Raw genomic sequence first — 144179 nt, forward strand, 5'->3', positions numbered from 1 at the left:
CGTCTTTATGATGCTGTTATTAAAAAAGCTTCCCCAAGTGTCTCCTCCTTAACCTTTGTTTCCTTTTTCTTACCTCCTGCTAGGTCATCAGTTACAAGTGGGATCCTGAGACATCGTGATGGAGACTGTTTTCTTCTGGGTTTTCTCTCATCTTTTGGCTTGGGTCCTTCGGTAAAATAGTAGTTGCCTCAAGGGCAGATTGAGTGGCTGTCTTTGTGTTTATTGACTACAGAGATGTTTCTACCATTGCCAGGACTAGACAAGGTAGGTCTAAAAAAGAGGATTATTTATATTTAGAACAAAAGAGTTCCCTGCTACCAGGATGTGGGGTCCACAGGAATGTCATAGCACGAGTGGCTAAGAATATTCCTTTTCTGTGGATTTTTAAGGACAACTAGATTCTTTCCTTCCTCTGTTCATGCAAGATCAACGTGATTGCCTGCAGGGGAAAGGAGGGACTGTCTATGATTCCTTTTAATATTTTATGTGAATCCAAAGGGGCTTTGGACCTTTTCAAAAAATATTCTTTAGACTGGAATGAAGCAAAATTTGAACAACGATTGACTGTAGGTCATAGAATTTTTAGATGATTTTTTTATTTTCTCCTGAAAAACCCTCAATATTTTATAAGTTCCCTATTACCTTTTCCTATTACCAATTATATTTACAATGAGAAAAATAATTTAAATATTTTTAAAATTTTAAACAAAATATTTTGTAGTTTTCTGAACTGGTTCATTGTTTTTTTTTTTTCCATTGGTACATCAGAGATCACAGCTCCCTTCCCTCTATACATTTTATTTCATAAGTCACATAGTTGAGGAACAACAAAACAAACAAAAAAGCCTGGGACCCTCACCTCCCTGAAAGAGCCATAAGATTAGAGCCAAAAAATGAAGGTTTTATGAGCATCCCCTTGGCACAGCAGCTCAGGGGCCCACCCACCTGAATCTTATCCCATTAATGAATCAATCTTTTCAGCTACCCTTCCCCTCCCTTCTCCTCCCCTTCCTCCCACCCAGGATCATTTAATTACCATCTGCTTTTCATGTCCCTCGAAAGTCACTGAAAAGACGAGCTATCAAGATTCTTGGACCATGAAAGCCCATCTTGCTCCTCTTCTATCCTGCTGATTTTCCATATGCCTTTATAGAGTAATGTGTGTGTCGTGTGAAATCAGAAGACCTGGGTTCAGATCCTGACTCTGCTATTTTTAGCATGTATGACTGACCTTGGGAAATACACTTACCTTCTCTGTGCTTTCATGCTCTCATCTGTGAAATGTGAGCGATGGTTGGGAATATGAGATATTTGTGAAAAGATGAGAAAACATATGAAAATACAGGGCATAGTAGGTATTCACTAAACATAAGAAAAATTTCAGTTCTTATATTGAGAGGACTGTTGGATTCCACAACCAGTGTCTGAGGTTTACCAGCAGGCCCACCAGAGCCTTTTGCTCTTTCTGAAGTAGAACCTTCAGCAGCTTAACCCCAAGAGGTCAGGCTGACAATGATAATTTACACAAGTCACGACTGTTGACAGACAGCCTGCAATTATCTGGACCTGTGATTGAACTCAGCAACAGTACTGCAGCCCAGGTGTTGAGCAATCTCTACCTGCCATGAAACATTAGAATGGTTCTCTTTCCAAGGCTTCATATATTCCAGGAGGTTCAATAACTGTGGTTTGCTCATCTCTCATATTCTAGCCACTGTGCTGGCCTAGGGGACAGAAAGTATAAGAAATGGCTCTGGCCCTTCTCGAGGGCAGTGAATAATCTAGTGAATAATTTTGATGTGGAAATCTGTATTATTCTAGATCACTGTAGCCCTGCTGTCTCTTCCCCTTCCCAAAGGTGCTGTCTCAGCACCCTTCCCCACCTCCACCCCATACCCATCAGTTTGTTCACCTTCCACTTGCTTCTCAGTCCACATAGTCTGGCCTCCATGGCCACCACTCTAATAAAACCACTCTTTCCAAGGTTGTCAAAAACCTCTTCACTTCAGATTTGAATTAATATGTCTTAGCTACTGTTTATTGGACAATGGGACAGCATGCAGCCCTACTGACTGTTCTCTTCTCTTCTTGAAGCATGATCCTTTTTGGCTTCCTTGGCACAATCTTCTCCAGACCCAAGTATTCACAGGCCCTCTGGATACCTACACTTGGATGCCTCACAACCAACTCACACCTGCCATAACCTAACTCAACTCAGGATCTTGCCTCCAGAAAAAAGCAGATCTGCTTTTCTTCCAGGGTCTTCCATCCCAAGATGGACTCTCTATCCACTATGTTGCTCAAGCCGGAAATATAAGTCATCCGTGAAATTACCTTGCCCCTTGTTCCTTTAACCTTGTCCACCACCCAATTCTGTTAGTTCTTCTCTTCATCTTTAACATACCCAGCTTGGTTTCCCATCTTCTTCTGCCTAGACTACTACAAAAACCTCCTTTTCCCCCCATTTCCACTGTTACCCTCTCCCTTCCATTAGCCACACAATAGTCAGATTTTTTTAATGTGGATTTAATTATATTACTCCCATGCTTAAAATCTTTTAATGATTTATAGTTGAACTGAAAAGTAACTTCCTTTACCATAACTTGATCTTTAAGGTCCCCATGACCTGGCCCCTGGCTACTTCTTTACCCTAAACTCATGCTCCTGCCCTCCATCACTGTGTTATAGATGCATAGCTGTCCTACAACAGTGCCTATGACATGCCACACCCTTTCCTGCTCCAGAGACTTTAAATATGCTATCCTTGATGCTTACAAGGCTCTTATGCCAACTCTATGAGGCAACTCCAACCCATATTCCAACACCCAGTATAAAATGTCCCCTCCTCAGAAAAGCCCTTCCTAAAATTCCAATCTAAATTAGATCTCCCCACTATACTCCTTCATAAAGCCCTGCTATTTCTCACCAAATCTTATCAAAATTTTACATTTACTTACCCCATTATATATGTTTGTATCTCTAAGACTTTAGCATGAGCGCAGGCATTTTATGACCTTAATTGTCTTCTGTTGAGGAAAGAGACCCAGTAAACAAACAGAACTCTACATCTGCAAAGGAAATTCATGCTGGCTTCAGAGATTAATAAACTTTCTCCTTCATTCAAAAAAATAGGAGTGGAATTCCAAAGACTACTAGGTATTTGAGAAAATTCAGCATCACAGAAGAATCTAGATGAACAAATAAAACACCCCAGAGAAAACAAAAGAAACCTTTTGTTTTTATTTTTTTAAGATTTTATTTATTTAAGAGAGAGAGCACAAGCAAGGAGAGGGGCAGAGGGAGAGGGAGTAGCAGACTCTCCTCTGAGCATGAAGCCTGACATGGGGCTCAGTACTAGGACCCCAGGATTATGACCTGAGCCAAAAGCAGACAATAAACCAACTGAGCCACCATGGCACTCCTAGAAGAGACCTTTTAAATGATTCTAATTCCCATGCTCAGAAAGATTCAGGGAGACAGTACACACATAAAACAAAAAGAGTTGCTATAAAAATAAAACATTCAGAGGACAAGAAAGGGAGATTAGAAATTACAAACACAGTGACTAAAGAGAAAACGTCGATAAAGGAACTGGAAGACAAATCCAAAAACACCTCCGGATTGTATAGATCATAAAGACAGAGACAGAAAATTTCAGACAAAAAGTTAAGAGACTTAGATGATCAACCTGGTAAGCAGACAATCCATGTAAAGAGCATTCCAGAAATGAGAACAGAGAAAATCATAAAACAAAGAATGAAGGACAAATGCCTGGAGCTTACAAAAAATACCGGCTAGGCTCATCACCCAAATATATCCCAGTAAGAGCTTAGAAATGCCAAAGATACGTAAAACCTAAATAATAGAAAAAATAAAGCTGGTAATCTATAAAGCAATGTGTATCAGACTGTCATCACTAAAACTGTATGCTAAAGGTCAGACATTTGACGTCTACTGCAACCTTTTCATAATGATCATTTGAAAGCATACTTCAGCCAAACAAACAGAAATCTGAGAGAGAAGAGAGCATGGGGCTCAGAAAGAGTAAAAGTAACCCAGAAGTGAAATGAATTGAAATCCTATTGTGACAGTTCTCTAGGGGACCTAGAAAATAAGCAAGTACATTAGGAAAGGAGGACAGAGCCCCTTGAGAAAAATATCTTCCAGAGTCGAGGGCCCTCCCTTAAAATTTATGGACCTGAGGGCAGATGCTATCAATACTTAAAAGAATAAATGCTCACAGGATCATTGGCACATATTGATTGTGGAAAGGGAGCTAAGAAATTCTTTCAGAGAAACAGCGGAACACAGCTAGGAGAGTGTGGATTTTGGAGTCAGGCCACCTGGCTTCAAGCCTAGCCTCTGCGACTCACCACCTTGAGAAATTGCTTAGTCTTACTAAATCTCAGCCCCTTGTGTCTGGAATTGCAATGATTACTGGCCCTAGCACATGGGGTTATTTTGGAGATGGACCAAGATAAGGTATATACAGCACTTAGAATGCTATGCTTAGCACTTCATATATGCTCAATAAAATGATAGCCATCATTGTCTTATGGAAGCCGATCCTGAGATGCAGAGAAACTAGGTGGTATGTGCAAACCAGATCCAGTTCCTTCTCCAGCAGGCCACGTGAGATTTCACGATTCTATGATTTGGGAAACCTGGAACAACTTTGGCTGGCTTCCTGGATGTCCTCACCTGTGCTAAGGGTGTTCTTAACTTTTGTGTTCAGTGATGTTTCAACTCAGGTCCAGTGCTGGAAAAAAAATTTTTTTTAAATCAAGGACATTTCATATAACAAGAAATTAGAATGAGAAGCTGGATGATCTAAAAAAAAATAGTATTGTTTGTGAATGAGGAGAGGTAGTTAGGAATACCAGGAAAAATAAAATTAGCAGAGTTTTATTTTTAAAAAGTTGTAGTCTCAATATACAAAAATAAAAATGTATCACCATTCTGAGCATGGACAGAATGTATGAAAACTGAATCCACCTGACATTGATTCAGGGAGCATTTCACAACTTTGAATGGAAAAGTCTAGTGTTAAAAAGATAAAATGAGACACATTAATTTGAAGGGAGTAGAGAGAGAGATCATTCATGAACACAGGGTGGGGGTGGAGAGGGGGAGAGGGAGAGAATCCCAATCAGACTCTACACCCAGTGTGAAGCCCAACATGGGGCTCTATCTCATGACCCTAAGATCATGACCTGAGCCAAAATCAAGAGTCGGATGCCCAACCAACTGAGCCAGCCAGGTGCCCCATTACATTTTTGAAGAGTTTATTTGAGCAAATATCAGTTAGAATCTACTAGTGCCAAGCCAAAAGTGGTTAGGGGCACCTGGTGGGCAGGAAGTGGAGGAGAGACTTTTATAGAGCAAAAATATGAGCAAAGTGAGGAAGTTATTTCATTGACTAAAGTGAAGCAGTTGTCTTATTTAGAAAAGCCCAGTTGGCTGTTGTGATTGGTTGCTCTTAAATTTTGCTTTCTAAAAAAATAAAATTAAATAAAAAAATAAATAAGTAAATAAATAAATAAATAAATTTATTTTGCTTTCTTGGATACAAGTGCACTGATAGGAATTGACTCTGGCTTAGATTTTGGTTTGCTTAGGTAGGCTACCAAAACATTAGAGCCTCAGTTGAAAGGCCCCCATGTTTAATGCCTTCAATAAGAGAATTGCATCATTCTATGGGTCTAATGACAGTGCTCGGTTCTGGGGAGAATAATAATTAAATAATCATAAGATAAATACTCATTGATTTTTAATCTATAAAATCAGTGTATACACCAAACACAGAGGACCTAAGGATAGTGACGGAACAGAGCATAAGTATTTCAAGCAAGCAATGGAAAAGTAAGAGAACAGCTGATACAGACGTCCAAACACAGACGGAGGCGAACTCCTTATTTTGCAGTACAAAACCAGAAAGTACCATCTGAGGTTGAAATATCAAGAAATATAATCTTTTGAAAGCATAAACTTAAATATATTATTTTAAATGATACAGGTGAAGAGCAACAAAACAGCAAAATTAGAAGCAGGGTTACAGTTACTGAAAATGTGTTATATCCTTTCTCTCTCCTGGTGACAAACCGATAAACGCTATTTAAAATTGAAAAACCAAGAGGAAGGCATCAAAGCATTTAGGTAGTTCAAGTCTACAAATAACCATCAGAAGAACTAGAGACTAGGCCCAGGTGTGGCAAGGGGAAGGGACATCTCTACTTTTCATTTTCTGTTGTCCTTTATCGCTCAAGTAGTTTTTATCTATGCTTAGGTTCCTTTAATTCATTAGTGATTGAAGAACATGCAAGGCTAATACACAGAACTTCTGGGTAAATGGAGTCACCACAGAGCTGTGAGGTGGAGGCATGTTAGAACCAAGCAGTCTTACGAGTAGCCAGTGACCTCTGGAGCCATCCTAGAGCTCTCCCCACCTGAACACTGCCCAGGTGTCTGAAATACAGGTGTCCTGCCAACCCGAGCTGATGGCTGGCATTACAGGAGAATAAGGCCACAGCTAAAGAGACACCTGCTGCTTAAAGTGGCTGTAAGCTAGAGATCCGAAAGCAGTGGTGAGCTGGGTGTAGACCATGATGTAGTGGTCAACACTGTAGGCTTTGGAAGAAACGGCCTTCTCTGGACTGTCACTTACTCGCTATGTGACTTCAGACAAGTGATGAAAATAATTAGACCATTCCCTAGGGTTTTGCGGGGCTTAAGTGAGCTCATTTGTGTTAAGATGTGCATTAGCTGTTATTATTATAAAAACATGCAGATTCCAGCCTCAGGGAGAACCTAATGTCAATGATGAATGTTTTGGAGATTTTGCCAGGTGATGATCTCCTATAGTTTTTCTCTCCCCTAGAGAGACAACCTGATTTTAGCCTGGGGAAAGAGAATACCAATTTGGGGAATGAGAAACTATCAAGACTAATGCTACTAATAAAAGTTAACATCTGGGGTGCTCAGTTCAGTTAAATGTCCAACTCTTGGTCTCAGCTCAGATCTTGATCTTAGGGTTGTGAATTCAAGTGCCACGTGGGACTCTGTGCTAGGAACCTACTTCAAAAAAAAAAAAAAAGTTAGCATTTATCGAGCTGAGTGTTTGCCCTGCACCAGGAACTGTGCAGTTACACATACCATCTGAGTCCATCTTCACCGTGACGGGAGGCAGACTTTATTATCTCTAGTTTTTTCATAGTGGTAAAACACAACAAAACTAGCACCCTAACCATTTTTAAGTGCGGAGTCCAGTAGTGTTGAGTACTGTTAAAAACAAGATGGCAGGCTCAAAATGGAGTTGCTAATGCTAAACCCCATGTCCCCAAACCCAGTTAACTAGTTACAGTTTCTGCTCCACCAGAGGTGGAATTATAAACCAGCCAATCAGGGATCTCCTGACCAGCATTGGGTAGGTGATCTGCCTTATAAAACCCCTGCCATCCCCTAAAGAGAAAGTAACCTTCTAGTCACCCAATATAACCTTGTTCCTGCTCCCTTCCAACTATAGAAGTCTTTCATTTGGTACAGCTCCTCCGAGCCCCCCCTTCCCAACAGGGTGCCGCCTGATTCGTCAGTCCCTAAAATACCAAGAATATCTTTAAAATCTACTCAGTTAAAATTTCACATTGTACGTTCACATTGTTGAGCAACCAGTCTCCAGAACTCTTATCATCTTGCGAAACTGAAACCCTACACCCATTAAACAACCCTTTATGACCTCCATTTTGCAGAAAAGGAAGCTCAGAGGAGTTACCATGTCAAACCATGTGAAAAGGCTGTTATCCAATTATTTTTAACCTATGAACAAATGGCAATTTGGAATAGTTCCATCAAACAGCCCGAGCCAGTTAGAAGAGCCACGTGTCAAGGCTGACCGCCAAGTCCCGATGGAGCCCACGGAGATGAGACCACTCCTGCAGGAATGCCTGAGGTTGGCACCCAGGACCAAGGAGTGAGGTCCTGTGGGAGAAGAGAACCTATGGAAGACACATGGAAAGTGACCTGGACTTTCTCAGGTCCTAAGAAAGAGGCACTAAAATCATTCTAAATTATTCTAAGGCAGAGCTATAGGGTGAATCCAGGTTTGTATTCCTTGACACTGATTCAATTCGGGTGATCATTTTTTAAAAATACATAAAATGTACAACCAGAGCATTTTCCATTTCTTCTCTTCTTTTCTTTAGATTCATCTGTCCATATGACTTTATAGATCCTTAGTCTCCGGGAATGCCATCCTCAGAAACTGCAAGGCAGTAGCAGGTCTTGCAGGTGGATCTTCATGAGCATTAAATGCATTGGGAGGCAGGAGAGTAGGAGGGGGGGGTAGTGAGCTCCACACCTGTCACAGCGATCGGGGGCATTCGTGCATTACCCTGAGGCAGAGACGGGGGCAAAGTCATTGTACCCCAAGACCGCTGTCCCTTAGTGGCTCAGGCAATGGTCTCAGTGGGAATTCTATAGTTTCCACGTGCACCTCTCTCTTAGGGTGCACACCCTCTGGAAGATCCCTTCACCCATCAGTGGGTTTGATCAGTGGTTTTTCCCCTAACTCCTTCTTACCTCCCTGGCCTCACGTTCTCTATGCCCCCCCACCTCTCTCATTGCCTCCTGGTACATCTCTGCCTCCTGAACACTTCAGCACAGACTCAGGCTTCCTCTTCTTATTACTTTCAGAAAATTCTGTAGGTGGAAAGAAATTTAATCGGTAATAATAAGGCTTTCTATTTTTAGAGCTCCTGCCTTCTGAGCAACCCGAAGAATGCCACAGTTATAACAGACTCAGTGAAAGGGTTGAAAGGGTCTTCCAAAGGTCTTCACGGAAAGTCCCCTGCCAAGAGGCAAACCTTCCAAAACTCACGTTGGACAGGCGCTAGCCTCCTTTACTCTGACACAGGATGTCAAACTCAGTTCTGCGCCTCGGAGTCTCAACCTCAGAACCCATCCCCACCCCTAGCCAAGAACCCTTCTTTCCAGAATAGTTGAAATAGACTCCAAATGTCCTCCCTAGCCCCTGCTGTCTTGTCCAGCCAACGTCTACACCACCTGATACAGTGATCTTTCTAAAATACAGCTCTGATTGTCTTTGGAGTGCGAGATCAGATGTGCAGTGTTATAGGAAGACAGGATTAGGTGAAGTGTCACAAGCTGGGCCTCAGAAGATTGTAGGAGGTCACCAAAAAGAGTGAGGGGAAAGAGAAGAGTCAGGCAAAGGACAACGCCAACGCAGAGGCTGAGAATCAGCAGGTGCATGGACATTTGAGGCACAGCGGGTGATGCAGAGTGGCCTGAGTGGGGAAGGAAGCAGAGACGAGCTACCAGATTGAGAGCCAGGACTTTTTCTAGACGGCAGTAGGTTACCGGGTGGTGGGCATTACGGCAAAGGCCTTGGGCAGAGTTGAGTTGAAAGGCCCTGATCCCAAGAAGAGAGGAGGAGACAAGTATCAGGGAAGATGGAGTTAAAGGAAAGCACATCCCAGCACCATCTCACCCCTCACCAGGGCTCCAAATTCCTTAAACCATCCATCCCAGCCCCCACCACACACACATGTATCAGCACACATCTTCCCTTCTGGAGTGCAAATAATCCTAGTGACCTGTTGTACAGAGGGTCTCAGATTTGGAGTCAAAGCCTGGTTTCACGTCTATCACCCAGTGTTGGCCCTCACCACACAGACTCACCTTTTGCACTAAAATGCAACAGACACACCTTCTCCCAGGAGTGGATGGGAAATAATGTATGTGGAATACTTAGGACACATGGACAATGCTCAGGCAATGCAGTTTTACTATACATTTTGCTGTTTTCTCTGTGATCCTCTCTATGTTCCCCCAAGAGCATCCGGGAGTTCTGTGTCCCCAGACATTAGGCAGGTGTGTGTAAGCTCTAGCTAATGGCACGTCTACCTGTCGGTGAGGGCTTTCCTGGATTCTCTGGCCGGAGTTAGACAAGGCCGACACTCTCAGAGCGGATGAATGGGGACCGTCGTGTGTGTGTGTGTGTGTGTGTGTGTGTGTGTGTGGACCTGGACTTCTGTGTGTGTCAGTTGTGCAGAGGGTAAAGGGGGGAGAGAGGAATCAAAAAACAAAACAAAAAAAAGACGAATGAATGCAAGAGGTAGAGCTAGGCCCAGCAAGAACGGGGTTAAAGCAGATGAGCAGATGAGCAGCAGAGGTCCAATGGGACCAAGGGGTCCAAGGGTCCCCTTGCTCAGTCCTCGCTGACAGTAGCGGTGGGTGCCTGGGTGGAGGGTGGGCACCGCAGACTGCTGTACCTCCTTGGCACACGATCCCACTCAGGCCACTCAGGCCAGGGGGCAGTTCTCCCACTGACTGATGCGCTACCTCTGAGCTGGAGAGAGTCTCTGGGGTTGGGCTGGGGGTCAGAGGGCAGGGAATGGGTAACTCCACCAACAGTCTCCAGCGCTTCTTCTGAGGACAGGCTCTGTGACCGCATGTTTTTCCGTGACATCACTGTCCGTGACCTTTGGGGGCCAGCAGGGTGGAGTCCGAGGGGATGGGGACAGGCCATGATTCTTCGGTGGTCACAAAGGTTGGGATTGTGAGCCGCCTGGAGCTAGAGAGCGGCCTCAATGGGCACAATGTTTCTCGCTGGACTGGGACTGGCTTCCCTGCCCTGGGATATTGCAAGACTATAGTGGACCTGTTGTCTTTGCTCCTTCTCTATATTAAAAAGCACATTGTTGAGCACAGAGGCTGTGTGTGTGTGTGCGTGTGTGCACGCGGGCACACACGCACACACACACAGAAGTGTAAAGAGTCGCAGAAAATTGCATTTTGCTTTTAGAACAAATGATGATGATGTGAAGTGGAAAACTTGCAGCCCAGCCAGCAGAGAGAATTGTGTTTTTGCTTCTCGGAAGCCTCGGGAAGAAGAGGAGGAAGGAGGAGGATGGGCAGGGGAGGGCGGGGGAGACTTTGCTGATGTTTCCAGAACACCAAATAGCAGGGGAGAGATCAATCTGCCCAATGAGTCCAAAACTGATTACACCCAACACAGCTAACCGCCCTGTGTTCACTTAAAGTAATAGCCTTGAACACTCGACAGAGATAACTCAGCGACCCTATTGATTTGGGATTGCAGTCACCTCCCCCCAACATACTACACACATGAACACTATTACAGACCCGTACGTAGTATTTTTGGTTTGCTTTGCTGCTTTTCAAACACTAATGTAATTGGCATGACCTGCACCACCAGCTTGGAAAATAAAGCCATACCTGTATTTTACATGTGCATTAATCACTCAGCGACAACCCCCTCCCCCCCCTGCCCCGCACTCACCACCCAGATTGAAGGATGACCAGCGGCCTCTCTTCTGGGACCTCCTCTCCGCAAAACTCAAGCCTCAGGTGCTGGCTCAGCCCAATGTGTTAGTGTAAAGAAATAATTGAGTGATCCTATCAGCTCACCAACACCCCCCTCCCCACCCCCAGCGCCCTGCTGTTGTCACTTGTACCCACGCCACATGGTGCTGCTGTGCTGAAGTCACGTCTCCTCTTGCAGACTGATGTCACCGAGAGGTGCCTGGCTCACCCAGACCCTACTCGGGCAGCAGAGCCTCCTGAGGGCGGACAAATCTGTAGACACCCACTGTCCCAAAGCCACGTCCTCCAAAGCAGGATTGGAAAGAGGCTTCCAGGGAAGCCAGAAGCATGGCTGTGTGAAGATGTCCCCCTGGAGACCCCTGATCCTGTCTCCTGAGAACAGCCAGGGTCCTTAGACCCATCACAAGCAACCTCAACCGTTGACTCGCAACAGCTCAACAGGGGTTGGAAGCACCTCGGACATCATCCAACCCCCTTTGTTGAGGAATATGAGGCCTGGCAAGCTTAGGTGGCTTCGCAGCATCACTTGGCTGCCCAGGGAATGTATTTTTGTGGAGTTGCGCTTAGTTTCACTCCCTGGAAGGCCTCAGAAGGCATCTAACCCTGTCCCCTCAGTCACCTGTCCTCCCTCTCCACCAATGTCACACCTGTGCCAATGCCTGGCCGGCTGGGTCGGGCCAGGGGGCCCCACTGGGTGTCCGTGCAGAAGTCCCTTGTGTGCCTCTTCCCACCTCCTGGGAAGCCCCTCAGTCCTGAGCAAGCCGGGGAAGTGGGCCCCCCGGACTCTGCCCCATGATGGGCCCTTCCTTGCCCTGCATCCCTGCCTTCTCAAACTGTCCCTATCAATGGCCCCTTCCCACCCATTCAAACCTTTCTGAGATTAAGGGGAAAAAAGAAGTGCTTTGTTCCAACATTTCTCTCTCCACCCTCCTCACGCTCCCCCTCCGCTCCCCCTCTGCTTTTCCCTCTCTCTGTCCTTCATTTCTCTTCTCTCATCTCAAAAAAAAAAAAAAAAAAAAAGTTTGAGTGAACACTCCCTCTCCCCAAGCACACATTCATGTCGATCTTCCTGGTGCACGTGTGAGGTGACAAAGTCACAGCCTCCACAGCGTCCTCGGCAGGCCCTGGCCGTGCACCAGCCACCTGGGAAATGCCTGGCAGTCCCCGGGAGGGAGGGGCAGGCACCGGGAGGATGGCAAAGCCAGGCTGCTATCCCCAGAAACACTGAGGCTCAGCAGCTCTCTGGGTGGTCGGGAGGGGAGCAGGCTAGACCTGTCTGTGGCCTGGAGGATTCTGGGCAGCAACTGCCCAGGCAGAGGACACTCCCAAAGCAGCTCAGCAGGTCACCATTCCCATTCAGTTTCATGGGGGAAAAATCGGAGAGGAAGACAAACCATGAGAGACTCTTACCTCTGGGAACAAACTGGAGGTCATTGGAGGGGACGGGGATGGGGATGGAGTCACTGGGGGATGGACAATAAGGAGGGCATGTGATGTGATGAGCACTGGGTGCTATACCATATGTTGGCAAATTGAAATTAAATTTAAAATGAAATAAAGTAAGATAAGATAAAATAAAAAAAATTAAAAGGCCACCAGTACTTGTCCTTCCCTGCCCCCCACTGGTCCATCTCCTCCTGAAGGAAAGGCTTTTGTGGTGACTGGGAGCCTCTTTGACGTGTGCAGGAGCTTCCCAACACTGAGAACACATGCCCTTTACTGGGGAAGAAAAAGAAAAAGGGAACTGAGACATCCCGACGCCCTCCTAAGGGCCAGGCGTTGTTCTAGGAGTTGGCCATACGACAGTGAGTAAGACTAACGTGTTCCCTGCCCTCGTGGGGCTCACATTCTCGACGGGAATCAACACCCATGTACACCAATATAATAATTCCAGATTGTAGGATGGGCCGGAAAGGATGGACAAGGTGCTACAGTCATGACAACGCCAGGGACTCCCTTAGGGTTGGGGGAATGTGTCTCTTGGAAGGTGACATCTAGGCCGAGACCTGAACCCGGGGCTGGCAGACAGGCCTGGAGATGGAGTTCGAAGCCATGCTCACTACGGCGCTGCACTGGCTGTGCTGCTGTCATCCACAGTTTCCACGCGGGGACGCTGAGGCCCCGAGAGATGGAGTAACATGCCCAGTGGCAGGGTGCAAACCGCTGTGACTGACTGACCCCAGAGCCACACTTTCCCTGTTTCGTCCCTTCCCTGAGGGGTACTTGTGCCTCCATTCCGAATCATAAAAAGCACCTGGGAAGCCTTGGAATCCGAGGCAGATTCTCCGTGATCCTTCGAGATCAAGGTCCTGTCCTGGTGACGTGTAAGGGCTGAGCACCTGTTACCTGCCCAAGGGAGGTCGGGACTGCTCTCTGCTCTCGAGGTTCTTGGAAGACAAGCCAGGGCTCAGCTCAGGGCCCAGGATGGAGAGGCCCGGCCAGGCACACAGGAGGGGGCTCGGGCACAAAGTCGCCTCTTCCGGAGGAGACCTAGCGGCTGCAGGAGGCTGCCTGGCAAAGTGCCAGGATCTCCATGACCTGCCACGACAGGAGAAAGCAGAAGCACGGATCCAAGACTCTGCCTCGGTCCCTAAGTTGACATTTCCTGAGTGTTTAACTCATGGGTCCTGAGTACCGGATGAGGCACTGTGAGGACATTCACGGAGCACAAACCCATGACCACAACCCCGCAGGACCCGAAAACCTCCCTGCAGGGAAGCACTCAAGTCCATGAAACACCTGGAGAGCACTTGCACCCAGCCACCGGGCAGCACATGGAAAGGCACGTGGCGCAGGCAGGTAAGGCTGCGAGGGGGGGCTCCCGGGAGGAGGCCGACCAGATGGATGTCAGATTTGTCTTGGTTTATTTTACATGAACAAACATTTATTTAGTAGAATGAACAATAGATGAAAATTATAAGATATTTTAGGACACATGAGCTAAATTTACTTGAAAGATCAAAGGTAATTTTTAATGGGAAAAGTTGCATTTAAGTTGGAACTAGAGAGATAAGGAAAAGGATGGCAAAACAAAGTGAACTTTCCCCTGACATGGATAGCATATGAATAGACACAACAATGAAAAGAAAATACAAGTAAAGTCTTCCTTTTGAGGATTACATAAATAATTGATGAATTACTTATGGTTTCACTAACAAATACTTTTAACCGTCCATCTGTTGTGATCTTATGATTCTGTAGATTCTCTAAAATAAATAAAGTCCCATTCCTTGTATTTCCCCGCTTTTTTGAAATGTATGCTTTTTCTGAAATCTAGTGTATTATATATTTTTACTTTTTAATATTCATGTTTATTATTATTATTTATAGCCACATATTCCTGACCTTAAAAATAAATGATACGTTTAAAAAGAAAAACATTTTTTCATTGATCCCAATTGACTAGAATCAGCAGTTCTATTTGCTAATTTTGTTATCAACAAGGTCATTACTGGCATTTTGGTTTGAAAGGGTGGGGCAGGAGGGGAGAGAGCCGTGCTGGCAGGGAGATGGTCATGGATGTGCCACTTGCCCAGAGGAAGGCCGAGTGGAGGACAGACAGTGAGAGCGCAGGCCCGGAACCCGGGAGGCCGGGAGCCCTCAGGCCAGGGAAGAGTGACTCATGGAAGGTTCTTGAGCAAAGCCCTCATAGGACAGCAGCAATGCATCCGAAATTGTAATAGTCATTCGTCTCTTGCGTGCGACATTTTGCAATATTCAGATGGTTCCGTGTACATTATTTCATTCGATGCTCCCAACCACCCAGCGAGGGACAAAGTGATCACTGCCTTCTGCGGCTGAGGAAATGCACGAGAGACGTTTAAACGACTTGCCACTGGTCACACATCTAAGGGAAAGAGCTGAAACTGGAGCCCGTCCCCTGACCCGGGGAAGGCGGGGATGGGGGGCACAGTACCAAGGGAAGGGCTTGGCTTGTGAAACCAGACAGACCTGAATTCGATGCCAGTTCCGCCAATTACCAGTAAGCTGTGCAGCCTGGGACAGATGATCAACCTCCCTGAGCCTCAGTTTTCTCATTTTTTACAATAAGAATCATCACAGTGTAGACACAGATGTGCTGTGAGGTGGACAATAACCATGGCCCCTGGCACAGCACGGATGTCCCCACCCAGGTCCTGAACAAACAAAGTTAGTAACCCAACTGCCCTCTACCCTTCGGGGGGAACAGTGAAGCTCTGCAGGCAGGTGGGTCCACCCTCATGACCAAGCCACATGGGCCCCACTTTCCACAAGGCTGAGGCCCCAGATGAGCAGTACATGTGCATCTTGGTGGTGGGTGGAGGGGGTGGCTGGACCACAGATTTGAGAAGCCATATAGCACACTTCCCCTCTTTCTTGACTAGGGCAGGCCTGGATTTTTTTTTTTTAAAACAAACAGGATTTGAGATAACAGCCCACACAAATGACTTCTTAGAAATCTCACCCTTGACTTATCATTTGGAATAAAAGCAATTTTTCATTCTGGCAAAGCTCTTTATTCTTTTTGGAACATTTTCATATACATTATTTCACTTGATCCTCACAACACTGAAAGGGAGACAGGCAGGCTTTACTGTTCCCTCTGAACAGAGGAAAAATCCACCGCTTAGGGGTGGGGGCGGGGGGCCCAGAGCTCTCCACTCCCTGCCCGCCCTCCCCTCCCTTTGTGCGTGCACTCAAGAGTCCACATCCACCCATTGAGGAGCTCCGCTCTGACGCCTGAAATCCTCCCCCTCCCATTCAGCTCCTGAATCATCAGAGATGCTCACGTGAGGCTCTTACAACCGGGGGGCATGATGGAGCAGTTTTGAAAAGAGACAGCTGCCTTGGACACATCCTGCAAGGGCGCTAAACTGTACCCTGCAATGGGGAGTGGGGGTGGGGGGTGTCCCAAACCCACCACCCTGCCCAGGGGCCCTTCCTTACAGCTCCACCCAGAAAAGCAGAAGACTCATTTGGAGTCAGCTCACCTGAGGCTTGAGCCTTCAACTTCAGCTCGAGAATTTCCGTAGGCCAGTCCACTCCTGAAGCCTGACCTGGCAATCCTAAAGAGAAGCTAGGACTGCCACCCCAGGCTGCAGATTGGCTCCTGGGTACAGGAGACCTTCCCCCCACCCCACCCCCAGCAGCAGAGAGCGGCTAAGGATGAGAGCAACAGCACAAATACTTACCGCCAACCACGGTGTGTTCTAGGCACATAGGATACCTCCAGAAACACAACCGACAAAGCCCCCTGCCTTCCTTTGACCTATATTCTAGTGAGGGGAGACGGAGAAGCAAAAATGAGCAAAATCAATCAATAAATGAAGAAGCAGGGGAGGTGCTATGTGGTAGGTGAGGGAAGAGTGTCACAGGGTAAAGCGGATGGAGCACGCTGGGGGAAAGACAGGGAGGCACGCAGGTTACTATTTTAAATAAGATTGTCATAAGCTTTGTTGAGAAGATGACATTCGAGCAAAGAGTCGAAGGAATATGGCTATCTGGAGAAAAGGCTTTCCAAGCAGAGGGGACGGCCAGAGCAAAGGCCCTTGGGAACAGGGAGGAGGCCAGCGTAGCTGGAGCAGAGGACATGAGGGGGAGAAGAGGAAGAGATGAAGTCAGAGAGGGAAGGGGGCCAGGTCCTATGGTCACAGAGGGTTTGACAGGACATTGTAAGGAATCTAACTTTTACTCTGAGTAAAATGGGGGCACTGGGAGGCTTTGAAGCAGAGGCCTGAAATGACCTAACTCTTAGCAGTATCACTCCAGCTGCTCTATTGGGGACGGAAGGTATGGGAGGGCGCAAGAGGGACAGCTGGAACACCACCTAGGAGGCCGCTGCAGAAATCCAGGTGAGAGATAATGGAGTTTCAAAACCAGGGGCAGCAGTGCAGATGGTAAGAAGTGGTCAGCACCTGCCATATGGGAAAGGTAGAGCCAACATGACTCGCCAAGAGGTTGGGTGGAGGGATAGAGCAGTGAGAAGAAGAGGAGGTGAGGCAACTCACGGGGTCTGGGCCTGAGCGGTGCCATCAACCAAGAGGGGCAGGACTGCAGAGGAGCAGGTGGGTGTGGGAGGCGAGGGGTTCTGGGTTGGATGCCCACTGGATGTCCAATGGAGATGTCAAGGCAGCATGAGATTCGAGGCAGCTGCTGTGTCCTTGCTGATGACTGCTTGGACCCAGGAGCAGCGTAGACATCCACAGCCCAGCCCCCTGAGGAGGGCTTATCCACCAGGCCCACGCTGTCATCACTGGGCACCCAGCTTTCCAGGCCTTGCCCCGTGGACCACTCTCTATCCACGAGGCAGCTCTGAAGGCTCCAAGGCCCACGGCACAAAAAAGCATCTTCAGACCAAAGCTAATGGTGTCCGGGAAGTCAGCATGCTGTCCTTCTGTCCAGAACAGCTCTGTCAAATAGAACTTTCTGCAGGGATGGACACGTTCTGTAGCTTCCCGGTCCAGCGTGGTAACCACTTGCCAGGTGTGGCTTTTGAGCACCTGAAACGTGACCAGAACAACTGAGAAACTAAGTTTGTCATTTTGTTCAGTTTTAAGTAATTTTTTTAAAGATTTTATTTATTTATTCATGAGAGACACAGAGAGAAGCAGAGACACAGGCAGAGGGAGAAGCAGGCTCCATGCAGGGAGCCCAACCTGGGACTCCATCCTGGATCTCCAGGATCAGGCCCTGGGCTGAGGGCGGCACTAAACCGCTGAGCCACCTCGGCTGCCCCAATTTTAAGTAATTTAAATCCAAACAGCTCCTGTGGCTAATGGCTACTATATGGGACACCACAGCGCTAGGTGGCCCTTACCACTCCAATCCATCAAGCAGAACTGTGCTCATCCTTCAAGGCCTCATTCCAAGGTCTCTAACCTTCTTTCCGTTCATGCAAAGAGGGAGACCCCTCTTCCATCCTCCCACAGTGTTTCGTACCTATTTCTCGTATCTCAGCATACAGGAATGACTTGGTTGCATTCCTGCTCCCCCGGCAGGCCGTGAGCTTCTTGCAGGCAGGCATTGTGACGTTCTCGTCTCTGTAGCACCTGGTCCTGGCAAAACGTCTGGCTCAGTAGGTGCTGAACAAGTCACTGTTGAATGCGTAGATGGATGAACAAGGACAAGGGCACGTCTCACGCTTGTGCCCAACCCTTGTTTCTTATTTCTACTAAATGGAGAGGAATGTAGGGAAGGTCAGGGATGGGAGATCAAAAGCTGTTCAGCTTTCTCAGTGCCCTCTGCTTCCTCCCATGGGGCAGTGAGGGGCAGAAATGAGATTAGGACCAGGTTCAGAGCCCACCGCCCCCATCTTATTAGAATAAGTACCTAGGACAGAATTTTTTTTTAAGGTTTTATTTATCTATTCATGAGAGACAGAGAGAGAGGCGCAGAGACACAGGCAGAGGGAGAAGCAGGCCCCATGCAGAGAGCATGATGTGGGACTCGATCCTGGGTCCCCAGGATCACACCCTGGGCTGAAGGCGACGCTAAACCTCTGAGCCACCGGGGCTGCCCTAGGACAGAATTTCTAACTCGGAAGCCAAAAGAGGGGAAAATATTTCTTTAAATGGATGATCATGACAAAATTGCATTTTACCCAGACATTTATGTCTATGTAAACAAAATGATTTTCTGCTTTATAGATAGATAGATATATCTTATATATATTAATATATATTAATATATAATAAAGATTATATATATATATAAAAGATTTTCTTTATTTATTTGAGAGCCAGAGAGAGAGCACAAGCAGGGGGAGCAGCAGAGGGAGAGGGAGAAGCAGGCTCCCCATGAAGTAGGGAACCCAACGTGGGGCTCGATCCCAGGACCCCGGGATCATGACCTGAGCTGAAGGCAGATGCTCAACCGATTGAGCCTCCCAGGGGGCCCTGTTTTATATTTTATTGTCAGGAGTCATATTTGTGGCTTGTTCTTTAAATAAGTGCCGTAGCTCTATCTATGGCTAAGCTCAGTGCATCACCGAGAGTAAGGAAGCCCCACGCCGGTAGCACACTGCAACCCCAGGTCTGGGTCACCGAGGGTGTTCCCTTAGAGCTAACTGCAGGCCTGAGCTTCTCAGAGGGTAGCCTTATTCTTGAAAGCGGCACTGCTTTCTTCAGTGTTTGGGTATTTTGTATGTGGGAGGCATTGCACTGAGGGCCCATCCTGTTCACGAGAAGCTAGTACTCTAGGTGAGCATTGCAAGAGAAGGGATCGTGCTTATGGAAGAAACATAGGGCTTGGCTATAATTGTTAGGTTGGTAAATACTTATGTTTTCATGGATCAGACCTTGACTGGCAAAGACCCAATGTCTCTAGGAAACCAAATTAAGCCTTGAGAGAGATAAGAATGGGAAGGAAGGACACAGAGGCACTTGGAAAATGAGCAATAAAATGGAGGTAGATTGGGGGGGGCTGGAGGGAGGGGGAGGGAGGGGGAGAGAAAAGGAAGGGGGAGGAGAAAGGGAGGGGGACCGAGAGGAGACAAGGGTGGAAGGGGATGGGGGGAGGGAGGAAGGATTGTGAGTTTGGGCCCAAGATGCCTCTGGCTGTGGTTATTTCTTACGTTCCAAACAGCTGGCCGAGTGTCCGGAGTTTTGGATGAGGCACCATGTAGGAGGGGTGCTGAGGGAAGCAAAGGGGGAGGCACAGAAGATGGGAACCCCCTTCAGTCCCCTTGGGGTGTGGCTCTGGCATCCAGTCTCCTGGCTTCACACAGGCCAGCCAAGAGCACAGCCTTCAATGCTCAGAAGCCATTGTATGAGGTGGTTCTAAGAGGCCCCCCTGATTCCCAGGGGTTCACCCCAGAACCCAAGGACTTCAGAGTCCTTGCTTATAAACCTGAAGAACCACACATCGAGAATCTCCTCTTAAAAAGGAGTGGTGGGGATCCCTGGGTGGCGCAGCGGTTTGGCGCCTGCCTTTGACTCAGGGCGCGATCCTGGAGACCCGGGATCGAATCCCACATCGGGCTTCCGGTGCATGGAGCCTGCTTCTCCCTCTGCCTATGTCTCTGCCTCTCTCTCTCTCTGTGTGTGTGACTATCATAAATAAATAAAAATTTAAAAAAATAAAAAGGAGTGGTGATCAGTTGTCAAAATGGAAGTGTTAGCTGGAGTCTTCCTCCCAGAAGAGAAAGGAAGAGCGAGGGAGCAGGGAGGATGGGCCTTGAGCATAGACTCTCATGGGGGAGCAGGATTGCAAAGCCCTCCACGGCCCTGCGATCTCAGCTCCACAGGCAGGCTCAGAGAGTGCTTGGCCTTGTGGCCTGAGCTCTGCCTCCCTGCAAATACCCATGTTGAAATCCTAACCCTAGTACCTCAGGATGGGACTGTGGAAATTCGACCTCTAAAGAGATGATGATGGGGCACCTGGGTGGCTCAGTGGGTGAAGCGTCTGCCTTTGGCTCAGGTCATGATCTTAGGGTCCTGGGATCGAGTCCCAAGTCATCAAGTTCCCTGCTTAGCAAGGTCTGCTTCTGCCTCTGCCCCACCATGCCTCACTTGTGCTTTCTCTCTAATAAATAAGTCAAAACATTAGAACAAAATAAAAATAAAAATAAAGAGATGATGATGTTGACATGACAATGTTAGAGTGGCCATGATCCAATCTGACCCTCAACCTTATTAAGAAGAGGAGAGCAGTACATGCAGAGAGACCCCTGAGTGCATGTGCACAGAGGGATGGCCACAGGAGAGGGGTAGCCACAGGAGAGGGGTGGCCACAGGAGAGAGTTGGCCAGGTGAAGAGGCAGCAAGAGGTCAGCCATCTGCAAGCCCAGCAGAGAGTCCTCCAGGAAACCAACCCTGTCAGCACCTCACTCTCAGACTCCAGACTCCAGAGCTGAGAGAAAATAGATTCCTGCTGCTGGAGCCACCCAGGATATGTCACAGAAGCCCTAGCAAATCCATACAGTGGGGATAGGCGCTCATCACCCAGCCTGAGGGAGGTCCCAGGAGCGTCTCAGCTGCAGCACACGTCCCTGAGCCACTGTGCTGTGGTCCCTCCAGCAGCCCTGACCCCAGACTGACCAGTCACTGCAAGAAATTAAAGTTTGAGTCTTTCCCACACGCCAGATATTTTGCTAGGTTGCCTTCTCATCTATCACCTCACATCATCATTAATATACACCCAAGGCTTTAAGGAGTGAATGGGTTTCCGTGAGGTCACCCAACTGGAACATGCTAGACCCAAGGTGGAAGCCCGGGCCCTCTGATTCTGGAGTCATCGTTCCTTCCACCGTCCTTCCAAGGGGCCCCCTGAAGTTTATAAAGACCAGGGATGTTAGGGACTGCGTGCCACACTCTCTTTCCAAAGTCCCAGAACACAGTCACCCCTAACCCTTCACTGAAGAAAGGTCAAAGTTCTGTGACATAGGGAAAGGAAGTATTTATTGAGTCCTAATTCTATTTATACTGGACTTTCTAAGCCAAACCCTTCTCTGACCACCCTGCCCGACTTAGTAGCTAATTAAGAGTCATCTACAACCCCAAAGATATTACTAAGGAACAGTTCAAGAAAATATTACAGTTGACCCTTGTGCAGTATAGGGGTTAGGGGAGCTGACTCCCCACCCCCGATCTGCCCACACAGTTGAAAATCTACATATAAGTTCTGATTCCCCAGAAACATAACCACTAAGAGCCTACTATTGACTGGAAGCCTTACCAATCATATCAACAGTCAATTAATATGTATTTTGGATGTTACATGTATTCAACACTGTATTCTGACAATAAAGCCAGAAAAGAGAAAATGTAATTAAGAAAACCATAAGGGAAAATACAGTACTGGGCTATATTTCCCAAAACAAATCCACATATTTAGTGGATGTACACAGTTCAAACCCATGTTGTTCAACAGTCAGCTGTATGACTTTCTGGACACTAGGCTACTTTTTTCTCCTCGGCCGAGCCTGCCAAGCCCAACTCTGTCTGGAGCTGCTCGTCAATATCTATTTTTAATGGGATATATTTATAATTGGATGTATTTATAACCTCTTCCTCACGGGCACTTGTTTTCCTTCTGGAATCACAGAGGCATTTTCACAGATTGGCTTTGACAGCAAAGAAGGGACTAGAAACAGGTCCCGAGTGCTCCAAGACACCTGCTGCACTTAGTGAAGAAAGGGGCTTCACCACTGGTGCCGGCACCTACTTCTACAAGAGACAGATGGCTCCTGGGAGGGACGGAGGGCTTCGGCTGAAAGGCTCAGTCAGTGCCAATAGAAACCGTCGGTGGCCATCCCTGGGGCTGAATCCTGCTTGCCAAATCCTCCTCGGGTCTCTGTTGCATGCTAAGCACAGATGACCTGTTCAGATCCAGTGTTCTTAGCAAAATCACACAATTATCCAAATTGGGAGACATCTCAGAGGTGGTGCGATGGATTCCCTCACCTCAGGGAGGAGGGACGTGATGATGCCCGGACAGGGAAAGCGACTTGTCCAAGGTCAAGCAATGGGTCCTCGGCAGACAGAGGACCGGGCGGTTCCCGAGTCTGAGGCCAATGGCCCCGATGTCCTGGGTAGCCATCAGAACCTCCGAGAGTATCCTGTCCAAGCTGATGCACCACACTGGGAAAACCACACGCACATCTGGAAAGGATCCACAAAAAAAAAAAAGTTAAATAAATAACCCAAATTGACGAGGGATGGAAAATCGATGTTTAAATTAAGTAGCAAAGATTCCAGCTGGACATAAGGAAGCACTTTTTAGCTGCCAGGGTGATAAAATATCAAAATGAGCAAATCAAAGGAAAACATGCTGAGAACTTCTCGAAAAGACAGGAGAGAAGCATCTGTCTTTGATCGCTGAAGGGTCACCTGCCCCCAGACGGGGAGCTGCAGCAAAGAATCTCTCCATCCCAGCCAGCTCTGTTAGAATCCACTTAGGTTTCCAAGTGCCTTCTGGAAGCCTCTGGCCAAGCAAGCTGCTGTTGCTGAGTTCTGCATCACTGATCCCATCATTTGTTTGAAATTTCCTCTGAAGACCACTTCTTCACCCTCTTGGTTTTTTTTTTTTTTTTTTTAATTTCAAAAAGCCTTCATATTAAACGTCTTTGTGAGGGGCCAGAGCAGAATCTGGAATGCCTGAATCTCAAGCTTTGGGATTTTTTTTTTTCCAGAAGTGACATGCTGAGGGATTAGAGTCTTGGCAATAACTACAGGTCCAGGCAAGCAAAAGGTCAAGTGCAGGGCGAAGTTGGTTGACAGACACCATAGATCTCGACAGGCAGGGTCCTGGAGATCAAAGCGACATTATCAAGCACAGCTGAACTCTGACCTTAGCGCAAAAAGGCCATTTGCTTTCTATCCTTTTTTTACATAATCTAAATATAGGTCACCTGAAGTTCAGGAGACACGTCAGAAGCAAATGAGGTCAGAGGCTTGACAACAGCAGGGTGGGAGATGCTAGGATGACCTCGCGAAGGCGTAGCCACCATTCCTGGCTCCTTGGGAGTCCCACTCCTGTGGGACCGCATCAACACCCCAAAGGACCCTGGGTACATGCAGAAAGAAAATTTGTGGCATTCAAGGGGCATCCACCCACAATGATGAGATACCCTTGTGTCTTCAGGAACTGAGAAGACCCCAAACTTCCAGGTTATAAAGGGGGTCCTTCCTTTTGTCTTTCCTCTCTCTTCAAAAGGTACCTCTGTGATGTCCCTAAATAGATCTCATCAACATATCCATCCTCTCCCATGCTCCTCCTTCTGGGACCCAGTTCAGTCTCGGGTTCTCACTGAGATCCCCCCACTGGTACACCTGTCTCCCTTGGTGCTGCTCCCCATTGGCAAACACTAGCACTGGCCAACCAGCCTGCAACTTGAAATGATAACCGTTGGTCTATTCTGGATGAATCTCCATAGCCATCAACCTTACGAGCGATAGACCCTCACATCTCAGCAAACAGTCACTTGCTCAAAGTTGGGACGGAAGGCACGTACATTATGACAAGGGCCCCGGGAAGCACAATAACCTCACGGGCTTCCACGTGTTCTCAGACACGTGCCTCGTTCTGGGCTTTGGCTTTGCTTTTGGTGTTCAAAGATTTCGGCCAAAGTCCCACACACACCACCACCACTGCCAAAGATGTTGAGGGGCTCACAGGAAACAAGTCCCTGTTCTGAGGAATCATGAAGTGAAGCCATTTGACTGGACTCTAGGACTCGTCCTGAAATCCCAACATCCTGCCGATGTCACCTTGTTTTGAGTCCAAAGAGAGCAGATCGTGTAGATCTGATTTTTCTTACCGTTGCAGCCTGTGCTGAGTTGGGATCCTGCTTACGTTTGCACCAGAAAGACTTTAAGAAAAAAAACTACTGGTGCTCCCTCCTTCCCCCCCCCACCTCATCCCAGTAGAGAAGTCTTTCTAGATGAGGGTCGTGTGTACAGGCGAGCACATGTGTGCACACAGCACGCAAGTCACAAATATGCAGGCTAGTGTGGGGCAAGTGGTCAAATCCTTCTTTTGAAGATGACTGAGCCATTTTCAAGAGATTTCTCAGACAACCCCACAAAACTCCAGATAAACAATGTCGTGCTCACTTGAATCGCCATGAAGCCACGGGTTCCTTGAGGGCAAAGGTTCTATCGTGATCCGGGGGTCCCTGCCACCTAGCCCTGTAGTCCTCCAACAAATGTGTTTGTGAATGAATTCAAATCACTCCCTTCTTCTGGAAACCATCTCTAGCCACAAGGAAGGGCCTCCTTTCCTGAATTTCTCTAGCAGCATCTCTCACCCGTCCACCCCACCGCCAGTGCCCAAGTCACATCCTGACACCTAGGAAAACGACAGCAGAAATTTCCAGAGCTACAGTGGAGTGCTACGTGGCCAGTCCGTGTCAAAGCCGACTTCCTCTTCAGCACTGCCACTCCACACCAAGTTGCTTTCCCTTGTTGTGGTGTTACCATGAATTAAAAGCATAAAGCAAACTCTAAGTTTACAAAGCATCTTTAAGAAATGGATTTTATTTTAGAGGAAGTGTTGATCTAATCACCACCACATCCATGACCCTCTGACGGGTGTGAAGGTCTACTGTTTGGGGCCACCTGAGTCAAACATGGGCTCCTTTGGGGCTTCTCCATTGCTGCTCTAGCTCCTATCGCAAGAAGCCACGCTCCGATATCCTAGAACAGGGCCTAGCAGTTGGTAGCCATTAACTATTTCTCCATTTCCAAGGAATGAGTAAATGTGTAGATGAATGAACGATGTGCTGACATTTTCTGTGCTGCTGCTAGAAGCTCCAGCCCTGGTGAGCTGGGGAGTCAGTGTCCCATGAGACGAGCCAGTGGTTCTGGAACTACTGGAATACCAGCTTTCCACGCCGGACGTAGGGCCTACCCGCCACCTCCTTTTTGTGTACCCAGTTTCGAGATGTAGACCCTGTCACTGTACCTCCTCAACCCCAGGCTCAGGTGTGAATGACTTAGTACTCTTGGCTGCATGAGACAGGAACTCAACTGGAATTTTCTTACACAGGAAGGGTCCCCGTGTGAAGCCATGTCCTTCTCAAGTTGCTCACGGCTTCTGTCACATGCCCTCCCGACACCGCTAGCCGGCCTGGCCCCTCCAGCCTGGGGATGCCCATGGCTCCCCCTGTTACTAGCCAGTCCTACGAGCTGGACCTTTCCTTGTCAGGTTCCCTAAATCCTACCTGTATCATGATAAATAGTCCCTGGTTTTTTTTTAAGATTTAATTTATTTATTCATGAGAGACACAGAGAGAGAGAGGCAGAGACACAGGCAGAGGGAGAAGCAGGCTCCATGCAGGGAGCCCGATGCAGGACTCAATCCCAGGACTCCAGGATCATGCCCTGGGCTGAAGGTAGGTACTAAACCGCTGAGCCACCCAGGTATCCCAACAGTCCCCAGTTATTAAATCCTACTCAGATATCCAGTGCGGGGTGCCATCTCTTTCCTGATGGGACCCAGACCCATATATCCACCCTGGTCTCCTTTCTGACCCAGAATAATCAAACAGAAAGTTCCCAGGAGGTCTTTCCTTGCATATAGTAGTTGTTCAATAAATATAAGATTAAAACATAAAATCATGTCAATAATATAACTAACCTCCATCTTTTCCAGTTACAAGTACCTAGATGATTTCCCCTAACCTCAAACGTTAGGGTTACACTATGCAAGATTTTAATAAATAAGACTCTCATTGCAAGTTGCTAAGTTATCTATTTCTTACTAGAACCATCGTTCTGCACCTTGGCTACATAACAGAAAAGCCTCATGCTTGAACACTTTTATACTAAGCCCTGGGCCCATCCCCCCAGTCCTGATTTAATTAGTCTGGAGTGGATCCCAGACACTGGCAATTTTTTAAAGCTTCCCAAGTGGTTCTAAAGGGCATCTAGGGTTGCAAATCACCTTTCTTGGCAGGACCCACCTTCTCCTTCCCACGGGTGATAAATCTCTGCTCTAGCCATAATGAGGTTGCAAAGGTGAAGAAAAAAACTACAGACAATTGGAGGAAAAGATACTAAGGGAAGTATTTCAAAAATATTTTTCCTCCTAAACATAAATTTATTGAATAAATAAAATGAATGAAATGGCTATAGCACTGAGGTCACAGTGAAAAACCCAGAGCTCAAAGCCTTGTTTTAGGATCAACCCAGGCTTCACACTTGAGTCAGTGAGGAGATTCAGAAGTGTTTGCACTCTTGTCCCACCCCAGACCAACTGTATCAGAATCTCTTAGGTGGGGTCCAGGTGAGAGGTTTTTTTTTTTAGTCTCCCAGAAGAGTCTAATATGGCCCAACCTAAAGACCATTAGTCTAGATGAGGTGATTTCTTTAAATACCTTAAAAATTACATCATAGATTTTTCCTTTTTTAAAAAAGATTTTATTTCTTTAGAGAGAGAGAAGGTGCAAGCAGGGGGAAGGGCAGAGGAGGAGGGAGAGAGTGAATCTCGAGCAGACTCCACACTGAGCGTGGAGTCCAACATGGGGTTCCATCTCACAACACTAAGATCATGACCGGAGCCTAAATCAAGAGTCAGACACTCAACAGACTGAGCCACAGAGATGCCCTGATTTGTCCATTCTTTTAACACAAGAAGAAATACCAATTTTTTTCATAGAACATCTTGAAATCTTGTTTATAAGTGCTTAAGTGGTAAGTCTAGCTAAGAGTTTTAGTTGCACTGGGGCCAATACAGTGGGCTGAACATAAAACAGTAAGTTTACATGGCTGGCTGTCATTCAGTTGGTAACCAGATGTCTGTAGGTTAATGCTGGCACAGGTGTGTGGATGTGCCCTCAGCCAAAACACCATAGCTCTCCTGGACACATGGTCCCCAGATGAAGCAAGTTCTGTGAAACATATTTCTCTGGGAGATATATGTATCACCAGCTAGAGGTTCACAGAGAGTGTTTCCCCAAAACAAGGTGAATCAAAGGAGTGTGCAAGGTTCCTGGAGGAGAAACAGACGGCCAGCCTGTCAGGCCAGCAACAGAGAAGCCACAAAGGAGCCCACGTTCAGCTCAGCTGACCCCAGACAATAAACTCACACTGGTCAGAGGCTCCTGAAGAAAAGCATTGGTGCAGTGGTGATTAAATCACTGTTTGCCTTAAAAGGAAATCCATTTCTTAAAGGTACTTGGTAAACCTACATTTTGAAGTGTGCTTTTAATTTATGGCAAAAGTACAAAAAAAAAAAAAAAAGAAGCGATCTAATGTGGCACAAGGGGGCTAAATGAGAGTCTGGTCTGGACACCTAATTTCTTCATGTCAGATTCGACTAGTTTGGTGCTTCTCAACCCTGACTGCACAGCAGAATGCCTAGAAAGGGTGTTAAAACATGTGGATGGGTGGTGAGGGGGGCAGGCATTCTGATTTAATTTGCCTGGAATGCTGCCCAGGCATCCGTATTTCTATAATATCCCCAAGGGAGTCCAGTGTTAGGACCAAGTTGAGAAGCCCAGCAGCCGCTGTCCCTGGCATCCCCTTGGGCTTGAGAGGCCTACCTCCTGGGAGTGCAGGAGCAATTAGAGGAGGAAAGTAATCGATGATTGATACATCCCAGGATCCCACTCAAAGCTAACTACTTTGCCTCATAAGAAGGTTATTCTTTCTTTTCTTTTCTTTTCTTTTCTTTCTTTCTTTCTTTCTTTCTTTCTTTCTTTCTTTCTTTCTCTTTTAAGGAATGTATCTATCAATCAAGCAAAAAAATCTAAAACATCTTCAAAATAGGTTCCTCATGCTGTGCCTCCGCCATTTTTTACTGATCTGAGACAATGTTCAGCGGCCCTTCCCATAACCCAACCTCAGTGCACATAAAGAACTGCCAGGTTGGATAAGTGGTGTTTTCAATGTGTCACTAAAAGTGTTCTTGATCCCACTTCAACCCTTCCCACTGTCCTTCAGACATTTGGGCTGCGTGCCCATGTACATTTTCACAGTTGGCCTTAGAGGACTCATTCTCACTTCAGTTTGGATTTGTTGCCTGGAGGCCCCACCCAAATCCCATTTCCCATGTGCTGGCTGAACCACTAGCATGGAAAAATATAAAATACCAGAGCTGGAGTCTCTCCAGCCCATGTTATGTCAAAAGAACGGAGTCCATGTGAGCCTCACGGGGCCCCTGTCCTCCCACAGCCAGGGAGCCATCCTGGAAGCCCACAGTGGATGGCTTCAGCACTTCACTTCACACTATCTAGTGTCTGATTCCAGCTGTGGAGAACCAAAAAATAAAATAAAATAAAATACAAGGAAGCACTCATTCAAGGCCAGATTCCAAAAGCAGAAGTTCTGAATCAAACCAAACTTCTGGACACTGGTAAACCACAAAATTGAAACCGGGATAAACGCAGTGATGTCTAGACACCGGTCAGTAAATCTCCAGGTGTGTAGACCAAATTGTTCAGTTAGTTGCTTTAACCAACTCCCTCCTCGTGGCAACAGAGACTTAGCTTCTGTGTATTAAAACTTATAAACAATTGCTTCCCCACCTGGAAGCTGAAATGACAATTGGAAAACCACATCTTGGCAAAACGTTTGATCTTTGGCTCAAGAGATCAGATTGGTTTTCGTGGTGTAGACTCTATAGCCTGGAGAACTATTTTCAAGTTGTTCCAGCTCTGCAGAATTACAGTTTCCATCAAAATTTTCTCCGTGTGGGAAAGAATGAGGACGGCCACCCAGGTCTTTATTTGGGAGCTGCCTGGAGTTTCCACTTGCCCACGGACTCCCTATTTTCGAGATAAAAAATCCTACCTCATGGGGACATTTCTTGAGTTTTCGTCATTATTCATCATTAAATTTGTCCAGAACCTTCACACCAGAAGCAGAGACAAGATGGAGACAGAATGCCTGGGAAAAGGTCAGGGACAGATTTAAACACATCTCACTAAGCAAGTCAGCCCGAGTCCCTGCTATCACGCTACTACGCCAGCTGTCACCCACTATATCCTTACTCTGGCCCCACCTGCCCTCTGCCTGGGGAAATGTCCAGAGGAACCTCCAACCCTACAGAACAATGAGCAAGCATTGCTTCCAGCATAGGCTGCCCAGGTAACTGGCGATGCAGAATGCCAGCTGGAGATTCTGAGGCCAGCAATGGGCACGAGGTCACACTCAGGGAACACAGGCTGGTGATGTCACACACTAGATTGGGATGTTGGGTGCCTGCAGACACTATGCTATCAGCACCATCCAACTCTGTAACACACAGGTGAAGACGGTAGGGGTTTGATGTAAGACTAACCTTGGTCCAGTTCCCAAGGCCTCTGTTCTGTCCAGGGAGACCTTGGGCAAGTCCTGCGACTTTCTGATACAAGACTTCTTCCTCTGTAAAATGAAGAAAGTCCACTTACTTTATAGGACGATCATGGGGATTAAGGCAGTGTGGATGTTGAAACACAAAAGGTGGTCAAGAAATTACAGTCATTTTTATTATCCTGTATAGGTGGCCAGAACAATCAAGCAGTAACCAAGCCTGTCCCCCTAACTGAAATGTTCTCGGAGCCTTAGCTTGTGTATTGACTTAATTTTTTTTCACTGAGTGATTTTTGCTCTTCAAATTATACACCAAAACGGGTGTGTGGCACAGACCAGGGGCACCAGCTCAAGCTAACATGGAAATTGCCTGGAAAACAAATGAGAGGCACAGCCTCAAATGGCACATAAGCCTGATTCATACCAGCAAGGGCAAGGTCAATGTGGCTCTACGAAGCATCCTCTCTAAGGATAGTTTAAAAGAAAACCAGTCTTATAACTTCCAGATACAAATTAAAAATGACATCAGGTTAAGGAAATGGCATATAACTGTTTTTCAGAGGTTGCCTTAGGAGTTACACTGAAATCTGGTTAGCACATCCATTCTTTTTTTAAATTATTTTTAAAGATTTTATTATTCATTTGAGAGAGAGAGAGAGCAGAAACAAGGAGGGGGCAAAGGGAGAGGGAGAAGCAGACTCCCGCTGAGCAGAGAGCCCATTGCCAGGTTGGCTCCCAGGACCCTGAGATCGTGACCTGAGCCAAAGGCAAACACTTAACAGACTGAGCCACTCAGGCAACCCCCCTCTTTTCTTTTTTTTTAAAGATTTTATTTATTATTTGAGAGAGAGAGAGAGAGAGAACATCAATTCTTAATACATGAGGGGTGGGGCACCTGGGTGGCTCGGTCGGTTAAGGACTGACTTTGGCTCAGGTCATGATCACAGGGGGCCTGGGATAGGGCTCTGCTTGGGCTCCCCACTCAGTGGGGAGCCTGATTCTCCCTCTCTTTCTCTCCCTCTCCCTTTGCTCCTTCCCTGTCATTCTTACTCTTTCTCTCAAATAAAATCTTAAAAAATAAAATCTAAAAAAAAGAGAAAAAATGGGGATAGTACCTCCGCCTTCCTTCAAGGACTGAAATGGGGCCTATAATGCACACAGGAAGTGCTCCCAGTCAAGGTTAACTGTTGCTGTCCAGGCTGCAGCTTTGTTGCCCCTTTCATCCTGTCATTCAATGCCTGAACCATACCTGTGCCAGACAGGGCCTTGAGAAGAATACTGCACAAGCCCAGTCCCTCAAAATACTCAAAGACTCCAGGGAAAGATGGACATGTAAATGTGCTCTCATACAAAGTGGCAACTTCTCTAACGGAGAGCTGGACGAAATGCTACAAGGAGCCCAGAGGAGAGCCAAGCAAGGCTTCACAGAGGACATAAGCTTTTATATGGGTTTTAAGAAATGAATAGGGATTGGTCTGGCAAAGGGAAAGGGTATGCAAGACAGAGCAAATGGCATGCATGGAAGCCTGAGTTAATCAACAGGTGTTATGCACTGAATTGTGTTCCCCCCACCAAATTCATATGTTGAAGTCCTATCTTCTGGGCACCTGGGTGGCTCCATTGTCTGTCTTCAGCTTAGGTCATGATCCTGGGGTCCTGGGATCGAGTCCCATGTAGGCTATTCCCTCTCCCTCTGCATCCCCCACCTTGTGTGTGCACACATTCTCTCCCTCTCTCTCTCTCTCTCTCTCCCAAATAAATATTTTTTTAAAAAGTGAAGCCCTATCTTCCATTTGATAGTATTTGGAGGCAGAACCTCCAGGAGACAATTAGGGTCAGATGAGGTCTGGATGCAGGTGGAGCCCTCATGATGGGCTTAGTGCCCTGTTAAGAAAGGAAGAGACACCAGGGTTCATCTCTCTACCACGTGAAGATGCAGCTAGAGAAGGCAGCTGTCATGGGCCAGAAAGAGAACCCTCGCCAGAAACCAAGCAGGCTGGCACCTTGATTTCAGACTTCCGGCCTCCAGAAGTATGAGAAATAAGTGTTGCTTAAACCACCCAGTCTATGGTATTTTGCTCCAGCAGCCTGAGCAGACTAATCCAAAAGGTCTGGTGGTCTTTGAGGAATGGTGGTGACCTCTGGATTATGAAAGCAGAAGTCACCCAAGGAGTATCAGAAGAAGGGTCTGGAGAGGGGTTTGACACAGGTGCTGTAGGAGGGCCAGGAAATGATGTGAATTGATTTCTATGAAAATACATCTGGTGCCAATAGGGGAAGATAGAGACCACAACTTAGAAACACGGGAGGAGAGGCCCCGGGAGTGGACCAGGGAAAGGCTGCTTGTTATTTGATGGGGAGGAGTACCCCCACCCACTTCACTACAAATAGTCTTCTATGCAATGGCTATGCGCAGAGCTTGTCAGGTGCCACCAGGACCCTGTGGCCACCTGCATCCATCTGGAGAGAAGTCCTGGGGGATGAGGAAGAGGACCTCAGTTTGCTCTTCAGTGCAGAGACTCAGCTGAAGAGAGCTATAGTGCGTAAGCACAAATCCAGGAAACAGAAGCCATTCTTCTCCCTAGTAAGAAACAGGCCTTCATCTGTGCCAGAAATTCCCAGAACATGGGCATTTTGAGGGATAAGAACAGAAGATGGCATGTGAGGCCTCACAGATCATGCTCCCAATGTGCTATGAAAGCCTATCACCTTGACTTATGCCTTCTGTTTCAGCCTCTGAAACATGCCTGGGGAATTATGTGTAGAAGCCAAGCTTTAGAAGAAGAGCTCAAGATACTCAAGATAAAGGACAGGATGACTAACTGCCCTGATTTGCCCAGGACTATCTTAGTTCTAGCAGAAAAAGTCCCCCATGTTGGAAAGCCCCTCAGCCCCAGGCAAGCCAGGACAGCTGGTCACCCTAAAGAACTATTATAAAATGCTACAAAAAGACTGTGATGCAATATTTATCAAGTTCATAGCAGAGATGATACTTGGTGAAAATGAGGTGATGATTTTTCCTCAATGTAATTTTAGAGTGCCATTCAAAAAAACTCATAATGCACATTTCCTCAAACAAAGCCCAACATGTTGACTAAGAAACCGAGGAAACAGGAAACTCATAACAGTGAGGGTGAACATACTGGGCACTCATCATATGCTAGGCTCTGTTTGGAAAGCTTTACATAAATTAAATCATTTAATCCTCAACAGCTGTATTATAATCATCTGCATTTTGTAGATGAAAAAAATGGAGACAGAGACATCACGTACACAAGAAATGTATACGATGGAACTAGAGTGTAAACAAGGCAGCCTGGGCCCAAAGTCCCTGCTTCCAAACAGCTCCTATGTATAATATTTAACAACTCATGTTTACTGAGCTCCTACTATAAGCCAATCGTTGTTCTAAATGTGCTCTCCATAAAACATAACCCTCACAATAGTCTGTTTGGGTCTAGAGAGGTTGTCCACTCTTACAACTAATATCTGCTGAGCTGATGCTTGTTCAAGAATTGTAATATTATATTTTTACAGGTGAAGGACCAAAATAATAGCAGTGAACAGGGACACTGGAAATGAGAGGCAAGACTCAAGAAACATTTCTGAAGTGAAAACATCAGAACATGGGATTGTTTGAACATGGGGAATGTGGGGAGAAAAGTCAAGGATGGCTCTGAGATTTTTTTACTCGAGGGACTAGGTGGATGGTAACCCATCCACCAAAAACAAGACCAGAACAAGTTCTGCTTGAGGAGGAAGACAATGAGTTCAGATTGGAATGTGTTAAGTTTCAGCTACTAGAGGGCATGGCAAGTAGATGTGGCCAGAAACTCCTGGAACCATGTCTGGAGCTTAGTCTCGACGGTTGGGAGCTACTGGCCTAGACCTGGAAATCAACATCACAGGTGTAAATAAGATTACCCGGAGAAGAGAACATGACAAATGACAGAGCCCTAAGAAATGTCTACATTTCAGGGGTGGGGAGGAATAGAGGAAAGCCTGCCAAGGAGGTCGTGAAGACTCAAGAGAGGTCAGGGAGAGAACCAGTTCACAAATGGTTGCCTGGAAACCAAGGGAAGGACCAGTGAACCCCATGGGGAAGGTTATGGCTAGAAGGGCCAGTGTTATAGAGGACACACAGGAGGAAGGCTAGAACAGATCATTAAGACCAGGGCCCAGCTTGGGACTGAAGACTGGGCCAGAATGTGATCAGAGAGCAGCAAGGGAAACTGATTCCAGCTCAGCCCGCTCCTAACCTTGGTCTCCTTAACATGCCTCAACCAGTAATAAAATCAAACTCAAAGCTCAGGGTTAAGCTCTAGGTGTGTCCCTGGGGAGTTGGGGGGCAAGGGGGTAGCTTCCAGCTGCTGAGTCTGAAATCTAAAGGGGTGGAGGGGAAACTAGGCCAATAGGCTATTGCAGTTGACATATTTATTTATTCTTAGGTGCTTTTGCAGAAGATTAGCCCTAAAGAGCCACAAAAACAAGACCCAACACAAAAGCAAATAGTTTTTTTTTTTCTAAAATCCTTTCTTTCTGTAGCAAAAGAAGAGAAAAAGAGAAAATAGTTCTTCTCCTTTTTTTTTTATTTTTTTATTTTTTACTTCTTCAGTCTTTTTATTAGGTCAGTGAGAAAGTAATTCAGCCCAACACAACATTCCCTGGGCCAGGTTTATGGCCGCCTGACCCCTGACCCCTAACCCCCGGCTGAGAATGCCAGAGCCTTATTAATATCAGCAAAGTATGCGTGAAGACACAAGCTTTCCAAGGGTCTCGTTTCGTTGCCAAACCCAAGGCGCTCACCACTGACCTTGAGGCTATGCAAGATATTTCTCCCTTCAGGATGACAGAGAAAAGACAAGGCAAGCCAGGACAGGGTTCCGGATGGAAACCATCGCCTTCCCGCGAAGGAGCTCTGTTTTTAATCCACCCTGGGGATAAAAATCTGGAAGTGAAGAGCTGAGCTGAGGGGAGATGTGGATGCAAATCTGACACTCATTCAACTCTAGGCAATTCGGCTCGGGAAGAAAAAACATGTATGTGGAATCAGATGTTTGACCTTTTTATGGGAGTTGCCCATTATTTATGTCCGCACCCTCTAACTGGTGTTGCCTGGGTATTCCTTATGCTCTGGAGCCAGGCGCGGTACCTAAGCCTGTGTGATCATCCAAGCTTTACGAGGTCTCCCCACCAGCCCACCGCACTTCATTTTTCACGTAGCAAAGGGATCAAGCAAAGCATTCCAGCGGAGAGAGGCGCGGCCCAGGCCTACCCACGCTGTCTCCCCCCGGGCTGATAAACTCCCATCATAAATTCTGCTGCGACTCGAGGCTTCGACCTGTTGCTATCAGAACGCTTTTCTCTTGGCAAGACACCAGCCCTGTCCCATGAGAGAAATCCATTCTTTTCAGGGGCCTAGAGGCTTCCCGGGGGCAGGTGAGGGAGTAAGAGAAGCCTCTCCCCAGCGCAGGGTAAATCATCCCACGTTGCTGTTTGCAATCCTCAAGCTAACGTCTCATTCTGGCTCTTTCCTGGGTCTCATCAGCATTTCTGCCAGAGTGACGTGGTGCTTTCCAGACTTCCACTCCACCATCCCCCACCGCCCTTCCCAGCTGTTGTCAAAGCAACAGCCTAATTCACTGGGAAGTTCGAAGAGGAGGGATGAGCTAGGAGAAAAATGGACTGAGATAAGAAAAGCGCTCGGCCCTCGTAGCACACATCACCAGAATACTGAGCTATTCCTTTGCTCTGGCTCTTGGACCTAGAAGTTTAGAATTCACTCCCTTTGGCTTCAACAGGCCGTCGGGTCTGGACCATGAGAGAGATGCTAGGATCTCGAGGACACTCGTTTGCACGTCATGGACCACCTGTGTGCATTCATCCAAAGACCTTGACCCAGCTTGACCTGTGGGGTCCTATTTAGTGACCCCACCGACATTAGACAAAGAGGCCACCAGAGCCCTTAGGCTGCTCTGGCAGAGCACGAAACCTCTGAGCTCCTGTGTTTAATCTCAGCTCTTTCCAATCCCAACCATTTTTCCCAAACAAATCACTTTTTCTGGTCATGTCAGCAACTACTTTTGCATGATTGAGTGGATCCGCCATATAGATGAGCCAGCTTGGCGGTGGGGGCTGCCAAAAGAAAAACCCCAATTGATCTGGTGTTTTTCATCTTATTGACAAGAACTTAATTCAGTCAAGCTGCACTTCATCTTGGCAAAGTTTCAAACCTCAGGAGAAGGGGAATCACGATGCCACCTATCGCAACGGGAAAAGTGGGTCTCGAGGCCACGTTGATGAGTGTGTCTGTAGCAACTTTCGAAAATAACCCACTTAAATGTGGCAACAGTGATCCTCAGTCTTTGGAGAGAGTTTATAACATCAAATAGCCATTTGGCTCTTTCTGGATGCCCTCCTCTCCACCACCACCCAGTGCATGGTTTTAGAAAATCTGGCGAAGCTAGAATTTCTTTTAAAATATTTAAAGTTAATTTTAGGTGATTTTACTTTCTGATTTTTTGGGTGAATTTTGCAATACATGTGTGTTCCCTCAGATACTTAGGGTTTCTCCCAAAAAAACAATCAAGGAATCCATTCTCTGTCCCACAGGTCAAAAACTGATCTTACCAATGCTGAAAGGGAAAGGGTTTTGTTGTTTTTTGTTTTTTGTTTTTTTTTTCATAATTCAGGGCTATCTCTAGGGCAACGTACATAAGCTGTGAAGACAGGGCTTTGAACCTGTCCTGTGTTCTGCTCTATCCCAGGAACTCCAGCCTCCAACTACTCCTCAGAGAAAGCTGCATGAGAGGACTTCACAGGTTCTCACGGAAAGAGGGGTTAGAGAGAGAAATTCTCCCATTCTTCTAGGACAGAATGTCTTCAGATAATACTGGCTAACATTATTGAGCAGCTATTATGTGCCAGGCACTACTCTAAGTATATTCACAAATTTAATCCTTAAAACAACTTTCTGAAGGTGGTACTATAATTCTCTCCAGATACTTACAGTTAGAAAAGCACAAAGAGATCAAGCAATTTTCCCAGAGTCACACAGCTAATAAGTGGTTGTACCAGGATTCCAGCAAAGGAAATAAAGAGTCCAGAGTTCATGCTCTTAACTTCTATCTCCCAACATCCCAACAGCTCTCAAACCTAAGAATCAACTGGAGGGCTTACTAAAATACAGATTTCTAGGCCACACACCCAGAGTTTCTGATTCAGTGGCTCTGGGTGAGGCCTGAAATCTTCATTTCCAGCACATTCCCCAGGAACGGTCATGATGCTGGACCACACATTGAGAATCACTGGTTATGCTTTTAACCCCTAGAGAAAACTCTTGGTAGAACTGTTTTCTTCCCCACGTACTGTTCCAATCCAGAAAACAACAACAAAAAAAAGTTGAAAAGTTCAATGAAAGCATTAGTTATACTGAGTAATTTCATGAGATCAATTGACCAGCCAGTGTTTTGGGTGGCCTTGATGATTTCTCAGACTGTATCATGCTAAGTCATACCTGGGGGGCTTCCAGAAGCAAAGCCACAGCCTTCTCTGTGGAGCTTCTCTGGGCCACTGACTGGACGTGCAGAAGATGACCAGGGAGCCTGAACCCGCTTCTCTCTTCTATCTCTACACACTCCTTTGTTGATAACACATTATTCCTAAGCCATGAGTATTACCAAACTGAAATGAATCTCACCTGTTTGTTAAAACTTCCTCCTGTAGAAACCCAGTAGGTTCTGAGTCTTATGGTTTTTGAGAAGGTCGCTCCATCATTAGGAAGGAATACAGCATCATGTGGCCCACCATGCACACCATGTTCTCCACAACAGCCCCACCCAAAATAGAACAATGTTTCACAGAGAATATATTAGAAATACCCTCAAAGGATATTTCGGGTTATAATAGTCCACAAACTATGGACCTCACACTCTCCCGTGTTGAGGTAAATGCCTCATCCCCAGTAGGTTTGCAATAAATACTTGAAAATTAAGAACACTTTTAGCAGTTTGGCTCTTCACTTTCTATACTGAAGTATATACATGAAGAACTAAACTGCACTTCTTTCCAAATACCCAATAATTCTGATACTTTTGCCACTGCCCTTCTAACTTTTAGTTTTATATGTTTTAAGTAGGTTCCACACCCAACATAGGGCTTGAACTCATGACCCTCAGGTTAAGAGTCTTATGCTGTACCGACTGAGCCAGCCAGGCACCCCTTGCCACTGCCCTTCTCTCCAACTTAATTAAGTCACATTTAATTTTCTAATGCTTGAAGACAATTTTCACATCATAATGGTGAAAGTCGTTGCACATTTTCTTTAAAAAAATGAAGTCCAGTTTTTCTTAAAATATCATTCTTAAAAGATTCATTAATCACTCGCATCAAATAATCCACTGATCTTAATCTATAACACTTTCTATTCTGACATTTTTCAGTACCATTTATAACATTATGAAAATCACTTAGACCAAATGTCAGAAGGCTGAAATTCTAATCCTGTCCCCGTAACTTAGTAGCTGTGTGGCTCACCTCCTCTCAACTTTGGTTTTCTCATGTGTTAAATGGGAGAAAAGAAAATTCACCATGTAAATACTCTCATGTATTAAGGAAGGAATAAAAAAGCCTTAAGGAACACTTGTTGGAATTTGAAGTGAATTACAATAAATTCATTTGATTGATTATAATTATGATCATGATCCTAACTAATAGTCATTGACTCATACTCCCTCGGAAGTACTGATGCATTTCTGTGGAATAACAGGTGTGTGCTCCCCACCTGTGGCCACTGGAGCCATATGGGAACAGGGACAGACTCATACCAAGGGCTAGTGAGAAGGGAAGAGTGCTTCAGCACAGCTCAGCCAAGGTTGCTCAGATCCAGAGAGTGAATTCAACGAACATGTCTACACCAGTCATTGCCCACCCCACCCCCCGAGACCTGGTGGATACCAGAGCCAGGGTACAAAGAAAACAGGGTTGGAGAATTAGAGGCATAAAGACAAAACCATTGAGTTGACGTGGGAAGACAGGAGATAGTCTGAAGACGCTCAGGCAGTGGCAAGTGCATGTCCACAACTCTGCTTTTAATACTGAGGGCAGCCAAGTCCGTTTAAATGGACAGGAGCCAGTCACACAAATACTCTTACTCAGCTTACCTTACAATCAGTGATGTATGCTTGCAAGCCTACCAAGAAATATGGAAGTACTAACAGGCCGGCCCACATTTCAGATTTGAACTCACCAAGCCAGTGTCCTTACCCAGGCCCTCAAATCTCAGGGTGAAGAAGAGATTGAAAGAGATTTGTTACTACGAATAGTTAATGCACTAATGTTTGAAAATGCCTTACTTATTTATACACATGCTTCTCTTATTTGTATAAATTAGAACAGGGTGGAGAGTTTACCCCTAGGATAACCCCTCTCTCTCATTCACTGGTATACTAATGTGTTTCTTGAATTAAAAAGAAAAAATGGGGTAACACTTAGTGTTCTGAGAAATGCATGTAATCTGAGGGTTGCCCATGAGAGTGTGCCATGTGACATTGGAGCACCTTCAATATAGGGAGAAATGGTTGAACCACCACTAGAACCAAGCCAGCTGAGTAGCCTTGTGGAGATGACACCAAGAGCTGGCATGGAATCACTGTTGAAGACCTGTTATATATTTCAGAGACTCTGGGTAGAGTACCAGTACCCAAAGGCTCTATGCTTAGAATGGCAAAGAGCAGAATCTGGCTTATTATACATGATCTTCCATAACCCCGATCCATCTTGATGATCATAAAACTCTCATCCTGAAAGAGCTCAAATTCATAATTTGGGTTCACTCATTTGGAGTTTTTTTTTTATAACAGTAGTAGTCAGATGCTGATTGCCAGAATATAAAAGTATTTAATCCAATTTTCTTTTTGAATGACTCATTTCCAATTTACGTGCTAATAACTTGTGATGGTCAGTCTCCAAGATGGCACCGAGTGATCCCCATCTCCTGCTATGCACACCCTTGTGCAGTCTTTCCACACTGCATCAGAGTTTCTTGGTGTGGTCAATAAAATATGGCATAAGTGATGATGTAGGACTATGCCAGGTCATGAAAGACATTGCTGTTTCTGCCTCGCTCTCTGGGAGAAGCTAGTTGTCATGTGGTGAGGATACTCAGTCTCATAGTAAGTTTCACTAGAAAGGGGACCAAGGCACCAGTTTTCCAGCCATGTGGGTGCGCGATCTTGGAAGCAGGTCGCCAGCCCCAGGCAAGCCCTCAGAGGACTGTAGACTCAGCTGACAGCTTGACTGCAGTCTTGTGACAGTCCCTGAGCCAGAACCACTTGGCTAATCCATTTCCAGAAACTACATAAAATAATAAATTTTTATTGTTATTACTTTAAGCCATTAAGTTTTGGGATAATTTGCTATGTAGCAATAGAAAACAAATACATAACTGATGTGCTAATAACAAATTACTTTTTATCATTCATTCAAACCAGATACTCAAGGATTTTTATTTTCCAAAACTTTCTTATAAAATTTAATAAAGATGTTGCTAATTCTCTATACATATGTAATGCAAATGATTTTCAGGTTTTATTGTACATATGTGAATCTGTTTCTTACTTTGACCAGTTGGTAATATTTATTTGGGATTAGGGTCTATTCTCTATTGGTGACCCCTCAGAAGTCATCTAAAATCTGGCCCGTTGTAGGTTTGTGTATATTTTATAACAATGTCCAGTGTGCTAGTTGGGACATGACTTAATAAGTTATTTGTGCTTGTTTAAAAAGCCACAAAGTCTTATCAAAAGAATTTTGTCGTGGCACCTGGGTGGCTCAGTGGTTGAGCATCTGCCTTCGGCTCAGGGAATGGTCCCAGGATCTGGGATAGAGTCCCACATCGGGCTTCCTGCATGGAGCCTGCTTCTCCCTCTGCCTGTGTCTCTGCCTCTCTCTCTGTGTCTCTCATGAGTAAATAAAATCTTTTTAAACATTTAAAAAAAGAATTTTGTCATATCAAAATAATTTCTTTGTCGCCCCTGAATTTGGCAATAAGGTTTTATGATACCAAGAAAGAATGGGAGCATGGGTGACCTCTGAGGATTTTTCCCACTCTAATATAGAGCAAAAGATTTCACAATTCTTCTTCTCTAGCAAAAATCAAGAGACAGAAAACCTAAAACCCAATTAATTCTCACCACAGGAAAGGTGTGAACCACAAGCATTGTCAAGAGAAAATTTTTCTGCTTAGTCCAATGCATCATCCTAAAGGACCTCAGACTCCATTTCCTAGGGCGTCATGTGTGTTCTGAGAACATCTGACACAGCAACATCTGGGAATCAACGAAAAAACATATTCCAAAGTCAATATAAGCCCTGTTTACATTGTTGCCATCCTGAATTATATGTTCCCCTTTAATTAGTGCAAATAATCAAAAGCTAGCAATATTTACAAAAGTCTTAGTTATGATTTATTTTCCTCAAGAATTATACCCACCCATTGCAGATTGGGAAATGAAAGAAATCAGACTCTAATCAAGATTGTAGCCTCAAGGCCAAAAACAAAACAAAAAAAAAAAAGAAGGCCATCCAGAGGATATTTCCCAAACCTCCCAGCATGGGTTTTTCCCCCTCAAATACTTCTAGTGCGCCTTATTTTCTGATAAGAATTTCTTTACTTTTCATTCTTCTACCTCCAGAAAGCCATCCTGATACCTAGACTGTGAAGTTCCCCTCCTCTAAGCGCTCCCTCCATACAACAAACATTTTTAAAGGCTCTGTTCCTGTTTAACTAGTTTTAAGCCCCTAGTGCTTAGCAGAGCCTGACACATAGTAGGAGCAAATAATATGTATTGACTAAAGTGCATATTGAACCCATGATTTTTTTTAATATTATTTATTTTAAAAGGAGAGCACAAGTGTGTGTGCATGTGAGTGGGGGGAGGAGCAGAGGGAGAGGATCTTCAAGCAGACTCTGTGCTGAGCACAGACCTCCCTGAGGGGCTTCACCCCACAACCCATGAGATCATGACCCAAGCTGAGCCAAGAGTTGGATGCTCAACCAACTGAGCCACCCAGGCACCCCATGGACCCATGATTTTCATATAACATTTTGCTCTTCCTCATATTGTTTATTAGACAATTTCTTTTTAGTCATTTTTTCTCTGCCAACCTTCCTTTATAGCTCTCATTCTGAAAGCCTACATTTTGCTAGGTTTCTATCAACTGAAGGCAAAAAATGAGACAAAAATCTCCACATGTTCACCTGGACTGTAAGACTATTATAATTAAAAAAAAAACTACCATGCAACTTTACATCCCCTATGATGGCTATAAGCAAAAACAGAAAATAGCAAAGGTTAGTAAAGATGCAGAGAAATTAGAACCCGGTGCACATATAAAATGGCTCAGCCAGTGTGGGAAATCAATTTGGTGATTCCTCAAAAAATTAAACACAAAAGTACATGACCCAACAAATCCACTCCTACTTACATACCCAAAAGCACCAAAAACATGTTGTTCAAACAAAACCTTGTACACAAGTGTTCATAGTAGCACTGTTCACAATAGCCAAAAGGTGGGAATAACCCAAATGTCCATTAACTAATGAATGAATTGATAACATGTGGTATCTCGATGCAATAGAATGTTATTTGGCCATAAAAAGGAATGAAGTTGTGATATATTCCATAGTGTGGAGAAGCCTTGAAAATGGTTTGCTAAGAGACAGAAGCCAGTAACAAAAGATCACATATCACATAATTTGATTTATATGAAATGTCTAGAACAGGCAAATCTATAGCAAAAGAAAGTAGATTAGTGGAGGGGTGCCTGGGTGGCTCAGTCAATTAAGCATCTGATTCATGATTTTGGTTAGGTCATGATTTTGGGGTCTTGAAATTGAGCCCTGTATAGGGTTCCATGTTCAACACAGAGTCAACTTGTCCCTCTCCCTCTGCTCCTCACCCCCTCCCAAAATAAATAAATAAAATATTTGAAAAAGCAAATAAAGTAGACTAGTGGTTACTTAGGACTGGGCAAAGATGAAACGATAGATGGATGGCTAAAGGGTAAGGGGCTTCTCTTTGTGTCGATGAAAACATTCTAAAATTGACTGTCGGGATCCCTGGGTGGCGCAGCGGTTTGGCGCCTGCCTTTGGCCCAGGGCGCGATCCTGGAGACCCGGGATCGAATCCCACGTCGGGCTCCCGGTGCATGGAGCCTGCTTCTCCCTCTGACTGTGTCTCTGCCTCATTCTCTCTCTCTCTCTATGACTATCACAAATAAATAAAAATTAAAAAAAATAAAATAAAATAAAATAAAATTGACTGTCGGTAGTTGCACATTTTCTGCGAATATAGTAAAAACCATTAAATTGCACAATAAATAAGTGGATTGTATGGCATGTGATTATAACTCAATAAAGTTACTCATAAAAATACCCTACCAGGTGGCATAAGGAAATTCACTGAGGTGTTGGAATTGTTCTATGTTCTGTTTGTGGTGGTAGCAAGACTCTGTGCATGTATTAAAGTCCATAGAACTTTATACTCTAAAACGGTGAATTGAAATGCACTATAAATTTAAAGCCACCATAGGCTTAGTTGGAATTATGAGCTGGGATCCACGGTCAGCTTGAGTTGAGGCTGGTTTATCTAATTAAAAAGTCCTGTATGTATGCAGAGAACACTCAAAGAGCCAAGCCTGAACCTAGTTCGTGAGGCTACACTCTGCAGCTGAAATCCAGACCATACGAAATCACTTCAGAGAGATCATCACCCATGTAGTCTTGTCTACACTTCATGCTTCAGGTAGAGTTGTTGATTCAGTGGTCCAAGTTTTCCTGTCAGGTCCCAGAAGCCCCTAGTGATTCTTTGAATTCTCCATTTCACATGTACCAGGTAAAGAATTTGGTCCCAAAGTGGAGGAGGACAGGTGGTGAAGGAATGAAACCAGGTCACCGTTAAAATCCTATGACCCTCTCATGGGTACTAGAGAAGCCTGGTACCCTAACCATTGAAATACCTGCTAAGCCCTTGCAGTCAGTCCCCTTGCAGCTAGCTCCAGTCCTCAGAGATTGTGACTGAAGAGCGACACACTCTATGGTAGGGAACACGTGCATGCACCCGAATGTACCATGCTGCACAGCATCCACAGGCATGAAGCCCCTTGAGAAGAGACCACCTGTATCAGTTGGGATTAGATGCAACTGTATATAATGGAAAACCCCCAAATATCTGAGGTTTAAACACCAAAAAAGTTACTCTGCCATATACAAGAGGTCTTTGGGGGAGGCAATCTATGATTGAAATGAAATCAAACAGGGAATGAAGGGTGAGTAGACGACCTGCGGGGTCAGCCAAGCCAGCCCTGTGTCTTCTGGGCTACCCTGCACTGGCCCTGGAAGGAGCCCATTAGATGTTGTTGATTTGATCTGATCAGCAGCAGCCAGGCAGTCTGATCTAGAAGCAACTTTGCTTTCTGCCTGCATAAGCAGGCAATTCTTTAGTCTGGCCCACGGCACAGGGGCTAAGCAAATAGGGCATGGTTTTTCCAGTCTTTGTGAATTAGGAATTGGTCAAAAACATTGATATTTTCTCTTGGAAACCACAGCTCTATGTGAAAATGAAAGGAAGTTATTCCAATTTTCTAAACCACCCAGGCTTCTCAGTTAGGTTAGAGATGAAAACTCACTGTGTTATTCTGTCCTCAAACTCACCCCGTGATTCTCCCACACACAGATCGATGGAAAGTAGTCACATCTGAAGGAGTATGGGGTCGAGGGCAGGTACCTGATGTCCTCTAGCGATGCCACTGAGAATGTGCCCATTCTCTTAATGCGGAGGCCCTGCATACACATCCATCCCCTCTAGAAAAGACAGACTCATAGACCAACTCTTGTCCAATCCTTGGGCAAGATTTGTAAAAACCCCTTGCCTATTGGGAAGGGAAATGAGATGCAAAGTGAGTGCCTTGCGTAATCCTGAAGGCAGAGCTTTTTTTTTTTTTTTTTTAATTTTTTATTGGTGTTCAATTTACTAACATACAGAATAACCCCCAGTGCCCGTCACCCATTCACTCCCACCCCCCGCCCTCCTCCCCTTCCACCACCCCTAGTTCGTTTCCCAGAGTTAGCAGTCTTTACGTTCGGTCTCCCTTTCTGATATTTCCTACCCATTTCTTCTCCCTTCCCTTATATTCCCTTTCACTATTATTTATATTCCCCAAATGAATGAGAACATATAATGTTTGTCCTTCTCCGACTGACTTACTTCACTCAGCATAATACCCTCCAGTTCCATCCACGTTGAAGCAAATGGTGGGTATTTGTCATTTCTAATAGCTGAGTAATATTCCATTGTATACATAAACCACATCTTCTTTATCCATTCATCTTTCGATGGACACCGAGGCTCCTTCCACAGTTTGGCTATTGTGGACATTGCTGCTATAAACATCGGGGTGCAGGTGTCCCGGCGTTTCACTGCATCTGTATCTTTGGGGTAAATCCCCAATAGTGCAATTGCTGGGTCGTAGAGCAGGTCTATTTTTAACTCTTTGAGGAACCTCCACACAGTTTTCCAGAGTGGCTGCACCAGTTCACATTCCCACCAACAGTGTAAGAGGGTTCCCTTTTCTCCGCATCCCCTCCAACATTTGTTGTTTCCTGCCTTGTTAATTTGCCCCATTCTCACCGGTGTGAGGTGGTATCTCATTGTGGTTTTGATTTGTATTTCCCTGATGGCAAGTGATGCAGAGCATTTTCTCATATGCATGTTGGCCATGTCTATGTCTTCCTCTGTGAGATTTCTCTTCATGTCTTTTGTGAAGGCAGAGCTTTTAATCTGGGTCCCAACGCTCAGTCCACTGCTCAAAACAACACAACCCAAACTATTATTGAAAAAGGGAAAAAAACAAACAACAAAAAACAACCTCTACTACTGAGAACCAAAGGTTTGAGATTCAGAAACGTTTTTACATTGATTTGGTTATCCAGATCAGAGTTTGATTCTTGATTTTTATCTTGCTTTGGTCTCTATGAAGTCATCAGTTTAATCCAATCATTATTCATTGAAAGCTTACCCAGGGATCAGCAATGTTATGAGGGGGGTACAGAAGGACCACAAGATATGACCTTATGTTACTGTACTGATAGGATATAGGACCATGAATTAATGAGATTAATTTTTTTAAGATTTTATTTATTTTTTTGACAGAGAGTACACACAAGCAGGGGGAGCAGCAGGCAGCGGGAGAGGGAGAAGCAGGCTCCCCACTGAACAAGGAGCCCAATGTGGGACTCAGTCTCAGGACCCTGGGATCATGACCTGAGCAGAAGGCAGATGCCCAACTAACTGAGCCACCCAGGCGCCCAAATGAGGTTAATTTTTAAACAAATGCACCAAAGACTATATACGTTCATGTGAGCAGTACCTCACATTAGGAAGGACACAGCCCAACAATGGTGTCAGTTGCTCAAAATATTTTTAGAATCCCTATTTAGGAATTCTTTTCAATAGATGAACCAAATTATACTTGGTCTTTTTGCTTTGAAAATGGAATTTATCTTTCAAGGCAAACCAAAGTCATTCAGAACCAGGTCTGGTAAAACAGGTGGGTGATCTGTTTAAGGTTCGTGGTGACATTCTATCAGCCCAGGGTGGTCCTCCCCCAGACCTCTTTATCCATAATAGAATAATCTTTGTGTGTTTAGGCCAGTGGTTCTCAAACTTCAACATACATCAGAATCACATGGAGATGGCTGGGTCCAATTTCTGATTCTTCAGGTATGAGTGATGCCAAAGAATCTGCATTTCTAATAAGCTCTCAAACAATGCTTGAGATGGTGCTGGTCCAGGAACCACACTTTGAGAACCACTGCTTTAAGACAGGTATTTTATCTTTCTTTAAACATAGCTGCACTTAATTTTACTGGCTATAAATTATCATTGCTTTCAGAGAATTGCTTTACTACCTCTCATACTTAGCTCTGGACACTTCATGGCCTTGCACATTCCAGGTATGCAACTGGACACGTGCCCATGGTCCCTACAAAAAATGTATCACTTTTCACCCAGAGACACAGAGGACAGAGCTAACATCTATGATGGAAAGGGCTCATGGACATGTCAGTGATTAGAATTTGAGCCTTGCCTAGCACCCAGGCAAGTCACAGAGGGTTAGGGATGGAACGTCCCTGGAAGGGACATTGATCATCATCTAGTCTAACTATCCCCACTCTTATTTGACAGCTGAGGAAACCAGCTTACCCAGTAAGTTCACCCAACTGAACCCAAGTGCAAGGTCACCCAGTAAGTTACAGGACAGTTGCACAGGATCCGTGAGGAAGTCTCAGTGTCACCTTCTGTCTACAGAGAACGGGATCATGAGCTCACAAAATCAGTACCAAATGCAACATGGGGTAGGTCTAATATTGTATGTACGTTCCCCGAAGAACAGACAGTGCAAATCAGACTGCATATTTCTTTTTTTTTTTTTTCGGACTGCATATTTCTATCCCTTCCATCCTATAATAACTGTGATGGTGGGATCCCTGGGTGGCGCAGCGGTTTGGCGCCTGCCTTTGGCCCAGGGCGCAATCCTGGAGACCCGGGATCGAATCCCACATCGGGCTCCCGGTGCATGAAGCCTGCTTCTCCCTCTGCCTGTGTCTCTGCCTCTCTCTCTCTCTCTCTCTCTCTGACTATCATAAATAAATAAAAATTAAAAAAATAATAATAACTGTGATGGGAAACATCACTATTTGCCCCCCCTCCCCATGTGGTGAAATATTCCTCATACTCAAGACATAACTGTTGGCTCCATCTCCAACAATAAGCCCTCATTTCTAGGAGATGACAGGGGGAGGTGAAGCGAAGGTCAGCTAGAAGGCACATCCTCCTAGAATGCACTTCTTTGGTGTAAACATTTGCTATTCATAGCGAATGTCCACATGCCAGCAGAGAAACGGTCAAGAAACCACAAAGAGTTGACTTGGCTGACCCCCAATGATGTTCTAAGCTTCAGCACAGTGTCAACATCTGGTCTCAACCTCTTTTCAATCTGGTACCAATTGATGGGATGGCACTGATGCTTTAGAAGCCACATGCGAGGAATAGGCCACTGGGGAGGGGGAGTGTGAGGAGGGGGGAGTCTTCACAGTGGGGAGAAAGGCTGGAAAGTTCAGGGAAGACAGAACCTGGGGAAGCCTGATTTCTGCTTTATTGTCTGCCCACTCTGGAACTGGCTGCTTATGATGATGGATCAGGCCCTCAAACCACAGCCATATGGCACCCAAAACCCCCATTGCATTTGCTCAGGCTCACAGTACCCACCCCGTCTGTGCCCCTGAAACAATACACAGCCCCTATGGAAGAACTACTAACATCCCCTCCCTTTTTCCGCCAAGAGTTTTGTCCCTTTCTGCCTCCCCCGACCCTCACCTAAAACCTGCTGGAGCTTCACCTTCTCTAGAAAACCATCTCTGACTCACTTACCTACCTGCCTCCAGGAAACTTTTAGGTGTAATTCCTTACAGCAGATTGAGTGCATTCTCTAACGTGAGCATTTTATCTTGTTTTTAGTGATCAAAAGCAGGTGCTTTATTTCCTTGGCCAGCTTTTGCTCATGTTGTTCTCATCACTTCCCCAGTTCTTCTAACTCCTCCTCTTCCCTGTGGGGCACTAACTGTTTAAGGTACCAAGAAGACAGGTCAGTGCTCCTGAACTGGCCCCCACATGTTAGGGCTGAGCCACTCCCAGAGTGCTGCTAACAGTTTGGGAAAGCTTGAAAAGATAGGTCTGGGAAAGGTCTGGAGGTGCGTCTTCAAGAACCCACAAGGGCAGGTGTGCATGGTTGCTATGGTTACCAGGCCTTGACCCTCTAGCCACCTCCTCCCAACAAGACAACCCTCTGTGAAGCACAAAGACACTCAGGTGCTCAAATCCAATTCACCCCAAGAGCTGGAAGAGTGGTGACAGTCATATCAGCCAGCTTGTCACACCGTCCTGGCATAGTTAAAGGTCACCAGGGCTGTGAGGGGAACACATGTGGAAAGCCACCTGATGAATACCTGTTAAGATTAAAATGAAATTAAACAGCCAAGTCAAAGCCCAATGTTCCCTGCAGTCTCTGAGTTTCGTTCTGTTTTGCTTTGTCTCTGTTTTCTCTTGAACCAGAACTAGCATCACATCTGTCCGTGTGGCTCTTCTGTGCCTGGGCAGCCAAGGCCCTGGATGCAAAGAGGGTTGGGGGCAGCAGGGAAATGAGTGAGCTCAGACTCCCATCAAGACAGTCTCCTCTTTCTACCTGAGCCTCAAACTATGGTTTTCCAGGCTCCAGATGGTGATGATGATTGTTACAAAGCAAGCATTATCCCTGTTAATGAGGATAATAAAACGGAACAATTCATGACCACCAACATATGGAGCACCCAACAAAACACAGATTTACCCCGCATTACCAGGAAATGAAGTTTTCCACATCAGTGAATTTTCTGGAAAATTAGGGCTTACCTCTTTAGCTTCCATATTTTTTCTGAAGATGTTAACCATTTGGGATGGAAATATGTGTCAAATATGAAGTACCCTTTCCTCTCTTGCTACACATTTTTTTTTACATTTTTACATTTTTACATTTTTTTTCTGGACATCCCATTATGAACATGCAGTGATGCCTGGGGGGAGAGAGGTGTCTCCATGTGTAATGTATTCGGGTCTTTACTGGGACAGACCACTTGGCCTTGGCTTAAAATCAGCTGTATGCAGGACTTGCTGCCCTTGACAGAAGGCACCCTAAGTGAGAACCAGGGCTTTCTATCCTTACCCGGGTGTCCCCTACAGCCCTGCCATACAAAAGGGGGGTTCCCAAAATAGCAAATCAGCACCCGGGTGGTTCTCAGAAATGCAGACTCTCTGGCCCCATCCCCGACCTGCTGAATGAATTAGATTCTGAATTTTAATAAGATCTTCAGATGATTCACATGCACATTAAAAGTAGAGAATTATTATCCTCCAGCTGTGCTTGCCAGCTTGTCCTCGGCCAGTTACATCACCATCACCTGAGGATGCCTCTCAGCATCACAGGACTTGAGGCCCTGGTTAGACCCCAGAGCCAGAATTTCCCAGGAGTGAAACCCAGAAATCTATTTTTCTCATACTTAGGGATGATTCCGATGTGCACCAATACGGAGTACCCCTCTCTAGATTCTGCTCTCAGGAGGTGCTCAAATTGTTTTCCATTTTAACGCCAGTTCTTCATTTCAACATTTACTAACAAACCAAACCCACAAACTTTTGCAAAGCATGAGGACTTTCAACCAAACCTCCTGACAAAGGCATTTCTGCAGCTCCTCCACCATTTCTTGAGGCTTGGGGAACTTGAGTTTGCATGGGGGGCTGCTTCTCCAGCCCAGAGCTGTGCACCACTGCCCAGCTTCCCAGGGTGATAGACTTGGGGCTTCTGCAGACATGTCCGCGGGGACAAAATTCAAATGCCCGTAGCCTCCTCAGTGCCCCTGGGCTTCTCCTGCTGCTCCTGGTATCTGAAGCCCGCAGGAAATGCAGCCACCCACTGCCAGAACAGGCAGTGGACACCCCACCCTGCACTCCAGACCACAACCCAGATACCCTGCTCCCTGGGTGCTGAAACCACTCCCCCTGGCACACATGTGGTCTTTATTAGTCTTCATTAAATTGAATGGGATCTTTGTCTGTTTCCTGGGATCCTGTCTCTTCCTGCACCAGCAAGCTGCCAGGTGTTGGTCCTTTTTGTCTAAGCAGATACAATCCCATTTCTAATTTTCTGACACAGTGGTTAAGGTTTCTGACTTTACTGAGTGAAAGAAGCCAGGCACAAGAGGATCCCTGGGTGGCTCAGTGGTTTAGCGCCCGCCTTTGGGCCAGGGCGTGATCCTGGAGTCCCAGGATCAAGTCCTTCGTCCGGCTCCTGGCATGGAGCCTGCTTCTCCCTCTGTCTGTGCCTCTCATGAATATATAAATTTAAAAAAAAAAGAGAGACCAGACACAAAAGGCCACATAGTGTATGATTGCATTTGCATGAAATGCCCTGAAAAGACAAATCCATAGAGACAGTAAATTTGTGGTGGCCAGGAGCTGGAGGAATGGGGAATGAGGAGCCACTGCTAGCAGGTACCAAATTTCTCTTTGGGGGGTGATGAAAATAAAATATGGAATTAGATAGTGGTGATGATTGTATAATCTTTGTGATTATAATAAAAACCACTGTTTGTACCGTTTAAAACATGGAGATGTGAATTGTATCTCAATTTTTAGAAAGATCTTGGGCTTTAGAATTAGACTATTTGAGTTCAAATCTGGCCCCTGCCACAACCCAGCTGTGTTACCTTGGAAAAGCTAATTAACCTCTTTGGGACCCAGCTGCATAGTCTATAAAGAGGATGACAAAAGTACTTCTATCATAGGTTTGCCATGAGATCTAAATAAGATAATCTTTGTGATATGCCTGGTATGTTATAACTGCCAATAAATCTTCATGGCTAACTTTGAATTCAACAATTCTCAAATTTCAAAATGCATGAGAATTACCTGAGGATCTTAGTAAGATGAATGCCCCTTAGATTTTCAGATTTATAAGCCTGGAGCTGGCTTCAGAATCAGCATTTTTTTTTTTTTTTTATAGGAGCATCATATTTATTTATTTATTTATTTATTTTTTTTTTATTGGTGTTCAATTTACTAACATACAGAATAACACCCAGTGCCCGTCACCCATTCACTCCCACCCCCCGCCCTCCTCCCCTTCTACCACCCCTAGTTCGTTTCCCAGAGTTAGCAGTCTTTATGTTCTGTCTCCCTTTCTGATATTTCCCACACATTTCTTCTCCCTTCCCTTATTTTCCCTTTCACTATTATTTATATTCCCCAAATGAATGAGAACATATAATGTTTGTCCTTCTCCGACTGACTTACTTCACTCAGCATAATACCCTCCAGTTCCATCCACGTTGAAGCAAATGGTGGGTATTTGTCATTTCTAATAGCTGAGTAATATTCCATTGTATACATAAACCACATCTTCTTTATCCATTCATCTTTCGTTGGACACCGAGGCTCCTTCCACAGTTTGGCCATTTTTAATAAGCTTTTCATTCTGATACAGATGGTCTGGAAATGATACTATAATAAATACTGTCCTACACTCTCGTAAAATGGAAAAATTGAAAAGCAAACGTTTTAAGAATTATGTGTTAGCTTCCCACTTAGGATGTAGATAACTGGAAGGAACATCACTCCTACCCTTACACCCAAAAAAGTTTGGACAATCTGCAAATTCACAACTTTTCTTGAAAAATTGTCCATCTTGAAGGACAACCAGCTACCCCCTAATCCAAGGAAACTATAGGCACCTTCAGAGGGAGATAAATACAAGCACTTAATTATCTGGGGCCAATGCCAGTGGACCCAGAGAAGAATAATTCACCTAAAAATTTTAACAAATTGCTAAAGGCTGAGCTTAGGCCAGCAAAAGACTATAGAACTCCTGGGGACATAGACAAAGGCAAATTCACACCCTCTTGTGGGGTTTCCTCCACAGATATCATTAAGTATACACCAAAAAGATTGGGAATAGGACACAAGTCTTCATGTAGCGTCCTATGGACTGGGAAAAAGAAGTAGCAGCCGCTCTGGGACATGCATCCAGGCGGGAAATTCCACCTGGATCTTATCCCCTATTAAATTTAGCCTTGAAATATTGGTGAAATGGCAACACCCTGTCACTCTTAGGACACTGGTGAAAAAGCTATTGTAGCTGGGGGAAAGGAGGTGGGAGTGGAGGGGTAAACTATAGCCTTGGGAAGGAGCAGGAATATGTTCTGGATCCAGAGCTACAGCTAGAGGTAAAGGACATTCCCAAGATCTAGAGATGCTAGAAAACTGAGGCTTAATCAGAACATCCGAGAATGCCTCCCAACCACCAGGCTAGCAAGCATCTAGCAACTAGTGATAGCACTCTACTGCTGAAAGAGGTGCAAAAGCATGGTGAGAGACCACCACAGAAGCACAGTGCAAAGAGAAGATGTACATCCAAGGATAGAGCAGACATTGGAGGAAAAATACATTCTAGCAAACCAGCCTAAACACCAGAGGAATTTAAAAACTGTGTTCTACTAAAAGTAACCATAGCAACAACAAGGCCTAAACTGGTCCACTCCTAAGTAGGTAGGCTCGATCCCCCACACTAAATGCTAAGAATTGGAAAGACATGCCCACTGCCAGGTGTAACAACCATTTAACTCAGTCTCTGAGAGCCTAAACAGATGTCTGATTTTCATCAAAAAATTACAAGGTATACAAGGAAACAAGAACAACAAAAACATTGTCAAGAGGCAAAGCAATCAACAGAACTAGACTCAGATATGATATAGATGTCAGAACTATCAAATAGGGAACTTTAAATAAATATGATTACTATGTTAAAAGGCTCTCATGGACAAGATGGGAAACATGCATGATGAGAGATAGGTAACTTCCATCAAGAGAGGAAAGTGTAAAAAAGAATCAAATGGAAATTCTAGAAATAAAAACCATGGTCACAGACATAAAGAATGCTTCCAGTACGCACATCGGTAGACTTGAAATAGTCAGGGAAAGAATAAATAAATTTAAAGATAGGTCTATAGAAATTACCCAAACTGAAATCCAAAGAAGAAAAGAGTTTAAAAAAATAAGAATAGGGTACACAAGAACTGTGGGACAATATTGAGCAGGCTAATACGCATGTATTTGGAATCCCAGGAGAAAACAAGGCAGAAAAATATTTTAAGAAATAACATATTTAAACTTATCCTCATTTGTTCCATTTTCAGTGCTTTTTATTTCTTTGTGTAGATCCAGGAGTCTGTCTGGTATCATTTTTATTTGCCTGAAGAACTTTAGCATTTCTTGTATTCCTTGGTCTGCTGGAAGTAAGTTCTTTCAGTTTTTGTTTGTATGATAAGATTTTTATTTCTCAGGGATCCCTGGGTGGCTCAGCAGTTTAGCACCTGCCTTCGGCCCAGGGCATGATCCTGGAGACCTGGGATTGAGTCCCACGTCGGGCCCCCTGCATGGAGCCTGCTTCTCCCTCTGCCTGTGTCTCTGCTTTTGTGTGTGCGTGTGTGTGTGTATCATGAATGAATAAAATTTTAAAAATATATTTTTTTTATTTCTCTCTCATTTTCAAAAGATGTTTCTCCTGGGTATGTAATTCTGGGCTGACCTTTTTTTTTCTTTCAGCAATTTAAGAATGCTACTCCACTGGCTTCTTGCTTGTAGACTTTCTAACAAAAGGCTGTTGGAGCTGTTATCTAAATGCAGTGTGTCTTTTTTTTCTTAGCTGTAGTTTGAATGCTATGTTTGTGTTTTGGTATTTATCCTCTTTGATGTTCTCTGAGTTTCTTGGATCTGTGAAGACCAATATCTTAATCTTGGACCTATCTCTCATTAGGAGGGTGTGATTTTTAAGCTGAGGACTGACAAAGGAGTAAGTCTTAGCCAGAAAAAGAAAGATTGAGAAGTGAGTTTCAGAAAAGAAAATTCTGAACAGATGGGAGAAAAGGCATGATTAATGGTCTACAGATGAGAGATCCTCACATTTAAGGCAAGTAAAAACGACCATGGTAGTTAAGAAAATAAGGGCAGATGGGAACATGCAGTAGATAAGGTTGGACAGTTAGAGGATACATTTTGAGAGACTGTGTAACACACATTAACCCTTATTCTTAACATAGACATTGAAGGCTTTTAAGCAGAGGAGTGACATAATCAAATTTAAATTCTTAAATTCCTAATTCATAAGGGTCATCTTACTGACTGGAGAGTATAATTGTGCATAATGTCTTAGATTCAAGGGTCCACACATTTCCTTGGATAAAGTCTGAAGCTATGGTTCGTTTCTCTTTTCCATCTTTCTCTGCTATACCTCCCATCACCTACTACATACCTCTGAGCCTTCCTGCAAAACAAAGACTCCATTCCTTTGAATCTTGCTAAGTGTTTACAAATATCCTCTTTCCTCCAGACAGTTAAATTATATTGACTAGCCTTCTTTATTATTAGATGTGGCCACGTGCCCGAGTTCTGACCATTATGAGCAAGAAATAAACTTTTTTACCACATCACTAAGACTTAGGGGTACTTAGTTCCAACATTTCACCTACTCTGACAAATATACAAAGCAACCAACTAGTTACAAATAAACTACTTCTTAGATAACTAGTAAATTCCTTGGATATATTATTTTATTAAAATATCATTTTATATAGAATGATAAGAATAGATAAGTAAAAGTTTGTGTATTCTCCAACTCATACAACATTGAGGGCCACACACTTTACTTGACCAACCTACCTCTAGGAAGTCTCTGACAAAACTCCTGGAATTCATGTTCTTCATTAAGCATAGTGTGGAACAATAAAAAGTGCCTTGATTTTATAACAGGAGAACCAATATTCCAGTTCCTCTGGTCCATGTTGAACTCTTTGGTGCCCATGTCTTAAGCTGTAAGAGCAGAAATAATACCAGTCTTCAAGGGTAAAGGATTACATTGTAAGGATTAAGTGAGGCAATATCTCTGTGGTAGGTTGCTATAATTTCACCGATATCTACAGCCTTTACCAGGTGACATTGCAACTGCTCGAACCAAAAGGAAGGGGCACATTTCCCCATACCTTGACCCTGAGCTCATCCCTGTGACTTCCTCCAGCTGGTCTATGAGTATACGAGGACTTGCATGTTTCTGCTTGCTCTCTTGTGCCTCTTCTATCACCTCTTCTGCCACCTGAGGACATGTCTGGGTTAGTTTGTTCAAAGATAGGAGACATGGATCAAGGCTGAGTCACCCAAGTCACCTCAGCTCGAGGCCATCCTAGATCAACTGACAGCCAGCAGATGTCCAGCTATATGAGCAAGCCTAGAAGGCCCACAGAGCCACCGAGCAAACCTCCATACACATGAGCAATAAACACTCATTGTTGTGTGGCACTGAGATTGCATGGTTCTTTGTCACATGGCATCATTGTGGCCACAGATAACTAATAGAGTCTGTGAGATTAAGTCCCCACAAAGTGTAAAATACTACACAAATGTAAAATGTTAAAGCTCAAGAAAACTATACATATTATACAATTATGTTTAGATAATTATTTATGTATATACCTTAAATGTATATTTGTATATTCTATATATTAGTATAATATATAATTATATACATAATTTTCCTGAGCTTTAATAGTTATAATTTATAAATTTTATATATAAACCAAATATATTAATATGCTAATTATATATAATTATATAATTATAATTATATTGGCCTATGAGATATTAGAGTCTATGAAAAAAATCCTCTTTAAGTCCTTTTTCAGAGAGTCATGAAATCAAAGTTTGAGTTGGGCAGAACCTTGGAGGAGAGCTAATCTACCCTTCTACCTGTGTGTGGAGCCTCTTTTTTTCTCAGCCACATTGATTCTCTCTCTCTCTCTCTCCTTTTTTTTTTTTTTTTTTTTTTTTTTTTGTGCCAACAGACTTGTTTCCTCTAGCCCTTCTATGCTGAAACATCCTTACACCCTTCCTTCTCTCTAACAATACCTGTGTGGACAACCCAGAGGGTTTAGTTTCATCCTTCTCAGTTGGCCACTCCTCTGCCTTGACATCTGTTACTTATGCTTTGGTGGTGCTGCGATCCACAATTTTTCCAGATGCCTTCAACATGCAGCCACTTTACAAACTAAAAGTTGCTAATGCCGTATCATTTATCACATTTTCCTGCATATTGCATTAATCTTAAAGACCCGGCTTAATGCACACAAGGACACCCTCTCTGAATGTAGAAGGGCTGGTCTACAAAAGCTCATAAAATAAGCATCCTCCTGGATTTCCAAAGGAATGGAAAACCACAAGAATAAATTGGAAGAGAAATCAGGCAAGCTGTTTTTTATTTTCTAAAGGAAGGAAGAAATTATTTAGCCTGATTCAGGGCTCTTTCAGGCACCTCACACATTATTATCACTGAACAAATGCTTATTATTCTTCTTAGCAATGAGGTAACCCGAGATGGACCTTTTCTTCCCTAAAAGGAATCAGGAGTACTTCCAAGTCCCATTTCTGCATCCTAAATGGTATCTTCACCTCAGCAGCTGAAGGATCTTTTTTTCTCTAACCTAGAAGAAGGCAGGAGGCAGAGTGCCTGTCTAGAAAAATGACAAATCAGACATGACATACATACAGACCTATTACTTCTGTCATATTTCTCCTCTTAACTTTTCTCAGCAATTAAGGTTTCCATGAGCCTCCCACTCCTTTTCAAACCCTGCTCGTGAGGCAGTTGTAATTAAATTCCCTTGATTTCCCAATGCTGCTTCTTTGTAAAATAACTTTATCTTAGAAAAGTTCCCTTTCTACATTTCCCCACACACCCTTTCCTGACTTGGACTGTGATGGTGAACAAAATATTTTCCTCCCTCTCTTCCACTCCTAGATTTGGGTTAAGCAATGCATCCTCCAGAAAGTCCTCCCTGAGCACCTACCCCAACCTCATTTTGAAGCCCTCTCTCTAGGCTCCCATAACCCTCCCTATATACTCCTATCATATTTACCACACTGTCTTCCAGTCATCAATGTGTTCATTGTCTCCCACACTTGGCCTGCACACAAAGGGCTGGGTCATGCCTCCTTTGCTTTTCATCCATGAAGCCAGACTTGCCAGTAGAATTCAGAAGGAGGAACACTGCTGTGAGGGCTGCTTATGTACCCTCACAGCAACTATTTTGCTCCCCTTGACAGTAAACTCAGTGTGCTGAAGCTGAATCAAGGATTGCCTTTGTTCCTGCCATGTTAGCATCACAAAGAGAATTTACCTAGAGATGAGCATCATGGAATCTTCTGAAATCATCAAATTATCAAATAACTGTTGGGTACCTGGTCTGGGGCCAGATTGATCAAAGCACTATGGTGGTGGGGAGGTGAGGGAGGTAGTAAGGAAATATATAACTAGGTCTCAGACAATAAGAAACATCTAGTTGGAGATTTTGGAGCAGGGAGGAAAAGGGAGAGAGAGAATCTTAAGCAGGCTCCATGCCCAGTGCAGAGTCTGACATGGGATTCGATTTCACAACCTGAGATCATGACCTGAGCCGAAATCAAGAGTTGAACACTTGAGGCACCTGGGTGGCTCCTTTGGTTAGGTGTCTGACTCTTGATTTCAGCTCTCAGATCATGATCTCAGGGTCCTGGGTTAGATCCCTGTGTCAGGCTCTGCACTCAGCAGGGAGTCTGCTTAAGAGTTCTCTCTCTTCCTCTCTTGTCTGCCCCTCCCCCCACCAGCACTCACTTGTGCTTGCTCTCTCTCTCTCTCTCTCTCTCTCTCTCAAATAAACAAATCTAAAAAAAAAAAAAAATGTCAGACGCTTAACCAACTGAGCTACCCAGGCACCTCTATCTAAATGGGCATTTGAATATATTCATATAAAACACTAACTTTACATCAGAGTATATGAGTGTGAATAAATTACAAACACAGTAACAGTGAGAGAAGGAATCCAGACAGGGGGAAGGGGGAGAGTGCAGAGGAAGGAAGAAAGTTGGAAGGGTTTCAAGGCAGCTTTAGAAAAGAAGCTCTATTTGGGTCTTGGAGGAGAGTAGGATCTCAGGAGAGGGGAGAGGAGAGTGTGAAGCCTTTGCAAGGAGCAGCATACACAAAGGTATGGAGGTAGAATCTGAGGAGTCTACTTAGATTTGGGGAATGCATAGATGTGCTGGTTAGGAAGAAGGCCCCATGATGAGGAATGATGGGAAGTTAGGTTCCACAGCCAGACCAAATTATCTGGATTTGCCCCCCAATAAAAAGAACCACCTAAGTCACCTACTTCGAAAAGGCCCCATCAAATCCATGTCCTGCACAGGAAATGTGCACTTAGCAAGGAATGTGCAGCATTACCATAACTCAGCCACCACCGATTACTCTTCAAGAGCACCATGTTAACTCTTGGTTAACCAAAGGGTATTTCTCTAGTCTGTGCCCTCCCTAACTCAACCAACCGGTACATTTTGCACCCCCACTGTGCCCTGCCCTCTGTACTGAACTCCCTAAATCAAAAATGAAGGAGACAGAATTCCTAAAGAATGTATTTCATCTTAATTTCCATCTTCCATACTTCTCTCTTCTACCATTTCTTAGGCACAGTATACTTCTACGGGTTCCATCAGGCTCCAGACCTCCTGTAGCCCCCCCTTGTTAAACACATTTTAAACATGCTTGTAGATTTAAAGAGAGGAAAGAAGAAAAACAAGTCAGTAAATAATTGGAGGTGAAATGGTTAAATCTTGAGAGCCTTCCTTGTAATGTTAGATCTTCAGCTATTCTCTCCTCGGTGGTTATGAGTTGGCTCTATCTGCCAGCAAACCGTCTTTGCATCTCCCTCTAAAGAGAAATAAGACATCTCTCTTCTTGACTAAAGGAAGAGTTGAAATCATGGCCATGCCACGACAGCACAGTCCAACTCACCCTTCTGAGCCTGACTTCAACCAGCCCCTGAGCCAGCTCCAAAACAACAGCATGCCTGGTAAACTCTCCCTCTTACCATGCCAGGCCATGTGTCTCTCATCATTCCTCAAATCCCACCCTTTCTGTTGTCCTTTAGGACTCAGAGACAAATAATTAAGTGTTTCCCCTCATCAGATACTGTCTACTCATGAAAGGCTTTGGCCACTTTCCCTGATGGATCACCACCCCCACCCCATTTAGAGATTCTAAATTCTCCTTCACTCCTCACCCATAAACATATGCACCTTTGAACTGTACTTGCTATGAACAGCTTATATTTGAACTCCTCTGTGGCATCCTAAAACCTCTCTGTGTGTCTGATAGCCTTTGGTTTGTGGGGATCTGAGGGGCCAGCCCTGTTGGGGTTGTCCTCATAAGTGGATTGGGACAAGACTACACCAAACAAGGATTCACACCTGATTTTCTCACTTAAGAACAACAGCAAAAACTAACATTTCTAGAGCATTTATAAAATGCTTTCATATTCATCACCTCTTTTTTCTTCAACCTAGCCCTGTGAAGTAGGATTTCCTTCATCCTCTCTGAGTAACGAAATGGACATTAAAGCAGGTGACCAAAGCTTGCCTTTGGTCAAGCAATACGTGGTGCTAGGAAAACTATTTAAGAAGAGATCTATCTAGATCCTTCACCTGGCACTGTAAAACAAAATAAATTTTGGACAGATTAAAGACTTAAAAAATAAAACTATTAATAAAAGGAGAAAATGTAGTTAAAAGATTTGCCTGGTCTCTGGACAATGAAAGATTTTTTTTCAGGCATAAAAGCACTGGGAGAAGTCAAAAAAGGAAAAAATTATTCCATCAGTCTACATAAAAACGTAGAACTTTCATATGTCCCAAAGCAAATAAAAAGCTAACAGCCATCTGAGGAGAAACTGCCTGAAAAACAGCCAGGCAGTTGTGGCACAGCCTTGCTTAGGCACCAGCTGGAGCCAGCTCTAGAAAACTGGGACTTTGGCTCAAATGCCGAGGCCAGTTCCAAAGGACCTCACCAGCTCTCTAGTGAAGGGACATTCGAGCAGCCCATGGCCAAACCTGCATAGAAAAAAGACTGAAAGCTCATCCAAAAGTGAATAGTGGTAATGGAATTATGCATTCCTTTTACTTTCTTCTTCATACTTTTCTGTATTTTCTATGTTTTTGCCAAAAGCATCATAATCAGGGAAAAAAAGTTTTCATACTCAGAATAAACAGGGGTTTTATTTTAAAATGAAGACTGAGGTGTCTGGGCGGCTCAGTTGGTTAAGTGTCCAACTCTTGGTTTGGGCTCAGGTCATGATCTCGGGGGTCGTGGGATCAAGCCCTACTCGGCAGGGAGTCTGCTTGAGATTTTCTCCCCTGCCCCTTCTCTCTCTCTCTCTCTCTCTCTCTCTCTATCGATCTCTATCTCTATCTCTATCTCTCTCAAATAAATAAATAAACCTTTCAAAAAATAAGATGATCAAAGGATTTCTGTTTTCCTTAATTGTTCTCAGTCTAATTACCACATATCTTCCCAGAGTGATGGGTCTAATATATTCATGATTTACTTACAGACATTTGAGGTAGGACGTTACTTTCAGAACAGAACTTTAAACTACACACATCCCCACAGAATACTGCTTTTGGTTTGCTTTCTGAGCTCTTTGCTTCCTTCAAGGTTTAGGAGGAACTTTCCAAGTTGCTTCTCATAACAACGGCACTGGAAGGAAGAAGAAGCAGGTTGGGGGAAAGGGAGTTCTCACTTCCTGTCTGCACCACACAGGGTGGGGCAGGGGGCCTACACCACCACATCAGCTGTGATAGGTGATATCGCCACTCGACAAAGACCAATGTTCAGAGTCAAGGACCCTGATACACATCTCGTAAAAGCTGGAAACAGGATTCAGTCCAGGTTGGTTTGGCCCCAAATCTTTGCTAACTCATCTACACCTCACTGCCTTCAATCAAGCTATATTGACATCCTGCATCCCAGCCAATTTGAGGGAATTGAGGGAGTTGATCAATTTGAGGGAGTTGAAATGCCTTCGCATGCAACAGGCAATTCTGCCAAACGTGGACTGAGAGAGTCAAGAGTTTGTGTCCTAACATCAGCCGCGTCAAAGAGCCAGATGTGGGAAATATCAGAAAGGGAGACAGAACGTAAAGACTGCTAACTCTGGGAAACGAACTAGGGGTGGTGGAAGGGGAGGAGGGCGGGGGGTGGGAGTGAATGGGTGACGGGCACTGGGGGTTATTCTGTATGTTAGTAAATTGAACACCAATAAAAAATAAATTAAAAAAAAAAAAAAGAGCCAGATGACTTTGAACAAGTTTGGTTTTTCTTCCCATAGAAGCAGTGGCTAGGACTAGTGGTTTCAAAAGGTCTTTCCTACTCTTAAACTCTGACTCCCTAATATTCATTTACATGTGTGAAAATGGTGCTCTCCACAAGCCAGTGCTAGTCATTCTGCCTCAAGGCCAGAGGACTTTAACCAGTTCCCTATGATTGCCTTCCCCAGAACTACTGATGAAGTCCAGCTCATTTACTATGACATTGTTTACTCGCAGAAGACTAAGACCAGCTAAATGCCACTGGAGAAAGAACTAGTTAAATAAGCTAAGACCCAGCCGTACAATGGAATGCAGTACCGACACGAAAAAAAATGGGAGATTTAGCCAAAACTTTCAATGCTTGCTCAGTTTCCAGGATCACACATTCTTATGTTTTTCTCCTTCCTCCCTGGCTGTCCCCCCTCAGTCTCTTTTGCTGATCCTTCCTCCTCTTTCCAACGTCTAAATGTTAGAGGAACCCTGGAATTGGTCCTGGCCTTCTCCCTACATTCTTTGTCTGCATTCAATCTCTGATGCTTCTCAGGGCCCAGGGGTTAAAATATCACCTGATGACACCCAAATTCCTTATCTCCAGTGCTAATATAAGCCATGCCTTCCAGATTCATATATCCTATTGCCTTCTAAATGTTGGTATTGGGGCATAAAATAGGCATCCTGAGCTTAACACATCTGAGCCAGAAAATGGCAATCACCACATTAGCCCCTCCATCTCTATGGCTCCTCATTTGAGTAAATACAAAACATTCACCCATTCAGATCAAGAATCTCAGAATTATTTTGTTTCCTTTCTCTCACACCCCACATTCAGTAGGTTCTATTCCCAGAATATACATCTGTTAGATCAAGCCACTGTCACCTGCCTCCTGAGTAATACCACATCCACCTGGTCACCCTCAATTCCACTCCTGCCCCTTGACAGTGTTCACCTCACAGCAGCCAGGAGTATCTTTATTTTAAAAATTCATTAGCTATGACCCTCCTGCCCAAACCACCAATAGCTTCATGTGTCACTTAGAATAAAAGCCAAATTCCTTACCACAGTCTTAGGGTCTATGTGCTGTGTCCCCTGCCTGCTTCTGTGACTTCCTCTCCAACTACACCTCATTTTTCCCCAGCCACACCTTCCTGTTCCTCTAACAGGCCAGATACACCTCCCACCCTGTGATCTTTGTCCATGCTCCCACCCTTGTGTGAGGTCACTCTTCTCCTTGTTTAAGGAGGTAAAAGACCTATACTCTGAAAACTATAAAACAATGATGAAAGAAATTGGAGATGACACAAAGAAATGGAAAGATACCCATGCTCATGGATTGGAAGAACAAATATTATTAAAATGTCCCTACTATCTAAAGCAATCTATAGATTAACTGCAATCCCTATCAAAATACCAACAGCATTTTTCACAAAACTAGAACAAATGATCCTAAAATTTGTATAAAACCACAAAAGACCCCCAATAGTTAAAGCAATCTTGAAAAACAAAACTGAAAGCATCACCATCCCAGATTTCAAGTTATACTACAAAGCTGTAGTAATCAAACCAGTATGGTTCTGGTTCAAAACTGACATTGACACATAGATCAATGAAACAAAATAGAGAACCCAGAAATAAATCCATGAGTACATGGTCAATTAATCTTCAACAAAACAGGCAAAAATATGCAAAGGGAAAAGGATGGTCTCTTCAATAAATGCTGTTGGGGAAACTGGTCAGTTACATGCAAAAGAATGAAGCTGAACCACTTTCTTACACCACACACAAAAAGAAATTCAAAATGGATTAAAGACCTAAATCTAAGTCCTGAAACCATGAAAATCCGAGAAGAGAACACAGGTAATAATCTCTCGGACTTCAGCCATAGCAATTTTTTTCTAGATCTGTCTCCTGAGGCAAGGGAAATAAAAACAAACTATTGAGACTATATCAAAATAAAAAGCTTCTGCACAGCAAAGACAACCTATGGAATGGGAGGAGATATTTGCAAATGACATATCTGATAAAGGATTAGTAGCCAGAATATAGGAAGAATTTACACAAATTAAACCAAAAAAACAAATAATCCAATTAAAAATGGACAGAAGACATGAACAGATATTTTCCCAAAGAAAACAAACAGATGGCCAACAGACCATGACTGAAAAGATGCTCAACGTCACTCATCATCAGGAAAATGCAAATCAAAGCTACAAGATGCCACCTTACACCAGTCAGAATGGCTAAAATCAAAAACACAAGAAACAACAAATGTTGGTGAGGATGTGGAGAAAAATGAACACTCATGCAGTGTTGGTGGGAAGGAAAACTGGTGCAGCCATTATGGAAAACTATATGGATTTTCCTCAAAAAATTAAAAATAGAAATAACCTACAATCCAGTGATGGCACTAGTAGGTATTTACCAAAGAATACAAAAACACTGATTCAAAAGGACACATGCACCCTTATGTTTATAGCAGCACCATCTACAATAGCCAAATTATGGAAGTAGCCCAAGTGCCCATTGATTGATGAATGGATAAGACTGTGTGTGTGTGTGTGTGTGTGTGTGTGTGTGTGTGTGTGTGTGTGTAGGAATATTATTTGGTCATTAGAAAAAGAATGAAACCTTACCATTTGCAACACATGAATGAAGCTAGGGAGTATAATGCTAAGTGAAATAAGAGAAAGACTACTCATATACAGAATTTAAGAAACAAAACAAGTGAACAAAGGCGGGGGGGGAAGAGACAAACCAAGAAAATGGAGAAACAGACTCTTAATTATAGAGAATCTGCTAGTTACCAGAAGGAAGGTAGATGAGAGGATGGGAGAAATAGGTGACGGGGATTAAAGATTACTCTTATCATGATGAGCACTGAGTAATGCATGGAAGCGTTGAGTCACTATATTGGAAACCTGAAACTAATATGACACTATATGTTAACTATACTGGAATTAAAATTAAAAACGTAATAAAAAACAAATAAGCATTACATCTGAACATAAATAAACATACTGGAATTAAAAATATAAAAAATATAAATAAAGGTATTAAATAAATAAAAGTATTAAACCAAAGCATCCATACTTTTAAAATTTTTCTTCACAACAGTTATCACTACCTAACATTATATTACATAATTTTCATTTACTTGTTTATTTTCTGGTCATGTCCCTAGAATGTTGGGGAGTGAGATCTTGCTTTTCTACTGCTGTACTCTCAGAGCCTGAACAGTAGGAACTGGCCCTTGGTTGGCACTCAAATATTTAAGTTGAAATAATTGATGAATCTACATGCTGTTAAAAGACAATCTTCAAGTATATTGTTACATATAAAAGCAACATGCAGATGACATCCAGAATACCTTTGGAAGGACACACAAATTGTAAAAGGTGGGTTGCCCCTATGAATGGGGACCAAAGAGTGAGAGTAGGAGAGAAATGTACTCTTTGGTGATCATTTTTTGAACTGTTTGAGTTATTCTCCAGGGGCATGAACTAATTTCAATTAAAAAACAAATCCTTTGTCCTGTCACTTGTGTTGTTCTAATTTGGACCTGTTTTGCTTAGTGATAAAATTCCTCAACTTACCCTCTTGCTCCACCAGGGTCCTCATATTTGTCCAGTTCACTTGATTTCTCTAAATAAAGGTCACCACATCCTCTAATTATTGTTTTGGTTTGGTTTGGTTTTATGGGGTGGGGAGGGATTCCTTATCACCAAGACCAAAGACCAAAGTTTGAGTTCATACAAATATACTATTCCAGCGTGCTCCCAGGCTGGTGGCTCCCTGTGGAAGGGCACCTCTCCACTCCCCTCCCAGGGAAGTTCAGAGCCCTGCTGTCTCCAGGTTAAATCTCGCCTTTGCTCCTGGTGACTCCTGGCTGTCCCAGACCGCCAGGCTGCCAGTTCCAGATTGCACCAGTCTCATAATCATGCATCATTGGCTTGCACAAGGTGTTCGTAAAGGACAGCTGAAATGCGCCCTTTGGGAGGAGATGAAGGGGCTGTTTCCTGTCCCACTGCTTGTCCCTGGCCTAGTTTCACAGAACCCAAGATCCAAAGACACAGCTGCCTTGGTTCACAGACGGTAAAACAGAAGCCTAGAGAGTGAAGTGCTTGTCCAAGGTTGCACAATGAGTTTAAGAAAGCACCAGGACTAAACTTCAGGCCCAAATCTCTGGTTCCAGACTCTTTCCAGCTAGACCTCCATTCCAGCACCCCTGAGTTAGCCTGTCCCTCAGCTCCACACGTGGTTTTCAGAGGAGTTGAAGCAAAAGGAAGGAGGAAGAGAATGAGTTCACAACCAGAGAAGTTTCTGGAGGTTCAGAAGGGGCTCTGGTCTCTCGTGGCTTTTACGAGGGCTCAGGGCCAGCCCATGGGCACTCTTGGAAGCTCCAGAAAACACCTTAGCAATCCCAAACCTCAGCCTCTTTCACAGACTCCCACACACATCCTTTCCTTACCACGCTTCACAACCAGGTGTACTTTGACTGCAGGAACCTCTTTCCTCTAAAAAAGAAAAAGAAAGCAAAGCATGGTAAAAGCAGAGCACATTAAATAAGCAACTCTTTGCTTCAGTAATGTATTATCAAAGGGAGGAATGTTCAAGAAAATACCAAGGACACGCGAGTCAATTTTTAATAAATGTATTCATCAGAGGTGACGTGCTCACACTCTTATGGTCAAAATGCATGAGAAGCTTTGGGACGGGTGTGACCGGGACAGAATCAAGAGGCAGCCACCACTGTAGCCTTCATGCAAAGCCTCGAGAAAGTTCATCATCTTCGGGGCTTTCCCAGGCAGGACAGGAGGCGATGGTCTCATGCAATCCGGCATTAGGGGCAGAGAGATTGCCTGCATGGCACACACTTTGTGTGGCCATGCTGGAGGTCTGAATTCACGCAGCTGTGTCCCAGCCTCATCAAACACATCCTTGGACTGTTCAGTCCGGGAACCTCATCCGCTGGTCTTGCTGTCCTTAGGGATCTGAGCAGCTTCCCTCTGAGGACCTTAGTTATGTAGTTCTTTTGGAAATCTTCTGAGACTGGCTCTAACCCCTGACAGTACTCAAACAGCTATTAATAATAAACCTTATTCTAACTTGCCAGCAAATCAGTAATTATTACTGCAGTTGCTATTTCTTCGGGGAAACTTTCATGAGTGTACCATTTTGTATTCCTGTTATACATTCTATTAGTAGCTCAGAACCATTACAAAATCGCAGGAAAATAATAGTTGCTACCTTTTGTTAAATACTTTCCTGGATGCTGGGTGCCCGTGTGTGTGGCCTGAATATTTCCTTTATGCTCAAACCCAGTTCAGGAATATAATGTGATTACCTACATTTTACACCTAACAAAAATGAAGACAAAGTCAAGAAGTTGCCAAACAGCTGAGAGTCGTGTACACCTCACTCCATATTTTATCTTTTTTTTTTTTTTTAGATTTTATTTATTTATTCATAAGAGACACAGAGAGAGAAAGAGGCAGAGACACAGGCAGAGGGAGAAGCAGGCTCCATGCAGGGACTCCAATGCAGGACTCAATCCCGGGTCTCCAGGATCACGCCCTGGGCCAAAGGCAGGTGCTAAACCTCTGAGCCACCCAAGGACCCGTATTTTATCTTTTTTTATTAAAGATTTTTATGTATTTGACAGAGAGGGAGAGAGAGAGCACAAGCAGGGGGAGCAGTGGGCAGATGGAGAGGGAGAAGAAGGCTTCCTGTCAAGCTGGGAGCCCAACGAGGGGCCCCTGGGATCAAGACCTGAGCCAAAGGCAGATGTTTAACTGAATGAGCCACCCAGGTGCCCCTGGAGCTCACACTTTAACCACCAAATTATAATGCCTCTCATCATTGAGTGTCTAGATGTCCATGGGATACTAATTGGCATCATGAAAGAAGTGATTCTTCTGTGGCCTCTACATCTGCCCTTTCTACTACTTAACCAAAGGGGTGGCAGTAAGCTCTAGATTAGCTTCACGCGACTGCAGCCAGGCATGCAAAGACAACCCCCCTTCAACAAAGCACTGCAGAGCTTTTATATGGAACACCACAGAAAACAGTAGGTCAGATCATTCATTCCCTGAAAAAAACCTTTATGACATCACACTTTATAACACATACTATTAACTGGCAATGTAATGCCATTCACTTAATTTCCCCTAACAAGAGTGATTCAGGCCTACTATGAGCTAGATATCATGTGAATAGGTCTATATTCATATAAGGAATTATACATATTCATATAATGAGTTGGTCCCTGGGTCCCAAGACACTCTCAGTCTAGTGAGAAAAATGTATAATTGTACATTATAAGGAGAATTGTCATAAAAGTACAAAGCCCAAGAAAGCCTAGGATAATTCTGTCTGGAAGAATCTGAAGAGGCCCAGTCTTCACACTGGGTGTGCAATTTAAACTGGGTCCTGAGGAGTGAGCAGGAGCTCACAAAGCCGCGAGAGGATGAGAAAGAGAATCCAAAGGGTAAATAATGTAGAGAGGCCTGGCACACTGCAAGTGCCAGCAGGTGCCAGCGAGCACCTATGTGGCTAGGAGGTAGCAAATGAGCTGGGGAAGGGAGGTTGGGTCAGGTCCTGAGGGTCTGGGACACGATCTGTACACAGGACAACGGTGAGCCATTAAAAGTTTGTGAGCAGGGGAGCAGAGCAATTAGAAGGCTTTCCTGACAAAGAAAGATCACTCTGGAGGCTATGTGGGCAGCAGATTAATAGGTATCTGGGTCTGGGTAGATTTTGTGGCCTTGAATATTTAACTAAATGAATTTCCTAAACATGGAAAATATGATACATTTTAATGCCTTTCTGTCTCTCTCTCTCTATGGCAACTAATCTTAATTATCTCAGAATTCTGAGTTCAAGAAGATACCTCACCTGTTTACCTTCAAAGGGAACAAGTCAAGGGTTTACTCTGAGTATTAAATGTGCATTTTTATAGGTCTAAGTCTTAATTAAATAGCGGCCAAACCCAGATGCAGGTTACTGAAAGTGTCAATACCTGGAATGATAAGGGGAAAAATATTTTAGAAGTCTCTGCGTTATTATTAAAAGAACAGAAAATTCCTGTTAAAAGCCAACTTATTGTACCCTGCTGTCTATTCAGGCTGCCGTAACAAAATGCTGCAGCCCGGGTGTCTTATAAACAACAGATATTTACTTCTCACAGTTCTGGGAGCTGGAATCCCCATTTAAGGTGCTGGCATGGTTGGGTGAGGAATTTGAACTGGGTCCTGAAGAGTGAGGGTCTCTTTTTTTGGGTCTCGAACTTCTCGTATCCTCACAGGGCAGAGGGGATGGGGAGCTCTCTGGGGCCTCCGTGATGAGGCATTAATCCCATTCATGAGGCTTCACCCTCATGACCTAATCACCTCCCAATGTCCTCACCTCCTGATACCATCACATTGACCTTTAAGGTTCAACCATAACATGGGTTCCACTTACTACATGTAAATTCATGCCCCTCCTGTTCTCAGAGCACCTTTCCCTGTTACAAGGAAAGTCTGTGGAGGAAATACGATCCAGTCTATCCCCTTGTCCCTCTGCACCTGCCACCTCCCACCACCTCCCCATCCCCCACCACATATGTGGGCAGACACCCAACACCCAGCACCGGTGCTGTAACCCAATTCTGCCATTAGGGTTTAGCCGACACCAAAAGTTTAAACAGAGTCATCCCCAAAGCACAAAACCCGGGGTAACCAACCAGGACAGCAGGACAAGTGGAAAAGGAAGCAATCTCAGTAGGATCCAACCAAAGGGGTGGACCCAGCACCATATATAGATTAGCCTTTGCAGCCGGTGGGTCATGTTTTCATTCAGAGATCTGGCCCGGGCTCTGGGAATGTTGAGAAATCAGAGACTGCGCCTCTCCTCAAGAAACATCTATCTCTTTCGATGATTCCTGCGATTCTATAACTGCTTGAGTTGTTCCGACGGGGAAACTGAGGTTCAGAGATGCTAATGCGCTTTCAAGACCAATGACACACGTGGGAGGAGATTGGGAATGAGACCATCCGAGCAGGGTAGAGGTGAGCATGGAGCCACCAACCCTGAGCACGAGCTCAGGAGAGCACATGTCATAAAAGATGTCCCCAAGTCTCGGGGCCAAGTTTACACGCAGGGAGCCCAGATGAGGGGGCTGCCCACTGCCTTGGCAGGAAGCAGTGCAAACCATCATGTTCCCCCAAAGACCGTCTTGGCACTGAAAGCGCATATGTGTGACACACACACACACACACACACACACACACACACAGATTGACTTCCTAACTACAATCAAGATTTTTAAGAAGCAGTGTACACAGTGGTAAGAAAGTGTGCAACCTCTTGAGACCCCAAGACCTGGGTTCAAATCTCAGCTCTGCTGCTGCTTAACAACTGGGCAAGCCGCTCAGCCTTGCCATGTGTTAATAATCCTCGTCTCAGGGGGCTGCTGTGGGAATTATGTAAGAGAGAATGTATGGAATGCGCCAGCATAGGGCCTGGCACTCCGTGACAATCAGTACAAGAGAGCTGTGACAACTCAAACTCCATAAGCTCCAAAATAAAAACATCATCCGTTGTCACAAGCAGATTCTTCTGCACCTGGATTCTTTATCTGTGCAATTTCCACCCACTTGCCCAAATCAAGTGCCACTCTTGGCTCCATTTCTCACGGGGCCACCCTTCTGCCTCTCCCAGCCACCTTCACCAGCACAGCTAACGCTGCCGGCCCGATTCCATGTGCGCAGATACGAGGCTAAGCACCTAGAAGACCTTTAATTGGGCAGAGAAACCCTTAGGAGGAAGCTACCATTATTGTCATTATTTTGCATTTGAAGAAATTGAGATTTGGGTGAAGACACCTGCACCAGGGGCACCTCGCGGGGTACAGTGGGTTAAGCCTCCGACTCTGGCTCGGGTCACTATCTCAGGGTCTTGAGATCCAGCCCTGCCTGGCTCCCGGTTCTGCTGGGGAGTGGGTTTCTTCTCCCTCTCCGGCTCCCTCTGCTCCTCCCCCTGCTCATGCACTGTCTCTCTCTCAAATAAATAAATAAATCTTAAAAAAAAAAAAAAAAAAAAAACCTTGCCCAAGGTCATACAGCTATTTAGTGAGAGAGCTCAAATTCTATAGACAGTCTCATTCCAAAGCCCAGATGCTGAAACCTTCCGCAGTACTTATTGCCTCTCAGCCAACCAGGCACTACCTAAGTCCTGTGGATTCTCTGCTCTTGTTTCTCTAGAATCCACTCCCTGTCGCTGGCCTGCAGGCACAGGGGCTCTGCTGAAGTGCAGGGAGCACTGTAGGCTTCAGGAAGGTGGTAGGGGCCACGATGTTGGGGCGGGGGTGGGGGGAGTGCTCTGAATGCCAGGCCGATGGGGCACTTGACCAACACAGTCTCTGGGCCTGAGAAAGGGTGTTGCTCAGCTGGGAGCTGCCCCAGCGGGCAGGGTGGGCAGGAGGCATCGAGGCCAGGGAGGAGCTGAGTCCATCAGTCTAGGTGTGAGATACAGAGGGCCTGAAGCGAGGGGGTGGGGTGGGAATGGAAAGGCTGCATGCGACAGACATTACCTCACCAGGCACAAATACTCCCGAGGCTGGAACTTGGTTTAATAATTCTGTTACTAGGGCAACAGCAAAAGAATCTCTCTCAGAGAGAACCCAGCGTGGCCCGTTTTTGCACAGAAGAGTGGCAGCTGTAGGCTGAGAGAGAAGGGGCGAAGGCGAGTGGCCAGATGACGCAGCAGGACGCACGCACCAGGATTTTCTCAGAGGCATTTTTCTGACCTTTCATCCTCTCTGGCTTGGGGAGTGGAAAGCCGTTTGTCTGAAGCAAGCTCTCCAGGAAGGTAGATAGCACGCTCCGTGAAACAGGGGCTATTTACACCCCATGACAGGTTAGTGATCCTGCCCCTGACCCTCGGATACTCGGGGTCTCGTCGAGCAGGGCTCAGACTGAGAGTCAGCCTGGTGATGGGGGCAAAAGCATTTATCATAAAGTCAACCGGTCCCTCAACTATCTGCTTTCCCCCAACTTGGTATCAATGGGACCATAGACAGGCCGGAGAGGTAACTTCTTCAATCTGTCCAGGAAGTAAGGCTCTAGGAAGACCCTGCCATGGGAGCAGGTTTGTGGGCAAAACCCATAGTAGAGTAAGCTTTCTTCCCGGGAGCTCCCCAGGCCTCCCCCCATTTGTCCTGGGAATATCACCATGACACACCCATATCACTCCATGTACCTCTGACAGCCAGCCCTTCCAAAACACTAAGAGCCTTTCAAAGACACCAGAAACACTGTGTGAGACTCAGAAACCTTCTCACCCACCTTTCTCAGGATTAATGGTCTCCCTTCTGATCTCCACACCAGATGCCAAGAGGGCCCCTCTCCATAGCATCCAGTGCGGGAACTCTGACGTTGCCCTAGGCACTTGTGCTCCAAGTTTCTACCTCCCACATGACATATTGTCTTGAAAATCTGTCCACTAGGAATGCTGAAGGAGAGAAGGACTCAACTCCCTTCTGTCCTCCCCCTAACCTCCCAGAGCCTCTGTGAGGTACGGATTGCTCTTGAGACACCACAAAAGGCCAACACTGCTTTAGAATTTCAGTGTCCAAGGTTGCTCTGAAGGGCAGGCCGGGGGGCAGGGTCACCATGCTGGATTACAGAGACATTTCCACTAGAGTGGTTCGGCACCATCTGGGGCTTTGGCAAGTATGAAATGCCCATCGGCCTGTTCAATGGATAGAGCATGTTCCAGATTGTCTTGGAAGGAACTCCTCCTTACATAGTGGCTACCCAGGAACCGGAGTCACCTCAGGCATCGACAAGTCAACTGTTGCTTGGCTGTGCCACTCACTCGTTCAGTGAGGTTAGGAAAGTTGTTTTTCCTTTTAGCTTCCTTGCCTGCAAAAGGAAAATTATACAAAACAATCTCAAAGGTTGACGTAAGACATTACAGTTAAAAAGTGGGACGCCTGAGTGGCTCAGTGGTTGAGCGTCTGCCTTTGACTCAGGGCGTGATCCCCGGGTCCTGGGATGGAGTCCCGCGTCGGGCTCCCCGCAGGGAGCCTGCTTCTCCCTCTGCCTGTGTCTCTGCCTCTCTCTGTGTGTCTCTCATGAATAAATAAATAAAATCTTTAAAATAAAATAAAGTTACCTACCGTTGTCTTTTAAAAGATGAGGAACCCCCAGTGTAAATAGATCACATAATATCAGTGGTTTGACCTGGCCTGAAGTTCATGTACCCTTTAGCACCTAGGAGGGGACAATTTACTCCTTGGAACCTGTAAAAAACAGGAGCATTTTGGAGCATTTGCATATATGGTGGTACAGCTCAGTAACTAAGAACGTGCCCTCAGAAGTGAAACTTTCGCCAAATCCTGCCTTCATCACCCACCCATCAGCTCTGTAACAACCTTGGACAGATGGCACCTCTTAGAGCATCTTTTTCTTCACTTATAAGATGGGGTCATGCCACAGGACTCACTGCGTTGCTGGGAGGATCACATGTCTGGCAGGGTGAATATAAATGGTAGATACTGTGCTGTATTAAATCACATTCAATCTTTATAACAACCCTGAAGAAGCAATTACTTGGCATCCCTATTTTATCAAAAAGGAAACATGCCCCCTGAAGCTTAAGTGCTTGCCCAGAGTCACTCAGTGAGAGTCACTCTGAAGCTCATACGACACCACCGCTGTCCCTCCCGTGCTGAAAGAGAGCCCAGTGTTCTCCTCCCAAATCAATGGGCTTGGGCAGTCACAATGCGAGTTTCGGGCATAATGACCACTGCACATGAGCCTAGCCATGGGCAACAGTATATAGAAGTTTGTTAGAAGCTGAGAATGTGATCCAATCCCCCCAAAATGGTATGCAATTTCAAGGCTTCCCTTGGATTCCTTGGGGTAATGAATGCTACCGAAATGTATAATGTGGAAGCAGCCTGAAAACATGGGCATCCCTGGGAAAGAGGGGGACTGGAGCGATTTCCTCCGGCCTGCACTGTGTAAGGGTCCATCTCCTGAGCAGGACTCGGGTGGCCTGAAGGGAAAAGGCAAAAATCGTTCATTCTAGCTGGTACCAAACAGACTCAAGGCTCATGGATAGATGATAGATAGATGATAGATAGATAATAGATGACAGATAGATAGATGATAAATAATAGATGATAATAGATGATAGATGATAGATAATAGATAGATGATAGATGATAGATGGTAAATAGATGATAGATGACTGATGATGATGATGATGATAGATATATGATAGATAATAGATGATAGATAGATGATAGATAGATAGATAGATAGATAGATAGATAGATAGATAGATGATAGACAGATATATTTGGCCCTTAGGCCCCAGGCTTCCTGACATATTTTAGGACTTCTTTTCCCTTCCAGGCCACCCTTCCTGTTCCTTTATATCTGCTTCCCGTGGGACTTGCCCCAAACCCCATACCCACTGAGACAGCCCTGCTGAAAGCAACACAAACAGTGTCTGGAGTGAACTGGGTGTCATAAGCAGCTCCTACATCAAAGTCCTTGAAATTCTAACATTCCTTAGACCAACACCCACTAAATTCCTGGCCCGGGAAGCAGATCGAGGTTCTGAGTCACGTGCTCCCAGGTTGCTAACCCCACTTAGGGTCCTAAGCTGAACACATGAGCAGTTTTAACTTAATAAAATGGCACAGGGGTTTCCTTCTAGGTCTCTCCCAAGCAGAACTCTATTCCCCCTGGCCTGTGCGTATGCATCTGGGAGGAATATCTATGCTACGTGTATGGACTGCTCACACTGTTCCAGGCACTGTGTAGTTGCTTGAATCTCTGTCCCTAGGGATTGGGTCTTAAGGCTTAAGCCTCTATCCTCCCCTGCACAGATGGGTCTTGACAGATCTGGGGTGGGCCGTGGGGTGGCCTTCAGGGAACATCCTGCTTTGTTTTCTAGAAAGGATATCCAGGCCCTGGGAGGGACAGAAACCGAGTGCCTCGGTCGCATCCACTTCGCCCCACCTCACCCTGCCCTTTCCTCTTATAACATCGGGGACTTTCGGATCTTGAGAGGCCGAGGGGAGGCACGCTGGCACTGACAAGGGATCGTTAAGCAGGGAAGGCAGTGACTCCATCAGATACACCTAAAAATAGAAGCCAGCCCAGGACCGGCCCAGGACCAGCCCCAGCCAGTGGCTTGGTACTGACACCAGGGTCCGCAGCATGCGCGCTTGATCCGCACCTGTGCTATGGGAGGATGGTCACTCCAGCCACCTCGGGGGCAGAGGTGGGCCTATGAAGCAGCTGTAAACACTAAGGTGTTCAGCTGCTGCTGAAGCTGCACCAGTGGCTCACCGGGGAGAGCAATTCTGTTTCTGCAGCCACCTGACCAAGTGGGGCCACACGGTGTAGTCAGATGGAATAGGAAGGCGCTCCTTTCCACCCGCCCCTAGTGGCTCACAGTGGTGTCTGGAACCTTCCCATCTCTGTAGGAGTTTGGAAACCTGGAGGAGAGCTGGAAATTCTCTAGTTCACCTCTCTTAATATATAGATGAGAAAACTAAAACCCAGAGATGTTAAGCAACTCCGCCAAGGGCAAACAGCCTCCTCCAGAACTGCCCAAAGCAGGATCCCTGAAATAAGAGACCTGTAGATGTTCCTTGAAGATAAATTCTTTTAAAGGCTCTGAGATCATGGGCAGCCCGGGTGGCTCAGCGGTTTAGGGCCGCCTTCAGCCCAGGGCCTGATCCTGGAGACCCGGGATCGAGTCCCGCGTCGGGCTCCTGCATGGAGCCTGCTTCTCCCTCTACCTGTGTCTCTGCCTCTCTCTCTGTGTGTCTCTCATGAATAAATAAATGAAATCTTTAAAAAAAATAAAAATAAAGGCTCTGAGATCAAGTAGTCAGGAAAGGCTACATTCTCTCTTCTCCTTTGTCTAGTCCAGTCATTTTCTATTCAGCAAATAACATACTCAGGTCTCAAAATGAGGAATGCATTTTAGAGATCTGGTCTACCCTGGCAAAGCTGAAGCCAGCCTGTGGGGTCTACAGGCCTCAGGACCACAAAACACGCAGCTACCTCAGGCCAAAGGACTGTTCCTCGACGTTAACCGTTTGCTAAATGGTTTGCTAAAAATGCCAATGCTCCAAGAAAGAGACAGAGCTGACTGGTATCACCAATAACTTTGGCGTTTTTCATGTGTCTGAGGCTTTTCTAAGTGAGAGCACTTGCCATCCTAAGGCCAAGCAGCTAAGCTTGAGCCAGAGGCTGCTGTCTTGGGAAAATTCCTCCCCGCCAGGAAGCTAGAAACTAAATGGGTAAACAGGGAAACATGGGCTCCCCTGGAAGAGTCAGAAAGAGGGAGAGAGAGCTATAAAAGAAAAGGTGGAAAGTCAGGAAAAAATCACCCCATAAGCTTTGGCAAACCAGTGAGCGATCAGATCTCACCAGAAGGAAAGAGAGAGCAAGCCCAGCCCACTGGGAATGCAGCGTCCCCACCACATCCCCTGCCCTCTCCCCTCCAGGCCACACCTTCCACTTCTACTTGCTGGGGACCAGATGGGGGGATGGGGGAAGTGGAGAGGAGGGGTCCCGCATCACTCTGGAAATTAATTCTTCCCCATAGCCTTCATGGGCCAAACCCTTCTCCAGGCAATCCTGTAAGATCTAGCAAGGACCTTTTTTTTCTTTTTTTTTTTTTTTTTAATTATAAGGAAAGGGTGGCTCCCCTATCAATAAAGTCCTGTTTCAATTAGTACAACTATCCTTTGGGTCATTATTTTAAGTGTTTGAAATTTCTACTTAACTAAGGTCACTTTCAATTTGGTAAACACCCCTAAGTCATCATCTTAATTCACGGCCAGTCACCCTAGGAATGCTGAGTAAGTAAACATAATCAAGCATTAGCTAACCAGCCACAAATCCACTTGAGTTTATTAATTTCTCTCTTGGCAGAGAAGCAAGAAAGGGAACAAACCACCAGAGACATTCACGCATCATTCATTCAATAAATATTTATTACATACCAGGTGCCAGGCACTGTGCTGAGCTAAATATAGGTTGTGTTCTTTTATTAACATTCACAGCTAGGTTATATATGAAATCCTATTTTCCCCCAAGTGTAAATCTTAATTCCTGAGGTGTTTTTCTTCATTTCTGCCCAGGGTGCCTTCCTCCATGGAGTAGATGATACATCCTAACTCCCAAGCTTCCAGGCTCTCTCTCCTTCCCTCCAAAAAACTCCCGCCTCTCATCATCCCTCAAACAGTTAATGAATATAAACTCCCACTAGAAGCTCTAGAGAGGCACCCACTATTTTAAAAGTCAAGGAGAATAGTAATGGTAAGAAATAGTTCATATCATTGCATTCAGATAGTTAATACATTCAGGTTTTGTGTTAAGGGGAGTACCTTACACCTGCTCTAAAGGTTTTTTTTTAAATACTAGCACACATATATATTCCAAATTCAGACAGGGCTGTACGCACACTAGGAACGCAATCTGAAGAGCACTACCTTATTAGAGGAATTCCCTTTCCTACTTTCAAAGGAGGTCCCCTCTCCCATCCTCTCCCAACGCCACCAAAAACTGGCACCCACTCGAATTCACTTCCCGAGGAAAAGACCCACTCTGAGAACTGAACTTAGGCAAGGCACTTTGCTTATCAGTAAAGAAGGGGATTTGTGCTAGAGACTTCCAAGGTTCCCCTATAGCCTGTGGATTAGGGGATCCAAGCTAATCTAATTCTCCACTACACCTCCTCGGGAAGCTGGTATACACACACACACACACACACACACACACACACACCGGAACCGGTGCACAGCCCCCCACCACCACACTGTAGGCCTTGATTCCCCCAGGGACACCCCGCTTACCGAGAAACACACACCCCCACACCACACCTACCCAGAAGGAGAGAGAGGCAGGACTCTCCCTCCCTCAGCCAGGCAGTCTCCTGAGGCTGCTGACATCACAAAGGTGTCAACTGGCAACCTCATTGTCATGTGGCTCTCCCCTGGCTCCCCTTCACTCGCAAACGCAGGGAAAGGGTGAGACCTTTCAGAGCAGCCAAGCGGGCAAGCTTCCAGCGGCAGTCTGGGAGTGAGCAGTCGGCAGAGCCACCAAGCCGGGCGGCGGGGCATTGGGCCTCGCGTTTCAACTTCTGTTCAGTTCTCCTGTAATGGAAAATTGCTTTGCACAAAGCTAGGGTGTTACAGTTCTTTCCAGCGCCCCTCCCCCCCACCCCGCCCCTCGGCAGCCTTCTGAACAGAGGGACAGCGCCCGCAGGAAGGTGGAAGGAGGGTAGTTGCGGCTTCTTACTATGTCCCTTGCTTCAGGCCCTGGGCCCGGGTGGTTACTCTTTTCCTTTGGAATGGGACTGGTATCGGGGTCAAAGTGTCCAAATAATTGTCAGTGTCAAGCCCAGGAAGTGATCTGCACAGGGATCCAGTTAGCCGAATACCCCCCTGATGTACCCCTGAACACCCGGAGGCTGTACCTGAATGATAACCGCATCACCTTTTTGCCAGCGATGAATCTAGGACTCCTCAGTGACCTTGTTTACTTGGACTGTCGGAATAACCTGATTCGCGAGGTGATGGATTATACCTTCATCGGGGTCTTCAGACTCATCTACCTCGATCTCAGCTCCAACAACCTAACCTTGATCTCCCCATACAGTTTCTCCATGCTCAGCAACCTGGTGCAGCTGAACATCTCCAACAACCCTCACCTGTTCTCCCTGAACAAGTATACCTTTGCCAACACCAGCTCTCTGAGATATCTGGACCTCAGAAACACCGGCTTGCAGACCTTGGACAATGCTGCCTTCCAAAACCTCCTAACTCTACAAACCCTGTATCTGAGTGAAAACCCGTGGAAGTGCAACTGCTCCTTCCTGGACTTCACCATCTACTTAATAGTGTCCCATCTGAACCATCCAGGTGAGGGTTTGACTGGGTGTGGGGACAAGAATGTGACGGAGGAGGAGGAATTAATTCCAGAAAAGGTAAAGTCAAAAGATGGTCAGGATGGGAGAAAACTCTGGGGTAAGCTGATTGAAAGCATTCTTACTGCTCTGCAGGATCCATCCTTGGGTTGACTCAGGAGGCAATGAGTCTGTAACTGCAAAGTAAGAAATTCAGGGTCACCGTAGTCCATGGGTGGACTATTTCAATCTGTTGGATTCAGTGACTGAATTTTTCCAGGATCCAAAAGTAAATTCAGTCATGAGTAGGCCATAGAGGATCCAACAGTATGATGTACAGAAGAGAAAGTTCCATAGAGGTAGGGGGAGGGCCACAGGAGCTCCCTAGACAGTGAGAGTGCCCCCCAGTAAGGGTGAGCATGCATCCGTCAACAGCTCACCAGCGCCCACTATGTCCAGCAGGAGGTTTCAATCTCACTGGCAGATTCTCAAGTCTTACCTGGTAGATTTCCAAGCCAGTGCTGCCAGGCTCTCCACTGTCCCCACCCCTCTGCCGTGGTCCCTGGGGCACTCCAGTGTCTCAAACCCCTCTTCTTTTCAGTGACTTTACTGTCCCATCCTTTATCCTCCCATTATCCCACTTTATCAGTACCTCCTTCACTCAGGACCTCAAGGAAATGTGAATCATTCCTCATAGAAAGCCCAGAGCCACTGATGTAATCTGGCAAAATTGGACTTTGGGCTCAAAGCCTGTCCAAACCATGTCTTCTCTCCCTTCCCTGAGTGTCTGTTCTTGAAGATATTTTCATGCATCGGCACCTTCTGAAACTTCCACCATGATATCTTGCCCAGGTTGGCAAAGGCCCAGAAAGATTCCTAGCCAAAAATGATAAGCTTTAAGGGGATCTGGGGGAGAGGGCATTGAATGGTGGCAGCAAGTGAAAATGTGCCCTTCTGGCCCTCCTTCCAATGGTCGGGTCTTAACATGTCTTCCAGGCAGGGCCTGGACCATGGTAAGGCAAGCGAGCCTCCTGGGATGCAAGATTCAGGGAGATAGTAAGAGCGGGTGGCTTTCTCACATTTGGCGCCCTGGGCACCTGGCCCTCAAGCTGAGCTAGAATAAATCAAAAGGAAAGAACTTCATCAGACGTATCTTCTTAAGAATACTGATCATGAAAGAACAGAGGAACAGTTATCTTGGCTAGGTTGCCTTACCTCTCCAGAGAGAATGTCTTCTACTTTTCTCAATGACTGGTGCATTCAATGTGATTCTCCTGTCAATGTTCATGTAACTAGCCCATGGAGAGCTTCATCTTCTCTTGTCCCCTGCCCACCATAAGTATATATTTTCCTTGAGCAGAGCCCACCAAGTAGTCAGAAGGACCTCCTACCCTAGCTGAAAAGGGCGACATGGCTTGGCTTCTCCCGTAGTCCCTAAGCCTACCACTTTACCGGCCATCAAATCTCCCTCAATCAAAATTCTGCTTACAGAGTCGTGTCTTCTCAGAATGCTCAGGCTGACTGCTTTGGACTCCTTGACTCATTTCATTCCGGGATTGAATAGGATTATAAACCAGATCTGTTTCACTGTGCGTTTTAAAAAACATCAGAAGCGGGTATCTATCTTGTCAAGCCCATGAGTTCCTCATGAATGAAGAGTCTGTCTTTTGAGATAGACAAAGCTTTTAGTCGCTGGCCAGTGTGAGCCCCCTCCCTCAACACGCACCCACAACAACTGGTCTGCTCATCTCTCTCTGTTGTTTGGTGGCCTAGCGGAACCCGCCCAGGCCACTTCATGCAGAACTATGGTCTCATTGCCCTGGCTAACAATTGTTATCTCTTAAAAACACTAATGAGCCCAAGGCTAGTCATAGAACAATTTATCTTTGTAGAGAGCTTTGCAGCTGCTAGAGTTTTCTCACACATACTGTCTCATTTTCTTTACTTTGAGTGTAATACCAACCCTTAAATTTTGTTCCCTGGGCCTGTGGAAGAGGCTAGGATTGGTATTTTTAACCCTATCACGTGGATGAGAAAATAGACTGACCCAAAATCACATGGCTAGTAAATAGCAAAAAAAAAAAAAAAATTTTTTTTAATCTTCTGATTCTGATTCAAGTCTTTTTTCATGAGACTACTAGATCTTAAATCCCCAAATTACATGATAACTGTGATCCTATAAGTCAGCTTAGTTATAAATATAAGTCATGTTAGAAGCATATGGCCACGGCATCTAAATTACAGCTTTATTTCCTATCTGACTACACATGGAGCTCACCCAAGATCATTTCCGTTGGCTAATGAGCTCTAGCCAATGTAAACTCATCACAGGCCTGCACTCCTCCTATAAGTCCAAGTTCACCCCGACCCACCCAAACTCCCAGAGAAGGAGCCCAACCTTTGCATCTCAGTCAGTCTGGTTGTCCGTTCCCACACATACATACACATACAACATCACAAACATATGCATAAACACAAGGGCAAACACACATACATATTCCCATATACATACAAGCACGAAGATGTGCCCCCACACACACATACTGTATATGTGTACACATATACACAGCTACTCACACACAATCACCCACATATTACACATACATAATGCACATACACACATTCAACGTGTAGATACATACCCGTACATGAAGGGGCACACATATACACATAAAATTGAACGCATACACAGTAGAATTCATTAGGTGCTTTTCTTGCCCTTTAGCCCTCAACATAATGGAAGATTTATTTTGTATGACTCTCACATGATTCATGCCCCTGATAAGTGGAAATATCTTTGCTACGGACAAACACTAAAGCACAGGCTCACCTATTAGACCACACCTGCTATAGAAAGGTGATCTTTGGCATGTTCTAGAATGGAGAGTACATATCTCGCCATGTACCACACTGCAAGATATAAGAAGAATCTCTCTGAAATGAGCTGAGTACATGGTTATTTATAAAGAAGAATCCAAATTAAAGATGGCTTTCCCTTTAGATCCAGGAAGATACTGAACATTAGCATTGGGAGATTTTCCCTGTGGTCCAGTATTAAGGTGAGCAAGATAATAGAGGGGCAGGATATAGATCCCTTGAATAGCAAGGCAGTGAAGTAAGGAATTTCCATGCTACCACTTAGTTCATCTGTTCATCCATTTAAATATTTATTGAGTCCTATTATGCGCCAAACAAGTGCTCATGGAGGGAACCTTGAACTGTGTGTGGAGACTCACATGACTTGATCATTTGCACCATATATGTCTCCTGGTCCAGTAAGGTACAGCAGAACTAACCCCACTGGACAGAGCAGGACAAAAGAGGCCTCCATATGCCTTTTGGGTAGAGGAGGCACTTGGGAGAGCTTCAGTTGCAGGTGGGGAATGGCAACCACCCTGCAGGGAGGGGAGCCCAGTGTTAAAGAGCTCAGGTTGGAGTGAAACAGACCTGAATTATAACCCTAGCCCTGCTGCCTGCTATTTGTAGGATATCTGAGAAGTTACTTAGCCTCTCTGAACCTCAACTTCCTCATCTTTCAGACAGGTATAATAATAGAGCCAACCTGCCTAGGCTGCTGAGATGAGAACGCTTACAAACTTCCATTAGTATTGAGTCTTGCACACCAAAAAGCATTCAATAAACAAATGGTTGGCAGATGTGGGAAAGATACACGGTACTTAAGAGAATAGCAGACATCAGTCAGGTGATCCCTGGGATAAGCAGTAGACTTCAGGAAGTTTCAGCACACAAGGAACAAGAGGACAGTGTGCCCTGTCTGGTAAACATGACTATAGGGATGCATGGTGGGGGGAGGCGGGGGGAGGGAGGGATATAGATAGGATGTTGAAAAGTGATCAGCAGGTCCCAGGGCTCTAAATCCTGGGAAAATGGGACAGAGGGAGTCTTAGAGGGAGCTGGGTATTAGGCAAGTTATGAACACAAGAGTTCAGACTGGGGAACAAAACCAGAAGGCCAAATCAAGGCTTGATCTCAGCCTAGATCATAAGACTCAGGGCTTTGCCAGTAGTAGCAGCAAAGTGATTCTGAATCACCTGAATCTGGAACTGAAGTTCTACCTAAAGACAAACCCCACTTCCAGCAACAGGTGTAGACATGCAGACAGCTATCAAGGGATAAAGGCAAGGAGGTCCAACTGTGGTATAAGAAGTCACCTACATGGTGTGATTTTGTTATTTGAAGAGGACTTTCCCCCATCCACTGTCTACCACTGAGCTAAAATTAGCCATTAGAGGTTTGTCCCTTTGAGTCCCAAAAAGTGCTCAAATTTGGAAGAGGACCCTACAAAATATATGAACCCTGGGGCTGAATAATACCAGTGTCCCCAAGCCTTTCTCAGCTCTCATATCAGAGGCAGAAGTGAATTCTTGAGAAATACAGTTAGCTAAAGTTAATTCGGCAACAGAGGGGAACCTTGAAGGAAGCCAAGGTCCAGGAAAGAAATGGGGAGATCTTAAAACAAAAGATATGAAGGCAGTAATATGTGCCTCCCCCATGTCACATGTTGACTCAGTTCACCCCCATAAAGGGCCTGTGGGGAAGGCTAAACTGTTTTATTCACCTTTTTTTCATCATAAAGCTACACTGAATAGGAATATCAAAATTTTCCCACACTAGCAAGAAATTTGGTGTTATTATCAAAGGTCTTCATCAAAAAAAAAAAAAAAAAACAACCCTCTGATGGTATACTCACCAGATGCACTGAAAACTGTTCCATCTTCAAAAAGTTCACATACTCACTTTGCAAACATGAAAATCACAGCAGAAACAGGGGTGAGTAATAAAGTGCTGGTCACCAGGACGCTCTAATCAATGCAGAGTTAAAAACAGACCCACAGATTCCATTTTCTTTATGGCTTGGTCAGCAGATAGGAGGACTAATTCCTGGCTGGGACTGTAATTTCCCAGGCATTAATGCTCTTTGAAGGTGAGAGTGGCAATTGAACTCTTCCCAGGATAGAACTGCCTAGTAGGACAGGGTTGAGCGCCTCCAAAGATGCTCTCAAAAATGCACAATTCTAAGCTCCTGGACATAAGGATCCTGGACTCCATCCTCTCTTCTCCCACAGTCTCGTCTAGTGCTATCCAACAAAAGTCTCTGCTGCAGTAGAAATGGCCTATATCTGTGCTGTTCAATATGGTAGTCACTAGCCTCACGTGGGTATGGAGTTCTTGAAATTAGGCTAGAGCAACTGAGGAACTGAATTTTTAATTTTTATGTTGTTTTAAATTATGTGAGTAGCCCCATGAATGGCCACTGGCCACCATATTAGGGTAGCCATTTTTTAAAGATTTTATTTATTCATGAAAAACACAGAGAGAGAAAGGCAGAGACACAGGCAGAGGGAGAAGCAGGCTCCATGCAGGCAGCCCAATGTGGGACTCAATCCTGAGACCGCAGATCACGCCTTGAGCCAGGGGAAGGTGCTCAACCGCTGAGCCATCCAGGTATTCCTTGGGTAGCCTTTTAATATAAGATGCTTGAGATGGAACTTTAAAATCCTGCCTCCTAAAAAAAAAATCTCACCTCCTCACAAGTAAGTGGCTATAGAGCCAAGCCCAACACGGAGATCTCCTGACATCCAGATTCAGTGTTTTCCCCTCATGCCATGACTCTTCTTACTCTAGATACATCCCCGTCCATTTGACTCTGAAATATTTGTTGTATGATCATTATATGCCCAACATTTTGGGCATAATGCTGGGGTGCTTTCATCACAAAGACGTCATAATTCCCATCTTTCATAAGACAATCTTGGGATACAAGAGAGAGAAAATGCAATTGAAAGCCAAGAAGTCCTGGAGCGCATGGGTGGCTCAGTCAGTCAAGCATCTGCCTTTGGCTCAGGTCATGATCCTGGGGTCCTGGGATCAAGCCCCACGTCGGCGGGTGGCGGGGTTCCCTGCTCAGCAGGGAATCTGCTTCTCCCTTTCCCTCTGTCCCTCCTCCCACTCATGCTCTCTCTCTCTCACTTGCTCTCTCTCTCTCAAGTAGATGAATGGAATATGAAAGAAGAAAGAAAGAGAAAGAAAGGAAAGAAAGAAAGAAAGAAAGAAGAAAGAAAGAAAGAAAGAAAGAAAGAAAGAAAGAAAGAAAGAAAGAAAGAAAGAAAAGAAAGAAAGAAAGAAAAGGAGGAAAGAAAGGAAAGAAAGAAAGACAGGCAGCCAAGAGGTCCTGTCCTGGTCCCCGCAATGCACTGTGTGATGTGGGGCAAGTCACTTTCCCTCTGAGACTCACTTGTCTTTGAAATAAAAAGGTAGTAGGATTAGATACTCTCTAAAGCCCATCTAGCTGGTAGTCTATGGACATAAATAGAAAGACAAGGTGCACCTAACTGTGGGAGAAGAGCAGGGATCAGCAGACGGGGTCCCAAATGGGCAGTGCAATGGATCGATGCTGAGGCGGAGGCACTCCTGGAGAAGCAGTCCACAGTCACATAATTAGGACACGCACATAATTAGGAAGTAGGCAGTCTGGAACCCCTGCACTGTCCTACCTCCTGTCTACTTGACTAGAACAGTGCGTCCATCCCCAGGAGACTCGATGCCCTAGACTGTCCTCCCAGACCTGGCCTCCTCAGCCAGTGGCTTTCAAATTCCAATGAGCACAGGAGCCTCAGGCCCCATATCCAGAGATTCTGGTTTTGGACTGTGCAGATCATTAGACCATATTTTGAGAAACCTTATGACAATGGCTTCTGTTCTAGATCTATAGTGGCTGCTCCCACTGGTGAATAAACTGATTTGCACTGAGATGTTAGTGGCTGATAATGTTTTGACATGTCTCCCTCAAGGAGCATTTGCAGAAACAGAGTTCAGAAAGTGACAGACTACCAGGGGTAGAAGCGGGAGTAGTTTGGGGACAGAGTGTCCCTCTGTCAGCTCTTAAATTATAGTCCTTAAACAATCCTGGGTGACCCGATGGGGGGGTGCCCACGAATCAAAGAGGAATCTGGGCAGGAGTGCTACAGAGGCAGCGGACAAAGCCACTCGGGGACATCTGCGGGGAGCAGATGGGTTGGGTCATATGCTGTTTCAGGTCCACGTCATCTTGAGGGCATTTTGAGCAGAGAACATCTTCGTTTCATTCCAGCGCTACTTCATCCTGTATTCAAGGCTGCTGTAATAGGATAATGGCCCCATTTCAACCCACCAAGTACAAAGTCATCTACAACTGTGCCAAGACTTAGATTTCCGGAATGAATTCAGGTCCTCACACTCTTCCACTATTAATGCTAACCCATCTTCTCCACCAGAGAAATTGCTGCAGGGACCAGACACCCAGAAAGGGAACAGCTGGGCAGCAGACATTTCCAAGGCCGTCAGCTGCTCTGCCAGCTTGTCTCTCCCTCCTTCTCACAAACACCCTGCTGAGAGCCAGAGGAGCAGCCTCATGAGGGCAATAAGGGGGCTAAGAGGGGTGCAAGTGGGTCAGTGATCCCTAAACTACCCAGAAAAGCCAAGGAGGGATGGGGTGGCAAGCACGTGCAGCTTAGGAAGGATCCTGAGTAATTCTCACACACTCTTGAGCTCAACCCACTTGAAATCCCTGAAAGTAGGTGACCCAAAGTCCCTTCAAGTTCAAAAATGCCAGACCTCTGTGCATGGCCTCTCTGGTCACCCAGCACCACTCAGGCTTCTGGAAGGCAGCTGTGCAAGGCTGGCCAAAGCAGCCAACTTCAGTTTCCTTATCTCTAGAAGTGAAGAGCTCTCCAGCCTGGAGATAATCCAGCAGAGTGTGGATGTGGCTAGAAAGAGAAACAGGGATCCAGCCATGAAGGGCCTTTGAAGGATTTTCTGGGGAACATGCAGTACATCCTGAAAAGTTCTGGGAGGCAGGTGAGCCTGGATGCAGGGCTAGGATGCTCCTGTGGGCATCCAGGTAAGGGAGGAAGATGGTCTATGGCAGCAGATGAAGAAGTCTAGACAGGTCAGAAGGAACCATTTCAAAGGTAGAAGGAATAGGACTCGGGACTGAACCAGACCCTCCCAAGTTCCCAGTCCTCCTTTCATGACTTCTGGCAAGTTCTAAGTAATTAATAGATATGTATATTTAACATTTATCTTCCCTGATAGTAAGGTCTATGAGAGCAAAGAACATGTCTGAAGCTTCAGAAACTAGTTCAGGGCCTGACACAGGAAAAAGGCTCAATAAATATTTATTGAGAAAAATCAATGAGCAAATGAGATGTGGAAAATAACAGAAAAGAATTGGCTTCAATGGCTCTGGAGGCTTCCCTGAGATGGACACTCTTGGAGGAAGGGTAGTGAGGAGCTTAGGGGAGAACATGTCCCATCTTGAGCGTGTTGAGTGGGAGGGGCCCCGTGAACCAGGAGGCATTTGAACATTCTGGCCTGAAATCCAGAAGAATAGAATACATATTTCAGAATCATCAGCTCACTGGTGATCATTGAAATCAAACAAAGGATGAGATAAGCCAGCAAAGGAGTTTAGAACAGGGGCAGGGGGTGGGTAACAGGGCAAGGACAGAAGCTTTGGGGAATGCCAACATACAGAAGGGCCAAGAAGAGCCACGCACAAGGTGTCCTGGGCAGAAGCAGCCAGGCAAGAGAAACGAAATCAGAGAAAGGTGGACTCACAGAAGCCAAGAAAAGAGTTTCAAAGAGTGGAAGCAGGTCAAGTAAGGATTGAAAAGTGTCCATCAGATTTAGCTACCAAGAGGTCCCTGATGTCTTGGATGATTCCCATGGCATGGAGGGAGTGGACACCAGAGCGCAGTGAGCTACACAATGAATAGCAAGGAAGAAAAGAGGTGCAGAAAAAAATGTAAACTTGGGGCACCTGGCTGGCTCAGTTAGTGGAACATGCAACTCATGATCTCAGGGTCGTGGGTTCGAGCCCCACATTGGGCATAAAGATTACTTGAAAAAAATGTAAACTCTTCTAGGGAGTTTGGCTGTGGACCGAGGAGCTAGGGCGATAGATGGAGGGGAACTGTACAAAGCGGGTACTTATTTTCTTAGGAGCAAAGAGGTCCATGGAGGTGTTTATCTGCTGCTGAGAAGAGTCGATGCAGGGCAAAGACACAGGACAAGGAGAGTAACTGACGGGGTAAAGCCCTGGGGAGGCGGGAGTGAGTGGACTCCAGAATGAAATGGAGGGTCAGCCTCAAACAGGAAAAGGTCCCTCCTCTGGGGCTGTGGAGAAGGAAGCGAGGGCAAGCGCACATGGCATAACTGTGAGGACATGGGGCAAAGGAATCGAGGGGCCTGCCCGAGAGTCCCTATTCTACTTTCAGTGAGATAAAAGACAAAGGATGACTTTATATCTAGAAGAGTACACAAGTTTCACACGCTGTTCTCTATGATGCTTTGGTAGCACCAGCCCAAGTAGGTGATCCTAAAATATCCCTTTGTTCTCAAGAGGATCATACTCCCCGTTGAACAGGCAAAACCAAGATGGGCTCTGGATTCAAACTACCTGGTTTTCCATCCTGCCTCCATCACTTACCAGCTGGGCCGCAATCTACACAAGAACCACGCTCCTCGTCTATAAAACGGCGATAGGTTCGTGCCTATTTCTCGGGTTGTTGTGCTGATTAAATGAAACGACCCAGATGAAAGTTTTAGAAATGCACGTAGTAATGTTCAGCTAATGTTAGCTACTGTCATTGCCGTGACAATTCCTGGTGGTGACTGCGAAAGCCACACAGGGTGCAGAGAAGGGGGACAGCCATGTGGGTTGACCGAGACAGACAGGGTAAGTCCTGCTGTGGTGCTGCCCTCCGTGTGCTTGCGTGCACTGTCCGCAGAGAGTCCAATTTAGGCGGGGGTGAGGGGGAGCTAGAGCTTTTGGGGTGGGAGTGGGTGTTTTAAAACCTTCAAAATGACAGCATTATATTTTTAAAAATGAAATGCGATGCTTAGCCCATACACGGTGATTTTTTTTTTCTTATCAGAACAGTGATAGATTTGTCCTTCCCCTCAACCCAAATAAAAGAACAGCTAATTATGTCTGATACATCCGATTAAAATGTAGTGAGGACTAGGATGAGTCATGTTAACAAACCCTCGCAATTTTCAATATCTTCTTCCAACAGCTACGATGCTTGGGCCACAGCATGTGGCTGAGGTGAGGCACAGGCCTTGTTGACTGATCTGACATCCGCACGGGGTGGGGAGGAGCTGGGCCTGGCCCCTGAGTTCTCCTGTTCCACTAACAGTTACTGAGCATCTACCAGGTGCCAAGGCCCGAGCATACAGCTGAGAACAGAAACAGATGTGCCGTCACAGAGCTTCCACTCTAGCGGGAAGGGAATAAATAAGCAATTAAGCATAGGACTTGATGTCAAGGGACAATAAGAGGAAAATATGGGAAGAGAAAGGAGAGAGTGTGTCTGGGATGGAGGACAAGGCAGATTGTTTCTGTTGGGTGGTGCCGAGGAGGTGACATTTGAGCAGAGAACTGAGTAAGGTAAGGAGACAAGCTGTGGAAATAAGATGTGGGGGAAGGGAACTTTCTAGACAGAGGGAAGAGCAAATGCAAAGGCCCCGGGGTCGAATGAGCATGCTTATCTTAGAGGGTGAGCAGAGGGGAGACAGATGAAGGAAGGAGACAGAAAATTAGCAAGAGGCCAGGTCAGTTAGGACCTCTAGGCCAATGAGAGGCTTTCAATTTTGTTCCTGAGTGTGACAGGAAATCACGAAAGGGTTTTGAGCAGGGAAGGGGCATGACCTAGGACCTGCAGAGGGCTCCCAATGCTGGGTGGGGAGAGACTGAGGGCAGAGCAGGGACACAGATGAGAAGGGCTGTCACAGCTCAGGTGAGGGAGGATAGTGGCCTGGACCAGGGTAACGGTCCAGATGATGGGAAAATATAAGAATTGGGATGTGTTTGGAAGGTAAGACTAACAGGAATGGCTCGTGGTTTGAGACACGGCTCGTGATATGAGAGAGGAAGCAAGGAGAGCTCCCAAAGTCTGTGTGGGTGACCGGTGATCGGTGGTGCCCTGCTGCTACTGAGCTTTTCTAAGTTGCCTGTTATCCATGAGGACCACTGTTCTACTACCTTCCCTACCTGGGATTTTCCAAGCAGATGGGTAGTTATCTATCTATCTATCTATCTATCTATCTATCTGTCATCTATCTATCTAAGAGTGAGTTAGGGCCCCTGGGTGGCTCAGTGATTGAGTGTCTGCCTTCAGCTCAGGGCATGATCCTGGGGTCCTGGGATCCAGTTTCGGACTGGGCTCCCCATAGGGAGCCTGATTCTCCCTCTGCCTGTGTCTGCCTCTCTCTGTGTGTCTCTCATGAATAAATAAATAAAATCTTTAAAAAAAAAAAAAAAAAGGAAAGAGTTAGAGAGAGAGAGCACAAGCCAGAAGAGAGGCAGAGAGAGAAAGAGAAGCAGACTCCCCACTGAGCAAGGAGCCCCAAAGCTAGGCTCAATCCCAGGACCCCAGGAACCATGACTTGACCATGACTGCTTAGCCAACAGAGTCCCCCGGGCGACCCCAGATGGATAGTTACTAAGCAGGCCCAGCTTTAGACCCAACTGAGCAGAAACTAGCATTTGCCTTTAGCTTCCAAGAACCACCTGGCTCCATCCCCCAGCCCAGCCATGGAGCTGGCTCCCTGCCCCATCAAAACCTTCCTCAAGGAAGATGACAGCATGGGTTCCCCCCGGGGAAGGGGCTTCTGTTGTTAGCTTTTTTTTCACAAGACCATACTCTTTAAGCCTTATTTGGTTGGCAGGATGGAAGGTCTATCTCCTGCTGGCAGCATTCTGGGTACATAAGACAAGTGCGTAAGGAGGTATTATGAGGGAAAGGGGTCTTTGCACCTGCACATCATGCCCGTATACAACCATTTGTCCAAAAGGCCAGTCCTGTAGCCTCGAGCACCTCTAAAGCACAGGAACAATCGGGTTGAACTTGCTGGATTTGAAGGGCTTTCCTGTAATGTTCCAAGAGGCTATGAATCAGTTTTAACCTTTACCAAAATATAGACTCTTTAACCAAGGGGGGAAAATGTATTAGAGAAGAATTGTAGTGCCTAAGCCCAAATCATCCAAACCTTTAAGTTTTCATGCCAGGGCTGGTTTAGACCAGGAATCAGCACTGCTTTCTATAAAAAGCCAGATAGCAAATATTTTAGGCTTTGTGGATCTCTGTTGCAACTCCTCGATTTTGCCATCTGTAACCTGAAAGCAGTCATAGAAAATACATAAATAGGGGCGCCTGGGTGGCTCAGTCAGCGAAGCATCTGCCTTCAGCTCAGGGCATGATCTCAAGGTCCTGGGGTCACATCACGCTCCCTGCTCAGCTGGGAGTCCGCTGCTTCCTCCACCCTTCTGTCCCTACTTCTGCTCGCTCTCTCTCTCCCTCTCTCTCTCTCTCTCGTGTGTGCCTCTCTCCCAAATAAATACCTAAAAAATGAAATATGTAAGTAAATGGGCATGGCTGTGTTCCAATAAAAACGTATTTGGAAAAACAGGCTGCAGGCTGGATCTGGCCCATGGAGTTTGTGGAACCTGGGCTCACGCCATCCAGAGGAGACAGACAGGTGATGAGCTCTAGATAGGAAAGGTAGAAGCCAATGCTCAGAGGACCCCGCATGCGGGTCTGAGAAGGGGGCCTTTCTGGCTGGTTGACTTTGGTGGTGTTGGGCTGCTGTGTGGTCCAATCTAGGTTCCCCCCCAGAGAGTCATTTCCTCCGGGCCACCCAGAATGTAGACAAACATAACAGTGGTCCCTTCAAATTCCAGTCGGGAACTGGTCCTAAACCACGAGGCCAAAGACACAAGGGTTTAAGAACTGCTTGTGTGAGATCAGATCAATGAACCTACCCATTCTCCCCTGTATGCATTCAACAGACATTTATTGAGCATCTACTGTGTGCCAGGCACTAGGCATACGAAGCCAAACAAAGAGGGCCTCTGCTTTCAAACAGTTCTCTAGTACGAATTGGGGACTAGTACTGGGGACCTTTGATGCCATGCCTGCAACACCTGCATCCTCACTTGTCCCCGTCCACATTCACCCTCCCTTCTCTCTCTGCAGCCTCAGAGGACAGAGGAGTCTCTCCTTCCAGTTCAAGGCTGTCTTTCCTCCATTTGGTCCTGGGGACCACCTCTTCCTGACTCCTCCAGGACTTCACACCCCGTGGCTCACTGAATCCTCACGAGGGATGAGGGATTAATACTTATCTGGCATAAATGAGTCCAAGGAGGCAAGGGATTAGCTGACCTGCCTTTGGCCTTCTATCTCCCCAGGTTCACTAGCCTCTAGCCGAGCATGATATCAATGACATTGACCCCAAGGGGTATTAACAACAAGTAACATTTCACTCATTCAACAAACATGCTTTGAGCTCTAGTATGGGTGAAGTGCTGTTCTAGGTGTTGAGGGTACAACAGTGAACCACGCAGACAAAACCCCGTGTCTCATGGAGCTCTTAATCTAGTGGGAAGAGGCAGACAAAGGAGTAGGTCAATCCACTTCCTTGACAAATACACAATGAGCTGGAGAAAAAAAAATGAGACAAAGTACTCTGCATCTAGTACTCTACATCCAAGCAAGCTAGAGTCTACTAAGGAGAAATGGGGGAATCAGGTCTTTCTTGGGGTTCAAGGGGGAAGTCTTAGGACAAAGTGGGTAAGCTGCTAGAAACCAGTGCTGCGCTCTCGGGGGCAGGGACAGCTTAGTGGTGAAGGGAGCCTCCAAACTCCATCCTTCACTGTACGTTGTCACCACAGGGAGGCTCAACCATCCACTCAGCATGGGGGGCTCAGAGCCTGCACTCGACTCCTTGGGAACCTACAGGAGACCACAAGCTGGTTTGTCTTATAATAACTGGGTTCAAACCAGTTTTCTGTATGGGAGACTTCTTGGGCTCCTGCAAAACATGTGATTCTGAGCCACAGAAACCCTTGCTCCTCCAGACACGTGAGTCTGGCAAACAGGTTTCCTGCCTGTGAGTAGCATGCTATGTGTGGAAATAAACAAAGTGGGGAGTCTATGTTTCCTTAGGAACTATTTGCAGGAATAATTTAAACATTAATGACACCTGTAATCGTACCTGGGAGTTTGAACTGGGACAAGTGCCCTGGGCCCAGGGAATGGGGCTGAGAGACAAGGGGGCCAGTCATCTGTTCCTAATATGAATGAAGGCCCTGGAGTTGTGCAGTTCACAGCAGTACAACAGAACTTGGTAGCCTTTTGTCAGAGGAAAGGAAATCAAGAAAGCCAGAGAGGGAGTACTGATAAACCATTTATTCATTTGGTAGTAGCATGGGAGTAATAACTAAAACTGCCCGGTGGGGTGATCAAGAGTAGAGTTTAATTTTGAAAAGCACCTTCTCTGATGCCCAGCACGCACTCCAAGATCAGTAGATGGGTCTATAGTCTCTAATGTCATCAGGACAGAATAGGAAAAGAATGTTTGATTAACAAACTAATGAAAAGGAAATGAAATCATAAAATAAAAGGCAACAAAGTAGAGAGAAAGAGACATAAAATAAATGGGACAGGTTGAAAACATGTCAGTCTAATGTTAAATTTTTTTTCAAGATTTTATTTATCCATTCATGAGAGACACACAGAGAGAGGCAGAGACACAGGCAGAGGGAGAAGCAGGCTCCATGCAGGGAGCCTGATGCAGGACTCGATCCCAGGACACCAGGGTCATGCCCCGAGCTGAAGGTAGACACTCAACCGCTGAGCCACCCAGGCGTCCCTAACATTAAATGTTAATGGAATAATTACAATACAAACTTTGCTAGATTGGATGGAAAACAAAACCCAGCTACATGCTGCTTATAGAAAACATATGTTAAATATGGGAACATAGAAAGATTAAAAGTAAAAGGATGGCAAAAGATAAACGATGCAAATACTAACCAAAAGATATTTGATGGAGCCTTACTAATGTCAAAGGCAGTAGACTCTAAGGCAGGAAGCATTACTGGAAATAACGAGATGTTGCTCAGTGGAAAGAGGGCAAATCTGCCAGGAGCAGGTAACAGGAGGAATTTTCTACACGTCTAATAACATATCTTCGATATATGTAAAGCAAAACATGACAGAAATATATGAAGTACGTAAATGCACAATCAAAACGGGTGACTTAAAAAAAAAAAAAACGGGTGACTTAAACATCCTTCTCCCAGTAGCCAATAGACAATTAATAGACTAGTAGTAACCAAGAAATAATAGTTTTTATAGATTAAAAAGAAAAGTCAGTAAAGATATTAATAAAAAAGTCAAGGGGCGTCTGGGTGGCTCAGTCAGTTGGGCGTCTCCCTTCAGCTCAGGTCATGATCTCAGGGTCCCGGGATCAAGCCCCATGTCGGGCTCCCTGCTCAGTGAGGAGTCTGCTTCTCCCTCCCCCTGCTCTCTCTCTGTCTCTCTCCCTCTGAAATAAATAAATAAAATCTTAAAAAAAAAAAGTCAATAAAGATACAGAAGACCTGTATAAAATCACAACCTAATTGGCATCCACAGAATGACAGAGTCAGCAAAAACAGAATACACACTTTCCAGGGGGGCGGGGCGGGGGGAGGCACATGCAAAATTTACTAAAAATGACTTTATGCTCAACCATAAAGCAAATTCTCAATAATTTTTTAAATATTTTATTTATTTGAGAGAGAGAGAGAGAGAGAGCACACAAGCAGGGGGAAGGGGCAGAGAGAGAGAGGGAGAAGCAGACTCCCCATGGGGCAGGGAGCCCGATGCAGGGCTCAATCCCAGGACCCTAAGACCATGACCTGGGCCAAAGGCAGGTGCTTAATCGACTGAGCCACCCAGGCGCCCGGCGCCCCCTCAAAACATTTCAAAGGACTGAAATCATGGAGAGGATGTCTCTGGCCATTGTAGAACGATAGAATTCAACAATAAAAATATTACCAGAAAACCCCCCTCAAATTAAGTATTCCTTCAATGAAGGATACGTCTTATTAACAGGAACAAGAATGATCAGACACGGATTTAGGTCTTCAAGAGTTTTGTCTGTCTGCTTGAGAAGAAAAGATATGCTCCTCCTCTGGCAAGCAGCCCCCGAGCGAGGGAGAAGGGAGATTGTCAGAGAGACAGGAAGGGTGCCAGGGCGGGCTCAGGAGGGGCGATCACAGGTGGTCTGAGCTCTGAGGATGAGAGGCCAGCGGGAGTGCTCCTGGGAGCACCACAGTCACACAGACTTTGAAGGACAGGAAGCTCTTGATCCGGGCAAACACTGAAGGAAGAGGCTTTCGACACAGAAAGAGCAGTGTAGCAACGAGCAAGACGGGCAAGACGCAATCAAGGAATTAATAGTTTAATTTGAGCGCAGCCAAGGGTGAGTCACAGACGCGCTAAGAAGCAGGGAGGGTGGTGGAGACGTGGAAGGGGGCAGACGCTGGGGGCTCTGAATGCCAGGCCAGGCCGTCTGCATGTCACTCGCAGGCCTACAGGGGAGGCGGAGGAGGGTTTCCAGCCAGAGTCAGCCCCACGGAGAGCTGGGCTTCGGGAAATCTGGCTTGTGTGTGTGAAATAGTCTGGAGCTGGGAAACGGGGGGAGTGGGGTTAGGGGGACCTGCCAGGAGACAAGCGGTCCCCCACCTTGGCAGTGACTGGGAAAAGAAGGCAGCGGTAGGAAAACCCAGGCCTCCCTCCCCGCAGAGCCACCCACATGCCCGCACTTAAGAGCAACCCAACAAAGCCTTAAAATCACTGCTAATTGCCCCTTTCAAGGTAATGCTCCCAAACGGGATGCCGTGTTTCATGTTTAGTCTGACGCTCAAGCCCTGGGCTGAAAGCTGAATCTTCTTAAAATAGAACGAGATAAGCCCTAGGCCCACAGAATCCCACACTTGCCTGTCCCCAACACACCTGTGTATAGTCCCATGTCCCGTCTCTGGAGTCTAGGGAGCTAACCCAAGCCCCGACACCCTCTAGCCAGGCTGAGCGGAGAGAGAGGACCACAGGTGCAATCGTGTGCCTGCCCCCTCCCCCCGACAGAGTGTAATGGAGCCCCCACCCCGTTTCCTGTCCTGAGAGCTCCCCCCTGGGGCAGGGCCCCCCAAGAGGACCACTTCCTCTCCTCCCCTCTGTAATCTGTGTGCACAGTGGAGGAGACCACTGTGCGTGGCCTTCCAGTCCCGTGTCTACAGCCTCTGCCACCAGCCAGGTCTCCCAGGCATCGCGGCCTTCGGCCGTCTTCCTGAGAGCCACGGCTTCACTGCAGGTGCCCCAGCACAGACGTGAGGCACGGGAACGTTCTCCGGCTTGCAGGGGCCCTGGACGGCGCTCGGCCTGGTCAGCTCCTTCCAGCCACCCAGGCCCAACTGCCTCTCCCCGACCCCGCTCACTTCTGCACGCCTTTCACTAATTCCCCTGCTGCCAGCTCCAGTCCAAACCCGACTTCCCCAACCTCCTTGGTCACCGAGGAGAGGAATGCCTTTGCGTAGCCTGGAGTATCTCCCCGAAAGTTTAGGGGAAGCGTCTGTCCACGCTAGCTTCTTTGTGTCTCCCGCCTCCGCTCGTCTGTGTTTCCTGTACCTCGTCTCCCGCCTAGCTCCTTCAGGTCATCTAGAAACTCTGGGAGGTTCAGTTTCCTTCTGTGCAAAACAAGGACAGTATCGTGCAGGCCCAAGTCGTGAGAAGAATGAAACAAGACGTTTCGTATATGGCTTAGCATGTAGTCGGGGCGGGGAAAATATTAGCTGCTGTCACAATTTTTAAGCACGATTATCTCAAGCCCTGGTCTCCACTCTGCATTGGAGCTCATTTATGTAATGCCTGCTGGATGTATTTCCCCTGGCACCACACACACACACACACACACACACACACACACACACACACAGGCATTTCTGCATCAGCGCTGCGGAGCATATGGAGCTAGGAACACGCAGGGCTGAGGACAGAGTTTTGAGTTGTGTGTGCAACACGGAGCAGCGGGCACAGTGGCTTTGCCTCCTCGCCTGTGCCCATGAGGTCCTCTCAATCACCCTGCAAGCAGGTAACGTTCTTTGCATGTGTAAGATGAGAAAATGGGATTCAGAGAGGGAAATAGATATCCTGCCGAGATTCACACAATTAGTAAGTGACAGTCTGTATTTGAGCCCTGGTGTGTCTGGCTCCGGAGCCCACTTTGCTTTCTGTTACACACTCAAGTCCATAGCATTTGACAGAGGGAGGGGCTCAGAGAAGAAGCCAGGCGGCTGAGTCAGCTGCTAAAAAGGACTGAAGACTCAACGTAGATCGTGTGATGAGCCAGTGATGCCAACCTCCCCCCACTGGGAAGCAGAACGGCCTCCCCTACTGCTTATCCCTTCCCCTGAGCTCCCCACACCCCAACTTCTTGAGCGGAGACCACACGGGAGGCACTTCCAGGGAATCTTGTCCCCGCCGAGAGCTGGGCCAGGTGTGATGCCCTCGTGGTCCCTGGCTGGACTGAGGCCTGGGTGAAGGGGAAGGGACAAGGTGCAGGGGAGAGGTGGGAGCCAAGAAGGGAGAGCAGAGAGGGAGGTGACAGGTGTGGGTGGGGGTCTGTGGAGTGTCAACACTCCATGGAGCGCTTGCTTGTTTCCAACCTCCCTGCCCCTGCTATGGTTTCTTGTTCCTTGAGGATCCATAAGGAGCCAAGCACAGGGCTGCTGCGGGGGGGTGGGGGGGTGGGCGGGGGGGGGCTCAGTCCGTAAGCCCCCAACTCTTGATTTCGGCTCACGTCATGATCTCATGGGGTCGAGAGACTGAGCTCTGCTAGGGCTCCATGCTCAGCAGGGAGTTGGCGGGAGATTCTCTCTCTCTTCCTCTCCCCCGGCCCCTCTCTACCCTCTCACTCAGATAAATAAATCTTAAAAAAAAAAAAAAGAAAAGAAAACAAGAGAAGTCCATTTTCTGGAGGCAACCTGAATGCAGCTACGTCAGAAGGGGGGCGCGGGGGAGAGAAGCAGTGTGGGTGCAGGTGCAGTACTTCTCCACCTTCCTATGCCCACATATCACCTCGTTGACACACAGATTCTGATTCAGGAGCTGGGGGGGGCGGGGGGGCTTGAGATCCTGCATTCATTTATTTATTTATTTTTACAAATTGAATCTTTTAAAGTTTTCATTTATTTAGTAGAGCAGAGCAAGAGAGAGGGAGAGCACAAGTGGGGGTGGGGAGGGAAGGGGCAGAGGGAGAGGGAATAGCAGCCCCCCGATGAGCAGGGCTCAGCCCCAGGTGGTGCTGGATCCCAGGACCCCAAGATCACGACCTGAGCCGAAGGCAGATGCTTCACCCACTGAGCCACCCAGGTGCCCCGAGATGCTGCGTATTTCCAATGAGGGCCAGGTACTTGCAGGGTCCACAGACCGCGCCCCGAGTAGCCAGGGTCCAAATGGCCTCTCCGGGTCCCCTTCGGGCCGAGGACCCTGGAGGGGCCTCTCTTTCAGCGCTCTGCCTGCTGTGTTTTTCCTCGTAGATGAGCAAAACGCCACGTGCGTGGAGCCCGCCGAGCTGGCGGGGTGGCCCATCACGCAGGTGGGGAACCCGCTCCGGTACATGTGCATCACGCACCTGGACCGCCAGGACTACATCTTCCTGCTGCTCATCGGCTTCTGCATCTTCTCCGCGGGCACCGTGGCCGCCTGGCTCACGGGCATGTGTGCCGTGCTTTACCAGAACGCCCGGCGCAAGGCGAGCGAGGACGAGGCCGAGGACGAGCACGGCCAGAGGGGGGATGACAGCGGGCGCATCTTCCAAAACAGGGCGGACTCGGGCCAGGACGGGTTCCCTCAGCTGATTTAGCTGCCAGAGACTGCTATCTGACAGGCCTTCCCTGGGCTCCCTCCCTGCCTTCCCTCCCGCCCTCCTCCTTCCACTCCCCCCCACCCCAGCTGTCTTAGACACCAAAGCCTATTAGTAAGACAAATAAAATATGTGGTGGCCATTTCACAAGTTGGTCCTTTCCTGCTCGACCAGCCCCAGGACACTTCCCTGAGCTCAGCGGGATGGCGTGGAAAAGCCTAGAAAGCTGGTGCGTGCATCTAAATGCTCAGGAAGCCCACCCCAAAAGCAGGCCAACTCATGAATATAATGAGCACCTACTATGCCTCTAACTGAAGTGCTGGCAGAGGGATGCGAGAAGCATAAGATTGAGAGGACTTGTCCTCAAAGAGCAAACAACTTGGGATGAGTGGAGATTAATATGAATGAATGAAATGGAGAAAAACACAAGACACAATGACAAGAACTGCCATCAAGAGAACTTGACCAAACATGTCCCCCGGCCAACCTCACGCCCCATCTCAAGATCGTCACTACAGTTCTCTAATACTGACATTAGTTTACAGTGGGACATCGAAGCCCAGGAGAAACAAGGGACTGAGGTCACCCAGCTGGTCAGTAGCACAGCCCACCACCCCAAAGTCCACACACTCTACTTCCCATGAAGCCGCCTCCCCAGGAAATGTTTCCTGACACAGCCCAGGGCTCATCATGCAAGCCGCGGACAAAATGAACTGGGTCATCCCCCACGACAACGTGGAGGGGTCACATGGTCCTTGTTACCCTTGTTTCCCTGAAGCTCAGAGAGGCCAAGTAACCAGCTCAGGATCAAAGAGTTGAAAAGAAGCCGAACGACTGCTGAACCCCAGGCTGCCTGACCCCAAAGCCTGCGCCCTGTGCACTACAAGCTGCTGTCTTTCCTGAGATGTATACCAGTGTGATCCCCAGCCCCACCCCGACTGGTCAGAGGAAGGGAAAGGGAGCAGAAGACAGGGGTGGCCCAACCCAAAGACGCATTCAAGACTCCCACCAAAGGCCCTGCCCATGAAGCCAGCTGTCCCGAAACCCCACAGGAACCCCACGGGACTCCTGGATCTGTTCAGTGTAGTGGTTAGGAGTCTGAACTCCTGAATCTGGGGCTAGGTTCCTATTCCCGATTCTATCCTTATCCCTGCATGAACCTGGGCTTCCTGCTTGTAATGAGCATGACGACAGAGACCGCCTGGGACTCTCTGTTGATACGGCGCATACGGGGGTGCCTCACACAAAGTAGGGGCTCAGGGACTGTTCATTATCACCTTCTATTGAAACCCCAGCCCACCAATCATTCCTCATCCATTATGTGGACTGTGAGGGGTGACCATGGGCAAGCTATTTCACCTCCCTGTGCCTCAGTTTCTTCAGCTGTAAATGGCCATCATCGCAGTGCCTACTTCATACAGGGATATTGCAGGAATAAAATGAGTATCATAATACTGCTCCATCCCGGCAGAATTTGGAGCTTATAGAAAAGTCACAAAGATGGCACAGAGAGTTTCCACCCAGTTTCCCCTAAAGTTATCTCCCACTACAGTGGTTCAGCTCCCAAAAGGAAGCAATTCCAAAACTGGAGTACTATTACTTAACTTCAGACTTCATGTGGATGTCACTAGTTTTCCCCCGTTTTCTGTTGCAGGATATAATCCCACATTTGCATTTAAGACATTCTTTTTTTTTTTTAAGAGGGCTTCTGGTTTTTGCAACTGGTAATTTCTGAAGTTTTATTGGTTTTCCACAATTTATAGGTTGTTTCCATCTTCTCCTGAGAGCAGGGTGTTTTTTTGGTTTTTTTTTTTAAGTTTATCTACTTATTTAAGTAATCTCTACATCCCATGTGGGGCTTGAACTTGCAACCCTGAGATCAAAAGTTGCATGATCTTCTGACTGAGCCAGCCAGGTGCCCCTTATTTAGGATATTCTTAATATTTTTAACATTTATTGGGCAAGCATTGTCCTAAGTGCATATATATTTATATATATATATATATACATTTCATTGCCACAATGACCCTGTGAGGTGGGTACTATTATTATTATTCTTCCCCTTAGATAATGAAATTGAGGCTTCAGAGATTAAGTAACTTGCTCAACATTATACAGCCAGTAAGACCAGAGTCAGACCTGCTGTGTTTGACTATAGACTATTTCCCCCAATGACCACCCAATACAGTCTCTCGGGAATTTAAGTTACCAAGAAAGTCTTAGCAAAAGAAATCTGAATTGCAGTTTTGCACAATGACTTTTCCTCTAAGATCCGCTGGAACTTCCCACCAAAACAAAACAAAACAAAAAACAGACTGAGCACCTACCCTGACTAGCCCTAAGGACACCACAGAGAATGGGCAGGGTGTGTACAGGGATGCTCAGGTTTGGCAGAGACAAAAGTCAACTGGCAACTTTGGGATGGGGTGGAAAGTGAAGGGTAGGCTTGGGGTGCTGAGGGACACAGAGGAGGCACACCTCACCCAGGAGGCAGTGGGGAATCTTACAAGCTCCTCGGAGAAAGAGACATGTAAATTAAGGCTTGAAGGTTGAGTCGGGATCAGCCAGGCAATGGGTGGCAAAGAGGGGCTGAGTAACAGGGAGATATTCTAAGCAATCACTTTGCATGTGCAAAGCCTGGGAGCAGGTAAGAGCCTGGCATGTCGTCACTGGAATACAGAGTCCGAGGAAAGGAGAAGAGAAATCACATCAGAGGGAAAAGGCAGGCCAGACACCGAAGGGCCTCATATGTACCTTTTGCTACTCCAGGTCATGACAGAACTATGCACCATCATATGCGACAGTGACAGACAGCCCCAAAGCTCCGTTGGCTTAGCACAACAGAGACTTATTTCTCACTCAGGCGAAGTCTGATGGGGATAGGGCAGCTCTCCTCCATCCTGGGATGGCAGCTTCTAGAACATGGGCCTGGGAAGCCCCCTGCAGAAGAGACAAGAGGTATCCTGGGCATGGAGCTCTTAACTTCCCGGGCCTGGACATGACATGGTCCCTTGCCCTCACAATTCAACGTGGCCCCAACCTGAATGGCAAGCAGTTGTAGTCTGTGTGCCAGGAAGACACTGCACTATGGTAAACTAAGTTCTCAGTCCACCCCACCGCCCTCCCCGTGCTCAAGAATTTGAAATTTCCCCCATGGACCCTGAAGTGCACTCAAAGTTTCAAGCACGAGAATCACATGGTCTAATCTGTGCTTTAGGAGGCTCAGTCTGGCTGTAAGGTAAAGAAGAAAGCAGAGGGAGGGATGACAGGAAGCCAGGAGACCAGCATAATTGCAGTATTCTGAGAGAGACATGAGGGTGACAGAGCAGGGACTGTGGCAATGGGAACAGAAGGAAGTGAATGAGTTTAAGAGTTTTGTCAGAGACAGAGTAGACAGAGAAAGAGGAAAGGAATCAAGGAAGGAGCCCAAATTTCTGACCTGGATAACCAGGTGGCCTGTAGCCCCCCAGCACCAAGGCAGGGCAAGCCACGTGGCATACTGCATTTTGTAAAAAGTGGGCGAGCAATAGAACATGGGGGTCCGGCATGTGTGGAAGGCACAGGGGAAGGACGGGAGGTTAAATCCTTATTCTCTGCAATGGGAAGTCAATAGACAGTCTGAAACCAAAAAAAAATCAAAATAGGATCAACAGAACCATATTCTTTAGTGATATCAAAAAAAAAAAAAATCAGCCAAAAGAGTTTCAAGTGTCTGCCTCTAGGGAGGAAAAAAACACAGGGAAGATGGATGGAAGCCTGCCATTTTCCATAACAAATTTTATAGAACTAAAACTCTTTAAATAAACTATGTGTATATATATTTGACAAAAATGACTGTTTCTTTAAAAAGAAAAGACTGGCTGGTGCTGGGTGTTGCTACCTTCAAGAGGTATCTTTGACTCCTTTATACAGAGGGGTGTCCACCAGGATTTTGAAGGGCATCATGCGGGGGAGGGTGCTGTTCCCGATCCCTGCCATATGTCCTCATTCATACTGTGCCCCTGAACTTGATTCCCAGAAAAATCAGAGAGGGCTTTCTAAGGAAGACTGTGTTTGGCCTCGTTCTTGAAAAGTCTTAGGATTTCCCAAAGGAAGGAATGCTTCAGATGGGTGGGAAGGGTGAAGGCCTGGAGGTGTGACAGAGAGATATGTGTTCCAGAATGACTATAGCTCTGTTTGGCGGCTCAGGAGACAAACGCATGACCCCAGGATGGAGACAGGAGACCAATCGGGTGGCTAAGGGAACTGTTTGGTGCAGGGTATTCACAAGATGAGGTCCCTGGGCCACCTGCATCAGGTCCTAAGGATCACCCAACACTTCCCTGTCCTCAGGAGGGGGAATCAATCCGCATTATGGTATGTTCTCCTGGTGAATCTTGCACACAGTAAAATTTGAGAAACATTTGTCAAGCACAGGGAGATAAATGTCATAAAGTAATAATGGTATGAATGGAAAGAAAGAAATGGTCAGCAGGGCCGTGTAGACGGCAAGGGTCCCTTGGATCCAGAGCTGGCCCCGCCAACAGTCAGGGTAAGTGACTCTGCTTGCAAAGAAGTGCAGATGATGAGGGGAACCAGCAACACCCAGCACTTCCCGCCCACCCCCTCTCATCATTGCTGTCTCCTAAAGGGACCTCCATTCCACACAACATAGGGTAAAAAGTACTGACTTTTCGTCTCGGCTTTGCCACGTTGTGTGTGATTTTCAAAAGTCATGTCATTGCTTGGGTCTCAGTTTCCCCAGCCATAACATGGGGTTAGACTAGATTACCAAAGGCACCTCAAATCCAACCCCTGGAAAACAACTGTGGATCTGTGGATGACATCCAGAATCTAAGAACTCTTGCACATTAAAAACAAAAACGAAAAACAAAAAAGAACCCCAGTAGAAAAATTAGCCAAGAATATGAACAGGTAATTTATAAAAGAAGAAACCCATGTGACATCTGAGTGACTCAGAAGTTGAGCGTCTGCCTTTGGCTCAGGTGGTGATGCCAGGGACCTGGGATCAAGTCCCGCATCAGGCTCCCCACAGGGAGTCTGCTTCTCCCTCCTCCTATGTCTGTGTCTCTCATGAGTGAATAAATAAAATCTTAAAAAAAAAAAAAAGCAAAAAAAAAAAAAAAAGCCAGAAGAAGAAGAAACCCCAAATAACTAACAAGCATATAAAGAGGTGCTCAATAGTAATCAAAGAAATGCAAATTAAAACAATAGATGTCACTTTATCCTTATTACTAGATTGGCAAAAAAAAAATGGAAAGCTGTCTCGTCTGGCAGGCATGTGGGGCTGTGGGGACCCTGGTGTGCTGCTGAAGGAGCATACATGGGTACAGCCAGCCTAGAGAGCAATCTGGAACCACTTAAGTCAAATTAAGTGTGTGCCTCCCTATGACCTAGCAAGTCGGCTCAGGCCCATGTGTGTCTCCCACAGAAAGGATCACACAGGTCCATAATGGAACCCACATGAGGATAACCAGCGCAGCAGGCTGGTTGAGTGAGGTAAAATTTATAGAGTGCTACAGAATGGTTACAAGCAAGTGACTGGATGTACATATGGCAACACGGATGGATCTTAAAAATGATGCTGAGTGAAAGCAAAAAAAAGGAGAGGAGAATCCTCTATAATTCTCAAAACCCTAAGAGCACACAAGTCCTTATGGTGTCCCACAAGGCCCTAGATGATCTCCCTCTTTCCCCCCACACTCCTTTTACTCCCTGACATCATCTTCTATCCCTGTCCCCAGTGCTCACTCTGGCCCAGGCTCACCACCACCCCCACACCCCCACCCCACTGTTACTAATACATGCAGGGCAGTGACACTGCAGCAGGACCTTTGCACTGGCTGCTGCTCCCTCCGCCTGGAATCACAAGCCCTCAAAATCTCCCTACCCAACCCCCAACGCACACACACTCAGCCCCCCTTACTCCACTCTATTTCTACCTTAGACGATAATCACACATAACAAGTGAAAAGTAGTAAGTACCATCTGCCCACTCCTACCTTCACCAGGAGAATGTGGGCATGAATTTTTGCCTGTTTTGTTCACTGATACCTCCCAAGGCCTAGAACAGAGCTGACCATAAAATAGGCACTTAATAAATTTTTTGTGTTGACTGAGTGATTATAACACCATGCCACTTACACACATGTCAAATGCACTTTTATTTTATTTTTTTAATAAAATAATTTTTATTGGTGTTCAATTTACCAACATACAGAATAACACCCAGTGCTCATCCCGTCAAGTTCAAATGCACTTTTAAACACAGTTGACGAATGTCATCCACACTGAACAGAGTGAGCATGAGCATTTAAAATTTTAAATTTTCGGGACACCTGCACACCGATGTTTCTAGCAGCAATGTCCACAATAGCCAAACTGTGGAAGGAGCCTCGGTGTCCATCGGAAGATGAGTGGATAAAGAAGATGTGGTCTATGTATACGATGGAATATTCCTCAGCCATTAGAAACGACAAATACCCACCATTTGCTTCGACGTGGATGGAACTGGAGGGTATTATGCTGAGTGAAGTAAGTCAATCGGAGAAGGACAAACATTATATGTTCTCATTCATTTGGGGAATATAAATAATAGTGAAAGGGAATATAAGGGAAGGGAGAAGAAATGTGTGGGAAATATCAGAAAGGGAGACAGAACATGGAAGACTCCTAACTCTGGGAAACGAACTAGGGGTGGTGGAAGGGGAAGAGGGCGGGGGGTGGGGGTGAATGGGTGACGGGCACTGAGGGGGGCACTTGACGGGATGAGCACTGGGTGTTATTCTGTATGTTGGCAAATGAACACCAATAAAAAATAAATTTATTTTAAAAAAAAGTAAAAATAAATAAAATTTTAAATTTTAAAAGGGAGTGAGCACGAGGGTGAAGGGTATTAAATTTTTTTTTTATTTTTTGGGGGGGTATTAAATTTTAAAAGGTATTATCGTTTTCTTATCGGGAAAACAATAAGAAAGTGCCATTTATTGAGGAGTATGCATCAGTGAGGCTTGTGCACCTGAGATTAACACAGGGAGGTGACAGGAAAGCAGTGTCTGGTCCCCCTCCCCTCTGCCCATCAGCACATCTGTTGGGGGCTCCTCCTGCCCCCTGAATAACCAAACAAAGCCCTGGCTCTGGGAAGGACCCTCCGCCCCGTCTACACAGCTGCCATCTCTGAGATTTCAAGGTGGCAAAAGAGCTAAGGATTACTGCGTGGGTAACACCACGCACAACTTTGTAGGGAAACCAAGAAAATTAATCTTTCCAGACTTGATTTTGCACGATTCTGCTGTCAGCTAAACAGCAGCTATTCCTGTTGCTAACTGCTCTTCGTCTCTAAGGTTCAAATTCAAACCTGTGGACTCCATACAGGCTGTCTAAAAGCTACTGTTAGAAAATAAGGCCAAACAAATCATCTATTACTATTAAGACTTTAAAAGGATTATCTGTTCTTTGCAAGCAGCCAGACGGTGGAGACAGCGCACTGGCAACCTGCTCTGGCAATTGTGGTTCTGATCTAGCTGAGGGGTGAGGGGGGACCCACTGGGAACGTGGGGCGATCTGAAGGCAACGCCGGGTGTTTGTCAAGGATCAGATTAGGAAAGGGTGCAGGCTGACTGGGTTCTTAAGCAGACCAATTGTTTAGGCCAAGAGATTAACACTTAGGAACGACGCAGTCTGGTATAGGACTTGGACTTGACCAGGCTGCAGTCCCTGTGGTCATGACTGTGGGCTCACTCCCAGGCAGCGCAGTGGATCAGAACAGGCCTGATCCTTTGATCTGGTCTCCATCAGAAGTAGTCTCTGGCTTCTAGTTCTTCTTCACCTCACTGAACTGGGCCCAGTGGGGGCTCCACACAGTGGGGGCTCCGTAAACCTCTCTGATCTGCAGCCTTGCTAACGCTCAGATGGTAACAACTTTATGGGGAAGCCCCGACACCTTCCAAGTCTCCTACTAGGAAGCTTCTTTCCCAGTGAACACCCACGCAGGCTGATCTCATCTCAGGCCCTCACCTCGACTCAACAAACAAGTAAGAAGAAATCACCATAATGGTCATCTAACGTTACCTACGCAGATGCTGCTCAGACCTCGAACACACTGTAATCTCTGTCACTCTCATTTCCCCTCCAGTTAAAATCGGGATTAAACTCAGTGTGTAGGGCAGCCCGGGTGGCTCAGTGGTTTAGCACTGCCTTCATCCCAGGGCCTGATCACAGGTCCCGGGATCGAGTCCCATGTCAGGCTCCTGCATGGAGCCTGCTTCTCTCTCTATCTGTGTCTCTGCTTCTCTCTCTCTCTCTCTCATAAATAAATAAATAAATAAAATCTTTAAAAAAAAAGAAACTCAATGTGTAGTCCTGAAATTTAGAAATTAGAACCTAATACTATCCCTGGAACAAAGCAGGCCTTTGAAACATGGTAACTTCAGGGAAGAATGAGCCCTTCCAGCATTCAGACAGGATTCGGACCACTAGTGGTACCTGATACCCACCAGCTGCCTGACCTTACATGAGTCATTTCATCCCTCTAAGCTTCAGTTTTGTTGTTAATAAAAATAAAGGCCATGGACAAGAGCTATCCCTTCCATCTCCAGATTTTATTGTTTGTAATTATGAGTCTTAGTACAAAAGAGCCCGATGAGCAGTCAGTTTTAGTTTCTCTAGATCTTTTGAAGGACTTTTGCACAGTTTTTTTTTAAGCTCAAAAAAAAAAAAAAACTGTTTGGAGACTGAGACAGATCTCTGCCCTCGGAACTTGAAATCCAGGTGGAGAGTCACCTAAGCAAATAATAACATTACAAGATATGTTCTATGCACATAAAGATACATAAACTGTAGCTCAGAGAAGAGAAATCAAATCTCTCAGCCTGGAGATGCTTGGGGGTGTTTCAGCAATGAAGAAACACCTGAGCTGGGGATTTCAAGGATGAAGGTCAGTAAGAACGTTTCAAACAGAGGGAAGCATGTGCAAAGTCCCCAAGAGATGTGGGGGCATGACACATGGAAGGATTTACAAGGGGTGACCATTGTAGCTACAGTATAGACAGGAGAAGCGTGTTACAAAATAAAATGCAATGCTGGAGACAGAAAGGAGCCAGATCATGTAGGACCCTGAGGGCTACAGAGTTTTTGTATTTATCCCATAATTTTGAGAAAGTCACTGAAGAGCTTTAAGCCAAAGGGAAATATGATCAAGTATGAATCTTTTAAAAAATGACTCCAATAGGGGCACCTGGGTGGCTCAGTCAGTTAAGCATCCAGCTCGTGATTTCGGCTCAGGTCACGATCTCAGGGTGATGAGACTGAGCCCTCATTGGGCTCCATATTGGGTGTGGAGCCTGCTTAAGATTCTCTCCTTCTTCCTCTGACCCTCATCTCTCCCCATCCCCCTCACACTCTGTTTTCCTAAAAAAAAAAAAAAAAAATGCTGAGCGAAGTAAGTCAGTCGGAGAAGGACAAACATTATATGTTCTCATTCATGTGGGGAATATAAATAATAGTGAAAGGGAATATAAGGGAAGGGAGAAGAAATGTGTGGGAAATATCAGAAAGGGAGACAGAACGTAAAGACTCCTAACTCTGGGAAACGAACTAGGGGTGGTAGAAGGGGAGGAGGGCGGGGGGTGGGAGTGATTGGGTGACGGGCACTGGGGGTTATTCTGTATGTTGGTAAATTGAACACCAATAAAAAAAAATAAAAAATAAAAAATAAAGACTCTGGCTACCACTGTGCAAAAAACAAATTAGAAGGGGGAACACAAGGGGGAATCCCTGGGTAACTCAGTGGTTTGGCACCTGCCTTTGGCCCGGGGCGTGATCTTAGAGACCCAAGATCCAGTCCCACATCAGGCTCCCTGCATGGAGCCTGCTTCTCCCTCTGCCTGTGTCTCTGCCTCTCTCTCTCTCTCTCTCTCTCTCTCTCTCTGTATCTTTAATGAATAAATAAATAAAATCTTTAAAAAAAAAAAAAAGAAGGGGAACACAAGGATATAGGGAGACAGCTGGGGGATATTGCAAGAGACCAGGGGACAGAGGATCATGGTTTGGTGGTAGTGGCAGCGGGAATGAGAGAAGTGGCTGATCAGAGAGGCCCTTAGGAAGTAAAGGCAAGGGAACTTGCAAAGCACTGGATAAGAGAGGGAGAGAGGGAGGGAGGGAGGGAGGGAGGGAGGGAGAGAGAGAGGGACAGAGGGAGGGAGGGAGCAAGGATGATTTCTAGGGCTTTTGGACACAACTGGCTCGATGGTCTGGTCCTAGAGGGTACGCTTAGAGTGACCAGAGAGGGGTTTTATTATATTGGGATTTATATGGCATCATAGTAGAGATGCCAGGTGGGCCACTGGTGATATGGGTGTGCAGCTCCAAGGCATCTTGAGTCATGAATGTTGAGGTAGGATTCCTCAGGGGGTAGTCAGCTGGAGCCACAGTTATGTACAAGATCACCTGGAGAAAAGAGTATACAAGGAAAACAGAGGCCTAAGCAAGCCAGCATTTATTTTTTTTAAAAGATCTTTTATTTATTTGAGAGAGAGAGAGAGAGAAAAAAAATACATGAGTGGGAGGAAGGGCAGGCCCTGCTGAGGCTCCATCCCAGGACCCCAGGATCATGACCTGAGCTGAAGGCAAACGCTTAACTGACTGAGCCACCCAGGCGCCCCGCAAGCCAACATTTCAATGAGTTCAAAAAAAAAAGGATGAATCAGCAAGTGGCTGAGAAGAATAAGGAGGAAGAAAAACAGGAAAATCTCTTCTTAGACTCTGACAAACTGTCTTTCATTAGCTCTGCTTTTAAAATGAAAACCTGAAAAAGCAAACAAATTGCCACAGCCAAGGGAACGATTAAAAACGAAGAAGCTCAAATACTCCATGTACATAATGATTGATTATTCCTTGGATCGCCAAGAACTGCCTCCATCCAAATTCTTAGGTGTTAAGGTGGATGGTATATCCATTCATAAAGCCCACACCACACTTCCCTTTAGGTAGACCATACTTCCCCACCACCTGACTTTGGGCTTGGCCTTGTGACAATGGATGTGGGCAGATGTGATATATGCCATGTCCAAGCAGAAACTTTATGCCTTACCAACTGGCTCCAGCTCTCCTGAGTTTCTGTCCTCCACTGTGGGAACAGCATGTTTCTTCGATTGGGATCCTGAAATGAGGGAGTACAAAGAGCAGAACCCAACCCAATGAAGCCCAACAAAGGCACGGGTAATTCAGCCCTCCGATAACATGAGCCAGAAATAAATGTGTGTGAATAGTCAGGGGGCTATTTTTGAGCGCAGCAAAAGATGACTAACCCACTTGTCCACAGTGAGAACTCTTTAAAACTAAATCTAATTATTTTTAACTCCAGTAGAAAGAAGCAAAGCTACTCTCTTTGTCTAGAACACATTACATACCTGGCACTAATAACCAATGTATGGACATTGTCTCATTTTAATCCTCATGACAATTATTCACATGATTTTACATGAACAAACTGAGGCTTGGATAAATTAAGTACATTCCCCACGATCATAAAACTAGCAAATCATGGAGATGGAACAAAAATTCATCTGATTCCAAAAGCCAATGCATTCTCCATATTGCCACATGAAAGAGTTTGTGAGAAATCAGACCCAGATCACCTGCATGGGAAGCATGGAAAGCAAGGAAAAAGCGTCTGAGCCATCAGTGAAGGCTCAGCTCTACTCACATCGGTGGGTTGGGTCACTGTGCTGCTGTTGAGTAAGCCCAGGGGAAGCAGCAGGAGGACCTCTGCAGCCCTGCATCTGGAATCTCGCGCTGCCACAAGCTCCATCTCTCTCCCCGCCATGCTACCGCAGCTCAGAACATGGAAGCTGTAAGGTGCAACTCAGTGATCAAGTTGGATCACACTAAAAATTGGGAACAAAAGTTGCCTTTCATCTCCGTCTCTTTAGCCATGTAATCCCAATGACTTTTTTTTTAAGTTCACTATGATCAACCCTCATGAATTCAGCTTCGTTTTCTCATCTAATCCTTGGTGATGGAAATCACATCTACCTTCCTGAACCTTGAGACAAAATGAAACCTTTAACAAACTAGATACAAAATATAAGCAAAATCTATTAATCACTTATCAGTGTCCATTTGTCCTTTGAGGAGTTCTGTGCTCTGCCCAGAATGTATCATGGCCTTGTCGATGCCCCGGTGGGAGCTGGTGGAGGTAGTAAAGGTGGTGATGCATAGCGGAAAAGCAGAAGATTTGGAGTTAGACGAGTCTGGCTTTAAATCCTGCTCTGCCTCTTATTAGCCCAATGACATTGGAACCTTGACTTCATCCCTCTGAACATCAGTTTCCTTGGTGCAAAATGTGGATGAGAAAAGCTAATTCAATGAGTCGTCTAGAGATCAAATGAGATGGAATGTTCACTTCTTCGCTCGGGATCACTGGCCACTGCCTCGAGCTGCAAAGAGACTCAGGGGCCAGGAAGAGAGCCCTAAGAGCAGCACCTTCCCTCAGTGCTTCTTCTCCCCTGTAATGACGCACACAACACTGCATCATCACCACCACCACCACCATCATCATTATCACAGGCACCAACAGCATCTGGCACCAAACAGTGGATACCCCCTACATTTTTCTAAGCTCCTTCCCACGTTACCTGTACTCTACAATCTTGAAGCAAAATGAATTACATTATGCTCATTTTAGAGATCAGCAAACTAAAAAAATTTTTTTAATTAATTAGTTAATTAATTAATTGATTAATTAAAAAATAGAGATCAGCAAACTGAAAGGTGAAGTGGCTTGAGGCAAATCAGAGTTGGTCCCACCTCCTGCTCCTGACTGCTGTGTGTCTCTCTCCCTGGTTTTCAATGAGACCTCTGCAAAAAAAGAAGAAAGAAAGGAAAAGAAAAAAAAAACACACCAAATTTTCCTAACAGGATCACAAAACTCTCAAAAAAAGTATTGATTGAAAGGCTTGAAACTACAAAATCATTGCTGAGAGAAATTAAAGGGGATCTAAATAAATGGAGAAACGTTCTGTATTCAATAGTTGGAAAGCTCGATGTTACTGAGGTAGTCATTGACATGCAAATTGATCTATAAGTTCAACAACACAAAAAAAAAGATCCCTGTGGGCTTTTTTGCAGACATTGACAAGCTGATCCTAATATTTGCATAGAAATGCCAAGAACCTAGAGCAGCCAAAACAATTTGGAACACAGTTGGAGGACTTAAACTTCCTAATTGCAAAACTTATCATAAAGCTACATAAGTAATCAAGACAGTGTGGAACTGACCATAAAGATAAACATATACAACAATGCAATAAAATTGAGAGTCCAGAAATAATCCCTTATATTTATGGTTAATCGGTCAATTGGTTTTCAACAAATGCACCAAGGCAACTCAAAGTGGAAAGGATAATCTTTTTTAAATGTGATGCTGGAACAACTGGATATCCACATGCAAAAAAAATTAATTTGTATCCCTACTCACACCACACCTAAAAATTAACTCAAAATTAATAAAAGCCTAGATGTAAGAGCTCAAAATATAAAGGAATCAGGAGAAAATCTAAAATATCCTAAAATCTAGAGGAAAATCTTTGTGACCTTAAACAGGCAAAGATTTCTTAGATAAGACACCAAAGCATGATTCAAAAAAGAAAAAAAAATCAACAGTGAACTTAAATTAAAGCCATATCACACCCCTAGAGTCAAAAAGACGGGTAATAACAAATGGTGAGAAGGTGGATAAACTAAAACCTTCATAAATTTCTGATGGAAATGTACAATGGTACAGCCCTTTTGGAAAATGATTTGGCATTTTTCTTAAAAAGCTAAACATAAATTTACCATACAACCCAAGAAGTCCACTCCAAGCTATTTCCTCAAGAGCAATGACAACATATGTCCACACAAAAGCTTGTACATGAGTGCTCACAGCACCATTATTTACAATAGCCCCAAAGTAGAAGCAATCCAAAGGTCAGTCAACTGACATATGGACAAATAAAAAGTAGCATGTGCAAACAGTGCAACACCATTTAGCGATAAAAAGGAACAAAATACCCACACCGGCTACGAGTTGGACGAACCTCAGAAATGTTATGCTAAGTGAAAAAAAGCCAGACACTAACGAGCACACGTTATATGACTCCATTCCTATGAAATGTCCAGAAAAGGCAAAACTAGAATCCAGCTTTGCGGTTGCCTGGATCTGAGCCGGAACAGGAACTGACTGCACACAGGCACACAAGATCTTCTTGGGGTGATGGAAATATTCTAAAACGGGATTGTGGTAATGGTTGCACAGCCCTGGAAATTTACTAAAACTCATCGCATTGTACACTGAAAATAGATGAAGTTTATGGTAAATAAATGATACTTCCCCAAAAAATCTATTTTTAAGAGGTCTTTAATTCCTGTGCAAAAGATCTCAGACAAGGTGGAAGAGGAAGCCTGGGTGGTCTGCTAGCCCAGCCTCCCCCCCCCCTTTCTGTTCTCTGGCAAGGACACCTGAGCCCCTCTCTCAGCGCCAAGAGCTATTTCCCCAGGAGCCTGCAGCAGCTGTGTCCAACTCCTCCACCTTTAGTGACTCTTAATGGCCCCAATTCAGGCCTCTGGCAGCAAAGCTCACCTTGCGGAAATACTGTAAGAGTTATAAATACTTTAGGTCCTTGGGGAGCCCTGTCAGTTCTCTGCTGTGGCACCAGTGACCTAGGGCAAGGAAAATTCTATTCCGAGGCACACTGAACGTCCCGAGCAGCCCGGTCACAAGGCATTCTCAGAGTACCCACACTCTCTTTCGTGGCATGGTTTGGACCCTTAAGACATCCACACTCTCCTAAAGGCGAATTCCTACAAGCTAATTGTAGCCAATATCCCTGAAAAACTGGTGAATGCATATAATTAAAACTGAAGCCTGTTCACCAGGTGGAGGAGCTGGGGGACCTGATTTTAGAGCGATTCCACCCTTCTCGACCTGGGGCAGCATCATAAAGTCACCTGGTAAGCTTTTTAAAAAATATTATACCTGGGCACCACCACCACCCACCCCTGCCACCCTCACCCCAGGCACGCACACACACACATTTGGATTTAACTGGTCCAGAATGTGGCCTGAGCATCAGCATTTTTTTTAAGTTCTGCAGTGATTCTACTGTGCATCCAGGGCTGAGAACCACCAGTTTTAGAAGGAAATGGTGTCAAAACAAGGTTTTCCACCACTAATGCTCAAGCCTTAACATGCATTGTTCCCTGAACAAGGGCCTTCTCTTTATCTAGCAAGAGAAGCAGCTGCACAAAGGCAGGTGATGACGGATCCCAGGATGTTGTCATGTGCTGTATAGATGCTGCCAATTTATCTCAGTTTATCCCAAATGAGTTCATGTTAAGTGTATTGATCTGTATATCCTTAATCCTGACATCGGAAGAAGAGCTAATGGTACTAACAACTGGTAGTGGAGAGGCTAAAAGAAAAAGATAATCTGCATTACCAGTATTCAAGAACTTCCCTCTATACCAGGGACCAAGAATAAAGCCAATCAGGCCCTAGCACAACAGTAACACAATATTAAATATTTAGGGCAATCAAGCATTAATCTTAGACATGAGTGATCACGAGAGTTCCCTGCTGACCTGAGTGCACAAAAAAGCTTTGTGGATGAGATAGACTTCCAGCTGCGCCTTGCAAGATTGATAGAATTTTAATTGGGGAAATGAAGGGACAATTTAAAAAAATCATCATCAATAACAATCATTGCAATAGTGCTTACCACAAAGCAGGTGCTCCCAAGCATCACTGGACTTAAACCTCACAACCACCTCATTTTACAGATGAGGACATGGGGGTCTTGAAGAGGTTTTGAAAGGTGCCCACACTCCCAGTCCACAACCAAGGTTTGAACCCTTGGAACCTGACCCCAGGATCCAGGTACCCAGGCCAAAGCAGAGAGACAGACAGGAACCCATCACTTGTGTGATACTGTACACAGAATCTGCTATGCTGGGGATGCTGGGCCCTTGTCCCCAGGGCCCAGAGGAGAAAACTGCCCAAATGAAACAAGGTCAGACCATCCATGTGACTCTGGTGTGCCATGAGCAGAAAGGGGGGGGCACCTCAGATTTTAAGCCAGCTGCAACAAAGAGCTGAATCAAAAGCCAACTCAAATGGGATTTTTTTTTTTTTTTTTTTTTTTCAAAATGCAAGGCAAGAGAAGTCCCGGAGGAGGTGAACATCACTAGGGAAGCACAGGTCTGGAGATTCTCAAGAAGTGAGGTGTTGCCAGAGGCCACAGGAAATGCTGGGAGCTGGGACTGGAGGGGAATCACTAAGCCTGAGTCCTGCTCTTCTCATCAGAGCCCCTCCGGGACTGTGATCAGGGGCCACTCAAAAAGTGAGGGCAAATAGCTGATGAGCGCCTGTTCCTTGACTGAACTACGTGTTTCAAAATGCCTCGTTGTCAAGTAACGCACTGTTATGAGGTGCCCCGTGTATGTTTTAGCCCTGGGAGCGCACCGTGTAGGTGTGTGTGTAAGGCACACCGGATGCGTGATCCCTGCCTGCAAGGAACAAATGATGGTTAGATAGAGAGGGAATACACACGTAGAAAGGGAGAGTGAGTGATCTCACATTGTTGGATCCCAATTAACAGAAGCCTCCGAAGAAAGGGGGAAAAAGGAAGGAAGCAAGCAAGGAAAGGAGGGAGGAAAGGGGAGGGGGAGAGGGAGGGAGGGAGGAAGGAAGAAAAGGGGAGAGGGATAGAGAGGGAAGGAGGGAGGGGGAGAGAATGGAAGAAAAGAAAGAAGGGAGGGAGAGAGAAACCCAACTTCACATATTTCATTCCCCCAGGATGATGGTCACCCAAGTGTGAACCCCGTACTGTGAGCCCCCTGCACCTGCTGCTCCATCTCCAGCTACACACTGATCAGGACAATCTGATGTTCAGATTGGTGGGCCATAGGTGAAGTCTTGAGGCTTCAGATAAAGATGAAATTACATTTACAGGAAAGCAGAGTCTCTGGAGTGAGGTAGATCCCAACTCAGCTCCCACTTCCACATCTTCCCAACCACGATATTTTAGGCAAATTACTTAAACCCACTAAGCGTCAGGTGTCTCATCTGTAAAATCCCCAAGAGACTGTTGACCCTGATCATCAGACAGGACTCACTTGTGCCTCACAGCTGCCTTTCATTTGCTGACTTTGAAGACTGGACACCTTAGAAGGATTCTTTGAGTTCTAACCCTAGTTAGACATCAAAAATGCAATGCCCTTAAGCATTTCATCTGTTTGATCTTACTCGTTCCTCAGAACATTCTCCGGACACCATGTCCTCCAAGCTTTCCCACATGCATTTCTATCAGATGCATTTCTATCAGAAATACACACACCCACACACACATACACATACACGCACACACACCTCTACATCCTCTTTATTCTTGTAGGCTCATATGCATCCTCCAACATCCTGCTCAAGCATTGCCTCTACTTTAAAATTCTCCCAGACCCCGCACCCCTGCCCCACCTCAACCGTCCCGACCACCTATGACTGCTCACAGACCCTGAACTTGAATGAGCTCCACAGGTCTGATCTCACCCCATCGTGATGACTGATCTGTTGTCTCTCTCCACCCGATGATGGATTCCCCAAGGAGAAATACTGATCTCTGTAACCCCAGCACTTAATATCATACCTACTATGTACAAGCACTCCCTAATTTGTTGAGTTAATATATTCCATATCAAAATATGAAACTTATTTTTTAAATTTTTTTATTTATTTATGATAGTCACAGAGAGAGAGAGAGAGAGAGGCAGAGACATAGGCAGAGGGAGAAGCAGGCTCCATGCACCGGGAGCCCAATGTGGGACTCGATCCCGGGTCTCCAGGATCGCACCCTGGGCCAAAGGCAGGCGCCAAACCGCTGTGCCACCCAGGGATCCCTGAAACTTATTTTTTAAAGTGTTACAACTTACTACTCATACCATTGTTTTCAAAAGCCAGTTCAAGTCAGAGAAACAACTAATCACACTAGTTTGTTGGGGTTTAAAAGAAGTCTGAATCACAATTACTCCGCTTGATCCCCCTACCTTATTCATTAGATCTGACTCTTGAGTTATAGAGTCTGCTCTGAGAAAAGGAAGATTTTTCCACCATCAAAAATATTAACAAGACTGTCTCTGACTCTGAAGGCAATTCAAATCAATGCAACACACACCAATCAAGGATAGACACTGTAACTTGTAATTCTACAAAAAGAATACTTCCAAAATCATAGATGGAAGGTGCTGACTGCCTGGATGGCTGACAGGCCCTTCCCCAGACCACCTCTTGGTGTCTGCCTTTTTTTTTTTTTATCATAGTTCTGATACGAGGAGGAAGAGCCACATTCCTCTACCTGGGCACTACTCAAGCGTACCTTGCTGTCCAAATCCAAATTGCCCCCCTTATAAATCACTGTCCATGACCTTTCCCTCCCATCTCCTATGCCTGAGCTTACCTTTTCCATTCAAACGATTAGTAGTCACTTTCAAAATTCTACTCGAATAATAGCTACCATTTTCTGAGTGGATCTATATGCCAAGCAACCTATTAGAGGTTTTATGGACACGTTATCACTTTAAATCCCAACAACACTATGATCTAGGCACTATAAGTACACAAGTAACTTAATAAGTGATAGAGCCAGATGTGATTCCAAACCCCATGCTCCAAAATGAGCTCATTAAATATTCATATACTACCCTGTGGATATTATTCCATTTTACAGATGAGGAAACCAAGGTGCCAGTGGATGAATTCCAAATTATTTAAGCCACTCCAGTGGCTTAGCCCCCTCAGCTCTGTGCTGGCAGCTGTGTTGCCAACAGGCACAAAACTGTGACCAGCCAGGAGGAGTGCAGAGCTGAGAGGAGAGGTGGCTGGACACGGGCCTTTGAGATATAGTCAAGCCTCACTAATATATCTGTGGTCTTTTCAGTTCCGGGAGGCGTCAAACTTTTATTTTTGCTTTAGTTAGTTTGACTTATCTTTTTGATTGCCGTCTGCAACTCAAACAGTCCATCTGATACAAAAACAAATAGCACAGGGGAGTCCATAAAGTAACGTGGTTGGCTTTTTAAAAACTCACATACCAAAGTTTATTCATCCCAACAAGAACAATTCCTTTCAAAAGAGTCATCTCAGGGGAAAGGAAGCTGCCAGCAACCAAAGGGGAGGAGATTTACGTATTTTCAAATTACAAAGATTTATAATTACAGTATTAATCAAGAGCTAGACAGTATTTTGGAACGAGCAACGTACGTCATTCTGCAAGCATGGTTGCTTCATGGTGCAGAAGGAAGTAGCTCAAGGGACAGGAAAGAAAAGTATTTGCTCCTACTGCCATTCACACTAAGGCTCCTGCTCTCTGTGTGCACGTGGGCAGCCCATTCTGGGTCTTAGCGAGTGATCAACTTCCTACCCGGGAACAAACAGCCTTGAAACCAGCAGATAAAATGCCAATTCTCAGCAAAATTAGGCCCCAAGTCCCCAGACAAGTCATATGCCAGAGTCTGCTTCTGGCCTCAGATTTTCCTATTCCCAGCTGTGACCAAGCTGAGACGCACTAGACCCTCTCCTGGGACAAGGTCAGCACTTCAGCTAAGGCAGCACTTTTCCATACCCAGTTCCCGACCCGTGGCCAGCACTGCCGCCCAGACTATTACACCAGTGGAAGTGAGTCATAAGACCACGCTTACTCACCACAGGCTATGAAATGGGAGGAAATTGCAAAAAAAAAAAAAAAAAAAAAAAAAAATCTCCCTTTAGAGCTTTGCTATTTCTCCTCCTGTGAACAAAATGATATTTGTGATCATTATGTAACCATGGAAGGATCACATTAGCATCAAGGAGAACTACCTGGGTTTAAGAAGAAAACGGGGCATCTGGGTGACTCAGTGGGTTAAGCATCTGACTCTTGATACCATCTCAGGTCATGATTTCAGGGTCATGGGATTGAGCCCCACATCGGGCTCTGCATTCAGCATGGAGTCTGATTGGGATTCTCTCTCTCTCTCTCTGCTCCTCCCCCTAAACAAATAAATAAATCTAATCTCTTTACAAATAAAATCTTTAAAATCTAAACAAATAAAATCTTTAGAAGACGAAGAGGAAGACGAAGAAGACAAAGAAGAAGAAGAAAATAGGGACTTCCCAAGTAAAGATCCTCAGAATTCAAATCTGAGGGTCTTTGCCTCAAGCCAATCTGTGACCTCCACCAACCAAGATGAGGTGATGAGAGGAAATTTTCCCTCTGCCATTTCTCAAAGAGTTCTGGTTGAGGTTGGACTAAACACCTCGTTGACCCCTCTTCCTCTGTACATGAGAGAGTGAACACACAGATTAACACCTTGGGCTTTTAGCTCAAATAACACACATAAAGCTGTAGAGAGGCCCTGAATCCAAAGAAAGAATAAGCTGGCCTTCAAAGAAATCTGAAAAGCAATTAAAATCTTTGCTGGAATTTCTTTAAAGGGCACCCAGAGAGCATTCCATTCATAATAATAATACAGTTCCTCCAGCCTGCCATTCCCCATCCCCTGTCTACTCTCTCTTAGAACACAGACACGCTACCCAGGTCATGGCCCCCACTCCCCACCTGCCCAAACATGCTCTCTCAAACCTCAGCCTGCAATGGCTGTCATCCGCCTTCCTGCTTCTCTTCCTCCTTCCCCTCCAGGATTTCTCTGCCCTTCCCAGAGAGTTCATCACTCAGTTCCTCTCCCTTCTCAGGATATGATTCTATACATCATGAAAACAAAAAGCATCCACCCATCCAAGAAGCCTTCTTCCTTTTAGAAGGCAGGATGAAAGGAAAGCTTCTGAATGTGAATATGTTGACTTTTTTTTTTTTTGGTCTTTATCTCATTTGCTCACCAAAATATAGACTGAAATGTATGGAAGGAGGCTGATATCTAAAGTCAGGTGACCTGAATTGTCTTAGTTACTGTGTGTGACTTTGGGACAATTTACCTAAACTTTCTAGCCTATCTACAAAATAAGGTAATAGTAATGCCTTCATCATAAGGACATGGTGATGATTACATGAGAAAATATGCTTCGTCATAAGAAATGACAACCAAACTATGAACAGCTCCATGAAAATGATTCTCAGTCCTGCTGGCTTTAAATCTTTACATTGGTTTGGATATTATATATGCATCATTCTCAATCGTTATAGAAGGTTTAAGAAGATACTTAGAGATACAAAATGGTCTGTTTTCCAAATTGTTCACTTTGTTTGACATAGATTTTTTGGTTATTTGCTTTTTATTATTGAAGATCAGTTGGCATACAATGTTATATTAGTCTCAGGTGTATAATACAGTGATTTGACAATTCTGTACATTACTTCAGTGCTCACCACAATATATGTAGTCACCATCTGCCAAGTTGGCCACTCTTGACAATGTCGGCTAGAATATTAAAGATTAGTCACCTTTGTCTGTGTAATGAGTCACCTGACTCTACCAATCTGTTCTGCTGAACTCCATAAAGTGGAATCCAGAATCTTCAGACCATTAATTCTAAATCTGAATTTCCAATTCTCAGACTCAAGCTCCACATAAAATTTCCAGACCTTAGCGATCCATAGCATGAAAGGTATTTCTGGTCTGATTCCCCTTTAAAAAGAGATTCCCATTCATTTTGAATGGTAGAAATAAAAATTCCCATATCCCCAGGTTTCTAATGAACAGCAGGCAAAGGCATCAGGCACAGACTATAAGAGGGCTAAATTAGAAGGGACAAGAGTATAAGATCCCAGGACCAAAGGAACAAGTCACTAGAGTTCTTAAACAAAAATATCAAATCTATCCCTTCTAAAATAGGTGAAAAAAATTGTGAGCATATGTAGATCCAATGCCCTCCAGTGAAAGAGACTCCAGAGTAATCCCTTCAGATTCTACAATGTGAATAAGTCAGAGATTAGGTAACAGGGGACCTAAAGAAAGGAAGGGTATGGTCACAACGGGACACGCAAGCTGACAGAGGGCAGCACCTAGGATCTCCTTTATTTTTGAGCTTCCCATTTGGGATTTGGTACCTATGGTCCAGGTGGAAGAAGAACCAGACAGCTCCGTAGCAGCTGCTCAAGAAAGGCAGCTGGCAGTGGGCATCTTTTCCCACCCCCCGACCCCTGGATTGGATGAGCATTGCCTTTTAATGGAGATGTGGCATTTACCTTGGTTCGCAACTGCCTATTGGCTAGCTCATCGCTGGACTGAGAGAAGATAATGGATGAGAAAGATGAGCAGAAGCAGCTGGGAAGAGATTTTTAATAAGACTATTGAATTGCTCTCTTTGCCGGATTCCATACCAGGCAGATAATCAGCAATAAATGTAATTTCCCTCAGTCTTCTCTAGTGAAGATATACATAAGTGGATTGTGTAGAGAGTTCACAAATTCTGGATAACCCCAGGATTTCCTTATGTGAGAGTTTTTCCTTAGGTTATCCACACTATTATCAACAACGGGAGCTAAAAAGGAAATTTTAAAACCTGAATTTCATTCCCAAGGAGGTATTCAGTTCTTCCCAAACTGGTAAGAAACTAAGAGCCTCCAAATAATCCTGGGCTCAAATTATAAGACTTATACTTGACAATGAAACCCAAATAAAGATAACACCATAAGACATTTTCCATGGATCCCTCGAGTTCCAATGCATTTTGTCTAACATGAAGCTCATCTATGTGTGGCTAGAAAAAAAAAAATACCCTCAAAGGCAGAGAAAGCTAAAGAGACCTGTCCACGAGATAATAGGCTCAGCCATGGAAACTCCACACTCCAGATTGAATTTCACAAGCAGGACAGACAGGCACCACCAAACTGGGTCCAGCGTCATGGCTATGGCTTCTACTTCTCTAATCTGGTTCCATCTATGAGTCAAGGGAAAACCTGGAAATGTTATACAGTCACCAAACATGAAGGTATTTCCAAGAGACTCAAGATGCCATCCCCAAATAAGTACCCTTCCCTTTTCCCTTAATATCTACCCACTTTCAAAGAGTGATCACATTTAATATCTCAAGAAGAAGCTGACAGCATGTTAAGATGCTCCAGAGAAAAGTCCAGTAGATTTTTCCCCAAATTGGGAAACTCAGTTCTTTAGAGCATATCTCAAGAATCATACATTTACTTAAGCTTTTTACTGCAGACATTGACATTAAGAAATAAAATATACAAAAAAAAAAAGAAATAAAATATACAGAGATTGTATATTTTATCTTGACAGTAATGTCAGCGATCCCATCCATCCATTCAGTAAAAATTCAACTAAACCAAACATCTACATATAAAACACTCATGTGACAAGCAAAATGAGGAACAGAAAAGTAGTTTATAGACTTTGCGTTCAAAAACTAAGTCAGGGATCCCTGGGTGGCGCAGCGGTTTAGCACCTGCCTTTGGCCCAGGGCGCGATCCTGGAGACCCGGGATCGAGTCCCACGTCAGGCTCCCGGTGCATGGAGCCTGCTTCTCCCTCTGCCTGTGTCTCTGCCTCTCTCTCTCTCTCTCTCTCTCTCTCTGTGACTATCATAAATAAATTTAAAAAAAAAAAAAAAAAAAAACTAAGTCAAGGGCAGCCCAGGTGGCTCAGTGGTTTAGCACCTGCCTTCGGCCCAGGGCATGATCCTGGAGACCCGGAACCAAGTCCCATGTCGGGCTCCCTGCATGGAGCCCGCTTCTCCCTCTGCCTGTGTCTCTGCCTCTCTCTCTCTGTCTCTCTCTGTCTCTCTCTCTGTCTCTCATGAATAAATAAATAAAATCTTAAAAAAAAAAAAAAAAAACTAAGTCAAGGGGCCCCTGCGTGGCTTAGTTGGTTAAGTGTCTGCCTTTGGCTCAGGTCATAATCCCGGGGTCCTGGGATAGAGCCCTGTGGGGAGCTCCCTGCTCAGAGGCAAAGCTGTTTATCTCTCTCCCTCTGCCCCTCCTCCCCCCCCCCCCCCCCCCCCCCCCCCCCCCCGCTCATGCACTCTCTTGCTCTCCCAGAAATAAAATCTTTAAAAAAGTCAAGACACATACATAAGAACAAAAACAAAATCAAAACCAAGACACCATAATATAAAGTAGAAAACATCAACTGCTCTGTGAGGAGTACATATAAAGTGCCATACTCATGTGAGTTCAAAAGAAACCTGAAATTATTCCTGGTGGAAGGGGTCAAGAAAAGCTTCACAGAGAAAAGAGCATTTCGGGTGACCTTTGAAGGATGGGTAAGATTTCAACCTGAAAGATGAAAGAAAAGTCATCCAGCTGGAAAGATTGGCCTAACCAGTGGAACTGAGGAAGCAAACCCAGAAAACAAGACATTTTTCAGTCTGGCTGGAAAATAGGCTGCAAGGCATATAACTCAGAGGGGGAAAAGTTGGAAAAATAAGCTATCACTATTTCATAGATGGCCTTCAATAAGAATTTGGAATTTATGTTGTAAATAATGAAAAGCCACCGAAGGTTTCTGAGCTCAGGAGTGGCATGGTGAGACTTCAGAAGGTAGGTTAGAAGAAAATGCAACCAGAGGCAAGAAGACAAGTGAGGACAGAAATAGGACGGCGTAGGTAAAAAATAAAAATAAAAATAAAATAAAATAAAAAGATCTAGGGTTTCAGAGACAGAATGAAGAGGAAGGGGTAGATAAATATTGCTGAGTTATGGTCCACGGGGTTTGGTCACTGATGGTTAAGGACATCGAAGATCATCCTGAAGCATGCATTCTGGGTGTCTGAGAAGACAGTTGTACGATCAACAGAAACAGAGCTTAGGGGTGACAAAGCCTGTGGAAGCCCTAAATGCTTATGTCTGGCTGCCAGCTGGCCAAGTGGGGCTGGTGCCAAGAAGACACAAAGGGGAAAAACTAAAGGTCTCATGCTGTCCTATTACTTCGTCCTATGATATTTGCCTCTCCCCTTGAAATTCTCCCCTTGGATTTCTGGGTAATACTCCTTCCTTGTTTTCTTCCTTCCTCTATGGCAAATCCAACCAAGCTCCATGAGCTCTTCTGTGGCTACTTGTCCCACAACCATCTTCCACAGAGCTCCAGCCTTAGTCCTTTTCTTACTCGACATCCTGTCCCTGAAAGGTCTGTCTGTTGCTTAACTTCACCTCCACGCAGATGGCTCCTGTGGAAGGCAGTGGTTGGGGCTGCAAGCTCTGAAATCACCCTGGGCTCAGAGCCCAGCTCTACCCCCTTGCTGGACACGTCATTTTGGACAAATCACATATCTTGATCTTCCTCACATGTAAAATGTGAGGGTTGGGAAGAGGGTTAACACGGAATCTGGCACATTTATTATTTAGTAAGTCCTCAGTAAATGGTAATTATTATTAACCAAAATTTATTACTGGAAATCTAGTCTCTCTCCTGATGGCCAGGTCCGTATAGTCAGTTGTTACCTGGGCAGGATTCCCTGAAGTTCCAAAGCGAATTCATCGTTTTCTCACTCCCCACAACCCTTTGTTATGGGGGATGAACCCAAACATTCATCCAGTCATTCAAATTAGGAGCCTAATGGGACTCATCCCATACCGCTCCCATTCCTCTACCCCCCACAGCCATTGCTTTTCCTATAAAATTCCAAGTGATTCAACAAGGCATAAAACATCCACTTATCTCACCCCCACTTCCCTGTCAACGCTCACTTCCCACCACTCCCTCTTCTGCCCAGTTACACTCACAGGTTCTGCTGCAGCTTCTTACAAAGGTACTTGCCATTGGTCACAAACATCAGGTAACCTAATATTCACGTCTTTACACATTTCCTTCCTCTGCCTGGAATGTCCTTCCAAACTCCTGTGCCCAATCTGGGTAATTCCTATTTGCCTTTAAAAACTCAGCTTGAAATCATAAGAGACTCTTAACTCTAGGAAACAAACTGAGGGTCGCTGGAGGGGAGGAAGGGTGTCGGGATGGGGCCACTGGGGAATGGGCATGAAGGAGGGCACATGATGGGATGCGTGCTGGGAGTTATATGCAACTGATGAATCCCTGACCTCTCCTCTGAAGCTAATAATACACTACATGGTAATTAATTGAATTTAAATACATTAAAAAAAAACTTCTAAGGATGTTAACATTAGGAGAAGCTAAGTGACAAGTACACAGGATCTTTCTGCACTATTTTTAAACTTTTCTGTAACATTTCAAAACAAAATGTTTTTATTTTTTTTAATTTTTTTATGATAATCACACATACACAGGGGGTGGGGGGGCAGAGACACAGGCAGAGGGAGAAGCAGGCTCCATGCACCGGGAGCCTGATGTGGGATTCGATACCCGGTCTCCAGGATCGCGCCCTGGGCCAAAGGCAGGCGCCAAACCACTGCACCACCCAGGGATCCCACAAAATGTTTTTAAAAACAAAACAAAAAAGACTTAGCTCGTGTCACCTCCCTGTGAAGCCTCCCCTGGCTTCCTAATGCGATGCCTTTCTCTCTGCTTCTATAAGGAAGCGTGAACCCCTATTGTGGTACTGACCACATTGGGATTTTGACTTGCTTGTCTCCCTTCTCTAATAAATTGCAAGGAGCTTACCGGCAAAAACTGTGTCTTACTCATTGTTCAACTTCCTCCTCCCTGATCTAGCACAGTAGGAGGTCCTTAGCACATAGAAGGTCCTTAAATGATTTCATATATAAGTGAATCACAAAATCATCTGGCAAAACAAGATAATCCAAGATGCTTCATGGTTCCCCCTCTCTTTGGCCGCATGATTAATCATAAAGTTCATGTAGCTTGCCTTCAATTCACAAGTTTTTCTGGTTGAGTCCATGCCTCTGTAACAACAACCAATAGTTTTCTGTCCTCTTATCCAAGATACATATCTTTCAAAGCTAGCGGATGGTTTTTATTTTCTTCTTGGTGATTTTCCACATTTTCCAAATATTGTCGATCTCTTGATCTATACCACATCAGACACCTGACAAAAATTAGGAAGTTTAAAGGAAAGCCTGAAACAAGTTCAAGTCTGCAAATATGATTAGACTCCCCTTAATTCAAATAGTTGAGTAATGTGGTGCCTAAAGATTAGCATTCAGAATTCCAAATTGCCATTGTACTGGGTGTGGTGGTGTGGGGTATATATAATAAATTTCAGGTTACAAGATATTAAAAGAAAAAAAACTCAATATTTTTAAGGCACATTCTCCTAAGTCAAAGACAACAGGTCCTACTAACAAGGGAATGAAAACAAGAAAGTCATTTCCCAGTAATCACATTGAACCTTTAAGATCAGTAGTGGATGCCCATCAGCAGTGTCTGTTTGTAGAGGCTCTTGCTGTTTTTCTGCAGCCTCCTGGGGTCAGCCTCTCTACCCTGCCCATGACTTGACCTCCTGGAATCACCTGCTGGAAAGCATTTTAATCCTGCCATCACTCACCTTCCAGAGTTCCTGCCCTGGACCCTCCCCAAAAGTCTCCCCCAATGTCTGAATGGACAGCCCCTCTGTATGCTGGGCTTCCTTTAGCACTCTGGAGGCTGACAGTGTGCTCCAGAGTCCTAGGCTTCTGGATGAAAAGTTCTCTTCCAGGTTGAGAGAATGAATCACAGAAAAGGAAACCCCTGAAGAACCAGCGCTCAAAGATCAGTGACTTAGACAATGCTGCCACCCATCGGCCAAAAAATAAAAGTACTGCTGGTCTTTTCACGGGGTTTGGAGTGATTTAATGGGACATTTCATGTGGCTTTGGAATGGGCAGTAGCTGCATTGTTATTACCATGATTACTGGTGCTTCAACAAGTTTCTGATATTTATAACATGATCACAATTACAGCAGGCCTAGGAGTCAGAGCTGCAGCAGAAATTGAGGTTCTGGGAATGTTGAACAGGAAATCAGTTCAGACTTTAAAAGAGGGAGTGAAAGGGGAGAAAGGTCTGACAAATGCCCTGAGGAGAAAAATAGATGGAGAAAGAAGCACACAACACCTAGGCTTCCACACACCACACCCTGAGTGAAGGACGTTCACATGAGGAATCTAACTTAATCCCCAATTCTGCAGGACTAACATTTTTGTGCCTGTTATTAAAGCAGGTAAGGGCCAAAGCAGCTATGGATTTGCATAATCTCACAGGGCAGACGGAGCAGAGCTGGCTTGAACTCAGTTCTAGCTGTTCGGTTCCCAGAGTCCCTTCTGATTGCATCAGACCAAAACCGCCTGTTCTCACTTCCAAATTGTTTAGGGCAGACACTGAGTCTACAAGAGTGTTTTCTTGTTTTAATCACAGTCTCCTGCTGGGGTGTTAAATAAAGTCAATGTTTTCAGTTTAAAGGTTAAATGTCCAACAGAGGAACGTACACTCTGGGAAATCTGGTGCCCTGGATTCTCTGTATCCAGAGGGGCTTCCCCCCACCCTTTCCTGTCTCATTTCTCTCTTCCCTGTGAAATCCCCTCTCCACCTAACTACGGATACAATAACAAGATTTTTTTTAAAAAGATTTTGTTTATTTATTCATGAGAGACACAGAGAGGCAGAGACACAGGTAGAGGGAAAAGCAGATTCCCTGTGGGGACCCTGATGCGGAACTCGATCCTAGGACCCTGGGATCACGACCTGAGCCAAAGGTAGATGCTCAACCACTGAGTCATCCCGGTGCCCCTACAATAACAGTTTAAAGCTGTGCTGTCCAGTGCAATAGCCACTAGCTACATGTGGCAACGGCATTTGAAATGTGGCTGGTCCAAATTGATTTGTATTGTAGATGTAAAATACACACTGGATTTCTAAGACTTCATACAAAAATAAAAACATAAAATACCTCACTGATCTTTATATTGATTGCATGGTAACACGAAAATATTTTTGATAGATTAGGTTAGTTATTGCTAAAATTAATTTCACCTGGTTTTTTATTTTTTACTTTTTGATGAGACTACTAGAAAATTTTAAGTTACGTATGTGGAAAGCCCTATGTTTCCCTTGGCTAGAACCCGTTTAAAGATAGGCAAACACGCTTTTGTAAATAAAGACATCCCCCCTCCAATAAAAGACATTTCATACATTAATTAGTACAAGATAAGGGCATGAAACCAAAATCTGTTTCTTCCTCGGCTGATAGATAGAAAATTGCCACCTGATGTTCAATTAAGACAGCTATAATTATTAACCAGGAGTTTCACATTGTGAAGAAACTAATGAAGTCTGATTTTTTTTCTGATTGTGTCTTATGGATGACTGACTTGTTCACTAATTATCCCAAAGTTTTCATCCTGCAGATTACATTAATAATACTGTAATTTATATGCTAGAAGCATGTGGCCCATCAGGCCCCACAAAGAACTTCACATTTCTCACATTAAGGAAAGTAAAGTCTATTATTGCTGCACTCAGAGCTGTGTTCCTAAAGCAATGGAAGCTTCTCATCCTTATTTTTTTTTAATATTTTATTTATTCATGAGAGACACAGAGAGAGCCAGAGACATAGGCAGAGGGAGAAGCGGGCTCCCTGCAGGGAGCTTGATGTGGACTCCATCCCAGGACCCCGGGATCACTCCCTGAGCCAAAGGCAAACTCTCAACTACTGAGCCACCCAGGCATTCTGCGTCTCATCTTTATTGAGTTCAACACCTTTAAAGTAGAGGGAAATATCTTGAGCAAAACTGTCATTTTCTAAGATCAAAGCAATTCAGCTTCCATGGCTCCTTCCGGGCTAACCGGGGTTTCTTGGCAGGTTTTTCTTATCTCATCAAACACAACTCTGGAAAAATGGCCTTGGAGAAGTCTAGAAGCCAATGAACTCCTAAAAATAAGATATATTCAAAGCTCCTAAGCAGGGATTTATAGGACTGGTTTAGTCAATGGCTCCCCAGGGTGACAAACCACTGGTCCAAACCACTAGGAGTTACCTCCACCACAGGGCTTCAGCACAGCGGTGACTTTGGACTAGAATGCATCAACAAGGGTGAAGGCCAACAGGAATGCCCCCTGCCTGCCCAGGAATTTTGACGAGGCTCCTCTGGCCTTGGATCCAGGCTCTATGTCCATAGGGATGCTGAGTTTCTAGACAGGAGGAGGCCAGACGAATTGACTTCTCAAGTTCACCTTCAAAACCAGACTCTGATCCTCCACTCTTCGCACAGAAAGGAATACACCCAACAAGTTAAATTGAAGCAAAAAATAACCTTGGTCTGAGGTCTCCTAGGCGCCCATTTGAACATGCACAATGCAAGCTCAACAGATATCTCCTGCCAGCTCTTCTCAATTTTCTCTGCTATGTGTGATATTTTCCATGGATGAGACCAGAGATGTTGGTTGTAAATGATAGTCAGATGTTTAAACAATTCTGTTGCTGACACATGATAATTTCCAGAAGCCCCTTTTCCATAACTCGGTATCTTTTGGTAAGACCCACCACAAAGAAAATGAGTTGTACAAGGAAAATGGCAGAAGATCTGGAAATTAACCAGGAAACTGGACCATCACATGCCTCAAACAAAACAACAAAAAAAAAATCATTAATAGGAAACAGGCCAGTTGTTAAGGGTCATGGAAAGAATATACACGGGGTTCTCAGCAACTGGCTATGTTTCAAAGTCAGTAACCTCCAACTTGTCAGGGAGGATTGTGGTTAATGCTGCGAAAGACATGTGCTGAAAGGTTTCTAGTTGCCCTTAAATTCCTGAATTTCTACTCAGGATATCATACCACACGTGTGCAAAACAGAAAAGTCTGGTAAGTTTTAAATGGATCCTTCTGCAAGTAAACCCAACATAGAAAATCTTAACTTATAAAAATCAATACGTTAGGAGGTAATCACTTACATCAAAAAAAAAAAAGATAAACTTCAAATTATTTTTAAGTAATTTTTTTCCTATTCAGACACGAGTCTGAATCACACAAAACTGTCAAATTTGGACTTTTTAAAAATATATTATTTATTTATTTATTCATGAGAGAAACAGAGAGAGAGGGGGGCAGAGACACAGGCGGAGGGAGAAGCAGGCTCCATGCAGGGAGCCTGACGTGGGACTCGATCCCGGGTCTCCAGGATCACGCCCTGGCCGAAGGCACGCGCCAAACCACTGAAACATCCAGGGATCCCGAATTTGGGCTGTTTTGACCAAATAAAGCCAAAATCCTCGCTATCTCAGGTGGTTCAATGTATACATTTCATTAACAACATAGATACTAGAAAAAAATAGAGAAAGAGCTAGGAACCCCTTTTAATATCAAGCAACAGAAACAGCTTTTTTAAAGCAGTTCCTATGTAACAATCCAAAGTCAACAGCAAACTATTTTGTTGAACAGTTTCGATTTCAGTCTACATAATTTTTCAGCAACATACCTATAGCCTGTTTTAATCTGAGTATTACAGGAGGTAATCGGTGATCACTAAGAACTTTGGTAATAAATTTAGCAATGCCTACAATAATAGTAATAAACTCCACATTTATATATTTTCACATTTACATATTTCCAAATTTCATTTTTTTTTTTTTACAGATTTTATTTATTTATTCATGAGAGACACAGAGTGAGGTAGAGACAGGCCGAGGGAGAAGCAGGATCCCTGGGAGGAGCCTGATGTGGGACTCCATCCCAGACCCAGGATCACGCCCTGAGCTGAAGGCAGATGCTCAACAGCTGAGTCACCCAGGCATCCCTATTTCCACATTTCAAACTAGCTTTGAGATTAGTCTATTAAGCCATGTCCTTAAATCCTTTGTGAAAATGAAACAAAGATGGAAAAGAGAGAGAGAGAAAGATGGACAAATCTTGATTATCAGAATTTACACAACCAAATGAGGATTGCTTTCAAAGGCTTCCCCACGGGAAGCTATATACCTGCTTCCAGGTGGCACTACCAATGTTTATGGAATCACTCTTGGAACTACATAAGAAAACCAGTATATTACTTAATAGTCCTATTTCTCCTTCTCCCTTTTAAATTCCAAACTATTCCCCTATTAATAGATCCAAATGCTTTGGGGTGGTTTGCTAAAGACATGCATAATTTGTCCAAACCCATAGAGCATACGCCACCAAGAGCGAACCCTAATGTAAATTCAGAATTCGGATGATGCCACTCCAGGTTTACCACCCCGGTGAAGAATGTTGCTAGTGGGGGAGGCTATGCGTGTGTGAAGGCAAGGGGCATATGGGAAATCTCTGCACCTCAATTTTGCTGTGAACCTAAAGCTACCCCAAAAGTAATAATAATAATAAAATCTTAATTCAAAAAAAAAATTACAGGGCAGCCCGGGGGGCGCAGCGGTTTAGCGCCGCCTTCAGCCCAGGGCCTGATCCTGGAGACCCGGGATCGAGTCCCACGTCGGGCTCCCTGCATGGAGCCTGCTTCTCCCTCTGCCTGTGTCTCTGCCTCTCTCTCTCCCTGTGTCTCTCATGAACAAATAAATGAGATCTTTAAAAAATAATAAAAATAAACTTTAAAAATTACATAAAATAAAATTAAAAACCACTCTTGGGAGAGGGACATTTGTCTACATGGAGGATATGCAAGAAGGCCCGGCACTTGCTTCCCCTTCCTTCCCCTTCGTGTCACTGTATCCCTCCTCTTGTCCATCATCAGTGCCCTCCAGCCTCTGAGAAGAGAAACCAGGTGTGTTATCTCCAAACCGAGGCGATTAGGGGAGGACACAGACTGAGAGAGAGAAGCAGAGACACAGGCAGAGGGAGAAGCAGGCTCCTCGCAGGGAGCCCGATGCGGGACTTGATCCCAGATCCTGGGATCACGACCTGAGCCCAAGGCAGATGCTCAGGCACTGATACCCCAGGCGTCCCTCCTAGCATTGTTTAAGTAAACTCTGGAAGCGCTGGCGGCCGGCCCTCTCCCCACGGCTTTACCTTTTCCGTGAGCGGAACGCGATCGCGGCTGGTTCCTCTCGGGCTCGTGGGGCATCGCGGTTCTTCTCCCGTGGAGAGGCCGCCTTGCGAGTCCCGGCCATGCTCCCCACCGCCAGAGGCAGCAGCAGACGCGGAGGGAGTAAAGGGACCCGCCGGGGTCACTGGGGGTGGGGGTGGGGGTGGGGGTGGGGGTGGGGAGCTGGCCGCCCTCTGGGGCCTTCCCGGAGGCTCCTCCCTAATCGATAACACACCTGGTTTCTCTTCTCAGAGGCTGGAGGGCACTGATGATGGACAAGAGGAGGGATACAGTGACACGAAGGGGAAGGAAGGGGAAGCATGTGCCGGGCCTTCTTGCATATCCTCCATGTAGACAAATGTCCCTCTCCCAAGAGTGGTTTTTAATTTTATTTTTATGTAATTTTTAAAGTTTATTTTTATTATATTTTAAAGATCTCATTTATTTGTTCATGAGAGACACAGGGAGAGAGAGAGGCAGAGACACAGGCAGAGGGAGAAGCAGGCTCCATGCAGGGAGCCCGACGTGGGACTCGATCCAGGGACTCCAGGATCACGCCATGGGCTGAAGGCGGCGCTAAACCGCTGCGCCACCCCGGCAGCCCTGTAATTTTTTTTTTAATTAAGATTTTATTATTATTATTACTTTTGGAGTAGTTTTAGGCTCACAGCAAAATTGAGGTGCAGAGATTTCCCATATGCCCCCCTGCCTTCACACATGCATAGCCTCCCCCACTAGCAACGGACCCCTCAGTTGCTAGTAGGTCTCAGGCCCGCGTCCAGGCAGGTGGATGCTCGGCTTACGATGACCAGGAGGACGTAGCTTCAGGACCAAGGCTGGGAGCAGAGCTCCTCTCGCGCATCGAAAAGGTGGTGGAGGTCACCGCCGCCTCCCGCCTGGAGGGCGTGAAGGGCTCGGGGACCGGGGCTCAGGGCGCCCCCCGCGAACCCCCCGTCCCCTCCGGGGCGCTCACCTGCGCGGCCGCCCCAGCCCTTTTATACACGCGCCGAGAGGCCGTCCAATGAGCTCAGCCCTCTCTGGCGCGCTCTCCGTGCTCCACCAATCAGACGCTGCGACGCAAAAAGCCGGAAGCTGAGTGGTCAGACTTCAGGAGGCGTGGCTAGGGGCGTGGTTAGGGGCGTGGCTTGGGGAAACAGGAGCTGGAGCCAGGTGGGGACGCTTTGCTCTCACCTGGTGAAAGGAGGCTTCGCGATGGAAGCCCGAGGTTCCAGTTGGGGGAGGGGCGCTCAGTCAGGGGTTCGTGTGCGGCGAGGGGAGCGGTTTCAGGCGAGCCCAGGGACGTGAGCGCCCCCACACCCCACCCCGGACGGCTGCTGGGAGGTGGGAAGGGCCCGCGGAGCCCACACCTGGCTGAGATCGCGTAGCGCCAGCATTTAGGGAGCCGAGAGCTGGAGGTGACCGGATCAGCGAGTCTAGGGCTGGCTTGCTCCCGGGGAGGGGAAAACAGGACAACCCCACAATTAATTAATATTTATAATAACAGTTGTCCCTGGGAGGGGACAGTTGCAGCAGGTCAAATGACAGTCTGTAATTGTGCGGGCTCGGAGAAAATGTGGGCATGCAGGTGAAGTAAGGGTCTGAGTTGAAGACGCTTGTTTGTTTTTCAAAGGAAGAAAATACTGTCAGAAAAGAAAAAAAAAATGCAGTGAAGTGATTGGTGTTGTGCAGACCCGTGAGACCTCGTAAAAGGAACTAGGGTTTCCGGCAAAAACGTTGGACAAAGATCGTGGGGGAGAACGAAGGGGAAAGAAGAGGGAAAATATTTGAAAGGTCTGGAAGAAGAAAGGCAACAGCTGAGACAGTAGGAAAAAAATAGGAAAAAAATGAAGATCCTCTAAGTCTCAGCTCTGTGGGTAGAATGACAATGTTTTCTGACCCACCTCCAGCGTACATGAAAAAATTAAAAATAATAAAAAGCTGCTTACTTGTGGAGAAATTGAGGCTGATTTACATTAGTCCTGCCCCTGAAAATCCAGGATATATGTTTGTCAGGCTTAGGGTTGATTGGACTCAGGTCCAGGGGCTCAACTCGGTAGAGGAAGGATGGGCAAGGACGTCTGAACGCTTAGGGATGCATTTTCATCCATCAACGCTCAGAGTGTGTAAGATCCTGTCCTCAAGAAGCTTCTGTAGGACAATCTCAGGATATGGTCAACCCTTTATCAGAACTATTTTATTTTATTTTAAGATATTATTTATTCATGAGACAGAGAGAGAGAGAGAGAGGCAGAGACACAGGCAGAGGGAGAAGCAGGCTCCATGCAGGGAGCCTGACATGGGACTCGATCCCGGGTCTCCAGGATCAGACCCTGGGCTGAAGGCGGCACTAAACCGCTGAGCCACCCAAGCTGCCCTATCAGAACTATTTTAGATTTGCTCAGTTTCGGGATCCCTGGGTGGCGCAGCGGTTTGGCGCCTGCCTTTGGCCCAGGGCGCGATCCTGGAGACCTGGGATCGAATCCCACATCGGGCTCCCGGTGCATGGAGCCTGCTTCTCCCTCTGCCTGTGTCTCTGCGCCTCTCTCTCTCTCTCTGTGACTATCATAAATAAATTTAAAAAAAAAAATTAAAAAAAAAAAAAGATTTGCTCAGTTTCTTTCCTCAAATGCACCAGATACGTGGCATTGTACTTCTAAACCATGAAGACCATGTCCTTTTTCTGAAAGCATCCAGTTCTGAGAGGAATAATAATACTATAATATAAAGTGCTTAAAATAGGACCTGGCACTGAAAGTGCTATCTGTGTATGTACAAAGTATCACTATTATAAAGCCATGATCCCAAGCCCACCGCAGTGTGGCGCCCTGGACGTGAGCATCTCTCACGGAATCCTTCTTTGGGTATGGACGACTTCTGCCTATACTCCTGCCTTTTGTCAACACCAAATGAACAAACCTCTTAAAATCTCTAAAAGTAAGAAAAAGTTTCATTTGAGCCCAAGTTAGGACATCTGCCCAAGGAAACAAGCTCTTCACAGGAAGGTGCTCTGGAGACTGAAGAGTTTTGGAAGGGTTGTGAATACTTTTTACATCTTGTAAAAGCCCAAAAGATTATTGATTAGCATGTAGGCAGGAATCATGAGTTTTATCGTAAAGGAATGCAGGAAATAGGAACACGGATCAATATCTCAAGGACAAGATGGTTTTCCCATAGGCTCCTATTCACGAAGCAGACGTACAAGGTGCACATAGCGGGCCAGGAATCAGGCTTTGGGTTTGAGCAGGGTTTGCATACAGTCATGTTGACCGAGAAAGAAACCTAAAGTGGCTTCCTGTGTATATGCCAGGCCTTGAGAGGGTTTCTCTCTCATCACTTTCTTGCTGTGGGATATACTTGGTGTCCAGCAAGCTTTTGCTTAAACTTCAGGGAAAGCATCAGAATCCGTTTTTGTTTCTACGACAGCACAAGGGTAGGTATGAATCGTCATCACTGATGCTGGAAATTCCGCACAGGAGTTCCTCTGTGACCCTGTTAGCAGCGGCGGAGGAAGAGATGTGCAAGCTCCCACCTGTCCCCCAGCTCTCTCCCCAACAGCTGTCAGTGTTCCACCATCAGGCCCTTCGGTGCTGCCAAGGACGCGGTGGGGGCAAAGAAACCAGCGACCTGAGACCCACCGCTGAAATCCGCTGTTGCTCGTGGGTGGTGGGTGCGAGTCAAGCGACTTTCAAAGGTGCCTGGTAACAGGAAACATCAAGGGAGTGAGAAGGTGGTGCTTCTGATGGGAGGTGATAAAGTGGCCACAAGATGGCATAGGATGCCAAGCGACTCTGTGTTGCTTCAGGGCCCTGACTCTTCCAAAGCTCTCTTTGCAAACACTCAGGTCTTCCTCCACATTCCACACACCGTCTGTGGTCTTTTTTCTCTCCCTGGTCCCCTCTTTCCTTTCTGGAGGTTTCAGTTCTCCTTGTTACAGGGATGGTTTCCTTTCCTCCCGGTTGACCCTGATTTGCTGGCCTGAACTTGGCAAGCCCCTGCTTTGGGAAAGGGCTCCTCTGGTGAGCCTGGCAGTCCTATGTTCCCGGGACTGAGCAGGGCAGGGGTTCCACGGGTTTCAGCATCTCACCAGTCTGGCAGCCCCATGATGAAAGGCTGCTGGCTTGCCTTATGTCACCTTCCCTCATTTCCTGAGTGGCGTCGCTCTGAGTTTTTCAGATGATGTGATCTTCTACAGAGGACAGAGATTGGGGCATTGAAATTGGAGCACAGTCAGACCACAAGGGGCCTTCCCTTCGAAGCCCCAGGTACCGGGCCCCCCTCTAAGAAGAGACACCTTGTACAGTCTGCCCTGTGTCCCAGCATGGCACCCCAGACTCTGCCTTGGTTGTCCTCCTCATATCTGGGAGGATGAGGAGCCCCACAGGAGGATCAGACATCTCGAATACAGACTTCTCTTCTTCCCCTGTCTTCCTCAAAAAGAAACCCAATTGTAAAAAGTCCTTAGTAGCTCCAGGAGTTTGTCAGCCACCACACCTTTGCTGGCTGCCCCTCTTCCAGCATCAGTTTGTTTTAGGGCTTATCTTAAATATAGATTTATTTTTTTAATGCAGCTCATTGGCTTGTAACTGAAAATACATAAACATGCTCTAAAGTAAAATCTAAAGACATCTCCCACTCTTTGTCCTGCATCAGGCAAAAGTATCCTCTCTCCCTCAAAGAGGGGAAAGAAGATTGGCTAAATATGAATTAAACTTGGAGGCAAAGTGGGGTGAGGAAGGGCATGTTTCATTTTCTCCTTGGCAGACAGGAGCACACCCTAGGAATAGAACGCAGATGCCTCCATGTCGGGGTAGCAGGGGTGGGGTGGGGGGGTAGTTCCTGAGGCCCTGCACATTGATGTGGGGCCCACACGGTCATCAGGACTTAGTGAGATGCCATGTCTGTGGCTGTTTGGAAATACCTACAGCGTAATGCTGACTGTAACTATAATCAAATGTCTCCTGCTCGAGAGTGTCACCTATATAATAGAACATTTCCATAGCGTGTATTTGGGAAGAAGTTTTGTCTCATTTCCTATGCCACCCAATCCCAAGACCAATAATCTCCATCCCTTCATGGGCTGTCGAAGCCTTGCCACCAGCCACTTCTATAGTTCCAAACCACTTCCCAGGGTCCCAGGACGCTGCCAACATACTGGCCTCTGGGAGGTAGGAAAATCTGTTTCTAAGCTTTTCCTTCTGTGCTACAGGCATGAGTAAAGACCCCTCCCTTAATTCCATACAGCACCTTTGAGATCAGGTGGAAATATTTAACAGAACTTGACTGACAGTGAGACTCTAAGGTATGAAGTATATGAAAGACAAATGAGTGATTATGTCATGTGTCTATTACCCCCGCCATTCTTGAGCACCAGGGTTCTTGGTGACAAAGAAAAGTGACACAAACATAAGCTAAAATCCGGTGATGCTGAGTTTTGAAACAGAGACATATAAGTATTAACATATGAGCTATTTTTCCTGAAATAGTCCCTTTCTCTGTCCACCGAGAAGGCCAAGGGAAAATGGCCAAATCAGTGAACACATCTAGTGCCAATATTGTGGTCCTGAAATATATTTACCAGTGAAAGAAACCATGTGGGACACCTGGGTGGCTCAGCGGTTGAGTGTCTGCCTTTGGTTCAGGGCATGATCCTGGGGTCCTGGGATCGTGTCCCACATCAGGGTCCGTGCATGGAGCCTGCTTCTCCTTCCGCCTCTGTCTTTGCCTCTCTCTCTCTGTGTCTCTCATGAATAAATGAATAAAATCTTTTTTGAAATTAAAAAAAAATAAAAGAAATCCTGTCTGGGGCACCTCAGTGGCTCAGTTGATTAAGTGTCTGACTCTTGATCTCAGCACAGGTCTTGATCTCAGAGTCATGAGTTCAAGCCCTGCATTGGGCTCCACACCCAGTTTTTTTGATTAAAAAAACAACAACCTTATTTGATCACCTTTGGTAGATGATAAAAGAACACATTATTGAGAAATGGTAAATAAAGGGAAAGTGCCAGACATTTGTTCGGACTTTCCTGTATGAACTGAATCATTAGGGAACCAAAGAGTAGAAGGACGTTTCTTTCAATAGACATACTCAAACTAATAAAGTGAAGAAGGAGTGATTGCATTAGAATATCATTATTTTGTGACTCCTGATGCATTAGTAGACATGGGCATTGAGTTATCAGTGGCTGCTAACCTCACACACACACACACCTACACATGCACACACATGCACGCACACACCTACATGTGCAAACACACGTGCACGAACATACACAAATGCACACACACAGTAGACATTTCATGCACTGCATGAGAGAAGAACACAATATCATCTACAAAGTGCTCTTGACGATCCTGGAGACCCTGGATCGAGTCCCACGTCGGGCTCCCGGTGCATGGGGCCTGCTTCTCCCTCTGCCTGTGTCTCTGCCTCATTCTCTCTCTCTCTCTGTGACTATCACAAATAAATACAAATTAAAAAAAAAAATCAAAAAAACAATAGGGGATCCCTGGGTGGCGCAGCGGTTTGGCGCCTGCCTTTGGCCCAGGGCGAGATCCTGGAGACCCTGGATCGAGTCCCACGTCGGGCTCCCGGTGCATGGGGCCTGCTTCTCCCTCTGCCTGTGTCTCTGCCTCATTCTCTCTCTCTCTCTGTGACTATCACAAATAAATAAAAATTAAAAAAAAAAAATCAAAGTGCTCTTGCCAAAAAAAATCCAACCTGAGTCTGATCAAAACTCTAAATCCAACTACCAATGTACAGGAAATACAGATGACAGAGAGCATGCTAACGTATACCATGGCACGTAAGTGGCAAAATCTATACGATGAGAATCTCTATTAGCTGAGCAATCCAATTTATTCAATAAGTAAAATGAAGTGGGAGGAAAGTTATAGATTAAAAGAGATTTAAAAGACATCGGATTTTAAACTGAAACAACTAAACTCTGGTGTCCCAGGGATGCACACTTAGGTGATAAAACTTTTCTAAAAAAGCAAAAAACAATAACCATAAAACTCAGGATGAAACATTTTTCTAATGTACTCTTAATCACTAAAGGACTGGAAGAGTCTGGGTTTTCATTGTATAATATTTCTAAGACTGAGCCCCTTGAATACAAACAAACAAACAAATGGAAGATGACTTAGTGACGTGACCTAAAATAAAATACATCTCTTATATCATGAATCAGTATACATGGACCTGTTCCAGCTCAAGATTTTCCAAACTATGGACTATAAGTCAATTTAGGGGTTTGTTACCATCATTTAAAAATATCAAATAGAGGGGAACCTGGGTGGCTCAGCTGGTTAAGCATCTGTCTTTGGCTCAGGTCATGACCCCAGGGTCCTGGGATGGAGCCTCACGCCGGCTCCCTGCTCAGTGAGGAAGTCTGCTTCTCCCTCTGCCCCTCCTCCCACTCATGTGTTCTCTCAAATAAATAAATAAAATATTTAAAAATATAAATCAGAGGCACCTAAATCAGGGGTGCCTGAGTGGCTCAGTCAGTTAGGTGGCCAACTCTTGATTTCAGCTCAGGTCATGATCTCAGGGTCCTGGGATTGAGCCCACATCAGGCTCTGAGTGCACCATGGAGTCTGCTAGTCCCTCTTCCTCTGGTCCTCCCGCTGCTTCCTCTCTCTTTCTGTCTCAAATAAATAAAATCTTCTTAAAAATAAAAAATATATATATCAAATAGAAAAGAATAGAACAGAAAATTTAGTTCATCTCACATAATTAAATGAAGTATAATTTTATGAACATGTATTTCATATCTATCTGTGTGTGTGTGTGTGTGTGTGAACATGCATAATGGGTTGCAATGTAAATTCTATTTCTTACCATGAGAGATTGGTCCACAAAGATTGGAAATACACTAGCCTTTCTCACAGATTGGGTTTCATCAGTCTTGATCATGTCTATGATTACTAAGTTGAGATCGGGAGTGGATACCAGAGTCCGGATTGCCCTCAGAGCAGTGTGGATCTGCAGCACAGCAGACACCTGTCTTGGGAAACAGCCAATCATCCCCTTCCCAACCTGTCTGCTTTGGAAAAGGTGCCTGCACACGCAGGTCTCCCCTGATAATCTTGCACGGCACCCGGCCCCTGAGTCTGTTCATTTAGCTCCTCCTTTTTGCAACGCTGCCTCCCCTTTTGAGGTCTCCGATCCAACACTTTGAAAAGTGTTTGTGGTCATTCTTGGCTGTATTTTTAAGTACATTTACACCTCTGGGTAAGTAATAGAGGTTTGAAATTCAAAACGTTCCCGGGTGGAAGGCCTCTGCTTCAACCCCTGCCTTCCAGCCACCACTTCCTCCCAGAGGCAATAAATGTTATTGGTCTTTTCCCTGAGTACCAACCACTCCCACATATTGAAGCTGGCCTGGAAAGGAGGTTCCTGAAAACTGGTTTTGCAACCTTTGGGCTTTTACCACCTGAGGGATGACACAGTGGGCAGAGGGAGCTGCTGGGGTGCTTTGAATCTGCACTCAGCAGAGAGAGCTGCTAGGGTGCTTTGAGTCTGCATTTGCAAAGCATCCTTCCAGAGCATTTAATACCTGTGTTGTCATTACTTATTTACGAGTCTCTCTTTCTTCCTGAGCTGCGACTCCCTTGGAGGCCGCGTGGGCCCACCTTGGCCCTGTGACAGCATCATCTTCTTCTGATCCTCCCATACCCCTGGGAATAGATCCCCATGACCTTTAGAGCAGGCATGCTGGCCCCCAGAAGGGAGGTGTGCCCTGGGAGCTCCCCTGGGAAACCGCACCTGCCGCCCCTCCCACGGCAAACTACTACACACTACCCCCACGACCCCACACCACGTCCGCCCCTCTGAGGGGCTGCAGCTTAGTGTGACCCATCAAGTATTTGCCCAGGAGGCTGTTTTCTCACAGCAATCCACCTCCCTCCCTTCCATAGGTGTTTCCACACGATTGATGGACAGTCCAGTGTCACCAAGGCCGTGCGGGGTGCTGCTTGTCACACCTCACACACCTGAGCATGATGCTACATGAGCAGAACAGACTCCCTCTGAGCTGAGCTTGCTCCCTGGGGTACTGAGCACCGGAAGGGCCTGCACACGTTCAAAACGGATCTTAAGGCCGAACACAGAACCTTGGGGACAAAGGTTAGAGCCTGAGCTGCTGTGGAAAGAGAATCACCGATGAAGTAAGGGCACCGGCAAAGAGGAGGAGAGAGAAGTAGGAGCCATCAGGCCCCAGTGCCACAGAGCATCAGCAGGGTGGGGGCGAGGCACACAGGACTGACTTTCCAGGAATGCCCTGGGATCAGCAGGGCTAAGCCCTAGGGAGGAATGTCATGGAGAGCCAGGATTCTGAAGAGCAGCATGACAAGGAAGGGCCCAAAGGGTCCCAGCAAAGAGGTGGGAGCACACAGCACACAGGCGATTGTGGAAGAAGCAGGAGGATATTTAACCGGGCAGGGTAGAGGGGCGTGGGGTACAGGGTGATGAAAGTCAACTGTCACAGCACTCAGGCAAGAAGCAATGTCTAAAGTTGATGTATTGGGATGCCTAGCTGGCTCAGCGGTTTAGCACCTGCCTTCGGCCCAGGGTGAGCCTGGAGTCCTGGGATCGAGTCCTGCATCAGGTTCCCTGCATGGAGCCTGCTTCTCCCTCTTCATGCATCTCTGCCTCTCTGTGTGTGTCTCTCGTGAATAAATAAAATCTTAAGAAAAAAATAATGTAGATATATCAAGAAGCGGCACACATAATATACAGAGGTAAGGAAGCAACCATCAGAGAAATCAAATAGAGAAAGAGTCCAAGAGTGGTTGCTCCAGGAAAGGACAGGATTAAGTGCCACTGGGAGCTGTGGCTTGCCTGTACTACCTGATTTTATTTAACAACTGTGCCTCCAGTAATGAAAAGTTTAGAAATAAGAGAGGGATGGTTGTCGTGCATTTGAGAGAGCTAGCCATGCAAAATAGTAAAAGTATATTGGGGTATTTAAAGGACTTGTTCTTGGCCGCCTGGGTGGCTCAGTGGGTTAAGTGTCTGCCTTCAGCTCAGGTCATGATCCCAGAGTCCTGGGATCAAGCCCCATGTTGGGCTCCCTGCTCAGCGGGGAGTCTACTTCTCCCTCTCCATCTGCCCCCACCCTCCCGCCCAGCCCCGCTCATGTGCCCCCACGTTGGCTCTCTGTCTCTCAAATAAATAAAACCCTAAAAATAATAATAATAATAAAGAACCTGTTCTTTCCAGAAAACAGAGCCATTTTTTGAGGGTGTAAGATTGCCCAAGTTTCACTACATCAGTTCCCATTTCTGTGAAGTAGGTCACTAGTCACCTCCTTTTTTTTTTTTTTTTAAAGATTTTATCTATTTATTCATGAGAGACACAGAGAGAAAGAGAGGCAGAGACACGGGCAGAGGGAGAAGCAGGCCCCATGCAGGAGCCTGATGCGGGACTCGATCCCGGGTCCCCAGGATCACGCCCTGGGCTGAAGGCGGCGCTAAACCACTGAACCCCCCGGGGCTGCCCTAGTCACCTCCTTCTGACGGCCATGGGAAACCAGATGCCTGCAGCTTGGCTGCACTATTACCTACTTAAATAAAGAATAACTAGGGATGCCTGGATGGCTCAGGGCATGATCCAGGGGTCCCGGGATAAAGTCCCACATCGAGCTTCCTGCAGGGAGCCTGCTTCTCCCTCTGCCTGTGTCTCTGCCTCTCTCTGTGTGACTCTCATGGATAAATAAATAAAAATCTTTTAAAAAATAAAATAAAATAAATAGTAACTAACCAACCAGTCGCTAGGTATACTACTATTTCAAATGAAATCAGACTTTGCCCCAAGATACTAGACCTAATATCTAACTTGTGGTTCTCTTCCCAATCCAGGATCTATAAGAACTTTATACTTTTGTACCCCTGGCACCTACACCCCACTATCCTCTGTGCCAATGGCCACACATTAACCTTTCTCCCGCATAACCTTGGTCAGATACGCTCCTAGCCGCTGAATGCTTCATGCCTACTTTTAGCTTTGACTTTTTGGTTACGTAAAAATAATATTTTTGCTCAGTAAAACCCAGACAGTGAGCACAATTTAAAACTGTTTCGGGATCCCTGGGTGGCGCAGCGGTTTAGCGCCTGCCTTTGGCCCAGGGTGCGATCCTGGAGACCCAGGATCGAATCCCATGTCGGGCTCCCGGTGCATGGAGCCTGCTTCTCCCTCTGCCTGTGTCTCTGCCTCTCTCTCTCTGTGTGTGACTATCATAAATAAATAAAAATTAAAAAAAAAAAAAAAGAAAACTGTTTCAAATAAATAAATAAATAAATAAATAAATAAATAAATAAATAAATAAAAATAAAGCTGTTTCAATACTGGGAGAAAAAAATAGACATCAGTGAAACAAAATAGAGAATCCAAAAATAGACCCAAATACATATGGCATTTTATTTTCTGGTAAAGGTGACATTTTACACGAGGAGGAGAAACATGGATCCACTGACAAATTGTTAGCAAGGAAAAGCTAGATTCTAGCTGCATTCCTGTCCTTTTGATGCCTCAAAGATTTACACCCAAATTATCAAATATTTACGATGTATCAAGGAATTAAACATAAAATAAACCACAAAATTTCAAAAAGAAACGTGTGTGCAGGTTGAAAAAGGTCTTCCTAAGAAAGATATAAAAACCAAAAGGTTGGAAACAATTGGTAAATTTAAATACACAATTTTTAATGGAATAAAAGTAGCTTGAACAAAGTCCAAAGACTGGTGTTAAATGAAAAAAAGACAATATATGGCAACAAAGAGCTAATTTCCTCAACTGATAAAAAGTTTATTAGTTAATCAGAAAAAAATGATAATCCAGTAGGAAAATGAGCAGAAGATAAGAACTGGCAGGTTTTAATTTTTTTTTTTGTTCAATTTGCCAACATATAGCATAACACCCAGTGCTCATCCCACCAAGTGCCCCCCTCAGTGCCTGTCATCCAGTCACCCCAACCCCCTGCCCACCTCCCCTTCCACTACCCCTTGTTCGTCTCCCAGAGTTAGGTGTCTCTCATGTTTTGTTACCTCACTGATGTTTTCACTCATTTTCTCTCCTTTCCCTTTTATTCCTTTTCACTAATTTTTATATTCCCCAAATGAACGAGACCATATAATGTTTGCCCTTTTCCGATTGACTTATTTCACTCAGCATAATACCCTCCAAGGAACTGGCAGTTTTAAAAAATATATATTTTATTTATTCATTCATGAGAGACACACAGAGAGAGAGAGAGAGGGAGAGAGAGAGAGAGAGGCAGAGACACAGGCAGAGGGAGCAGCAGGCTCCATGCAGGGAGCCCAACGTGAGACTCGATCCCAGGACCTCAGGCTCATGCCCTGGGCCGAAGGCGGGTACTAAACCGCTGAGCCACCCAGGGATCCCCAGAACTGGCAGTTTTTAAAGAAAAAGTTTTCAGCTATTAAATCCAAGTGAATAAATATGAAAACTTACCAATAACTAGATAAATGCAAATCAAAACAAAAAGACCCATACTTAGAGCACCTGGGTGGCTCAGTGGTTGAGCATCTTCCTTTGGCTCTGGGCATGATCCTGGAATCCCAGGAATGAGTCCCACATCAGGCTCCCTGCATGGAGCCTGCTCCTCCCTCTGCCTGTGTCTTTGCCTCTCTGTGTGTGTGTCTCATGAACAAATAAATAAAATATTTAAAAAAAGAAAGATACAAAGAAAGATACAAATGTA

General features: G+C 45.5%; 1 protein-coding gene and 1 long non-coding RNA gene across 28 annotated transcripts; one reads left to right on the top strand and one right to left on the bottom strand.

The window, feature by feature from the left end:
• Positions 1-15799: 15799 nt before the first annotated feature.
• LOC144307339 (uncharacterized) lies at positions 15800-84537 on the bottom strand. 25 transcript variants are annotated; one of them, XR_013374223.1, is made up of 19 exons: positions 77812-77906; positions 73102-73224; positions 72266-72844; positions 71512-71907; positions 66409-66454; positions 61184-61331; positions 55759-55868; positions 55439-55588; positions 48570-48755; positions 45341-45935; positions 44788-45005; positions 41267-41401; positions 34888-35008; positions 30064-30146; positions 29574-29669; positions 18280-18434; positions 16533-17840; positions 16332-16406; positions 15806-16221 (listed from the first exon to the last, which is right to left on the bottom strand). It is a non-coding gene; the product is annotated as an uncharacterized LOC144307339 (long non-coding RNA). The 25 variants fall into 25 exon arrangements; XR_013374222.1 differs by having other exon boundaries at positions 15807-16198; XR_013374225.1 differs by having other exon boundaries at positions 15812-16406; positions 16533-16609; positions 17349-17840.
• Positions 77939-98765, top strand: LRRC52 (leucine rich repeat containing 52). Of its 3 annotated transcripts, none has more exons than XM_077887049.1 (3): positions 77939-78238; positions 78466-78879; positions 98290-98765. In XM_077887049.1, exons 2-3 carry the CDS (start codon positions 78468-78470, stop codon positions 98613-98615), a joined length of 738 nt encoding a protein of 245 aa, XP_077743175.1. In that variant the 5' UTR covers positions 77939-78238; positions 78466-78467; the 3' UTR covers positions 98616-98765. The 3 variants fall into 3 exon arrangements, with proteins under 3 accessions (XP_077743175.1, XP_077743176.1, XP_077743174.1); XM_077887050.1 differs by having other exon boundaries at positions 77939-78113; XM_077887048.1 differs by having other exon boundaries at positions 77942-78879.
• Positions 98766-144179: the final 45414 nt, after the last annotated feature.

The sequence above is a fragment of the Canis aureus genome, chromosome 38 (assembly GCF_053574225.1).
Source record: "Canis aureus isolate CA01 chromosome 38, VMU_Caureus_v.1.0, whole genome shotgun sequence".
Lineage (NCBI taxonomy): Eukaryota > Metazoa > Chordata > Mammalia > Carnivora > Canidae > Canis > Canis aureus.

Coding starts and splice junctions, on each gene's coding strand:
- LRRC52 (XM_077887048.1), top strand. CDS start 78,258: ATGTCCCTTGCTTCAGGCCCTGGGCCCGGGTGGTTACTCTTTTCCTTT. Junction 78,880..98,289: donor GTCCCATCTGAACCATCCAG/GTGAGGGTTTGA, acceptor TTTTCCTCGTAG/ATGAGCAAAACGCCACGTGC.